The 144,179-nt window shown below is 32.7% G+C and overlaps 1 protein-coding gene and 1 long non-coding RNA gene across 3 annotated transcripts; both read left to right on the top strand.

Annotated features, from left to right (window-relative positions):
• Nucleotides 1-54,920: 54,920 nt before the first annotated feature.
• LOC118205157 (uncharacterized) lies at nt 54,921-116,067 on the top strand. Of its 2 annotated transcripts, none has more exons than XM_085813206.1 (6): nt 54,921-55,079; nt 61,934-62,245; nt 94,572-94,614; nt 104,454-104,629; nt 104,775-104,913; nt 115,761-116,067. In XM_085813206.1, exons 2-6 carry the CDS (start codon nt 61,947-61,949, stop codon nt 115,890-115,892), a joined length of 789 nt encoding a protein of 262 aa, XP_085669332.1. In that variant the 5' UTR covers nt 54,921-55,079; nt 61,934-61,946; the 3' UTR covers nt 115,893-116,067. The 2 variants fall into 2 exon arrangements, with proteins under 2 accessions (XP_085669332.1, XP_085669333.1); XM_085813207.1 differs by lacking the exon at nt 54,921-55,079 and adding an exon at nt 57,286-57,308.
• Nucleotides 116,068-123,497: 7,430 nt separating this feature from the next.
• LOC118205153 (uncharacterized) lies at nt 123,498-128,163 on the top strand. The gene is made up of 3 exons (XR_004760948.2): nt 123,498-123,591; nt 125,733-125,775; nt 127,939-128,163. It is a non-coding gene; the product is annotated as an uncharacterized LOC118205153 (long non-coding RNA).
• The last annotated feature ends 16,016 nt before the right edge of the window (nt 128,164-144,179 follow it).

Raw genomic sequence — 144,179 nt, 5'->3', positions numbered from 1 at the left:
TATTTAGTCTATGGCAAACATTTAATTTTTCCTCACAATCAGGAACATGGCATGGTTTTAAAGCTTTGCCTTTAGGTTATTTGCTTGCGACAATCATTGAGAGAGTGCCCAACGTTATGCGCGTAGCAGATTCCTTAAAGTCCATTCTAGCTCTCTCTCCATTTAAACAGAAAGGGATTTTTTTTTATCATATTCGCTGCAAAAAGGAAAGCTAATGTGAGCCGAAAAATAACTGTGAATGTTTTAAAAGATTACTGGGAAAAATATTTTTAAAAAAGCTTTATTTTGGGTATAAGTATCGAAATTTCATGAAAAAGGTTTTGTTTTTTAAAAAACTGTTTAATTTTCTATTATTATTTCACAAATTTACTTTAATTGTAAAGTACAATTTTCTATTCTTTATAAGAAAGTATCTAATTTTTTTATTACAAACAACGAAAGTAAATAGTCAGCATTTCTAAATTTATATCCGAAATCTCTATAAATTTTAAGGGGGAAAATGCGTACTTCAGAAATTCGTAAAATAAAATATGGAAAGAAATGGTTAATTCATTTTTACCACGCTCCTAATTACGCCTGTAGGTTGACAACCAACGCCATCTATACACGAAAATACGAAGCTTTGGAAATAAAGTCAAAAGGCTTTCCAACTAAGTGCTACTGGTATCTTCCTTTACGTTTAAATGTATACAATGCAAAACTGGAGTATACTGTGGTTTCGCCTTCTGTTTGAACTTTTCTCTTCCTCTTTTTAAAGGAATATTATAACGTATAATAATTTCTGTGAGTGAAGCAAAATCCTCTATTAACTGGACTTATACTAACTGAATCCCTTTTAACCTTCCAGTTTAGAGAAATCATTGAGAAAGTATAGTAATATTAAAAAAATTGCAATGAAAATTAGTGAACATTCGAGAATTCTCTTATCTCAGTGACTGATCGTTTGGTCTTTCTTATAAGTGACTTATGTTAAAAGTTATAATTTTGATTTGTTAAAAATGAAAACAATAGTAACAGAAGACACCAATATGGTAATGAGTTAGTAGACTTGTTTCAAAGAATAAAAGAATGTGAAGTCGTAATAGCTCAAGATGATGATTCGAAATGGATAAATATAGACAGCCAGATTTTCAAGTTTTGAGTGATGAAGAAATCATTCATAGCGTATATCTAAAGAAAATGGAAAATTGCACCGATGAGAGTTATGCCGAGGATGATGATTAAACAGAAATGATAATATCAGAATTAACCATCTGAGCCTTCAGCGAAGCTGTTTAATACTTAGAGAAACATCCTGACGCTTTATCTACGAATTATTTGATAGTTAGAATGTGGCAAAATTTTACTGTAGTTGATGATGTTTTAAACTTTTGCTAAAGAAAGGTAAAATATGTTTTTCAAAAAAAAAAAAAAAATGCTGTCTCATAAACATGCATAAAGGAATTTGGCAAATTTGCACAATATGCTTAAATTTTGATGGAATTTGTTGATTTCAGTTTTGTCATGAGTATTTTTCCACAAAAAAAAATTGTATGGATTATTTATGTAATGGAAGGAAGCATAATATTTTATTTATTAATGAAATATTTTTATTAAAATACTACAGAACTAATGCTAAATTAGTTCTGTTCACTTATTTTTAGATTTTTCAGTAAGCAATTTTCGAAAACCTTGTTGAATGAAAATTAGAATGACTTAAAAAATTTATTCTCTGTTTACAAAGTTTGGATTCTCCTAGGAAGATACAGGGTACTTTCAAACTATACACATCCTCGGTTTCAATATGCAAAGTTGCCTCTTTTTTGGGGAGGAGGTATTTTGGAAATTAGACAGTTCATACATACACGTATCATACACGTTTTTTGAGTACACGTGGATTTACTCCCTTTATAGTTAACCATTATTACAAATTTAAATATCGGCAATATACATTTTCAGTTTTTCGCCTAAATTTTTTTGTTTCTTATAAAATACTTCTTTTTATAATTATTGATAAAAAGAATGATATCCATGATCCGTAAAGATATGACAAACATTTTTCTCCAGTTCACAATATCGCTAATGAGTTGGAGACTTTACTCAGGAGGGTGTGGACCATCAGAATGTACCAATTGGTCCCAATTAAGTCAGACAAGGGATGTTTCACTGAAAAAGAAAAATTATAGAAACCTCCTTCTAATTTTTTGATAATTAAGTACTTCAAAAAGAAATACAACCCAAGCATACTTTTGTGGTATAATACATCTGAATCGAAAACTTTTCTTCATAATAAAAGTTTTAACATGTCGTATTCGCTGTGTATTAATAATATGGATGCTTCATTTTTCCGTGCATAACTTTTGGTATATAACATACATACGATAGACCTACCATCGACTGAGCGATAAAGTCGCGGAACACTGGTAGTTCGGTCTGAGGCTCGAATCCGGCGAACAGCCTGCCTGCATAGGCACCTTCCTAGCTTTCCCCATTTGTAAAGTGTATACGAGTAATTTCCCTTAGAAAGCCCTCCACGAAGGAGACCTTCCCCATAGGCAGATAGCTCTAGTTGCTTTGCCGTAATCTCAATAAACCATACACGATATTACAGCTCCTGCTGCCCTATTGCTGCGACTCGGTTTTGGTCGTATAAGAATCAAGCTGTTTGTGTTTTACTTTTTATAAGGAGTGTAACATTTTCCTACATTTAAGTGTAGGTATCAGAGGAATGTATAAAAATTTAGATTTCGCAATTTTCACAAAATGGAATAAATATCTTTAAATATGTAATAATATTCTTTAAAAATATATAATATTCTTTAAATATGCGAAAATGTGAATTTTTGCGTCATTTAAAACAGTTTTGTAACTACATGTATCTACGACATATGGTTGCGGAAACAAAGGCTAGGTAAAGGACTTTTGTGGGCACAGTCTTCCTTACTTTTTTTCCCGTTAGCCCAGAAGGGCTATTAACCTCGAAATGGCATTTTGCATTTGAAATGGCATTGAACTTCAAAAAGGTTCATTAGAAAAGGCATATCTCTTTTCAAATTGCTGCCACCAAATATTATCGCCATGTATTATATTTAAAGAAATTAAATAATGAAGAATCTGCATAAATGTAGGCAAGTTTTTCGCACTGTGAATAAACAGAGAGCTATCAAGTTGAAAAGTGTGTAAACTATAAAATCAAATAAGAATGCAGCTAGTTTATGATTTATATTGAATATATATTTTTAGTTGTTTAGTATATTTTACACTATATTAAAATTTCTGTGATAATTTTTTTCATAGAAATTTCATTTTATTTTGAACAGAATTTTAAATTAATTTGCTTAGCACATTCAGTGAAATCTTCGGTGCTACTTTTTAGTACTGCTGTTTTTTAAAATGTAAAATTTAGTTAGTAAATAATTATCAATATGCGACGCTTTTTGGCAAATTTAAGCTGCGTGTTTTTCTTCATCTTTGCAATTCCATTTCCCTTTCAGAATCTGTTAAAAACGTTTCGAGCTCCTAAAGCAGTTAATGTTTTTTAAATGGCAAAGAAAAATTCATTGGAAAATAAATATAAAGATTGAATATTTTTATTTCGGTTGAATTCATTCAGAAATGACGGAAGGCGAAAATATAGACGTCAGCGTCTTTTCGGACTCATGCCACTTCTATGTCTATCCGGTGTCTGAAAATGCGTCTGAAGTTTGCCTGAAGCTACTGAAAATGCCATCTTTTGAAATTGAAAATTCGCTACGCTAGAGGAGTTGTTTTCAATATTGCTAGTTGATTGTTTTCGCCTTTGTGGTTGGATTCATTAAGTTTTGTCACTTCGAAACCGAAACCTAATTTTAAATCACGTGTCGACGAGCGAGGAACTCGATACGCTCAGTCATTAGTGATGGAAGGAAAGCTTTAATTCTAAGTTATTTTAGCTGTGCATTAGTAAGATTATTTCTCAAAAAATATTTCTTATAAAATACGCGAGATATAATACGCAGCTTCGCCTAGACTTTGCTAAACCAATATTTAACTCAAATTACAAAATTCATGGGTATGTAAAAGTAATAGTTCACTATTTATTGGTCGTCATAGTTCTAACAATTGAGAAACTAAACATAATTGCAGATTCTGCTGTATTCAGTCCCGAAGATCCATAATTGAAATAGCCAACAGACAATTTAAATTCAAATTTGTATGTAACTACTAGAAAGGTCAATCTATACGTATTTTGACAGATCTACTTCGATATTTTCCGAAGTCCCACTCTATATTAACCTTCCTATGTATGACAAAGGTAATGAGTTTTTAATATTTTTATAAAAGAGTATGGAAGGTCGTTAAAGTAATAAATAGTAAAAAATGCAAAAGCAAATAGCGTGAGAAATGCTAAAAATGTGAAAAAAATTATTAAAAAAAAAGAGGAAAATGAAAACATTTAACATCAATAGCTGTAACAAAGATATAATTGCTTCACATAAAGATTTTACATTCGAAAAAGAAAGAAGCAAAAATTTCCATTGCAAAGTTAAAACAGGAGACATTTAGGGGCTCGAAAATCTATTAACTGTATCTGCTGAAGTCTAAATTTAAATCCGAACAATAACAGATAATCAAGACACATATAAATAGTAACATACATATTAAACTCAACAATAAGTCAGCTATTATTCTGTTATCGCAAAATGCCTTGCATAGACTCCATTCTGTCTTAGTTTATATCTTCGTGGAATGAGTGATATGATTTGGAAACGTGAGAAAATGAAAATGCAGAGTAATTCTTAAAAACATTATCTGTTTATATAAATTTAGAATAGAATTTTACAAATTATTTAAGCACTTTGAAAATGCATCCAGTATGTAAAATTGTAACCTCATGGCTCAACGAGCGCCACCTAGCTGCCACCGGGAAAAACACCGGCCGAAAAAGACTATAGCTTTTAGTCGGTGTACTGGAATCACCGTCTAAGCATGGTGTTCCCCGAGATTTACTTTATAACTTAAATGTGTAATTATAAAGCCCTTAAGTGTAATGTTATATCTTAATTGTGTTTTGTTAATTAAAACAAATTAAAAAGCCCAGGTGAGTCTTTTGTTTATGGTAGTTTGGTTATAAAATGAAAAAAAAATTAATTTGTCAAAACTGTTTTTGATTCCAGTATCTATCGCCACTGCTCAATTTTTGCTAGTATACTTTCTTTAAAATCTGTGATATAATAATTCTAATTTAAATTATTATAAAGTTAAATTTTAATTTAAAGTATCATTATAATTCTAATTTAAAGATTTATCCAAATTTATACAATTTAAAGACAGTTTTTACATCTTTTTTTTTTCATTTTTCGATATGCGTCCATTTGTAAATTAATATACTTATTAATAGTTTGGGAAAGGTATTTCAATTCAAATTTAAAATCTGTTTTCGGGAAATAAAGAAAAAATCCTTTCCCTTTTAGGAAAATATGTAAAGTACAGCTAAAGGCGGAAAGACGAAAATCACGGATAACCCAAAACTCAAAGCAATAAACATAAATAAGAATTCTTCAGGAGTATGAAATTAATGACTACATATTGCATATTCATTACATTACTACATATTCATTACATTAATCAAAGGACGTAAAAATATAGCCCAATTAATACATTTAAATTGGTTCAAATTATCAACATATAGTTTAATTAAAATAATGGTAAAATTTACATAGATTTTCATCTTTCACCTTTAAGCGAACTTTTATGGATTCTTCTTGAATACAGCTATTCTGTCATTCTTTAGGCCAATATGACAGACACTAAGCAAACTTATGGTGTCATTAAATTCAATACCAGGTTATTCAGCCATGTAGTCTAATAATTTTTCTCTACATTGCGGGCATTGTATGAACCATAGGTATAGTTCACAATGCTGCAATTACAGTGACAGTTAGTAAGGCATATCTAGGTTAGCAAAGAATGTCTAGGCTAATAAAGAATATCTAGGCATTCTGTCTTCTTGTTTAACAGTTAAAGTCCGGCCTTACCTAATTGTAAAACAAGGCTGGAAGTCTCTCTTTACCATTACCATTTACTTCAGAGTTCCCCACAATAGCCATTCTTGCTGTTTTGCCTTTATAATTATCATCGTCGGTTTCTTTTTCAGATTCTTTTAGGATTCACTATACCAAGAATATAGTGATGTGATAAAATTCCATCATCATTTGCTAGTGCAGTTAATTTCAACAAAACCAGACGAAGTCACCTCTTCAATGACATTTTGATTTTGCAAGCAACAAAGCAATGTCAGACTATCTACAAAAGTGGGGATGTCTGTGTTGAGAATTTTTTATAAGAAGCTAGCTCTTAAGCTATGCATCGAGGGAAAAAAAGCACGAATATGCCTCTGCAGTTAATCCTTTTACTAGATTCGAACTCAAGTGAAATCATGGTTTTATCCGCTAAGCGTTTTCTAGGCATACTTTAGTTTAGCGGTTTTATCCATTCAGCCATTCGCGGGTCTATTTTAACTGAAAATCTTTCTTATTCTACGCTGCCAATGATTAGTCCCCGCCCCTCACTTCGCCAAGTATGAAGTGGCGTTATACTTTAAACTTAATTCCAGACTTATTTCAATGCATCAAAACCTTTATCTAAAAACTAATGAATATCCTTCCAATCTCGAGAAATTTTTTCGAAGCAACTGTGCGGATAATTTATAAAACGGATAATATGGAGTTCAGTGTACTGCTTTGCAAATATATAAATATTTATGTCTTAGGAAATAATATATGTAAAAATGTAGAAAATACAAACATAAAATAAGACTACTTAATGACACTTGAAATGATAAAATGGACATTGAAATAATTTTTTTAAATATTAAACGTTAAAAGAAAATTCAAAAACCTTTAATTCTTTTCAATTCTTTGCCTTCCTTCTATGAATAATGGAAAATTATACTTATTTTCATTATTAAGCCCACCAAAGGCACACTACTGAACACAAGTACTCACTCAGATTTAAATACCAATAACCGGACATGGGAGATTTTCGTGCTGTTTCTCTATCTCTAACTTGAAGAGTTTCCCTTCGAATGCCTTCCACGAAGCCTCCCGTTTTTTACGGCGATAACCTCAACGTATTTTGCAGTAATCCAATAAATCCAAATCCATATTTTTCCGTTGGCTTAGACTCTTTCTGGAAGCAGAAACAGACATTTATTTAACGCAATTAATAAGTATTATTATACACAATAGTTAATTATTTTTGGTGTAATTGTATAATTATTTTTAAAATCTAATTTTTATTTTGTGAAATTATATTCGTTTTCAACATGGCCCAGTTCAACACCATTATTAACTTCCTTTTCTGAAGATTAGTCCGGTAATATCTTACTTTCAGTAATAAGTCACGCTCTGAAATATGTGGCAACTGATGATAAAATATTTCATTGTGGAAAATGCACCTAAAGAGCAACACATAGCACAAACGATTCATAGATTAATTGCTAATATGGAGGGAAAAGTCCACCTTGATGGATCCACTGCTTGATCTCATCGATAACAGTTCCTAACTGTCGCATATCGGTAATTATCAATACATAATGAAAATTTCCTCACACAGACTCTATTATATAACATTAAGATCATTTCCTCAGTCTCAAACATTCCATCATCCGGTCCTCTTCTTCTGACGTTTAAGGAATAATCCGAAAATGGATCTCTTTTTAAAATATCAGAGACGCATTATTCTGAAATCGAAACCGTGTCCGCTCTTCGGTCATTATTACAAGGGAAGGTCTGTAATTTCAATGTGGGGGGTTGGAAAACGGCGCGATTTTAGATTTAGTGATGAATTGCCAGTTCGACGGTATAGGGGAAGTTGAATGAGTGGAGTCCGGGGTATCGAGAGGAATGAAATGCCTGGAAATTTTGATTAATGCGCACTTGATGAGTTTGCAAATCACACTTTGATCCTCGATTTGCAGAGGGGAAACTAATGGTTTATCGGTATCCTTCTCTATGTACGCATGCTCTGGTTTGTGTTTAGTCAGCATCTCGAGGTTAGTTTTGACCTCTCGTTGCCTGGCTTTGACCGTTTATAAAGAGGTTTCTCGCGAAATGTCGCTTTGCTCCGAAACCTAATAATTTGCATTTTTAATAGAGCAACACCTCCAAAAATATTTCTTCCGGATGTTTGCTGAAACGCATAGGTAATGTAGCATGCCATTGCTACAGAAATATAAATATATGCATTCTGGGTGAAAAAGAAAACTAATCGTTTTAATTGCTTCGAAGAAAAAACTAATTTCTTTTTTGGAATTATACCAAGCGAAAATGAAATGGGACTCTACAGAAGAGGTTGGATGTTCTAGCAGCAGGAAGGTTTTCAGAGGAACATTAAAAAAGCAAAAGTACTAACAAATCTTCTGTTCATAGAAAGATAAACGAATAGTTCATTACTAAGTGCACGATCTTTCAGATGTCTTTATCTTGAAATATAAATTTTGAATGATATGTTTCTTTAATTAATTAAATCTAGTGGGCAAATATGATTGTACACTCATCGCTGAGCTGATAATTTCTTTGGCTAATCCCATTGGTCTCTTTCGTCTCTACCAGTTCTCATTTTTAAATTAGTTTTTTCTCAATTTTTTGTTCGTAGATCTTCTGTGACTGCCCTACTCCAGGATATCATTTTCTCACACGCTCCTAGTAGTGACACCAGCTGCTTCATTTGCTCAGAAAAAGTAAATTTCTTCAAACCTCCATTCATTTGTTATCATTCCTGCAAATATTATGTGCGTATTTTTAAAATAACTCGTTTTTCATTGCTAACTTTACATATTTTAGTTAAATTCATGTACAAAGGTTGTCTTTTTTGACGATAATGGTTCCTTTTCCACCACCTCCTCGAACCAAATTCGAATGAAATACGTTAAAGTAATGTAATAGCAAAAAAACAACTTTTAAGTACATTTCAAACTCTTTAAATGTAAATAATTCCTTTTGCATGCATTTTACCTAATACAGTTATATTTCATTTGATAAAGAGTATCTTTATATTTCTCCGCAATAAATATAATTATCTTTCTATTTCTTGTAAGAAAAAATTAGTCGCTCTTTCAGGATGACCAGTCAGCGGGTTGTCTAAAGTTTTCTTGGTTTTCTGAATATTAAAACTTAATATGGAGAAGTTTCCCTTAGCAAACCTTCAACTTCAATGCGTTTCTTCTGACAGACAAATAGCCCTATATTATTCTTTATCATAATTAAATAATTCACTTGCAGTTTTAGATTGTAGAGAATAATGACGTCCGAAAAGTAAAAAAAAAGATCAAATATATCCTCTCCTCGGTCAACTATACCTATCCGCTATACGGATAACAGATCTTCCAGTGTTAACTGGGTAGTTAAACACACACATTTTAAGGTTATGTTATGTTATTTTAATATAATAATGAGCTAATAGCTTTCTACCTAACAGAAAAACTGTCTTAGCGAAGGACTATTTCCAAGGGAATTTGGCTTACATCATGACTTTACTCCCGGGAAAATTCGACAATTTCTTACATTCTTCCCCACTGAAAGGTGACTGGAAAAAGATACGAATTTAGTCGACCAAAATTCAGAGAGCGAAAAATTATGGTTCAGATACTTTGAGTTCGGACGCCATAGAAGTGACGATAAAAACAGAAAACATGAAAAATGTACTCTGTTTTCAATGGGATTCAAACCACGGATCTTTAACATCCAGCTAGACGTATTGACTATTTATCCCACAAAACACACACTAAGAAATGCGATAATTTCTTACAACCTTTTCAATAAAGTTATTTTTCGTTATAATAGCCACTGGAAATATTCTCTTAGAGTTTGATCTTTGAAATCTCAAAATTTCATAAAGTTGTCGTTAACGAATTCATTTTTACTCCCTCTTAGTACGGTGAAATACAGAGATTGTTTGCACATTTTTACAACCATTGCGCTGTCGTCTAATTAATGTTTAGAATTTAAGAGTATTAAGTATTAGACCTGATATTCTTCTTTTTTTGGTAGCTTTTCTATAACTCTGCAATGTTATTTCCATGATAGAAAGGCTTTCGATAAATTTTCAGGATTATTGATTTCCATTCCTATTTTCATTGCTTTCCCGAGTCCATCAATCGTGGTGGGTTTGTGCTTAGAAAAAGTCCCAATAATCCATGGGGAAACATCAGGGAACTTTGCTGGAATACGTTGAAAAGGTATATATGTAAAACCTGTTCTCCCCCCCCCAATGGTGGGACTTCAGCTTAGACGCTACTTTCTTTCTTTCCACCGACAGCGAGGCGGCCGGTCCACTGGGTAGTTAGCATATCGGCCAGGTAGCCCCGCTGACGGAAATAACTTGAACAAAAAAAACACACTTATAAATACATAATGTGCTCAAGACGACTGCTGGGGGCAGTGCAAACAAATGCTGGACGAAGACGATAGTGCATGATGGAAGAAGGGTGCATTGCGGGTGTGAAGAACAATTTCAGTTACATATTTACAGAGTTATGGATAGGTGGTTACAAATACTAAAAGTAATAAGAAGTAAAATACTAGAAAGTAAAACAATACATAAAAATTTTTTTAAAAAAGGCAAAACAGTGGAAACAATACATAAAATACGGCAAAATACATAGTTCAAGGTTCATAATTCAAGGTTTACAGTTCAAGGAGATAAATATAAACAGGGAATAAGGAAAGCCGAATAAGCTAACTTAAGATAAAATTAGTTCACTACAGGTACAGGGCATACAGGGGCTGTGCTGGTGACGAGGATGGTGGCTGAGAATTACTCCAGCCTGTCTGAGATTTTTCGTGCAATGTTTATGCAATCGCATATGCGTTTCAATGCATTGCGATTTTTTGAAATAGCTTCGGCCCATGCATGGATGTGGTTTGCTACTGGTTGCCTAAGATGATAATTGGCGGTCTCTCTGCAAGCGAACAGATAGTGGTCTGGATCTCCTACCATACCGCATGAGCAATGCTCGTTTTTGCGTCGTCTGAAGCGATGCAGGTAAGTCATGAAGGGACCATGTCCTGTTAGATACTGAGTGAAGTGAGACGAGCCAGATTTTAGAAGCCGGCAGACTTTTGGAAAAAAATCTGTAAACTCTTCTCCCGGTGGTTTCTGTCTCCCACAGATGTTGCCAACGTTTGAGTAATTCTCTCTCGAGCTCAGCTTTTAAGAACGAACCCGGGAGAGGCACGTCAAGTGTGCGAACGTGGGGGTCAGTTGCTGCTCTTTTGGCTATTGCATCTGCAATTTCATTACCCAGTATTCCAGTATGGGCAGGTACCCACTGGAGTTCAGGCCTATAGTATTTAGGTGTTCTTAGTAAGAGTTTTTGTATGGCCCTGAAGAGTGGATTTTTACTACATGTGCCTTGGATTGCCTGGAGGCTAGAGGCTGAGTCTGAATATATACTGGAATAGTTATTTTCCAGTGCGTAGACAATTGGAGCTTTTAATGCAATCATTTCAGCCTGAAAAACTGAGTTGTGGTGCTTAAGCTTTCTTTCCCAGGTCTTTAAGATCTGGTTCCCAAGTAGAACACAGTATCCGCTACCGGTGCCACATTCTCCTTTGGAGCCATCGGTGTAGATTGCAGTGGCGTAGAACCACGTTGATGACCTGCAGTTAATCGAGATATTGAATTCGGCCAGGTGGCTTGGGAATGCTTTGCTCATAGTCAATATAAATATAAGTCCTTTCCCATAAACTTATTGTCTCTTTGAGTCGGAGCACTCGCACTATTGCACTCTCGCGCTGAGCTAAGAGATGCAGAGGCGGTAGTCCTGAAATCACGTTTAGAGCATTAGTGGGCGAGGTTTTATATCCTCGGGTAATGCTCAGGAGGAATGGTCTTTTTGCTGAGCGTAGCAGATTCTCCATTTTAGTAGTGATCGTTATGCCCCACATGGAGGCCCCATACAGTGCGATACGTTCAACAACTACAGAGTACCACGTCTTAAGCATCCTCGAAGAAACTCCCCATGTTGGTGCTGCTGTTCTGAGCATGGAATGAAATATCCTGTGAAGTCGTGCCTTGACCTTCTTTAAATGTAGCATCCAAGTCAATGTGTCGTTAATTATAACTCCAAGGTACCTCAAGTTTCTGACCATTTTAATATTTTTCCCATGAAGGTTGATGCACGGGGTTCTTCGATGGCGCTTACCTGGGCAAATAAGCATACCTTGGGTTTTTGAGTTGGCAATAATTAACTTATGATCATTGGCCCATTTGGCCATCTTCTCCATTGCTTGTTGCGCCCTAGTCTCATATGCGTTGCGGCTGTGCCCTTTGGTTACCAGCAAAAAGTCATCGGCATAAGCCAGTATTTCCGTGTGAGGATCTGTGTTAAAGAGAGTCATCGCTGTGTCCGCTACAAGATTCCAGAGCAGTGGACCCAGACAGGATCTTTGAGGACAGCCTCTATTGACGGAACGTGAGTGCACTCCTGCGTCCGTAGTGGCTTGTAAGCGGCGATCACTTAGGTAGCTGTAAATAAGGTCAAAGAGAATCTTAGGGCTACCCATGTCCTGTAATCTCTTCAATACATCGGGCCACCACAACGAGTCGAAATCGCCCTGTATGTCCACAGAGATAATGAGACTATGTTGGTTATTTCTTCTGTTATTTGCTATTAATTTTTGTAGGTGCTGCAGCGCGTGATCCACCGATCTGCCAGGAATGAAGCCGTATTGTTTGTCATTTATGCTTTGCCCAGACAGGGTATAATGTTTAAGTCTTTGAAGGACGACTCTTTCTAGTACTTTATCCAAGGCAGGAAGAAGGCAAATAGGCCGGTAAGACGTTGGTACATTAGGGTCTTTTTTCGCTTTGAGGAAGAGCACCACCTCACCAAGTTTCGTGCCGGCTGGGAAATATCTGTTGCGCCAACACGCAGTAATGTAGGCATACAGTAATTCCGGATGTGTACTGTTAATGGCTTGCAGAATGCCATTATCTATCCCATCAGGATCTGGTGCTTTATTGGTGTTTAACGCTTTAACAATGTCGCTCATTTCTTTGGCGTTTGGCAGTGGTTCAAAATACGTTTTCTTGGCATTGTAATATTGCTCAACACTGGCTCTGATATTTCTTTGTGCGGGATTATCTGTGTCTGCGTTATCAGGTCTAAAGATATTGTCCAGAATGTGCGCAACTACTTCTGTGCTAGTTGCTGCTCCGTGGCTTATTGTGGCAGTAAGATTAGTAGGTGTAAACATCTTATCATGTGCAATACGGAAGACAGTTCCGAACTTATTCGCAGTGTTGGTACAGTACTCTTTCCAGGATGAAAACTTCGCTTTTGCAATCTGTCTTTTGTAAGCAGCTCTGTGCTTTCGAAAAATTAGCGAGTGTGTCTCTCTTTCTAAGGGATCCTTGCATGCTTGCATTCTGCGCCTTAGGGCACGGACTTTGTTGCGTTCAGCAGTCAGCGTGGTGCTCCACCAAGGAGTGCATTTCGGGGCTGCGTAATGTTTCCTTTTCAAGACTTTTTCGCACACTGAGAGCAGTGCTTGCATAAGATCTTCATGCATGGCGTCGATGTCTTTACTACTTTTGCAATTGTTACATTGTGCCACGAGACTTTCAATATGGGTTGAGAGTGCATCTTTAAATTTGTTGAGGTTTATATACTTCGTTTCCCATCTGTTCTTTGTTATAAATTGGTGCTCCGAATCAATTCTAAACTCAATGTAGCGATGGTCGCTGAACGAGGGAGTTTCGCTAACCTTCCAATTGTGAATATTATTAAGAATACCAATGGTGGCTAAAGTGATATCAGGCCACCCCTGAGCCCTGGTAGTCCAGTATGTAGGAGGGCTGTCGGTGGGGTTGACGACTGCAAGGTTATGAGAAGTGATGAAGTCAAGCACGCCTGTTTTCCTCTGGCGCACCCCATAGAGGGCTAGCAGCGTTAAAGTCCCCAGCGATAATCTTATTCCTAGTCGGAATCATCATGATTTGTTCCAGCTCCTGGAGTGCAGTGACAATGTCGTGCGAAGGAGGAAAATACACGCTGGTGATGGCAATCTGACCATAAGGCCCTTCCAGTTGTACAGTAACTGAGTAATCTCCTTTATGCATTAGCAGGGGCGTGAGTGGACCATTGTAGGCGATGGCTGCTTGATTGCCTACTAAATGGTAAGTTTTGAAGTTGCTGAATCCTGTGATCCTGTTGTTAATGGAATGAAACTCTTGTAGTGCGGTTAGATCTACATTGTTTTCTAGAATAACCTGGGCTGCATGGACAGTTGCGGCTTGGCTGCGTTGCAAGTTGCCTTGAAGAACTGCAAAACCATGTACTATTCTTGGATATGCAATAGCCTGCTGTTCATCTACCACTGCGCCGTTGTTTTCATTCTGAACAGTTCTGCCTTGTAGGCTTGACATTGTCTTGCACTAGACGGGTGTGTGGTGTCGAAGCTAGTGCCTTTGGATTTATTGTGAGTTGAGCAATTGACGCAGTGTGGAGTCTTTGCTTTGCAGTTATCCTGGCTATGAGCTTGTCCACAGTTTACGCAGGCCAACGCTGTTTTACAAGAATGACTCAAGTGTCCCAGCCGCTGACAATTAAAACGCCTTGCAACTTGAAAGTATTTTCTGAAAGCACAAGAGCTGAATCCTATAAGAATTCTTCTAAGGTCCTTAATATCCTCGTACAGATTCTGCTGTAGGTCGACGATCCAGGTGAGGCCGATAGTTGTGCGAATAGGATTTCTTGGATGTATTTGTTTTTCACTTGCTGAGGGCACCAGGCTCACAAAAGCTTCACGTATGTCGTCTGCTGTTGCGGATGTGGGGGTACCAAAGACGATTATTGTGGACTTCCTGAAAGAGGGCTTTCTGAGCTTGACTGCTGCTGAGAGTGAGGGCTTTTCCTCAATCGCTTTCCTGAGTGTTTCTATATTTTGTCTGTGGCTGCACCTAATTAAAAGTTCGTTAGAGCGTGTGGGCCCCACTTCTTCAACAGTAATGCCCAGTTCCCTGGCGCTAAGTTCAGTAGTCAGTTGTGATCTGACTTGTTCTGGAGTTCTATCTGTTTCTTTTGCTTTTAATAGGAGGACGTGGTCTGATAACTGTTTGTTAAGTTGCGCAGTTCGTGATTTTCTCTTTCTCTTTTTGACTTCGGTAAATGAGGTTTCTTCTGTTTCTGTCTGTTCTGGAAGGTCTTCTGGTGTGGCCGTCCCGAAGTGGTTGCATCTTCATTTCGGAGGCACCTGATAGGTGGGTCACCTTTGCCTCCTATGAAAGGGCAGACACTTACAGCCATGCTTTCTCAGGGAATGGAACCCTGGCTATTTGGTATCACACTCGGCTTCCCTAACCACTATAGCATCTGAGCGGCATACGTACTACCTGTGCCAATCTTTATTTTTCAAGGAATGCAGTGGTACGTTTTGAAGTATGGCTTGTTCTTTTGTCTGTGAAGTTTCATTCTTTGAAATTCAATTTCTTCTGTAAATATCGGACATACAACTTTTTCTTGATAGTATGTTGAGTTGATTTTAACATTTTTTGCACTTATCTTATTTTTAATTTCGTAATATAAGATAATCCTGTGACAAACTTAAACCCCTTACTGAAGCTTTCGTTTGCATTGATGGAACCAGGTTTGTACTCATTTTCTTCGTTTTTAAAAAACTCGTACTCACTTTCTTCGTTTTTTTTTCTTCGTTTCTTAAAAGACCGCCCTTTTTTTTGTTGTTGTTGCAATCACTTAGATCAACCCATGCTACATCAAGAATAGCAATGTATATACATTTATCTCTAGCTAAATAGTTTTCATACAGAGTTTTACAAATTACTCAGCGTGAGCCACATGCATCGGCAAAAGCTGGTAAACATTGTGTTTTTTAGGTTTTTGAAATTGTACGTCTTGGTTTATTAATCTATTCACTGTTGATACGGATATATTATAGACTTTGCAATTGATTTCTGCGTCGGCGGATTTTTCTCTTGTTGCCAACGATTAAACTTCAGAAACAGTACGCACTTTTTTTGGGTTTTCATTTGGAGTCTTCTTTCCATATAGAAGTAATGACTGATAGTTTTTCCCTTTCCTATTAATAATGATGCTTATTTCGCACTCCGAAATTTAATATTAGGCACTTAACAACGTTTTTGAATTGTAGAATGAAATTATTTCACTTCGAAAAGCGCAAAAGCATATCCTTCAAATCCTTCAGTCTACAGCTTATTTACATATGTTATCAAGTAGTAGACGATATTTCTCATTTCAAATAATAAGCTGTTGCCAGAAATTTTTATTTCAAGTCCTTTGTTTTCCTAAAGTTCTTTATCAAAATCGTTCTAAAAATGTGTAAACTCCATCTGTAATTAAAAGTTTCAGCAGATAGTAGATCTCATCATGTATACATCTTAGCCAAAGAATAGTTATCATTCGCTGAAGAATAGTTATCATATGGGCTGTCAAAGTTATTTTATTTCTTACAATAGACGAAATATTCCTTTAACTGCAATATTTTGCTTTTATCTTTAAAATTATTTAATCCATTCTATGCATTATATTTATGAGCAGAATTGCACTAATATCGATCTAGCTTTTAAAGCAGTGTTTTACATGCTCAGTAAATTAAATAATATGAACTTATTTTGGTAAAATCCAGCTTTATCAGAATATGGTGGGAAATGTCCAGTCTTTCAAAAGTACTATAAAAAATTACGATCCAGTTAAGAAAAAGAAAAATACTCTAGCGAGGAAAACTAGACTATAATAATTCACGTATAAATGGATGTTACATTCTTTTACACTTCAAACATCTTTTTCTTTTACAGTTCTGCATAGCCATATGAAAATAATGAGAGGTAAAAAGTTTCTCTCTAATGATTCGTAATTTTTAGTTTCTAAGAACCACCTAGTGGTCAAATTTCGAACAGAAAGTAAAACATAAAGCAAACACCGAGCTTGAAACTTTGACAAATCTTTTAAACTCCAATCCATCCGAGTGACAAAAACTAGAATTCCACCCCCTGTAGCTCTACATTTCCCACTAATTCTTTTCCTCTACGTCTTGGAACGTACATCAAACTACCATTAAGAAGGAAGCGCTGCATTCTTCTGCCCGGTACGGCCTCAAAAAACCCCTCATAAAGCACAATCAAAAATATCTCATTCTCAACCCACCAACCCACATTTGCATATTATTGTGATGTCCGTTATCCATTGCTGAATCCTAATCTGTATTTCATAATATAGCATTAGAGATTGGGTCTGAAGAACCAGAACCACCATTTATCAGGAAAGAAAAGAAGGAAGACAAAGTAAGGAGAATAAAAAAATGGCGACCGAGGTTTGAATTTATAATCAAAGTCTTCTTCGACATGTTAAAGAGAAGGATAAAAAAGGAAAACCATAAGAGAAGAGGGAGAAAAAATTTAATATTGATAGCATCTACGATAAGTGATGCAAGGAAAGTATTATAATAAAGTAAAGAGAAAAAATTCCGTCATTTTTACTTCTTTTCTTTGTTGCCTAGATGAATGTTTTACAAGCACTGATGACATTATCCTGGTGGAAGATTCGAACTGCAGGAATACTTGGAATTTCTTTTCATTCCACTTCTATGAAATGGATATTTTCTTCGCATTCTTTGCCTTTTCTTGGAAGAATTTTATTTATTTCTAATATACTTTTCTGCGCTCGGAAGATTTTTTGTTATGATATAAAACCTGGCAACAACTTGATGAATTTTCATTTTCTGTGAAGCAAAATGAGCCAACATTCGATTTTTTTTTTTTTTTTGGAGGGGGAGAGTGTGTATTCGAAAGTCAACTGCTCTGAGTATTATATATAAAGAGACGGATAGTTAAAGAGGGCACAAAACAATAGACATTAATTTAATGTAAACAGTCTGGTTTAACATTTAGTTATCTAACTGTATAATTCCAATTAATAATAATCCATTTAATATTTATAAAATAAAATAAAGATTTTAGCAGATTTCGTTTAATTTACTTTTCTTGTAATGTATGTCTATCATAATAATAATAAATGTTAATTAGAATAAAAGCTTTGCTTAGTTGAGAGATGAGCTAACAGAAGCAATGGGAAGAATAGTATTTAATTAATGAATACAGAAATCTTCATCTTCGTCTTAAATATATTTTTAAATCATCAATAGCAGAATAATTAAGCGCACGTCTTATTCAAATTATAGTATTGTTTAGGATTTTCTGCTTTGTTTAAGGTTTGTCGAAATGTAATAAACACGCTAAAAATTAACCAAGATCACGTTTTATTGCAATATCGCGATTGATTGACTGAATTAATGAATTGTTCAGACGATGATCAGTGCCACATGGCGTGTTTTAAGACGTAAAGAAATTGATCTCTCTTAAACACGCCCAAATTTCACGCTGAAATTTAGAATTATGTAATCCAATTTCCTTTTTCATAATACTCGGGAAAATACATGTTGAAATTATTTATCAATTGAAAACAATGATTTTTAATGTCGGATGCTAATTCTCCTTTTATTTTCAAATTACGTTTGGTTGGAAACTTTCAAAATGGAGTAAAATGCTTAAAATATTATTATCCAATTCTTTGGGTATTAACGGGAGTTTTTTTTAATATTTTCATTTATTTTATCTCTAATGGTAAACAAATTTAACACTTTTTCTTTGTAATCCTAAATTTAATTCATTTAACTTTCCAAAAATATCAGCTAAATATGCTCAACGCGCAGACCATAAGTGGCTAAATATATAATTCTGCGATTCAAATTTGAAATCACAAAGAAAAATAAAAGATTTTCTATAAACAATTTTACTTCTCTTTTCAATATTCTTAATGCTAGTAGATTGCCCTGGATCTATCACATGTGAATCACCAATTTTCCACTCATAGTCAATCTCCATTTTTCCGCAGTCAATCCTAGCCATTTTTCCATTTTTAAAATATAGGATTTTTTTATTTTTTCACAAAATTTAAATGCACAATATTTACTATAAATGCACACAATTTAAATGCACGAGTTCTTCATAAACAAACCGGGATATTCTCAAATCGTGTAGAAAAATAAGGAATGCAAAGCAACAAGAAGACAAAATACCTGCTGTTAGAGACAGCAAATCGACGTAAAAAAAAATTATTATAATTGAAAATAAAACAATATGAGCCCGGAAATAGCGGCGAACATAAAGTGTGGGCATGCTAACAAATCAATCAACTCTAAAAGAATTAATGAGATACTATTATTTTTATAGGAATTTATTTCCTATTGCATACAACATCGATTTCTATTAATCCTTTTAAAAACATCACTTATGACAAAAAAAATTTATGTCTATGTCTATAAGAATATTTGTGAAAATAAAAACGGATTGCTTTTCTAAATTCTATGAGCGGCTATTGACTTTGAACAAAGCTCAGATCGCATAAATTCAAGAGTGTTTAAAAAACTTAAGCAAGATGTTGGGGTATTTAATGTTGGAATTTAATAGTTAAAAATATGTACTGTGTTTCTCTGCGTACCGCATATTTTTCTCTTGCATACCACCGGTTGAAAATCGTTGATCGAAGCTAATCATCTCCGCCTGAATAGTTGGTTAATTCAGTCAACTGAGTCAAGGCAATAAAGCGTGAACTTTATTATCTATTGATTCGTTTTTATAGTGTTTATTACATTACTGCACACCTTGAGAAAGCAGGAACCTGTAAATAATGCAACAGTACGCATACGAATCAAATGCTGATATATTGCCATTGAGTTCATGAAGTAGAGAAAATTTATGATCTTTGAGGGGGGGGAAGTTAACATTTCATTTACTGCTAGATAAAATCTAATCATTTCATATCTATTAAATAAAAAAAGGAAGGACCGAGAAGTGGGAAAAACATGTTTTATTATGTTTAGTATAGCAGAAGAAAAGCGGAAGCCAACAAATCAGAACAAAAGCAAACAGCGATCATCATTAAAGAATGTGTTCAAAATTATACAGCCCCGGACCGTGATGCAGGCCTCGCATCTCCGGCGCACGGGAGATCACACATGGAAGATGCATGACGCGCGGTTCCTGCATCACAGTACGGGTAGTAATTTCGAATGCCCTCAATGATGACGATCGTCTGTAGTTTTTGTTCTTATTTCCTGGTTTCCGCTACACTAAGAATAATAAACATTATTCTCACCCTGTTCGTGTTTTGTGTCGTCACTACCGAGCCAGAAAAGCGTTTCCGGCCATACACTGCTGTTTTTCCATCGTCTGGGTGTACTCTGTCTCTCTTAAAATTTTGTAATGTTTTGCTTAAATGCCCCGTATATGCGTTAGATAAGTACCTTTGATTGTGTGCCAGCGCTAACTTTGTACTCAACTTTAATGTAAAGGTTTTTGAAATGTCAGCTAGCGCTTTTTTACCTTCTTAATAAACATTATACTACAACCCACTGCCCGATCAATTTATGCCATATCGATATCTATAAGCATAAATTGGCGGGCCACATGCGACCCACGGGCAGCCAGTTTGAGACTATTAATATATGGGATCAACCCACAAATCACCACTTACGAGGCAGTATAATAATTAAACATTTAAATCAAGATTATAAATATCACACTGAACGCGTAGATATCTTCAAGGGTGTTTGTCACCTCTGCCATCAAAGACACTGGAAAGCTACATTTTGAGGGTCTTATTGGATCAAGAAGTGGGTCGTCGGAGTTGGCGGATTTTAAAAAGTAAAACTGTATGGAATTTTACCTGAAAAAGCTGTTGATCACTGGTGACCTGTAGATGGACAGTTATTAAATAGTAACCTAAAGGCTGACAGCCAGTGCCCCACAACAGTAATGGTGAGGGGCATAAGTTTAGATAATGTTTTAAGAAACTGACAATGAAGCCCACTAGCACCCATAGATGTTTCTGATCATCAATAATTAGGTGCTGATAATCACTGGAGGATAACCAGGTAAAAAATGTGGAGTAGAGAAACAAATCTGGAAATAATTTCTAAATAAAATAAAAGCGAAGAACACCGTTACTCATCAAGCCTATTTGTTTGAGGTAAACTATAGGTTGGTCGTTGGTGACCTATACTTTGATGGCATTAGGGGCTTACTTCTGTCTAGATGTCAACTTACAAAATTACTGGCGTGGTGGAATGCAGTAAATTTAGATATTATTAAAATTTAATAAAACCGGAGACTACTTCTTCATAACCGAACTCCAATGCAAAACGCAGCTCCAGTGCGCCCGACAGAGCTTCGAAAGCTACCTTTCGAATTGATTTTCGGGAAGAATCTGAAGGATATTAGCTGCGTCTGCTCTCAAAGAAGCGGCGAGATGACAAGCCCTAGCTTGGGAATCCCATCCATCTGCTTCCGCAACTACAGAAAATTGTGTCTTATACACTTGCGAGGAGTTCTTCCCACCATACGTAGATAGCTTCAGTGAGAGACCAGCAGGCATGGGGAAAAATTTTAAACCATCCGAATTGCTCCCTGCTGTCTCTACGAATTTCCTTAAATTATCAACTTCTTTGGCGACCGCAGAAATCCTGTCATCAATTTGTTGTTCGATTTGATGTTGGTCGGCAGAAACTCTTCCTTCAATTCGTTCTTTCACAGCAGGAACTCTCCCTTCTATTTGTTATTTGGCAGAAGAAGTACTTTCTTCAATTTCTCCAACCCTACTTTCGATGGAATCTATTTTACTTTCTATAGCCTCGAATTCGTTTTCTAATAAGCAGGTAATTTCTCTTTTCATTTCCTCTTGACCTGCTTTCATTTCATCTTTACTTGAACCGTTTCCATCTTTTCTTTAACGGATACATAGCCCAATTTCATCTCTTCCTCAATGTATACTTGGCCCAAATTCATCACTTCTTGCTCAGCATCCATCTTCTCTTTCATTTCTTCTTTAAACGAGGCAAAATCTGATATCAACTGCCTAATTGCTCTTCCACTGCTCTTGTTATTGGCATTCAAATCCCACTTCTGACACCAAAAACTGTTGCGTGCATATGGATTCGTTATGAATTGAATGCACAAGTCCGATGAAAAATGAATAAGATTTATTATTATCAGAACTAAATAAAACAAAATGCTTAACTTTTCTCAGATATTCGTACAATACTGCAATATCTCACAGTCGTTATCTTTTAACTACTAAAACGTTCAATAGAACTTAATTCAAAACAGCTAAAGAAAGCTAATCCACGAATTCTCTGCAGTCAACAAGAGAAGTTTTCTAAACAAACTCTTAAAATAACTAATTAAATAACGAAATGAGAGGTTTTCATGCCGCTTATATAAGCTTTTTAAATGAGCGAGAATTTTCTGCTTATTTTCTCGAAATCAAAAAGAGATATTTATTTATTAAATGTTAAATGCACGCGCTCTTGTATTTTTAATTTTCTGGCTTAGCTTTCTTTTAATATTCGTCCCGTGCTGCACTGCACGGGAAATAAAACAATTTTATTTATAATTCTACTAACATTAACTAATTAAATACCAAATCTGTAACAATATATTAATGCTTAATGAAACTCGTTTAAGACCGAGCGATCACTTTAAAATTCATGGCTACAATATTTTTAGGAATGACCGCACCCATAATAGGGGCGGGAGCACAGCAATTCTTGTAAAAATTAACATGAAATGTGTGAAATTCAACCTACCAAGACCGCTTTCCATAGAGCATACAGCAGTCCTTATTTACTAGAAAACCAATGAAGCATTCTTATTTATCTCAGTTTATAACCCACCGAATCGTATTATGTCTAATACTGATCTAGAAAATCTCACCGGTGCTGAATTTCCCTCCATTGTAGCAGGCGATCTAAATTCAAAAGCCTCTCTTGGAACTTAAGTACTACAAATCAGAATAAAAGAATTCTTAGAGACTTCGCTCATGAAAACGGACTGCAAGTAATCGGCCCAAATTCTCCTACCCGAATTAACTATTATGGTACTACAGAAGTTCTAGATATTCTTATACTAAAAGGTATTAGCCATACCCCTTATCTGGTAGTGGAAGAAGAACTCAATTCAGATCATTTTCCGATTAATTTCATTTTCTGTGGTTTATATGTTCCTATCCCAACTCAAAAGAAAATTACTATCTGGTCAAAATTTAAAGCTCTTCTAGAATATACCACATGTAACATTCCGCTACAGAATATTTCTGATATAGAAATGGCAATTACGAAATTTAACCAAAATGTTAACAAAGCAATAGAAGATTCTAGTAAGTCATTTCATCTACAAATCACTCTGAACTTTCGCAAAGTATACTTGATAACATTCAACTTACAAACAGAGTCAGAAAAACATGAACACTTACTAGAAATCCTCAAGTCAAAAGACAACTAAATCACCTAGTTAAGGAAATTAGCGATGCAATAGCAGAATACCGATCTGAAAAATGGGATGATCTCTTATATCATATGGAAATTGATAGAACTTCAGTATGGAAAATTTCTCGTTCTCTTAGAACCAATGGTTTCTCCGCCTTTCGGCCACTTCATCATAATAATTCTATCACATATACCGAAAAGGATATGGCAAATGTGTTTGGTGACCTTTAGAACAAACATTTATTCCGCATATGATCGGAGACCCACAGCATTATGAAGAAATCAATTTAGAAGTCAAGCATTACTTAAAAATCATAAAGATCAAATTATTTCTCCTACCTCCTCTCTAGAAATTCCCCAAATCCTCAAAAATTTGAATACCAAAAAAGTACGCGGCTATGATGGAATTTCAAATAAATCTATCAAAGAACTTCCAGGCAAATACATAATTCTCATTGTGAATATAATCAATACATGTATAAGAAAATCGTACTTTCCACAGAAATGAAAACATGAAATAATTATCACCGTCCCCAAACCCAACAAAGATCCTAAAAATCCTACCAATTATCGCCCAATAAGCTTATTACCATGTCTGGGCAAGATCTTTGAAAGAGTTATCTAAGTACAACTCAACGATTATATTTCGAAAAATAACATCATCAAAAACAACCAGTTTGGATTTAGACACGAACATTCAACTACTACGCAAATTTTAAACGTCGTGGAAACAATAGGAGAAGCCTTTACTAATAAATTATGCATAGCAGCCTGCCTTTTAGATATAGAAAAAGCTTTTGATCGAATTTGGAGTACCGGCTTAATTTACAAAATGTTTTCATAAAGAATACCCCAAAAATTATCAGATGAATCAGTTCATATGTAAAAAAAATCGAACTTTTCAGGTCAGAGTAGGACAAGAATTGTCAGAAAGAAAATATCTCAAAGCTGGTTTCACTCAAGGATCGGTACTTGCACCGACGTTTTTTAATTTATATATAAATGATCTCCCAGAACCACTTTTGTGTAAAACATCCAAATATGCTGACGATACCATTATTATCTCATGTTCACGCAAACCACAGTATGACATAGAAAATTTACATATTGGAATTAATCATATAGATCTCTGATGTAAATTATGGAAATTGAAAATAAACATCAGTAAGAGTAATATCGTCCTATTTAGAAGGTATAATAAAAATCAGCCAGTTAATATTCACATTACAATAGATAACTCCTCACTTCCAGTTGTCAGTTCAGCAAAATATCTAGAAGTCATTCTGTATCAACAATTAGCGTTTAAAGATCATGTGGCATATGCTTTTAAGCAAAGCCAACGCCACTTTCACGTCAATCTATTGTTTAATCGGGCGAAAATCAAAATTGAATCTTAATATTAAAAGAACTTTATGTCTAGCGCTAATTCGGCCAACACCTTTTTATGCTACTCCGTGTTTGGCCACCGCGCCAAAATATTATCGTCGCAAGATCTTTGTCCTCGAAAATAAAATCCTTAGAAGTCTAACAAATTCACCGTGCTTTGTTAGAAATCAACAGTTACATCAGGATTTAAAAATTTCTCATGCCCAAGATTATTTACTAATGACTTCTTCAGAAGTGTACAAAATTCAGAACATCTCGCAACAACTCGCAAACTATGATCCAACAATTGTGCATCCATTCAAGGGTCCTCGCACTATTCATCACAAGCCTGCATAACTTCGCCAGCGCAGCCCAAAAGTGCAATAATCTCGTTTTTCTCCCTGCTCATATTTAATAAATTTCATCAAAGCAACAGATATTAGATTAAAGACTGATTTAACCGGCAAAGCATTAGGACTTTTGTTTTGAATTCTCTAAATCTTTTTGCATTTTCATTTAGTACGTATTCAACTTTCATATAACTTGCAAAGAAATGGACATTGCCCAGACAAAGCAGGAATAGGACTTTGTTGTACCTTACTTCAACCCATAGTATTACTCTCAACGCATTTTCATTATTCTAATATTAGCGCATTTATACTTGGCAAATAATTTTTCACGTCTGCATCGCAAGAATACAATTTCATGATATATAATTTACTTCATCTATGTTTATTAAAATTCAACTTTATTATGCATTTCTCATATAGCAAATAAAATTTTCATGTTTGTTTATCTTAGATACTAATGTAAGTCGCGCAGAAGCGCTTATTCTTCTATTTCCAACCAAAGGCCTCAGAGCACAGCGCCAACTAGAGGTCAAAACTTCTAGTGTTGATGCCTCAAAAACCACCAGCGATGTCCGATGTCATAAATTTTGATATTGCCGCAATCTGTCGAAATAATGGGGTTAAGTTTTTTTCAACATTGAAATTAAATTAGAGTCATGAGTAGTGGTGTTCTTAAACTTAATATATTTCACAAACAATAATCAATCAACAAATGGACTGTATTCCTACACTTTTATTAAATTACACTTGTCAGCGATGTGAAATAATTGATACAAAATAAGCGAGCCATTCTACATGGCTGTCACAAACACAATTCTATCAATCAAATTATCTTGTTGCCACACATAAAGTTCAAAACTAAAAGAAGAAAAACAAAAGGAATTTACGCTGTTTGCAACAATAAAATGAAGCAAACGATACTCACATAAACATCCTGGCCCTCGTTGAAATCCCAAGGGATTTCAACAGTTGGAGCATTTTGAAATTTCTTAGTCTGTAATAAAGATAAACATAAGAAAAATAATACAAAATATTATATGCGAAGCAGTTCATAGTTTTTTAGTCTGAATAGGAAGAGGACACAATTTCACGACTGATCGTTTAATGACACCATGACCAGTTTTAATGCTAGCAACTCTGACTCTTTGATCTGAGCCCGGATGAACAGCAATTGTTCTCCCTAACCTCCATTTAAGAGGCGGAAGGTTGTCTTCTTTGATGAGGACTAAGTCATCGACTTCTAAATTGTTTTGACTTTTTTGCCATTTAGGTCTTTGTTGAAGCTGAGACAGGTATTCTCGACTCCATCTTTTCCAGAAGTGCTGAAAAATAAACTGTCTCACATGCCATCTGTCAATGTGATTGAAGAAACTATAATTTAGGTCTGGTTCAGGTATGGCAGTTAAAGACGTTCCTATTAGGAAATGACCAGGTGTTAATGCAGTTAAATCATTTGGATCAGCCGATGTTGGACACAATGGCCTAGAGTTGAGACAAGCCTTAACCTGCGCTATCAAGGTCTGAAATTCCGGATAGGTCAGCACAGTATCACCAACAGTCCTTTTTAGATGTAATTTCATTGACTTTACTACCGATTCCCATAGTCCACCAAAATGGGAAGATGATGGCGGGTTGAATATCCATTTTATTTCCTCTAAAGATAAAAATTTGTGAATTTCTTGATTTTGCTTACATTGCAAAAAACATTTTCTGATTTCTTTGTCTGCACCTTTTAAGTTAGTACCGCAGTCACTATAAATCTCAAATGGTTTCCCTCTTTTTGCAATAAATCGTTTCAATGCACTTAAAAATGCCTTTGTTGACAAATCTTCTACCACTTCCAGATGTACTGCCTTGATTACAAAACACACAAATAAGCATACGTAATATTTAAATGATTTTTGTCCACGTCCTGCACGATGCTTAATCATGAAGGTCCAGAAAAATCTATTCCAGTTCGACGAAATGGTCGTGATTGTGTTACTCTAGATTCCGGTAGATCAGCCATTATTTGACTTGCAGTTTTAGCTCTAAGTTTGCAACACGTGATACAAGATTTTACTACTTTTCGGATAGCAGATCTAGCAGCTATGATCCAAAATTGCTGTCTAATTAAAGATAGAAGAAGTTCCGGTGCTGCATGCAGATATTTGACATGAAAGTGTCTAATTATGATTTCTGTCAGATTGTGTTTTGAAGGTAATAAGATTGGATGTTTTTCATTTTCTGACAGTTGCGCATTTTTCAGTCTTCCTCCTACACGTAACACTTTGTTGTCATCTAAAATTGGGCACAACTAAGGAGGTTGCTGTTTGTAGGTAAGTCCTTTCCCAACTCCAAACATTGAATTTCTTTAAAAAAGTGAAATCGCTGTATTATTCGGACAATACAGAAAGTTGCAGCTTGAATTTCATTACTAGATAAAAACGACGTATTTCTTTCCAGATATGCTACTTTAGAATTCGATATGAATCTTAATATCCAAGCAACTATGCGTTGTAACTTTGGAAATGAAGATATATTTGATATAATATCAAGTTCCTGTACAGGTTCAGAAACTACAAATGAGACTGTTTTACGTGCATCTGGTAATGCCTCTTCATCTATAAGAATATTTTTAGACAAGGCAATCTCACTGCACTTTAACCAAGAAGGACCATTCCACCACAATTGATGAGATAATAGTTCTGCAGGAAATAATCCACGTGAAGCACAATCAGCTGGATTTTCCTTTCCATCAACATGACTCCAGTTCTCAGGTGGTAAGATGGATTGTATTTCAGAAACTCTATTGGATACGAATACTTGCCATTTGTTAGGATCTGACATTAGCCATGACAACACGATTTGTGAATCACTCCAAGCTTGCACTAAATCAAAATTTATAACTAATGCAGCTTTTACAGACTGAATCAAGCGTGCCAATAACACTGCTGCACATAATTCCAGTCTTGGAATCGTAATAGATTTTAATGGTGTTACACGAGTTTTAGCTGTTACGAGTTTAACATTAATGTCAGAGTTATTGCAAGTTTTGATATAAATAACTGCTGCATAACCTCTTTCAGACGCATCACAAAATCCGTGAAGTTCACATCGAAAATAATCAGGTAGCAGAATTTTCCTAGGTATATTTATAGAATTCAAAAGTTTAACTTCTCTACATAGATTTCTCCAATTTCGATCAATCTCTTCTGTTACAGGATCATCCCATGATAACTGTAGTTTCCACAATTGCTGAAGGATCATTTTAGCGAGAATTACAAAGGGAGCTATCCACCCCAATGGATCGAATAGTTTTGCTACGAATGACAAAATAATTCTTTTAGTCGGAACACTTTGATACTCTATTACACCGACATTACATTTGAATTCATCATTGTCCGGATGCCATTCCAATCCCAGAACTTTCAATGGTTTGTCTTCTATTACACGATGAATATTGTTACTATCTGTGTTTATTAAGCCAGAGGTTTTTAACAACGACGGTTCACTTGTCGACCATTTGTGAAGCTCAAAGCCACCACTTTTTAGCAGATGTTGCAATTCGTCTATCAATGCAATACCTTCCGAACTATCTTTTACACCAGTTAACATATCATCAACATAAAAATCTCTTAAAACTATATTCTTTGCCTTTGGAAAGTTCAATCCTTCATCAATCGCTAACTGACTCAAAACTTTGGTTGCAAGATATGGAGCAGCTGCAGTTCCATATGTAACTGTTTTCAAACGACAAACTTGTATTTGCTTATACGGGCTATCTCTCCAAAATATTGTCTGAAAATCTCTATCTTTTTCATGAACCTTTATCTGTCTGTACATCATTTTAATATCAGCGGTTATTGCAATGTTATGAAGTCTAAATCTTAGTAAAATACAAATTAAGTCATCTTGTATTTTTGGGCCTATCATTAGTGTATCATTTAAAGAAACACCTGTGGTTGTTTTAGCGCTCGCATCGAAAACAACTCTCAATTTTGTTGTTAAGCTAGAGTCCTTCAACACGAAGTGATGTGGGATATAATAGTGTTTATTCTCTAATTCATAATCTGTGTCTGGCACTAATTCTACGTGTTCTAGTGAAAAGTACTCTTTCATAAACTGAATATACTGGTTGTAAATTTCTTTCATAGATAACAGTCTCTTCTCCAAGTATTGAAATCTTCTGTACGCCACTTCACGGGAGTCACCTAGAATATCTCAATTATGTTTGAATGGTAATGCAACTGAATAACGACCTGATGTATCTCTAAAATGCGAGTTTTTAAAATGTTCTTCACAAAGGTTTTCTTCATTTGTTAAAGGTTGTACATTTGGAAACTTTTCTAACTCCCAGAAAGAATTTACTAACTCATCTGTGTTTGTATTCAAATGATTTACATATACTGGCTCAAAATTAGTAGATTCAAAATTTGTAGTACCCGAAATTATCCATCCCAACCTCGAATTTAGAGCAAATGGTAGATCAGGACCACGTTTGACAATTTCTCCCGTCATTAAATGCAGAAATACATTTACTCCAAATAAAATGTCAACTGGTTGTGACTTGTAAAATAATGGATCAGCTAATTGTAAATCACTGAAGTTATCGAAGATGATTGATGGCAAAGATACATAGGGAATGTTATCTGTCACCTTGTCCAGGACAAACGCTGATGTTGATACACGAATATCACTTTTAAAATGAGAAGTGAATACTAAATCGACTTCCCCATTACTTATAGTATTAAATTCTCCTAGACATGATACAGAAATGGAATTATCTTTCACTCGTAATCCTAATTTCTTCACACAATCCCTTGAAATAAATGATCTTTGAGATCCAGTGTCACATAAACATCTACACTTCACAAATTGTTGCTTAGAATTTTGAACTTTTATTAAAGCAGTACACAATAAAATGTGACTGGTTTGATTACCTTTTGCATTCGAATCATAATGAGAGGCACAAACTGTGGCTGAAATGTCCTTAGGACTCGTTAATTCATCTCTTTTAATGATAGATTGCGTAGGCGGAGATATACTGTTTAACTGAGTTTTTTATTCTTTGAATTATTTACAATGTGCAAAATACTGTGATGCTTCTTAAAGCAATGTCGACATGTATTTAAACTCTTGCATTTTTTGAGCAAGTGCATATTAGATAAACAATTAAAACAGTAACGATTAGATTTTACAAATTCTATCCTTTGCTGAACCGATAAATTTAGAAATTTCGAACATTTGTCTAAACTATGATCTTCTTTACAATAAACACAACCCAAAGTAGCAACCAGAACATTATTCTTATTTTGAAACACAGATTTATGTACCTTATTACTTGTTGATTTGCTATTTTGAAGTGTTCTTGCATAGTTTTTTAGGAATTCAATTGAAGTCGTAAGTTTTGGAATTTCATTAGATTTTAACTGACGTTCCCACCATAATCTTGTAGAAGGGTCTAATTTTTGCAAAATTAAATATGTCATTAAAGTGTCACTAAAATTATCAATGGTTTGATTCAATACTTCTAAAGAACGAATTACTTCATTAATATTGTCAACTAAATTTAAAATAGCAAATGCTGATTCATTTTGAATAGTTGGTAAACTTAAAAAACGTTTAATATATGCAAAAATTTGTTCTCTCTTATTTGAATATCTTTCGTCTAACAGATTCCATGCTATTTCAAAATTACAATCCGAAATTTGAATGGTTTGAATAATGCGATATGCTTCACCTTTCAACGAAGCCTTCAAATACTGCAATTTTTGAGCATTAGATAAATTTGTATTATTTCTTACACAAGCACTGAAAAGATCTTTAAAAGCTATCCATTCTGTAATATTACCACCAAAAGTCGGTAATGTGAACTTGGGTAATTTAATATTGCCAAGAACGTGTTCTAAAATTACACCATTAGAATTATTTTTACTATTTTGATTTTTTAATATTTTTTCACCTTTAAATTTCCACAAATAAATTTTATCTGTGTACTCCTGAACATTATCTATTTCGCTTTCTAATTCTTTAGTATCTGTAATTAAACTTTCGATTTCAGAATCAAGCTTCCTTAACTCAGTTTCTTTTTGTGTCAATAATTCAACACATTCCTCTAGTTCTATTAAATTAATTCCATCTGCAGTTAAAATAGTTTCAATGTTCTTTACATAATTAGTAACACTCCTGCGTAAGACCGCTCTTTTTGTTTTAAAAGTTATAAGTTCACTCATAATTGATCAATTCAAAAACAGAAATTGTTCTTAAATCACTTAACACTATTATTAAAATGAAATCGAATTCTTTGTTGTATTACAACATTGTTCTTAAAATTTAACAACAAATTAAACGAATTTTTGTTCAAAATCCACTTACCTCACAAAGTGGATAATTTTCACCACCATATGCATATTTGCGTTGTTAGAATACACTTAGGACAGTCACTATCTTCACTAGCTCTCCGGCTAGACTTTTGACCAACACTAATGTTCTTAAACTTAATATGTTTCACAAACAATAATCAGTCAACAAATGGACTGTATTCCTACACCTTTATTAAATTACACTTGTCAGCGATGTGAAATAATTGATACAAAATAAGCGAGCCATTCTACATGGCTGTCACAAACACAATTCTATCAATCAAATTATCTTGTTGCCACACATAAAGTTCAAAACTAAAAGAAGAAAAACAAAAGGAATTTACGCTGTTTGCAAGAATAAAATGAAGCAAACGATACTCACATAAACAAGTGGTAATACACTGTTTGAAAAAAATCTGTAAAAATAAGGTCAGATGGTAATCGTAAAGACGTAACGTATACAAGTTGAGAGTTCGTTGCTTTTATATAATTTTTAATGGCTGTACGTAATCCTAATTAAACAAATAGTGGGATATTTCTGTCCATTTGGTATTTTTATAGTTTGTAAGAGCAGTTTTGAAATGTAGGTATAATCTTCCTATCAATATGTTGCTTTTAAAGGTGATACAAAGATTATGAATACCTAACATACTTGTAAGTTCTCGAAACAGTTACTATTCAAAATTTAGTTCTTTTGCAATTGGAACGGGAATTCCAAATCTAGACGTCAAACTGCGTAAAAGGGTACGTGCAGTGTCTCGGCACGCATATCTGATGTAGGAATAACGTCAGGTCGTGGGTGAGTCACACGGTGATGGTTAACCAATATTGATTGTCGTCCATGATGGTAGAGGGACAATAAATTCCAGGTCTATGTCAGAAAACCGCACGTCGGGTATTGGAAATGTGTTAATTGGAGCTTTAATATTCTTAGAGACCTTAGCTCGCTGACTTTTGTTGCATCTTTGAACTTTCATTTTAATGTCCTTTTTTATACCTAAAACGAATTTTTTGGAAATTAAATCAGTGGTAGTGGTTTCAGGGTGCGAAAGATAAATACAAATTTTCAAAAACAATAGTTGCCTAAAATACATAGGAACGAAAAGATGGGGATGTTGGGTACATATCTTCAAGTGAAAAATAACGTTTTTCCAACTTCAGTGATGAATTTTACTGAAGATGTTGCATTTCAGCAATCGTGAAGTTGCTGTTTAGCAAAATTTTATAATCAAAAGCAGATGGTTGCAAGATAACACTGATCTCTAGCCTATATAATGAATCAACAGTGATGTTCTCTTTGATATTTACATGACTAAAATTTAGATTTATAATCAAAATGTCTGGTTTGACCTACGGAGCATTTATCAGGCTTTTATTTGAAAGCCTATATCAGTGGCTTTTGATCTGTGTAGATAGAAAAATTTTTAACTTCAAGCATGTGCTGAAATTTTTTAGTGACGTATAAACAGCTAATAATAGCTCACGATCATATGTTGACCAATTTCGCTGACCTTAAACTTCACGGGCAGGAAGGCTGTCCGTTCCCTACTGTTGTTTGAAAATTGCATAAGACAGCTGCCGATTGCTACGTCTGATGCACCAGCCGCAGACTCAATTTAGCATTAGGAATCGGATATTTAAGTAAGGTTGCTTTAGCAAGTGCTTGTTTTGCTGCTGAAAATGCTGCTTAAGCTTTCTCAATCCATTCCATTGGATTTTTTTTATTTGTATGACCTCATAAAAATTGCACCAGTAGAGCTAAAAATGTGAGCAGCCTTGGGAATAAACCTCCTATAAAAAGTGTGCATACCGAGAAATTTGTGAAGTAGAGTAATCGTATTTAGTCTACGAAATTTTTGTATTGCTTCAACTTGATCAGGTAAGGGTGCAAATCCTTTTTCAGAAAGTCTGAAACCTAAAAAATCTAAAGAGGATGCTTCTCAGGACATCTATATGGTTTTAATGAAAGATCGTAGTGATTCAACTAACGCTGATAGATGATGAATATGCTCCTCCTGAGTTTTGTATGCCATTAATATGTCATTAATGAAGATATAAACACCATCGAAACCTCTAATAACCTCATCAATAAATCTTTGAAATGTGCTGGAACATTTCGTTATCATTTCTAACCTGTCGGGAGCAACAAGACATGGTTCAGTAAATACAGGTGGACAACAAGCATTTAATATAATGAAAGACATTATCTTTTATGGGTTCATTTGCATACTGAGATTTCGTAATATTAGAAATAAAAGTATCATTATCGCCATATACAGATTTGGTAGAAAAAATTTCAGTAATATTTAAAATATCATGGTTATTCAATTTTGTAAATGCATGAAATAAGGGACGATTTATAATATCAATTTTTATAGAAAAATAACGCAAGGCATCAGCATCAACTATAGCAACAGAAACATTGCAAATGTAAAAAAGAAAAAAACACAATTTCTTCTTAAAACAGAATCAAGTAATAACAATTTTTGGCCATAAACCTGAATGAATGTGCTGTTGGTGGCATTAAAAGTTTGGATCAGAGTCTAATTTTTTCATATTTATTTGCATGACTTTAACTTGCACCAGAGCCAGTGTCGATAAAAAAATTAACCCCTGATTTTCGGTCTCGTATAACTACGTGACGAGATGTTGTTGGCAGGATGTACGTAGCGGCTACTTCTGCCCGTTGTCGTTTCCCTAGAATAAACCTAGCCATGCACATTTTTTTATCTTTTTCTTTCGATTTGAACTGCGCATTATAACAGCAAATGTCCGAAGCATCTGCGATTGAAGGATTTCGATGACTGTAACGTTGATTATATCATTTACGAGAATGACTCATTGACCTTCTTAAGAAATTTACTACTTCTCGGAGTTCTTCCAACTCCTCTAGAAGTCGAGATTATATATTACTAGTAATATCAGCATGAGAAGAATTCGGAGATTATATATTACTAGTAATATCAGCATTAGAAGACTTCGAAACTGCGCTTACTTCATACGGAATAACTTCCAAAATTGGATCAACTACCTCAGCAGCTTATTGTGGTAATGAAAGCCATGCACCATTTTTTTTTTTTTTTTTTTGCTTTCGATTTGAACTACTGATGATACCAACGAATGTCCGAAGCATCCAGTGCCGGATTTGCGTATAAGCTGAACAAGCTATATCTTAGGGCCCCCCCTTTCTTGCAACCCCCGAAAAATTTTAGCATATCCCATATAAAAAAAATTGACTTATATCCCTCACTAGCAGCTTCGCTGCCAGCCTTCGTCTGGCTTTTAAATGTACCGGAAAAATGGCTGAAGGGAACACCAAACGTTAAATTTAAAAACTGCGTAGAATTTTACTCTGCAGAACAACTTCATAAAAAACGTTATTACGTATAACAAAATTGCAATGAAATAAGTAATATCCCTTAATACAAATATTAATTATCCTAATAAATAAATTAACCAACTTCCCTTTGCAAAATCTTAAGAACTGAAATGATATAAAGGAGGTGAAGAACTTTGTTTCCTAAAAGAATCACTCAAAACTTTTCAATATCTTAAAAGCAGTGAAATGAGCAATAAATAACGTAAAAGAATACAAAAACAAAAAATTTTGAAAAGAAAAGTATAATTAATGATATTTTATCATATATTTTCAAGAGAAAAAAAAATTTACAATGAAGTAAGCTATATCCCTTAATACAAATATTAATTATCCTAATAAAAAAAATTAACCAACTTTCCGTGGAAGAAAAAAAATCATGCAAAACTTTTCAGTATCTTACAAACAGTGAAATAAGCAAAAAATAACATGAAGGCAACTCAAAAAACTTCCGCGCAGAATTTTACTCTACAGAACAACTTTTATCAAAAAAAAAAAAAAAAAAAGGAAGAAATAATGTAGAGAGCTCGCTAAAAAGTTACCAGGAGCTGTGGCTCCAAGAAATAGTTCAACGCAGTATTTTTGAAAATGAACTATTTCTTGGAGCCACAGCTCCTGGTAACTTTTTAGCGAGCTCTCTACATTATTTCTTACTATTATTTCAAATTTTTGCAGCATTTTGCGCAAAATTTTTAAGACCAAATAGGTCTTACCACACTTTACTTATTAGCTTTTCAGTTTCTATTTAAATTTTATATATATATGACAATGAAATATGCTAATCTCTTAAAAACAGTGACATAACAAATACGATGAAAAATTGTTGCCAAACCCATATTTCTAAAAGAATGAAACTATTCAAAATGATGCGATTTCACCAAAAATCTATCAACAACAATAAGACAGGAAAATTGTTGCCAAAATCACATTTTTAAAGATGTGAGAAGTGTACTCGGAAGCTTCATTTAAAAATTGTTTTAAAAATACAAAATATTATCATTTTTCCAAAATTCTTTTTGCAAAAGCAGTCGCAAGGATAAAAGTTTACCGTGTCCAAAATCAAAGAAAAATAAACTGTACATTTTTTTAAATAAATTTTTTTAGAAAATATCCCGTTGAAAAGGTGTTAAGCTCCCTTTGTTAAATAAATTCGTATTTAATTGATTTATTGAAACACGAAGTTTATTTTAAGTTCGTAAAATAGCTAAGTTCCTACGTTTCATGACGACGTGAAAATGATGTAGAGTAAAATCTCGCTTTCCTATAGCCCATTATGTCTCAAAATGACGCGATTTCGTCACAAAACATTAAATAAAAAAATTCGAATTCGAATTTCGAAAAAATCGCTTCGAGGTCTCTTGTCTAAATGCACCTATGTACCAAATTTCGTAGCCGTGGGTCTATTAGCTTACGGGCAGCGCGAACGAAAGACACACACAGACAGACTCTTTCTTTTATTATATGTAGAGAAGAGATAAAGGACCCCATATCTCAAATAGCTTAGAATCTCGTCAAATCTAAATCCGGTCCTGGAAGCATCTGCGGCTGAAGGACTTCGATGACTGTAACGTTGATTACTCTCAACGCATTTTCGAGAGTGACTCATCGTTCTTAAGGTAGATGAGTCACCGTTTACGAGAGTGACTCATCTACCTTAAGAAATTTTCTACTTCACGGAGTTCTTTCAAGTCCTCTAGAAGTTGAGATTCTATAGTACTAGTAATATCAACATTGGAAGAATTCGAAATTGCGCTTACCTCATATGGAATAACTTCCAAAATTCGATCAGCTACCTCAGCAGCTAATTGTGGTGATAGTGGGCTAATGAATGCCAGAATTGCAAATAACTCTAACTTAAGAACAGTCGGCAATATTTTGCGTCTCGACGCATCTCTGAAATACAAGGAGCAATACGCTGGGAATACGGTTGCCCAAATGCTCTCCAGCTAATACGAATCAAATTTGTTGACTTTTGGTTTCTCCGTGTCGGGAAATAATCTGCTCCTTTAGTTGGGTATAAGATCAGGATTTATGATGACATCGCGACTCATGGGAGCTGCATTAGGAGGAGAATTAAGAAACACAGTATTTTATTTTCAATATGGCGATAGGCTTAGGAGAAGCCAAATCGAAAGTAGCTTTACACATAGGAAACCACAAAGCAGGAACAGCATTGAAAAATGAAGAATGGAATTTTTACTGCCGATGTTTCCGCCTCCACAGAATAAGAAATAAAAGTAGGCTAGCGTGCAGATTCGGGTCACCATGTTGTAGTTATGATGCAGATGAGTTGCGATGAGATGAACACTAATTCATTTCTATAAACAATATTTATTTGAAACACAAAATATGGCATCCTTAACCTATGGCAAGCGCTAGCAAGAGATGGCACAGGTGAGCCTATGTCTCGTTAACTGGTGCAACAGGAGAGAAGGAGAGAGTTGAAGAGTGACTTCAGCGGCACTACTACTGAACTAAAATATGCTCACTTCAGAACATTTTCGTATCTGATAGGTGGGTGCAAACTTTTCCTCAAATAAGCAAAAGATGCTTAGATTTTCAGGTTTTGAAGCAATATTCTAAAGTTTGTATTCTTTCCAAGAATCCATAAAATGCAGCACATAATAAAAGAATTTAGTTACTACCCAATATTCTTCATGTAGGCAAAGTAAAAATCTAGGTTTAGCAATTAGATAATGAAGGCTATGGTAAATTGTGATGAAAAAAGTATATTATGTTAAATTTTATGAAATGGTATAAAAAGATTTAGATGTTGTGTAGGATAACTTCATCAGAGAAATATTAGTAACTGTATCACGGTGAATGTAGTTTTTTAAGTATGTCGTTACTGAATAAGAAGGTTAGAGTAGATGGAGTAAGCATAACGCCACAAAAATTACGCCAAGGAAATATTAATAATGTAACGTCACGACATACCATGGCCAGGCCCGCGCCAAGCCTAATCGGCGCCCTCTCCTCGTGCAAATGTCTAGCACGCACCTTTATGTAGTGATGATATTAAAGAGACATTGCTTATGGTTAACATTTAAAATGAAGCATTATTGACATAATAATATGAAAAAATCAAAAGAATTACATTTTATCTTTTGTTTAAATATGCAAACATTTTTGTACTTTGTTAAAACCCACACTCAAATATATTTATTGAAGAGTTATACATACATTTATGTTATAAAAAGCCGCCTAACCGGTATAGTGGTTAGCGTTGCTGACTCCCTTGCCGAAGAGCCCAGGTTTGAATCCCGGAGAAGACACGGATGTTTGTAAATGTATAGTGTCCGTGCGGCATGGGAGGAACTCTAAATATGCGAGGCGAAAGTCCTCTCGAAAGGTTGGAGATAGGGAAAGAGGGGTGGGAGACGCTCGGACCCGTCCCCGAGGGTGCTCTTCATCAAAATTGAGGGCGAAACTGAGCTAAATTGCACTGTCACCTGTAAGGTGCTCAAGGCCGTTGCCAACGACAGGCGTATCTTGAGCTCCTTGCCACGAGGAATTCCGTGCTCTTTGGCTGACTATAGGTCAGACAAGTGAGCATTGGTGAGCACCAACAACATGTTATAAAAACGTAACACTGCCAGCGAAGTGAAATGCTAAACGCATTGGATCCCAAATATATTGCTGAGTACTATTTATTAGCTTACAAACAAATTAATTTAGATATCTAATAAATTTGCACTGAATAAATTATTGTTAGCGTCGTAGTTTACGACAAAGTTCAAACTGAGATTACTACAAAGCATAAAAAATGCTTTAGGGCTGATATCTAGGGATATATCCAAAATGCTTTTCTGAACACTATGTTGTTGACAACGCTATAGCGTAGTTTCAACCGGTGATACTACATTTCCTCCAAAAGTTTGCAAAAGTTCCAATTCATGCATAAGATTTATACTATTTATATCGCTTTGAATTTTATCAGTTAATGCTTTTTGCAGTTTTTGACGTAAGTTGAGCTGATCTTGTAAATATATGTAAACCAAAATTCTTAATGCCGATGCGTAAGTCCTTACGCATCGGCATTAAGCATTTTGTGTCTACTGTTGAGATCGTAGTAATTTGCGCAACATTTATTTTTTTGTGATTTTTTGTTTTGGTGATTGCTTGTTATTATTGTTATTCTACATAAAAAAATGTAAGTGCAGTTACATATTATGTTAAACTTATGTTAGCTTTCGAATTCTGAAAAGTGACGATTTGAGCATAATTACTTGAAAAATAATTTTTCACAGTTTTAAAGGTTCTTAGATGCATCAACTGGCGTAGAATAAATATATTGAAGAAAATGAGGACGGAAATCACGAATGTTTAGCTCATATGATAATGATTCTCAGAAACTTATGTAGATTCTGATAACGAAAGTAAGAATGACATAAATTGCTTTATTAGAAACAAAATTATCGGGAACGATTAAAAAAAAAATGAAGATTTTACCCAGCGAAAATGCACACAAAAACGAAAATGCGCTGCGCAGAATGTGAAAAATATTTGTACCTATGTGAAAAATACTGTTTGTGGAACGCACAACACTTTCTCCAAAGTACTGCTAACATTTCTTGTTGCATTTTTTTTCGGTGTCTATAGTGCTAATAAAGAAAATAAAGAATCGATGCTGCGTAAACATTAGAGCTGATAAAGAAAATAAGAATAGACTCAGAGATAAAGTATCTTTAATATGTAATATAAATTTCTATTCCTTTAAGAAATTTTATTTCATAAAAGCATTTGCAGAAATTAAAAATTTTAATAAGCATATTTTTTCATGTTTGATCCTAAAATTTACTATTGGCACAAATGTAACACATTTTCTGAAGGTTTACAATTTTTTCTTGAAAAAAATCCGAATCTGCTCTTTTGAACCCAGTGCGCGCGCTCATGTAACTCATATGAGCGCGCGCGCTCGCGGGTTAACATAATATGTAACTGCACTTACCTTTATTTTATGTAGAAAACAAGAACAACAAGCAATCACAAAAAAGATAAATGTTTCACAAATTACTACGATTGCAACAGTAGACACTAAATAAGGATTAAGCAGTTCGTCGAATGGGTCTACCCTTACATACGCATCGGCGTCAAGTATCTTCGCGTTGAAATAAGACAGACGAGAACACCAGAGACTACTCCTTCCCTAGTCATAACTTTCGGTCAAGTCAGACAGTGTGCTAGGAGGAAAGGGCGCGAGGCCGCTAACCTATTGGGCGAGCCAATGAGCTAAGCTGAGACAACAGGAATACCTAGCAACTCACATTCCACGTTCCCGTTCTAGAGAGATGGTAAAAACGTCTGCCATCAACAGGAGAGCAAAACGAAGTCACTTAAACACTGTCAAATAGACCGGACCACCATTCAGGATTGCTAACACTACGTCATGATATACAGATGTTGGCTTTAGGCGCCCCCAGGTTGAAACCAAGGAAGGATATGAATATGCAGTTTTGAGGCTCGAGGCGCCCATCGGATACATCAAGCAGTTTAGAGGCTCGCTGAATTCGCCAATTCCATCGACAGGGGTGTTTCGTCTCGGACAACCATGGCTATATGACTATATAGCTTCACCACAACTAACGGAACGGACAAAAAAGTACCATACGGTCCCGGTCGAGCCTGAAACAGCCATCGCCAGCGATGACTCCAGTCCTGTAGAGACTGATTTTAAACAACCGTGGCCGAGACTGCCCAGGTACAGATCCTAAACAGTAGCTTCCCAGGTTTTACCTGAGTCGACCACCGGAGGGGTGATCAAATAAGACAAGAATTTTCCTGTTTATACAGGCAGCGAGACGAACTGCTTGTTTTAATCACTCGGCGCCGTCGTGCGTTGAACGACCTTACACCTATTGTCGGCGCGGTCCTGACCATGCCACCATACAGTATACGGATGAGACTACGAAACATATTGCCAAATAAAATTACTTGAGGGGAAATTGACTTTGAGAGCAAATACTAACGTCCACAGGTTCAGAAAAGTGTCCTTAGGCATAATTTGCATAAATACAATTGAAACATCCAACAGTCTTTTGAGTTTTATTATGTATACATTTTTCTTATAATTACCATTAACACATTTTCATGTACCTACATTTTACTAAATTTGAAACAGTTATTTGCAATCCTTCTGATTTTTCTACGTACTTAGCCAAAAGTCATTTATGTTAAGTATTTAAATTAGAATGGGAGACTTTAAACGTTCAATGATAAATAGTTAACATGTCGACAACACCGACAAAGATGTAAACAAAACCAGCCAGAAGTCTACATATCACAGTTGCTGTGATAAATCGTGACGTTTCATGACTTCCTTTTCATCGCATGGGACATACGGGGACAGGCTTACTCCATTTATTTTAACCTTCTTATTACTGAAATATTTATTAAAATTATTATTAAAATATGTAAATCAAAATTATAATTTAAACTAATGGTAAAACTTTTCATTCTCTCTCTGTGTTCATAAATTCATAAAACTTCTCTTGATTGTGTCATTTCTAAACCTTTCCTTTTTCCATGACCTGCGCAGCGCTGATGACGTAATAATTGTTTCCTCAGAACAACCGCCCAATCAGCCTTCTCAGTCAACTTTCTAAAATAGCTGAAAGAGTTATTCTTTATCATCTTAATCAAATTATTCCACAGAGCTCCTACATTCCAGAACAGTTTGGCTTCCGTCATCTTCACGGTACTAATCACCAGCTGCTTCGTGTCATTGACTATATTACTGACGGTTTCAATTGTAAGTTCCCTACCGGAGTCATTTTCCTTGATATTGCGAAAGCTTTTGATAGGATATGGCACCGTGGACTTATCAAGTTAAACTTCCCCGATTATTGTATTAGACTTATTGCTTCCTAACTCCAAGACAGATTCTTTGCAGTGAAAATTGGCAGTTCTGTTTCTTCCACGAGAAAACTTTTCGCTGGAGGGCTTCAAGGATCTGTACTTTCTCCTTTCTTTCTTTCTTCGTCTTATTTACATAACATTTAAATACGATATTCCTAAGAACCCACAAATTATTATTACGATATTCCTAAGAACGATATTCCTAAGAACCCACAAATTACCATAGCTCTTTTCGCTGATGATACTGCAATTATGAAACTTTTTAACTCAAACCAAAACTGTTCTCTTCGTGTGCTTCCATCTTACGTAACTACGCATTTCAGCTTCTGTTTCTGCTATGGCTGGACGTAATTTCTCTATGCTGCTTCCTATTGCAATAATATCAAAAATGTAAATGTTCTTGACTCGAAACTTCTCAGCAGCCTTGCAACTGAATTTCTCGCAAGGCGTCTGACTGCAGTCGACGCCGCGGCTCGCAAAGAACACGCAAGAAAGAGATCCAACGAGTTATACTTGGCAGGAAGCAGGGACAGCAGCTGAAATTTCGTTTGAGTTTTCGTTGCTTTATGTTATAATTGTTCTTTATTCCATAAATTATGGTTTAATATTTTTAATTTTATAATTTCTGCATGCCATCTTACCAGATTTAAACTGATGATGTATAATCCGGAAAAATCGATAATCCGGAATCACCGAAGTCCCGACGAGTCCGGATTAACGGCTTTTGACTGTAATTATTGAAAAGACACACAAATTCTGTTTCAAAAGCAAAACAACGTGAGTTGCTTTTTACGTGAGTAAATTATGAGTTCCGAGTCTCAGTTTAGCCATGCTTGATCTGTACATAAAATGTATGGCATATAATTATAAAAAATAACTTCTAAGAAATGGTATATTCTTAATTTGTTTTAAGAATATGTTCTGAAAATTATTCAGATTTTTGAAGTTTTCAAAAAACAACACTTCTTTTTTCACTTTCATACAATATATAAATTGCTATTTCAGTGTCGATGAAGTATCAGACTTTCAATACTCAGCTACATAAATTTCTATCCATAAATATTGTATATAAAAAATGCACTAAGATATATATGTTCTGCTTTAACACTCAGAAATAATACTTAAGCGAATTTTACTGCATTTTCAAATACTGCATTTTTAAAGTAAATAATAGAAGCATATTTCTATCGTAGTTATATGAGAATTGAATAATCTGAGATTATAGTATAATTAGTTATACGAGAATATCTGAAATAATATATTCACAAGCATACACATAATGTTTCAATACTTGGGTTTTCAAAGCAGAAAAAGTTGTAAAATAATACACATCCAGAAATAAGTGTCAAAAGTAGCTAGTTATCTGATACATATGTAAATCATATGAGCAGGAATGTTATATATTTATACATATATAAAATCGGATCGAAAAATTTAGCAATCAGATACCAAAAAAATATAAACACATCTTAATCCCGTTTTTCCCCATGTATTTTCCTTTTCTCCTTAGCACCTATTCGCCAAATGATATTTACTTCCGTTGGCATAATGAAATGTCACCCATATCCTTAAAGGAGCCAAGTTGGCGCAACGAAGGCTGTTCTCCGAACCTTATCCAATTTTTTTTTTTTTTTTTTTTTTTTTAATTCTGACTTTGATATTGATTTCGTTTTTTGTTATTTTATATAAAATAAATAAAATACTTTTCCCTGTTCTTTTGTTGTTGTTGTTGAAATAATGAATTCGAAAACAAGTTTTACAAAAAATTCGGTTTTTGTATAAACTCTAGCACGATTAGAGTGCCAAATGAATAGTGGCCGAGGACGCTGCGATCACCGAGGCAAGCGGCTGCACGTTCGCAGCGCTCCGTAAAAAAGTGAAAAAAAATTTTCCTTTCCCCTTGGTGATTATCAATTAAATTACTTTAAAATGGTGTTTTTTCTACAATACCTATATCATTCCAAAGAATTTCGGCTCCGATGTTGACGAGAATAAAACACCGGGCAATGTAAGGATACACTCCCAAAGCCTGGAATTTTAAGATAAGTACTTTTCTTTCATCTAAACTAGATCAAATTTCTATAAATAAGTGCCTTTAAATCAATCAATTTTAATTTTTCATCAGTTTAAAGCATTAAAAAATACTTGAAATTGCTCATTGCCTGTGGCTTCCTTTGTGTATTAATTCCAAACAGACGCCAACGTTATCAGTAGTGATGAGTCGGTACTACCGAACCGGGTATTTTGTAAAGGGTACTTAGTTGTAACGAGTACTGAAAATCGGTACATCCAAGTACCCGTTACTTCAGTACCGAAATCGATCCTTTTCCGTATTCGTTGCTTCTGTACCGAGACGGGTACTTTTCGGTGTTCGTTACTTCTGTACCGAAACGGACTTTTCGGTATTTGTTACTTCTGTAACGAAACGGGTGCTTTTCGGTATTCGCTCCTTTGTAACGAAAATATGCGTCTCATCTCGGTATTTCGGTATTCGTTACTGGAGGATCGATGAGGGTTCAGCTCACTTCGGTTTTGGTACGAGGACAGTAGTATCTGGTTGTATTTATGAAATGGTGATATGCCCTCCTTGTGTCCATGAATGACCTTGAAACAGGGCATGGAATGGCAAACGTGAAAGGGGGGAACTTCCGTTCCGTTCGTCACGGAGACTAGAGTTTGAGGTAGTATAATTAATTGCCTTTGTGTGAGCGGGAGGACGAGTGTGAAATACTGGAAATTTTTCGAAAGGCCGTTCGTTGTGTGTGGGGGGGAATAGAAGCAGTTGGAGTCACTGTCGCCGGCATTGCTCGCTTGTGATTGGAGTCGGTATAGTCAGGAGGAAAAGGGAGGGGAGCGCTAGATGATTTCCAATCCGAATTGTGCATGTTTTAATTTTTCATCGTTTGTAGAAGAAAAACTGCGTGGATCTGAAATGATTGATTTGGTAAGTTGCTGTTGTTGGATTGGTGAATGGAATCAACTATCAACTAGATTACTTCCTTTTCATCAACATATTTTTAGCATAGATCATGAGAAATATTTTTCGTTTGCTTGCTTAATAGAGCAACGTAAATCATATGATCCTTTTTTATCCCACTGTGATCCTTTTTTACTTCAGAAAATGTCACAGCATCTAGTGGATCACTAAGCCAATCAACATAAAATACAGACGCAATTTTAAACTTTTCTAATGAAAGAACAAAGATAACTGACCCACTTATGATAATTCTTCCCCCTTCTAAAAACAGATTTTCATCTCGCCAAAAACTAAACCCAGGTCACATGCCTAACGCAGGATTGTCAACGCCTGCTTTACCCCCCAGGACGTGACGACGCTCCTCCGATAGGAAGAGAGGTGAACTTTGACCTGGCAGTCCGAGTCTTTTTTTTACTCCCTCTGCATGTTATTTGAGGTGGGGGAACTATCGAATAGAACACCGGAAATTATCCGGACATGTTTATGTAAACATACATGTCCCTCCCTTTTTTTTCCTTTGCGTTTTTTGCTCTTTCATGTTTGATTAATAGAATCATTATGCGATGTTGCACTTACCCTTTTCACAGCGTAGTGCTGATTTTAGAATTTGCAGCTGGAGTGAACAGCGGAAGTCGTTAATAGAATTTTTTTATGATTATCTGACGATGCTGATGACCATCTCCCAACTTCGTCACTTTTCCCATAAGATTATTATTGTCTCTTACTGGTGAGTATCGGTACGTTATAGAATTGCTTAGTCTCTATCAGTTTCTTACGCCTCAGAAAAAAAATCGAATTACAAAATATCTAGTAAGAAAAGGAAATTCAGCTTAGTTTGGCATCACTTTTCCTATACTAATGAAGACGAAAAAGTTATGTGTGACATTTGTAAAGACCTTTTATCCATCAAAGGTGGTTCAACAGGAAATTTTAAAAAAACATTTGCAAAGGAAGCATCCTTGTGTAAATCCTGCACGAGAAACGCGCTTTGCCGAATCAAGATGTTGATGATATTGATGCCGCTCCAGCCCGTTCTGTCGTCACTAGCCCTGCAGATGGTGGGCAACCATGCACATCCCAGCAGACTACACAACTTACGGTAGACAACAGTGCTTGTGATATTGTTGGTGTATTTTCACAAAATTCCCAGTCCAGCATAATGCAGTTTGTCCAGAGAAATACGATGGATGTACATAAAAAAGTAATCGATCGCGCACTGATCAAAATGGTATATAAGAATTTACAACCAATAAGTATCGTAGAAAATGAGGGATTCCGAGAATACTCAAAGGCCTTGAATACAACCTATTCCTTACCTTCACGGAAAATGGTTTCTAAATCCTTGCTTCCTGCTGCTTATGAAGAAAAAAAGAATAGTTTAAAAAACGTTCTTAGTGCTGTACAAAATATCTGTTTGACTGTAGACTGTTGGAGCAACCAAAAGGCTGAAACTTACATGGCCGTGACAGGTCATTTTATTAACGAACACATGCAAAGGAAAACGGTACTGATTGACTGCTCAACTTTTGATGAACGTCATTCAGCCAAAAATATTGCAGAAAATATCATACACATTTGCCAACGATATTTTTCGATGGAAAAAGTGTCTTTAATAGTGACTGACAATGCCAAAAATATGATTAACGCTGTCGACAGCGAACTAAAGTTAAAACATTTAGGATGCATTGCACACTCTCTCAATTCGGCTGTCACAAATTCTCTAAACGAGGTTAACGACCGTCTAACGAAAATTAGGGATATTGGAATAATTTACAGAAGTAATATCGCTGCAAAAAATCTGCGAAAATATCTGTGCTCTAGCGAGAAGAGAAAAGACTTAAAAGTCATCTTAGATGTGAAGACTCGTTGGAACAGCACGTTTTATATGGAAAAACGTTTCCTTGAACTGAAAGACGCTATTCGTTCTACAATGGGTTTGATGAACGACCCCCCAGAGGCTCTTGATGTGCCAGAATGGGATAGTATCCAACATCTTTGTGACGCTTTGAAACGTTTTGAAAAGGTGACTTGCGAGTTTAGTTCGGAAAAATACTTGTCAGCATCTATGGCACCTGTGTTAATCGGCGGACTTCAAAAAACCTGGGAAAATCTGCTTAGTAAAAGTGTTAATGAACAAGTACAAAATGTGGTACTAGTACTACAACGTGAATTGGATAATAGATTTACAACTATCGATTCAAGAGAAGACATTGCTCAAGCCGCTTTCCTTGACCCCCGAATAAAAAAAATTGGGGCTCAAATGTGATGTCGCCAAAAAAAATTGAAAGTGATATCATCTGTGAGTTATCGGTAGTTGCACAAACTACCCATAATCTTGTTGAGGATGTGGAAGGGGATTATGAACAGATAGACGAATCATCGGTTTGGTTCGAGTTTGGGAGTAAAGACTCTCGAACTTCATCAGCTCCCGCAGCAGACGCGGCGATCGACAAAGCTGCGGCAGAAGTGAAAAGATACCTGCAAGAGCCCATTCTTTCCAGGAAATCTGATCCACTGGAGTGGTGGGAAAAGAATAAAAATTTATTTCCTAATTTGTATGAATTATCACGGAAAAAAGTAGTCCTTGTGACTACTTCAGTGCCATGCGAAAGGCTAAAGCTGGATTAATACTGAATGATCGGCGAAACCGTTTGAGTGGACAAAAGTTGAAACAACTAATTTTCTTACATTACAATTATAATATTTAATCATTTGTTGACCCTCTTAAAATTCCAACATAAGTTCAGCTTAAAATGTTTATTTCTATGTTTATTTTCGCTGCATTATTTTCAAAACTGTTTCTGGGAGTCAATTTTTTATGCTTAATTTTTCGTTACATATTTTAAGTGGTCTTTATAAAAAAAATAGAAGGAATTAAATGCCTAAAATTTCCATAAAGTTAAAAAATTTGATACTTTTTATAACATTTTGCGCAGCCTATCAAAGTTTTATTTGTTTTCATTAAATGAAATATTACTTCATTCGAATGTCAATTTCTTTAAAAAAAATATTATTTTGAAATTGTATTTAGATTATTAATATAATATAAAGTTCTACAGTTCTATTATTTACTTAGCTGTACTTACATATGTTAAGTTCTCATATAGTTGAAAGCATGCTATCTTATTTTCTAGTGTTTAAATCATCTTAAATTTAAATTTATATATCGAATGTACTTATTGAATTCATATAAGGCGATTTTACAAATATTTTTGTTGCTTTTTGCTGTTACAGCATCCAGATATTACGTTCTCTTAGTTTTAAAGACATGCTGCCTTATTTCCTAGTGTTTTTAATAATCTTTCACTCAAAATTCTTATGTCGAATGCGCTTTGGCTGTAATTTGAGTTTTAAAAATATTTTTTACCATTCTGTTGCATTTTTGTGTTTACAGCAGTTACTGCATTCATGTATTGCGCTCCTCACAGTTTTAAACCCTTTGCTATCTTATTTTCTAGTGTTTTTTGATAATCTTCAATTCAAAATTGTTATATTGAATGTGCCTTTTAAAATCATATTGTGTGTTTTTAAAAATATTTTTAACCATTTTGCTGAAATTTACTTATTACTGTAGTACATCCAAACATATTACATTATCTCACTTTTCAAAACATACCTCATTTTCTAGTGCTTTTGGTAATTCAAAATGTTTAAATCAAATATATATGTTTATGCATTTTTTAAAATCATATTTTTTGTTTTTAAAAATATTTCTAATCATTTTGTTGTTTATTGTACAGTGCCAAATCTGCAAAGGTACAATTTTAACTCAAAATAAACCTAAATGTAATTTAAAAAGGAACAGTATAAACTTTTCTGTGGAAAACCTCTTCAACCATGTGTATATGAATAAATGCGTAAATTTTATTTTATGCCAGTATTGTACAATTAAACACACAAGGTCATTTATGTTATATTTAATGTTTAAATTATCTTACTTTTTTATTCAGAATTTTTAATATATATAGGGGAGAGTAGAGAGTAAGAGATTTATCTTTTTTAAAATTTGGTACCTTGAATAAGTTTTATTTCGCAGTGGTACTGAAGGTCATTATCTTATCTATAAGTGGGATAAAGATTTGTGATTATTTTAATTTCTAGACCCTACGCACCCCTATGCCCTTTACTACCGAATTGAAGGTATTAAACGACTTCTGTGGTATGTTATTAATAAAAAATATCATATTAAATAAAAAATATCATATTAAAACAGATTGATCATTAAATTTCTGATATTTACTTAGGAAATTGCATCCTATCGGATTGCTACACAGCTAGTTATAGTTAATTTTCTATTTTAAATTTATTGCGACATTTTTACTCATAGTATAATGTTGTATCAAAATTTCTATTTCCCAATTTTTTTCCCTTTGTTTCCCTCCAACAACACAACACAGCCGAAAAAAACATAGTGTACTCTCCCTTCCTTCAATATCATACAAAGAAAATCTTCCAACGTTTTTCAAGTACGCAACTATGTTCATTTGGGGTTGTCCATAAATGATGTCACACTTTTCTGCAACATTTTGGACCCCCCTCCACCTCTTTGTCACAAAGTGTCACAGTTCAACATACCCCGTCCCCCCCCCTTTGTCACATGTCACGCAATATTACGTAAACTTATACTTGCAGATCAAAAACGTAGCACTATGTTATAGATCACATTTCAGACTTTATTTTTAAATTTAAACTATATGTTTTAATGACATCTGTAAATATAACAATAATAATGATTCGTGCACTTATTTTCAGGTTTCGTAGCGGTCCTTACAAGTGCTTATAAATCCTTATATTTGAAAATAAAATATAAAGGCCCTTATAGGTTCTTTTTCTTTAAAGCCCTTATTTTTTGTTTTTAGTGCTTATTTTTTGCTTTTAGTGCTTTTTAAATGAACGCGCATTTCCCCTCCCCCGTACCAAAGCCCAAACTAAATAAACAACTTTTCTTCCTTATATGGAACGTCAAATGGTGAATCATACTCCCGGAAATTGCTTTTCCCCCTTTCTCTGCATTAACGTAACCTATTGTGCGCGCGAGAGTACAGACAGGTGCACGTCGTTCTATTGGTCAAAGAATTGCAAAAACCGTAGAAAATTCCGGTACATTCGGTATTCTTTTCCTCCCACCCAAATACTACACACATTTGAATTTCTATCAAGATTTTAATAATTTGCATTCTCGTTCCGCGTGGTCAGTTCATATTCGTGTTTATTATGTTCGTTATGCTTATATTATGAGCATATGTATGAATATTTATAATAATATAGTTGCAGTAGCTGCTGAAGTGTAGATAAACTTCCAAAAATGGGTGTATTTTTACACAGATTAGCTTTCTAAGGAATAATATTCGGAATGGCTTAAATAAAAGGAAAGTAATCGAATAGTCAGAATTTTTTTTTCCAATACCAATACATTATACAGTACGGAGGTTGGGAGGTTCTCCTCTTTCTCCACATAATCTCTAATATTGAAGCAGCGGACCTCCCCCCCCTTTTTTTTTTTTTTTTTTTTTTTTTTTGTCACTGTCCTATCTTGATTGAATAGGACTAAAAGTTTTGCGGTCTACCCAACCCAAGCAAAGAATGATTCTATTCGGGAAAGTTAACACAGTATGCTCAAAATTAGAATCAAACACACCCCAGATTAGTAAGTCTCTTTCTTTTCCTTTATTTAGTTCTTTATTCTCCGAATACCGGCAGCTGTTGATTCTGATTGCGTAATATCACGTATGGAAGAATTACGCCGCACGTATTGCGCAATAACGTATTTTGCAGAGATAATTAATTTTAATGTTCAGCCTGAGATTTATTTATGAACACTTAAAAGAGTTTTACTGTGCTTTCTAGGCAGAATATTTCTCAGTTCCGTTGGTCTATTTTTATATGATGCACATATCGAAATGTCAAAATCATTTATTTAGCCGAGAAATCTAAAGAATGGCTACAATCTTCCCCTCCCCCCCCCTCCTCTTTTTCCAGTTACTCCCGACTATACGGAATATTCGGCAATTTCCGAGTATGCGGGTTAGTTAAGCTTTTACTGTTAAAGGATGACTGCATGAAGCAATTTCCCGTCTCCTAATTTCAGAAATGTTCCTCTTTTTTACTTAAATTACTTTGCTTGGAATATATGTTAAGGGAAAACTGTTATGCAATGAAAATTTAGAAAATGTTTAGAATTTTGATTTAAGTTAAATTATTTAAATATTAATATGAGTGGGAAAATTAATTGTATTTGTTATTAGGTGCCATGCGAATACAATTAATATGGCTTATTATTATTTATTTTCTATATTTTGAACTGAAATTTCATCATTAAATCTTGTAATATAGTTTAGTTCTGCATAGTTTTTTTTTCCTCTCATTGTAAACTAATTCTGTAAATTGAACTGTCATTTAAAATTTAAAAAAAAAAAAAAATCTGATGTGTACACCACATGACTTCCTTGTATTGGAATATTAAATTATACGCATTTTTTCTTGCATTTCATTTAAACTTATTGGATTGAATTAAATCTACTTCGCCGACAGCGCATAAACCACAATAGAATAAATACATTCTTTAAAATTCACTCTAGTATTTGTTTACCATAGCGACACTCTGGCTCTAGATTCACTTAATAGTATTAACAATTATATGACAGTTAACTTATAATAATTAAATAACGGAAACTAAGTTAACTGTTATATAATCCAATAATTATATAACAGATAACGTTTGTATTTCGTTCATATTATAACTCATAATGCTCAAAATTTATATCATTTAAAGAATAGAATTATCTAATCGTTGCCACATGTTCTATTCAAATACTATAATAAGCTAGAATGATGTATAAAACAAATTAAGCAAACAAAACAAAAAAGAAACAGTTTTTCACAGACGATTGAGTATTTCTCATTTAATTAATTCAGTTCTCACTTCGCGAGAAGGTAAAAATACATAAAAACTCAAAATATCTATATTAAAAATTACGAAGTAAATCTCATACACTTATTTCCTCGAAAAAATTCCAGAAAGAATTAAGCATGATTTAATTGGCAATAATAAATTAATGCGTTTTCTTTGTTTTTGCGAAACTAAGTTTCTCTAGACTGGCAACAAATCCACTAGTCTCCTGTTTCAAATGTAAACATCAATGGCCGCCATTAAAAACAGGCTTAGCGGCAATTAAACAACTTTAAAATTGCTGATAATTCTAAAAATATTGCACACAGATTTACTAAAGGCATAAAATCCTTAACCGGAAGATAAAAACAACATAATTCAACTATTTTTAAAGCAAAAAATGTACAATTTACAAACATATGAGATTAAGAAACTGAGATCACTGAGCCGGGTAACAGTGTGGATATATATATAAATATATTTATATACGTTTGGTGCGGCCGATTGCAACCAAAATACGAGGTGCACATCTACATGTTATAGCAGTCCTATATACAAAATTTCAACGTTCTGAGGCTATTCGTTTTTGAGTTATGCGAGATACATACGTACGCAAGTACGTACATACGTTCGTACAGACGCCAGGAAAAATTCTCTTCAGAATTAATTTTAAAGCAGTTTTATAATTTTTTTGAAGGAAAAGAGTATTTTATTCTGTCCTTACGTACAGATATCACGTAAAAACATCGTTAAATTGCATTCGATAGCGGTCAAAATGGATGTTTTCGTTGAAATATGCTGCCTGAAACTTTTCGCGATTACAATACTTCCTTTTTACTTCGTACAAGGAAGTAAAAAAGGTTAATTGTTTTCTGGTTGAGGTAATGCTCATTCTCTTAATAAATATTGCATTGCTCATATTTTAGATTGCAAGTATAATTTTTCTTTTAAGGTTATGCAGTTGTGTGTAATGCAATTAGACAGGTGCTTATTTTTTTTTTCTTAAAACGTGCTTGAAAAGTGCTTATACGTGCTTATTTTTTAACTAAAATGTGTGGCTACGAACCCTGATTTTGTATCAAATAAAAGAAAAGTTTACAGCAAAAAAACATAGTTAATACACAATAGCAATGAAATTACAATTTCTGCCGCTACCCTATTCTCAAAACCTACTCTGAATGCTTTTTTTTTTTGGAAAGAAAGGAAATTAAGTAAAAAAAAATCACATGAATGTTGCTTTCGCCCCAAATAAGGAAATATCTTCAAATTTTGGTAATTTTAAAATAACTTCAAAATTCAATCTGCTGATTTTAAACATTTTTATTTTAATCAAGATATGATGTCACACTTATTTTTACCCCCTCCCCCGGCTTGTCACAAACTGTCACAATTTCACTAACCCCCCTCCAAGCGTGACATCATTTATGGACGACCCCTTTCACGAAATTGATAGAGCACCCATTGATTTTGCTGCACCTGTACACAAGACACAACCGAAAGCGAAAATATTTCCACCCATCCACTTTCCGCGCCAATCCTCCCAACCCCCACTGGCTATCAAAGACAATCTACACAAACCCAACACCAGAAACAACCCGCCGCGCTTTCCTGCTCCTCAGACACTTCCGTAGTTGACATGTTTTCTGATATTTAAAATCTTACTCCGTACAGATAAAATCAAACACGTGGTGACGCGGCAGAGTTCCTTCAGTGCGCAAAATCGTTTGCTGCGTATTTCGGTAATCCAAATCATTACTAGGGCACTTCGGTACTCCAAATCGTTACTAGAGTACTCCTGTACAGCAAACCGTTACTAGGGTACTCCGGTACAGCAAACCGTTACTCCGGTATTTCGTTACTTCGGTACTCCAAATCGTTACTTGGGTACTCGGTACTTGAAATCGGTTTTCGGTACTTTACAAAGTAACGGTTACTTGACTAACGGGTATTTTGTACCGGGTACTTGTCTGTACCTGTTACTCTCGTACCGGGTACAAGAAAGTACCGAAGTTGACCATCACTAGTTATCAGTTCACGTCTGTCACCACTTACAAAGCCCTTAAGGAATCTCGTGAGAGGGAAAATTTGGGGATGAGAGGGAAAATTTGGGCATCGCGCTATTTCTCTCTTGGATCTTCTGAATTCTCTTTTCTTTTTAGATCGCTTAAATATAGTTTCGCCTTTAAATAATATTATACCTCACCAATTTTTTCTCATACTGTTCCTTGCTATCTGTAAAATGTTCATATCTAAGGGATGGTTTCTTCTTCACCGCCTTAAATGAATTCTTAGAACTATGAGCTTATATAAATAACAGTGTGCCTCACTATGTTACTAACATTAATTAACTAGTAATAAATTATGATAGTAAAATAATTAATCTTGTAATAAATTATGATAGTTAAATTAATAAATACTGTTTAATTTTTGTTTTTAATACATATACTCAGTAATTTACACACACATGTATATATATATATATATATATTTTTGGTGTGTGCGGTTGTGGTCTTGTATTGTATATGGTTCTATGTTGTTAGTCTGCTGCTGTTTTTTGAAAAATGTATGAAAATGTTGGGAATGAAAATAGCATAAGTTACTTTGGTTAAATTAATATATACTTTTGTTTGATGACTTTTGTTGATATCTCAGGATGCAAGCATACATATTACTTTATATTCCATGCTAAATACTTTGATACGAAGCATTTTAACACCGTCAATATTTTTTTTTTCCCCAATAACACATCTATTCACCATTACCAAACACACTCACTACACCCACACACACCTGTGAGACACTATTTATTGTAAATGAAGACAGATTCTTCTTCTTTTAACTACACTCATGGACACAATCGTATTTTAGGATATTTTCTACTTCTTTTCCTTTTCTTTCTATAGGCCCTTCCCCCCCCTCTAATATTTTTGGGCCACTTATTTTAAATTGTATTTTGTCCCATCTTTTCTTCCTGGCCTTTTGAACTTGTACAAGATATACGAAGTTCCTTTTTACTCTCCTCAAATACGAAATTGCCCCTCTTTGCTTTACCTTTTCTTCGCACCTATGCTTGATTTTTCACCCATCGGTGCAGAAAGACTTAGCGAGTGCAAAACAAGACATCTGTCTACTTTGTCTGTCTGTCTGTCTGAATAGTGGCCAAAAATGTGAATTCAGATAAAAATGGAATTAAAACTGCCTCGACTGCCAAGTTTCTTAGATATTACAAACTCAACATATTAGCATACTTCCTCTTCAATATGGATCTACGATCTAGCCTATTTATGTATTAGGCATCAACAGTGCTCCGTCTTTTTTTTTTTTTTTTTTTTTTTTTGTTTTGTTTTCATTACAGATATACATATATATGCCTACATTTGCATATATATATACATATTATTTCTAGTGGACAGACAGTTGCTAGAACATTAACATAGAAGCAGATCTGCGTTCTGATAAAATATTTGCGTTAAAGTAAAACCGCGGAGTATAAAGCATTATACTCCGCGGGTAAAACCTTCTGACTTAAAATTGGCAACAATCCAAATAAATTATTTAGCCATTCACAAAACGGTGAAATTTCAGCGGGAAATTGTTTGGTAAGTATATTTTCCTGTATAATTTAGTATTAATAAAAAAGTAGTAAAAACGAATGACCAAATTAGTCAAAAATAGTGCTTTTAGCTGATGATTTTTAAAATTGAATATAAATAAGAAAGGAAGTTTGAAACTTAGTAAAAGTCGTTAAAAACATTTGGCGTATCCTGTCAAAATTCTTGTAAACACTATGTAATGTGAGTGATAATGCAAATTTAAAAATAATTTTTAAAAAAATCTACAGAATAATTCAAAAACGTGCACAAAAATATAATTGTTAATATTCTCTGTTCAAAGATTCAAACAGATCTTGTCAAGGGTTTCAAACTTTCTTTCTTATTTATATTTATATTTAATTTAGTATAAATAGCCATATAAATCCTATCATGTAGGACTTTAACTTTTAGTCTTACTTAATTTTTTTTTTTTTTTTCCTTTAGAAGGTTGACACAACTTTTGATATTCTCTTCAAATGTAATTTACGTGGTTTCTGGTGTCAGTTACATTATTAAGATTCTTTGTGCGATATTTGTATGTATTTGTTTGTGCCATCTTTGTATGTAAGATCTAAAAACAGCTCACAGATTATTTTTTTTTTTATTATTTTATTAAGGAAATGAAAATTTTGTAATGCAAGATAAAAAATACTTTAACTGAATTTTAAATTCCGCTTACTAAATATTTATCAAAACATACATAAACAAGAATAATAACATTGCAAAGATCAACCTATAGTTCCTCCAAAAATCTCTTATTGATTGTTTATCACAGTCTGTTTTTTCAAAGATTTTTGCAAATATTTGCCTCTGATAATTAGCTTTAAAATTTAAAGTAACACCTTGGTCTGTCGGTTGGATTAATGCAGTTGTGTTAGGTGGCAAGAAAACCTTCAACTGAAATGCATGTTATTGAGTCCGATAAATCTGTTGGGTGGCTTGGAGCATTATCCTTTAAAAGTAGCACGTTTGGATGAGAGATTTTTTATTTTGCAATAGCATTTAACAGACAGGCAAAAACATTCAATGAACCAATTCTGGAAAATTTTCATAGCTATCCACGATTTTTTTTAGACTCGCAAATTACAGGTAAAGTTGATTTTGATATTCCTTTTCATTCCTTTCATTGGATTTTGGAATGATAACCAAGAAGTCGCTTCAATTTGAAAAGTGTTAAGTGATCTTTCGCAGCTTTAAATCCTGGCACACGTTTTTCTTCATGGGATAGAAATGCATGTTTTGGCATGCTTTTCCAAAATAGGCCCATTTCATCGACATTAAAAACTGATGGCTGATCTTTACTGTGCTCACTACTCCTTGGTTTCTGCCTGAAAAATTCGCCAAGTGGTATTGGTTGATCACGAAATAGATTTTTCAGTAACCCTAATGTTGATAGTGTTGGTGAAACTAGCTTTGGGGGAAAATGTGGTTCCCCCCCCATTAAAAAAAGGTAATTTCTGCGAATATCACCAAACATGTTGTGATAAATTAAGATTTGGGCTAGTTTTTGTAATAGTAACCCTTTTGTGTGGACCAGAATTTTCTTATGCTTACGATTCTTTTCAATTGCTCTGTTTGGTTGCACGGGCATTGATGTTGTATTTTGACGTGGATACCATCATTTGAGTATGTCTGAGGTAAGTAAGAGGATGAATGTTAATGGTTTGGACGCTATTATACATATTTATCCGCCATTAACAGCGGATGAGCCTGTTAATCTCAATAATCTTTGTTAAAAGATGTCTTGCTTAATGTTTATATGTTAGGAAATATGGGTTGATCTTTACAATATGGTAACTGGTAGTTTGGTGACATTTTGGAGGCGATAAAGGTTACTACCTGGGACTTTGGTAATAATGTGAGCAGTACTCAGTTCCGATTACGCATTATTTTGCGTGAGGGAAATGAGAGATCATGGGATATGTCATGTGATATTAATGGACGAATTACGGTTCTTTAATCGGAAAAGGGGGGAAATCAGAAAAAAATGTGGAAATTTTGTATTTAGCTTTATTCTGTGTTGTGTGAAACAGTGTTGTTTAATTTTTGGATCCCATGGCCCTAACTAAAGTGAATTCGAAATGGGTATTTAGACATTGTGATAAAGAGAAGTTTGCTTTTTATTTAGCGGAGGAAGTATGGAGGAAAAATTCGCAGAAAAAATCTTTCAATAATTTTATTGAATGAATTAGAAAAGTGTATCCGCCACGTAATCAAGATTCTGAAGAAGATTAGGTAAGTTAGTATTTTTAATTATTTGAGGATATTATTTTTATGCATTGTTCTAAATGTAAGGTGGAAAGGAATTTGGTATTATTGGGAAAATTGTTATTAGCAATGATTTAGTTTAAAGTAATTAGGATTGTAAGGTAATTTTTATTAATTTAATGTATGTGCTCATTTATATTTTAAGTAGTGTTTTTGAATTTAATTATATTTTAATTAATTGATAGTTATTTTGTGAATTTTATGTTTGTAGGAATTTGGTATACGTTTTAGTTGAAGTAAACGTGCATGGAAATAATTTAAATATCTGACAGTAAGTAATTGTAATGGTTGCGGTATGAATTCGTTGGTGGCGTTTATAATATAATAGATGATTTAGAGGTGAAAGTTTTTGGATATTTTATTTATTTTATATGTGGAAATGTTCATAATTGGAAAGGGTAAATACTTTTTCGCGATCAGGTAATTTCATATATGTTCTTTTTACCGGGTTTAAAGATTGAGAAAATTGTCATGTAATTTCGTGAAATTTTTCTAATTTATGAGAAAAAAGCAGTGTACATGGATATAGTGAAGAGTGTGCGCAATGCCATTTTTGTTCAATTCTGGGATGTTTTTTTAAGTAAAAATAAGTCGGCATGTACATGGTTTATGTGTATGTATTATTTTGAAAAACGCGTAAGGAGTATGGTATTGTGCAATTTTTCCCAATTTTGCAGTGAATATTTGTCATGATTAAGCAGTTTTGTTTGATAAAATTTCTAGCATAAGTGTAATTCGGCTACTAGATTGTTGGAAGAAGTGTTCAGTAGATAAAAAGAAAAGAAACATGTCTTTGCTTCGTGAAGACAAAATGGCGGCGGGGAAAAAAAAATAGAGGGTTGCTGTTGAGAGTTGGTTGCCAAATTTTCGCCAAAAAATCGCCAAGTTACCATAATGTAAAGATCAACCGAAATATGTATTTTTGCTTATTTATTACTCTGTTTGTGTATTTGTGGTTATTGTTAGTTAAATAGTGCCAAATTTTTTCTGCTTAACATGATAGTTTTAACTTTGTTTTAGCTTCCTGATTTTGTTTAAGTAGATTGATGTGTACATGGACAAAGTTAAGGCAGTGTGCAATGCCTATTTTGTGCAATTCTCTGACTTTTTTTAAGCTAAAATAGGTCGATGTGTACATGGATACTGAGTTTGTGTAAGCCTTTGACTTCTTGTTTCCGTTTTGTAACGGGCGGAAGGATTGGCACCATCTTGAAATTGGTGCCGATCCTTCCTGACGCCCTTGGTGTCAAAAAAGAAATTATTTGCCTAGGGGTACCGTAGAGTAAATTGTAACCAAAACTAATTCTTGAGGATAGTTTCCTCATTCAATTATTTTTCTAGGAATTCAGCCACTGCTTTGCCAACTTTACCTGTAATCCACTTGCTGCTTCTCGTGTAATATGTATGCTATGAAGATTATTTCGATGTTTAAATCTATTAAACTATTTTAAACTTGCAACAAAAGTTTCAGTTGTGTTACCCATTTCAATCTGAATGTGTTTTAAAATTCTTGTTACTTTTTCCATTATGATAGCTTGGCTTAGTGGCATATTGTATTCGATTTCATAATCGATCCATATCGAAGGTCATTTTTCCATCTCCTCTATCGTATTACTTCTAGAATGGGTTATTCTAGTTGCAGAGGTTCTTGTAGTTGTAGTTACTGATGACACTATTTTTTCTTTATTCTTGAAAAGTATCCTTATTGTTGAAGTTGGCAAGTTCAATGCTATACCGATTTTGACACTGACATTCACCACTATCTAATCTTCTAAGCACTTCATTTTAGTTTCTAGTAAAATGCTTTTTCTTGTCACTTTACTTACATCACTTTACATCACTGTTTCTTATTATCACCCATATTAAAAACTAAAAATTTATAATATTTATCATTATTTCGATCATTAGATCACATAAATTTATACTTATAATGACAACTACAAATGTTTGAAATAATAAAAAAAGTTTGTGTAACACTGGAGAGAAGAAGTAATGCAGATAAATTACTTTTGATTTCTGGAAAGCTCAATGCTGCATGCAGTTTTTAGGGAATCCCACTATTCCAATAAAAATGCTTTAAACAAAACATCATTAAGTGGGGTCATGTTGTATGTATGTGTTCACGTATGCAGGTATGGACATACATGAGTGTATATATACACACCTCAGCTCCATTAACAAAAGAGTAACTAATAAATTTCTATCGGAAATATTATTTCGCTCAAAATCAAGGTAAGGAAAAAAACTGCCTACCCCATTCTCACAAAAAGGTGGAATACTTGTTTCACTATTTCAGTTAATAGTCATTCGAAGCATTTTAAAACTCATTTATTGTCTTTAGCAGGTAAAGCATTTTCATTCAGTTGAAAGGAAATGTTTATCTTTTAATTACTTGAATTCAGAACATATTTTATTTTCATTAACATTGAAAAATGAGCATGAACAACACACCATGAAAACTATAAATGGAGTTAATTAATTTACACTGTGATATAAATCTTATGCAAAGATACATTTTATTAACTTTCCTTTGCACATGTGAAAAAATAAATACACTCTGTTACGAATTTTTGCACTATGAATAATTGTTTGAGGATATATTTTTATGAAAAATTTTTTTAGGCTTAGAAATTATTATTGAACCTGATTGACCAATCAGCATCTACAATCTACGATGAAGCTAATTTCTAGTGCCCACCAGTGGCCGAGCGGTAAAGTCGCTGAACACTAGTAGTTCGGTCCGAGGTTCAAATCCCGCGAACGGGCTGGCCGCATGGGCGTTTTCGTGGTTTTCCTCATGTGTAACGTGTATACGAGCCAGTTTCCCTTAGAAAGTCCTCCACGAAGGCATCCCTCCCCTTAGGCAGATAGCCCTCATGTGCTTTGCCATAATTAAAAACAGCCACAGCTACAGCAGCTAATTTCTAGTAATTTTTCTCCTGTTCATAGACATTATGTAAACAAATTGGTACTGTTCTGTTATTATGACCGAATTCAAAAATGTATGTGCATGTGTATGTATATATATGTATACACACATATATATTCATACTTATGTATATAATGTGTGTATATATGAACACATTCATCCATTCGTATAAGCATACATACATATATTTCTGAATCCGGTCCTGATAGCAGAACAGTATCCATTAAAATGTTTAAAATAAATTAAATGGTTGATCTTTACATTATGGTAACTTGGCGCTTTTTTGGCGAAAATTTGGCGACCAACTCTCCTACAGCAACCCTCTATTTTTTTTTCCCACCGCCATTTTGTCTTCACGAAGTAAAGACATGTTTCTTTTCTTTTTATCTACTGAACACTTCTTCCAACAATCTACTAGCCGAATTACACTTATGCTAGAAATTTTATCTAACAAAACTGCGTAATCATGACAAATATTCACTGCAAAATTGGGAAAAAGTGCACAATAACATACTTCTTACGCGTTTTTCAAAATAACACATACACATAAACCATGTACACACCGACTTATTTTTACTTAAAAAAACATCCCAGAATTGAACAAAAATGGCATTGCGCACACTCTTCACTATATCCATGTACACTGCTTTTTTCTCATAAATTAGAAAAATTTCATGAAAACACATGACAATTTTCTCAATCTTTAAACCCGGTAAAAAGAACATATATGAAATTACCTGATCGCGAAAAAGTAATGAACATTTCCACATATAAAATAAATAAAATATCCAAAAACTTTTACCTCTAAATCATCTATTACATTATACACATCACCAATGAATTCATACCGCAACCATTACAAATACTTAGTGTTAGATATTTAAATTATTTCCATACACGTTTACTTCAACTAAAACGTATACCAAATTCCTACAAACATAAAATTCACAAAATAACTATCATTTAATTAAAATATAATTAAATTCAAAAACACTACTTAAAATATAAATGAGCACATACATTAAATTAATACATACATAAATACCCATTTCGAATTCACTTTAGTTACGGCCATGGGATCCAAAAATTCACGAACACTGTTTCACACAAAACAGAATAAAGCCAAATACAAAATTTCCAGATTTTTTCCGGATTTCCCCCTTTTTCCGATTAAAGAACTGTAATTCGTCCATTAATATCACATGACATATCCCATGATCTCTCATTTCCCTCACACAAAATAATGCGTAATCGGAACTGAGTACTGCTCACATTATTACCAAAGTGCCAGGTAGTAACCTTTATCGCCTCCAAAATGTCGCCAAACTACCAGTTACCATATTGTAAAGATCAACCAATTAAATTTAAGTAATATAGTATATTTTATAAATTATTAAAAAGTGGTTGAAAACATAGCCTTAGTTACTTGGAACTTGTTTGGCTTAGATTGTTCTTGTACATAAAATTGTTATCCCTAAATTTTCAGATTATTGCTGTTCATCTCTAGATTTGAGCTAGCAATCTCTATTGCTGTGAAAAATGTCATCGAAGCTGCCAAATCATGTTACCGTATTCTAAAAATCAGCCCTTTTTTTTAATCATAATTTCTTATTATTGGATATGGGTGATAATTCAGTCAATAAAATTATTTGTTTTATTACAGATTCATTTTAATTATGGTGGGAAGACGTAAACGTCGAATTAAAAAGGAAATAGATCCAACACTTGCAGAGAAGAAAAAAGTGATAGAAAAACTCTGGCAAAATTTTCGTCAGGATGCTGAAAGTTATAGAGCTCATTTAAAAGCGTGCTGTGATAGGGAATGTGACAGAATAAAGAAAATGTATGATGACAAAATTACAGCTATGCCAGCGCATTTGCGGAAAATGACTATTGCTGAAATTATAGCCCTACAAGAAAAAGAAAATTCATATAATCCTGTGGCTTCAAAACAAGAAACTGCTTATCGTGAGCAGTAAGTATAAAACCTTTGTAAGATATTTGTTTCTTTTCTTTATTTTGATTGCATCCATACTCAAATTGCAGATAACAAATATCTTAATATAAATTTATTTAATTATTTTATTTTATATCTTAGTGTAAAGTTAAATGTGTGTTTCTGTTCTTTTCATAGCTTTGAAAATTTGTGCATAGATTTTCATTCTACAGAAAGTACTGCTTATTTGATGACATTTATCGTAGGCTATTTTGATAACATTACATAATGAGAAAAAATTATGCTTCAAAATTGCAATGGAATTTACCTTATTTATATGACTTCAGATTTTAATTAGAAAACAGTTATTAATAGCAGAATGTTGATAAGGTTACTGGTTATAAGCCAGCTTGGCATGTTTTTAAATAAATCGCCAACTTGCCAGATCGTTGCATTTTGACGGTTGCGATTTTGAACGGAACCTGTAAACATATAAAAAAAGGTGAAATCTGCAAAGAAAGTGGCAGTGAAGAGAAACCAAAAATTATTGTATTTTAAAGCAAAGTAACATGTATGTTATAATTTTATCTATATTAAGAATTTTAAATGCTACCTATCTCTTATTTAAAAACTGGAGCAACAAAAAAGAAAATTGTTATATCTCGATGAAAGAACAGTAGTATTTCATATTTAAAAATCGACTGACACAGTTAAAACGAAGCTAAAAACGAGATAAAAATTCTAGCTCAGTAAGTCACAATTATGTTTAAACACAAATGTAACGTCTCCTTCTTCATAAGCTCCACAGCCTGTTACAGGCTTAGGCTGTCTCTCCAAGTTTCCTCAACCTGACCACATTCGGCACAATAGCCCTCCATCAGTTAACTCCAATTAACCTTAAATTGTTATCCCTAAATCCCTTTGTGTTAACCCTAAATTGTGCCCGATGGTGCTAACCTTAAATTTTCCTTGACATCATTTTTTTCATCTAGTGGGTGGTCTTCCTTTTAGTCTTACTCCCTCAGTTTTCGAAAATATTATCTTTTTGGTTGGAAATGCATTGTGGACTGTAACACTTTGAGTGTTACAGTCCACAATTCTTCAAGAAAGTATCAAAGCATTCATTCCATTGTATTCCTGATTGCTTTCAGCCATACAAGCTTTTCTTTAAATGGCACACTAGATGCTCTTTACCTTGCTCTTGAGATCCTTCAGGTTGTGCCATATGTATGTCTTCCTTGAGTAAGCCATTTAGATAGGCAGCAGTGATGTCCATTTGATGAATTTCTATTTGTAACTCGACAGCAAGGGCTAGAAGGATTCTTATAGATTTTATCTTTACAACAGGGGAGAAAGTCTCTGAAAAATCCCTACCAGGGACTTATGGGTAGCCTTTAGCTACTAATCAAGCTTTAAATTTGATTATTTCTCCTTCTACATTTTTTTTTCTTTGAATACCCACTTGTATCCTATGGGTTTGATGCCAGCTGGCTTTGGAACCAATTCCCATGTCTCGTTTTCGTACAAATTAGACATTTCTTCTTTCATGGCTTCTTACCACATCTCCGCATTTGGTGAATTCATTGCTTCTTTTACACTTGTTGGGTTCTTACAGATTTTGATGGCAGGTTGTTCTTCACAAGCAGCTTTATATAACACTGGATCCCCATAGTAAGTCTTAGGTCTCCTTTCTCTAGTGCTTTTCCTGATTCCAATAGGGTCTTCCTTGCTACTCTCAGAATCTTCCGGGAATGCTGATTCTGTGTCTTCAATTTCTTCTGCTTTGTCATTTAATGGGGTTTCAACATCTTCAACTCCTGTGGTGGTGCAACTGATAGGTACTTCTAATGGAACAACATTTATTTCACTGTCGGAATTGTACTCATGATTTAAGTTAAAGATCACTTCATTTTCCTTCTTTGCTTGAGTAGATGTCTGGTTCCTTCTCAATGGAAAAACAATCTCATCAAATTTAACATTTTTGCTCACTAAAAACTTATCTTCCTCTGTAATCCATAGTTTGTATCCTTTCACACCTTCAGGATAGCCTATAAAGACACATTCTTGAGCACGCTTTCCTAGCTTTCCTTTCTGTAGCATTTTATGAATTTGAGCAAAAACTCGACAGCCAAATATTCTCAGATGACTAATTTGCACAGGCTTCTTGGTCCAGAGTTCTTCAGGTATGTTTCCTTCAGTAGCTTTTGACGGACACTTGTTGAGCAAATAACAGGCAGTAGTAACAGCATCTGCCCACAATATATTCTTGTGGGATGTTGTAATCTAGGGGAAGACATCTAGTCCTATCAAATAGAGTATGGTTTATTTTTTTCTGCAACTCCATTTTGTGGTGTCCAGGGAATTGTGAGTTGTCTTGTTATTCCACTTTTAGTTAGGAAACATCAAGTTCATTGTTGGCATATTTCCCTCCATTTTCGCTTCACAGAGTACTGATTTTGAGTTCATGTAAATTTTCAACATTTGCTTTATATTCCATGAATTTTTCAAGGACCTTCATCTTTAGATTTCATAGTTTTAACCACAGCATACCTTGAGTAGCCTTCAATAAAGGTAATGACGTACTTTGATCCACCTTTTGATGTAGGTGTGATAGGTCCAATTACATCAGTATGTATCAACTGAAGTAATCTAGTTGAACGTTTGGCTCTTTCCTTGAGAAATAGTCTTCTTCATTTTCCCCAAAACACATATTGAACAAACAGTCCCCTTTTCTTGGATTTCTTCACACATCATATTCAAATCATACCTTTTCATAAGTTTCTTAACTGCATCATGGTGGAAATGTTCTAATCTTCTAAATGCATAATTTCTTCATGTCTGGAAAGGTATATTTTGTGCATTTGCTTCTCTTCAATTTTGTATAATCTTCCATACCTATGTGCAGTGAGAATGACCTTATCTTGTTGTCTTGGATTTTTTATGATTGCTTTGCCCCTCTCAAAGGAAACAGTCATTCCCATTTCTTCTGTTCTTCCCACTGAAAGAAGGTTACCATCAAGATCAGGGACATACAGATGATAGGGATCAGGGAAAGATGCTAGATGAATAGCATCTTTCCCACATTCTCTAACAGGATTCAAAACAATGTCTCCCATGCCAGAAACTTCAATATTTTTCAGAATTGGCTATCTCAACTTGTGATTTCACTGAAGTTAAATTCATAAATTTCTGCTCTTGAGAACATATATGTTCAGTGGCTCTGCTATAGAGATACCAATCACAGACAGGTTTCCCACGGCAAGAGTCAGCAAGCAGTGCTTGATATACTTCATTAGAAACCCCTTTTGCATGTGGCGTTTTAGCAGCAGAACAATTTTTGGTAATAAGCCCCACATGAACGTGTTTTTTTCTGTCAGTATTTTTATGCTGTTTCTATAATGGCTGTGTAGTTTTAGTTCTGTACTTATCTCAAGTTTTGAGGGCCTTTTTCTCCTATGACCTTACTGGTAACAACTCCTGTTTTCACTTCTGTGTAGTGCAGTAACTTTTTCTCTTCAAGTATGAGACGCGATTTTACGATTTGATTTGACAACATATCTTCTTCACGTTCTAAATTAAGGATAAGACCTTCATACTCCTTAGGCAAACCCATTAACATAACACTTCTCTGTCCGCAGGACGATACCTTTCGGTGAAGATCTATCAATTGGCTTAGATAAGAACTGATGCTTTCTCCTGGTTTTAAAGTTACATTAAAAATTTCCTTTAAAAGTTGTAGAGAATGCAAGAGTCCAAATTTTGTATGGATGTCTTTTAAAGTATCCCACACTTTTTTTGCTCTTTCACAGTCAGCGATGTCATCTAAGAACTGGTCTTCAACCACTAACAATAGGAAGGTTAAGGCTTTCTCATTAATTTTCTTTTCGTCATTCTTTAATTCAGCATCATAACCTGGATCAATCGCTTCCCAACAATTTTTTTTAACTAACAGCTCGTGCTCAGATTTTCCAAGCATTGTAATTATCTCTGTTGAGTTTCTAAATCTTGAATTTCTTCCATCGGATCACTTTCAACATCTTAGGCTTAGCTTCGATGGCGCTGTGGATGTTGCTTCTTTTCTTTCAGAAAAAACCAAAATTCTTCATTTCTGCCAAATAAACTTCTTTAGAACATATTAAGCTGATAACGTGATAGAATTCACTTAAATGGCAGATATATTTTTGAAATATAGTAGAAAGAGAAATAATCAAACCACAAATGTATGTTACATGTTTATTTACTTCACTAACTGTTGCCACTCAGCAAAAAAACAAAAAGCTACACATGAATTTTAAGGAGCATAGAGTCTATAATTATAGCATGGCTTTGGCAGATACATCATAAAAATAAAATAAAACTTTATTTCTAACATTTTGTAAATTTCTGAAAAAGATGCAATAAAGTGGAGTAAAAAAATACCCCCTCCCCTCCAAAAAACATTCGGACACGGCCGCACAATATAGCGACACATTTACCTGGTGTCAAGTGGAGCTTTAGAAACTTGAAAATGCCAACTGAGTGTTTGCAAATTTTTAATGATGAAATAAAGAAGATTTGGGGAAATAACAAATATTTACATTTGATCAATAAGAAGCAAATTCTCTAGAGAATGTGATGCACGAAAGACAAATGAAGTTGAATTGAAGGCATTTTTTGGCCTATTTTATTACGCTGGAGTGTTAAGAGCGGCACATCTCAGCGCAAAAGATTTGTAGCCAACTGACAGAAGCAGAATAACTATTTTACAAATAAGAATGTCTATTAATCGATTCCACTTCCTGTTGAAGTGCGTTAGGTTTGATGACATAAATTCACGAGCAGAACGAAAGATAATGTATAAACTTGCACCTATTACAAATGTTCTTTTAAAAATTTATCAAAAACCTAAAAAAAAAATATTCTTTATCTGATTGTACTATAGACGAAAAATTAGAGCCCTTTTGAGGTAAGTGTCAATTCAGACAATATATAAAAAGTAAGCCCACAAGATATGGAATAAACAGGGTTTGTACGGTCCTTAAGAGTCCTTAAAAGTCCTTAAATCTTTTGAAATTGATTTTTGGTCCTTTAAAGTCCTTAATTTTGGCCAAAATCAGTAGAAGGTCCTTAATTTTAATCATCTGAAATTTCTGTCTGTTTTTACTACTGCCATTTTGAGTGTGAATTAGCATTTTGGAGGAATATTTTTGGCGATTCACTGACTTATATGGTTATCTTTTGAATCGGTTCATGGGTTATAATTTCTATTTCTAATATTTACTCGAGTTTCATGGGATACTTGAGTTTCTAAGCAAGAAGTGAAACATAAGCATTTCGAAATTCATTTTTCATAATAAAGAGCTCTTAAACAATTTTCGCTTTTGGGGATGTCAATTCTTTTATTAAACGGTTCTAAATTTGGCGACTTGTCAACATTTTGACGATTTTAAGATCAGTTTCTATAGAAAATTTTTAATTCCGAAATCTGAGAATTTTTCGACGATTTCTTTTTAAAACATCATAAGTTTGATAAATTTCATTAAAATAACATTTTTATTTTATGCTGTCATATTATAAAGTTTCATTTTGGCAACTTATTATACAATATTTTGAATCTGAAAAATAAATAATGCTGTAAAACATAATTTACAAAACAGCTCTTAGCAAAAGCAAAATAGCTATGTAATTAATTAAAAAATCTCCTTTTTAATTTCATAGTAAGCATTTTTCCCATGTAATCTCGGAATATGCATCAGTTTGCTCTATAAAATTAATTTTACACTTTTCCTCTCCTTTTTTTCTAAAATAGTTCTGGCTTTGTGTTGTTACAGAATTGCTTGGGATAATTTTTCTTTAGTATTTTTGACATTGCAGCTTGGAAAATTTTGAAGGCAAGATTTATAGACCCAGGGTTCAAGAAGATTTGAGAAATAGGTAACAAAATGAAAAATGTCTCTATGGTATCAATGCTTAATGCATGTATTTTACTGAAAGTTTGCGATGAATTTTTTACTTTTTGGAGAACGTCTGGAAGAACAATGAAGTCCTAATATTTGAATGTTTTACTCCTAGTATTAGAATCTTTTTCTTAACATGTTTATCTTCCCTTTATTTTCTCTACTTTGCACTAAACCCAAGCATGCAAAATATCAAAAATGCTTCTTATCTTATTACTTGGGCAGGCATTATAGAAAGGGATTTTGTTATTAATAAAGAAATTGAAAATTTAAAAGATCCATCTAATATGTCTTAATGCATCATACATAGAGCTGGCACTAGGCATTTTCCCATCTGAAGAATCTCTGTGGATCCTAAATTCGACTGCATAGTACCTTTCTAAATTCTGCTTCCAATGTCTGCTCTAAATTCTAAAAGTTTTGCCATTTCCAGATTTTTTTTGTTTGGTGTGTCACTAAATTCTGCCACACCAGCTCTGTAGGCCTTTACCATGTATATTTCATATTTCTTCTGAATTTCATATTACTAAAGAAATTAAATTAATCACTTTTTCTATACATTCTAAATGCATTTAGTGCTTTTTAGAAAAACAGAAATCTTAAATTAAATCCAAAAATTCTAAAATGAAAAGGAAACATTCTGAAGAAAGAAACTGAATAAAGAAAATTATTCTTCAAAGATATGTTTAGTTATTATTATGTAAATAACCCAATTGGTTATGATTTCAGCCTTTACTATAATTTTCTATTTCTGTTTCTTCATATGATAGGGTTACTAAGCCAGGTTAAATTAAATTGTGTAATCTTTGACCACTAATCAACATTTTTGGTTTGAATTTGACTGTTCTTGTTTAATTACATCACCGTGATTGACTTTGTTAGCATCAGAACATGCCTTTATGTTTGTTCTAAGTTCTTTTTAAATAAGAGGCTTATTTAAACCTTTGTCTGATATTGTAGTTACTTTCAGACATAGCGATAATTTGCTTTACATCTGTTGGGAGTTTTGGACTATTTAACTTTTACCAGATCAAGTAAACCCTCATAAGTACATTGTGGCGTGGTTGACAAGTTAGGAGATAAAGCACGCAGAAACTAGTGACAGCATTTGTTTGCATATTGAGGAAAATCTCTAATTATTGTTAGAAAAGATGCTTAGAGAAGGAAATCGATATAAACTAGGCAAAATGTTTGAGAAGGCTTCAAATTAAAATGATGGATAAATATTGAGTGGTGTTGTTACAAAACATAAATGTTTTGTCGCTTTTAATGTGTAATTATTCTAATATCGTTTAAGAATCACTGTCATAAATTACGGTCACCAAACAAAAGCACACTGGAAGAAAGCACATGCAAGAAAAGACCCCACTGGGATAATTGCCCACACGACTTGATTACCCACACTGATGATAACGCACATTGATAAAAGCCCACATTGATAAGAGCCCACATAGATAAAAGCCCACACTGACAAAAACCCACACCGATATATAAGCTACGTTAAAATTAATATTTTTTCCTTTTTTCTTCAGCTTCACAAAGCAGATTAATGAATAAAGATAAAATAAAAAATAAATTAAGTTAATAGCAAATAATTGAATGATAAATTTAAGTAGCGGAACACATTTCATTTTGGGCTCCGGCTGAATTAAAATGCTATATGTATATAGAACAGAGAGTCAATCAAAATAATATAATTAAAAACATATACATGTATGTGTAACTTTGTTTTTATATTTACGCGACAAATAAAAGTGCCCTCGTATAAGTCCGACAAAGGGAGGTGAAAAGGAATAATGGCCACACTGCTTGTTTTAATTTTACAAAATTATAAGGAGTATAAAATGTATGTAAATTTCCATCATATACAGAGAATAATTTAACACTGCAGAAAATTTTGCTTATAATGAATTTAATATGGAGAATTAAGCCGAACTTTCATTTCAAAGAAAAAAAATAAAAGTACCTTATTATGATTAAGAGAACATTTGTGTGCGCTATCACAAACACTGTTTAATGGTGAATTAAAAGCATGGTTTCAAATAATCTAGTTCAATTTTGACAACTTGGATTTTACATAAATTAATTTCATTCCCACTTAAAATTTCATTTTTAATCATCTATACTATTAATAATAATTATTATTCGTAAAAATTTTCAGGAAGTCATAGCTATTTTGGATTTCCTGAAAATGTGTGCTGTTTTTAAGTGGGCATTTGTCTTGTGGGCTTTTGTCATGATGTTTTTTAACTGGCCGCTGGCTATGCCATGCGGGAAACCATTGCGTTCCTTTTCTTTTGCCCTCAGCTGTGTGAAAAAGCAGTTAAAGAGAACAGGACCTTGCTTACCATTTATACCCATGTATAAGTCGAGATATTTTGGACAAAAGAAAGACTTCAAAGTGGGGGGGGGTCGACTTATGCACGGGGCCATAAAAAATTAAAAGAATCGGAAGTTCAAAAATTTCTCTATATAATGCATTTGTTTTCTTCCCGCACTCAAATTGGATGACTTATCAAATAAGTCACTTACTTTAAGTAATTTTATGACTTAAATTATGTGATGAACTAATCACAGAGTTTCATACTTTAACTAGAGTAAGTTTCGATTAAACCAAAGAATTTTTGGGACCCGAACAACCAATCAATAACGAGCAATAAAAAAGTTTCGCCAACACGCCAAGAAAAGAGAAATGCAGATAGTTTTTATGTACGTATAAGTCTTTATAATAGTTATTGTTCATTCATGAAATACTTTTGTTAACAGGCGTACACGTCAAAATTTAAATTGATCATTTTTAAAAGAAAAACTTTACCGAAAAACGCTGTGTTTCCAGATGATTTTGAAATAATGTAGTACTTAAAAAAATTTTTTTGAAGTTTCTCGATCGATTTCGGAAGTGGGGGGTCGACTTATACACGGGTTTCTTATTTTCTACGAATTTTTTAAGTCGAAGTGGGGGGTCGACTTATACGCGGGTATATACAGTAATTGCTTTATCGCCTATTGAACCTGGGGTGCCAAAGAACGGCCTCAGAAGGAAGGGGGTGGCAAAAGAGCAGTTAAAGGTTGGTCAGAAATAAATTAAAGAGGATTTTAAATGTTTTTTAATAGTTACTAGAAAATAATATCTGAAATTCCGCTTGTAATTGAAGTTAACCCCTTTCTCGCATTTCTTTAGTCTACTTCTTGAATAACTTTTTATCTAAGGATTTAGTTATTTCAATAACTGGAAAATGAAAGGAATTAACTATTTCTTAACCATTTTTAAAGGGATAATTCACTGTTTTTGCAGTAAAACTGCAGAGTGGAAAAATATGCTAGTTCCTAATTCGATAGTGTCTCTAACAACTTTTTGATGAACTAATTAAACATGTTTGTTATATCGAAGTAAAGCCTTTGTTTAAAAGTAAAGCTACTGAACTATTTCTAAAAAAATTAAATTATTACATATATTAAAATTTACATAAAAGTAATATTTTTCATTTTAACTTTCATATGGTTGATAACGAAGGTTTCTGAACTCAAAGATGTTTGTGCTCCGGGGAAACCCCGAAATTCCGGGGATTTTGAACTTCAATACCCGAAAATTCCGGGGATCGTCGTTCAAAAGGAAGTAGGAATAATAATGAATTATTTATTTTGATCTGGGTAATTTTGTTTGCTTTGGAAGCAGAAAACGCAAGGTCAGTGTGTGTGTTGAAAACTTTTCCTTTCTTTCTCCAAAGGCAGTGATAATGCGTGAAAAGGGGAAAAAAAACTTCTTTTTTATTCTTTCCTTATTGGGAGTTATGACTCATTCCCCCGTTCTCGGACATTCTCTTCTGGATTCTTTTCGGCAAGTAGGCGTGGCAGAAAAAAAAGGGAGAGACTTCGTTCGACCAGATGTGCGATCACGTGACTCTGGGTTCAAAGGTCTTATCTCTCCTGGTGTGGTGCCAATAAGTAGAGAAGGGGGATTTTTCGCTGTATTAGCTATTTGTCATTGATCGCTTCTCAACTTTTTTTTCTCCGCTGTGTAAAATTTTCGTTTCATTTATTGATGCACGTATAAATTTTTTGTTTCGTTTGTTGAAATATTTTTTTATTTATGTACGCAAGAGAATTTCACTATGAAATTTCTCGATATAAATAGTGATATACAGTTAGAAGAAGGTGTCCGGAATGCATTTAGGTGGAATTGGATTGAACGGAGAGATGGTAATGGGGATACCATCGGCACATGGTGCAAGAAAATAAATGTTGCTGGACAAGCATATTGTGTTTTTTGTAACTCACTGCTGAAGTATGGTGGGGAAGGATTCAAGGCTTTCACAAATCATTCTAAAACTGTGACGCACATAAAATATTCAAAGTGCATTAGACATTCAATGATTTTAAGTAATTATGCTAATTCAAAAAATACTGATGACTTATTTGAGACTGATGCTCGGCCATTGGATATAGTGACAAGAAAAGCATGCCAAGAGGTATTAATAACTTCGTTTATCGCCGAGAATTCTCTTTCTTTCAATGTAGCTCCCAATTTAATTGAACTCTGCAAACAGTTGAGTCACGATCAGACGGCACTAAACTCGTTGGAAATGTCCAGGACTACTGCATGTTATAAGATGAAATATGGGCTTGCAAAAACTATTAAGGAAAATATCATTAAAAGACTAAATATAATTAAGACTATAATTAAAGGAGACTCCATTTTCTCTAAATTTGGATGAAAGTCCTAGCAATGCTCAAGAAAGTATACTGTCAATATTGGTGCAGTTTTATGACAACAATCAAAATGAAGTTGTAGTTCATCATTTTGCATCTCTAAAGATGGAATCTTGCAATTCAGAAGCTGTTTTTAAAGCAGTTGTTAATACTATTGAAAATAATAATATTCCATGGGCAAACTTAATTAGTGTATTAATGGACTCATGTAACACCATGCGGGGAAAAAAAAGGGTGTTGAAACCAGACTACGATCAAACAAAGCACCCCACTTATTAGATATTGATGGTGACGCATGTCACACAGCTAATAACTGTGCAAAAAAATTTGCTTCATGTTTTAATAGATACTTAGAAGATTTGTTTGATGACATCTATTTTGATATGAAAAGCTGTAGTAAAAGAGAAAATTTTTTCAAAATCTGTGAATCCCTTGCCATTAAAAAACTTAAGCCCTTGAAGAGACCAGACCATAGGTGGGTGTACATTTTATGTGTTTTAGAAAGAATCAAAGATCTGTGGGATGCTCTTATTGCATTTTATTTTCACTACTTGGATAAAACTGATAAAGGGGATTATTTTTCTTATGTTGAAACTGTATACAATAAAAGAAATATTTCTGCAGCTCGGAAAAAAATTGTTGAAGGGATGTATTCTTGCTTGCATTCCCAACAACTCACAAAGGATGCTTTAGCTCGGAAAAAAAGAATACTAAATGGGTTATTTGTCATGCAAAACAAAACTTTATTGCATATGGCATTATATTCAGCAGTATTACCAGAGTTCAACACATATATTAAATTATTTGAAACAAACAAAAAAAAACAATGCTTCATTTAATACATTCCAGTATTTATAAATTGATGGCAAAATTTTTCTCTTTTTTTATGAAGCCATAAAATATAGAGTGCACATCTTATAATGATTTATTAAAGGTTGATGTCACAAATCCAGAATTCCATCTACCTAGCAAAGTAATATTTATTGGTGCAGAAGCTTCCACTCTCCTGAAGAAATTATCAAAAAATCATCCAATAGCAAAAGAATTCCAAATTTCTCAGATGAAAGCTTATACTAATACAGCACAGCGTATGAAACAGAAATTACCCCTTAAAAATTCATATCTAATTAGTTTTACAGCATTAGATCCAGAGCTAAGAGGTAAAACCAGTACAATATTAGCTTTTGAAAAATTATCATCTTTTATGTCCCATATTTTTAGTGATAATGAAAAGTCAAAAGTAGAAGCTGAAATAAGGTTATACCAGAGTGATATTGATATCACCAAAGAAATGCTCTGCACATCTGATGAAAGTGGAAATCAAGTCAAGTGTACAATTGATAAATATTGGTCTAAAGTTTTTAATTTAAAAGATGATTTCACAAATGATTATAAGTATCCTACATTGGCTAAATTGGTCAAAGCCTGCCTTAGCTGCTTCCATGGCCCATTAGTGGAAAGTGCATTCAACTTAATGGATACACTTGTCACTGACTATAAAACCTCTCTTAAGATTGATTCCCTAGATGCAGTGCAGACTATTAAATATGATTTAATGGCTTCTAAAGAAACCTCATGTGAAAAATATGGCTCAAAAAATCCAATGACTGATCCAATTCACAAAGATCTCTTACTGAATATGAACAGAAGTTTGAAAACATATTAAGAAGACTTAAAAACATGTATTTCAGATGAGTCACCTATAAAAGTCTCTGAAAAACCTTCTACATTAGCAGAAAAGCAAACTGCTTCTACCTCTGCATGTGCAGTTCTCGAGGAAATTTCTTCAACTGTAAATGAGGAAAATAAAAGTCAACTTTCCTGCAATTATGAAGTTCACCACAAAAGAAAGACAAGCCCACAAACATCAGAAAATAAAAAAAAGCAGCAGAAATTAGATAATTTTTTTAAAGAATTAATTCATGTAATTTAAAATATTTACATAAAATGTAGTAGTTTATATGTTTGAAAATTTATGGTTATTAATTTTGCAAAAAAAGTAATTCATTGAACTTTTATAATTAGGTCATTCAATACTTCATAATTGTAATTTTTCATTTCTCCCCCCCCCCTTCTCAAAACTCCAAAATGTCGGTAGTAAGTCCGTAAAAGTTTCAGGGGATTTTTTGAGGGTCCCACAAACACCCCTGTGAACTAAAGAACAAGAGGATTTAAGAACCATAAGCCCAGCGTTGCAAGAAAAGTAATCTTGCACATTAAAAATAATTTTTATGTCTATAAAAAATATTATGTTACTCGATTGTAAACGCTTAAAAACAGTTCATTTTAATTTACCGTAATGTTTTATATAAAAAAAAACTTTCAATGAAGCAAATTTAAATAGCATTTATAAACTGAATTTCACTGGAACACTTCTTTTGTGGGCTTTATGCTGTTATTACATGTTGAATATTATTTTGCCTAGATTAAGAAAAAGAAACGCATAACATGTAAAAATTTATTATTTAGAAAAACTATCAAATTAAGGTCATTTTCTTCACCTCGAAATGCATTTTTTCCCTATACGAATTTCATATTCTGACAAGACAGAAATAGTGGCCACATAACTTGTAGGAGATATTTCTTATAAACCTCATGTATTGGCAATCAAGCAGAAAAAATGCTTAATTATGGAACTACGTTTTGAATAATTTTTTCTCGTATTGAATTGAATGAGTTCAAAAGTTTCTAATATCTTGTTTTCTAGCATGAAATGTTTCACCACTTTTTAAGGTTCTTTCCTAAGAATAATTCATTAAGCAGAAGTTAGTAAGAACAAGTACGGTATACTTCAAATTTGATCTTTTAGGTTTATTAGGTCTGGCTACCAAATAAACATTTTTGAATTCAACATCAAATTTTAAACGTAACTTTTTCTAAATTTGTGTCTTAACTTTTATTTTCAAAAAGCATGCACGTAAACCAAAGTTTTATATAACAAAAGTTAGTATAAGAGAAATGTGACAAATTAAATTATTTGTACATTCAGTCACTATTTAAAACTTATTCTGTCTAGACTATGGGTCCTCAATCAGGAGGAATAGGGAATTTCACAGTTTCAGAGAGTAATTTAGCTAACCTTTTCTTTACGCATTAAGTATTTAGATTTAGTTTATGAATATAAAAAATCTGATGTGTACACCACATGACTTCCTTGTACGGAATATTAAATTATGCACATTTTTTCTTCCATTTCATTTAAACTTATTGAATTGAATTAAATCTACTTCGCCAACAGCGCATAAACCACAATAGAATAAATGCATTCTTTAAAGTTCACTCTAGTATTTGTTTACCATAGCGACACTTTGGCGCTAGATTCACTTAACAGTATTATATTTCGTTCATATTATAACTCATAATGCACAAAATTTATATCATTTAAAGAATAGAATTATCTAATCGTTGCCACATGTTCTATTCAAATACTATAATAAAGCTAGAACGATGTATAAAAGAAATTAAGCAAACAAAACAAAAAAAAAGAAACAGTTTTTCAGACGATTGAGCATTTCCCATTTAATTAATTCAGTTCTCACTTCGCGAGAAGGCAAAAATACATAAAAACTCAAAATATCTATATTAAAAATTATGAAGTAAATCTCAAACGCTTATTTCCTCGAAAAAAATTCCAGAAAGAATTAAGCATGATTTAATTGGCAATAATAAATGAATGCGTTATCTTTGTTGTTGCGAAGCTAAGTTTCTCTAGATTGGCAAAAAATCCACGCGAAATTTTAAGGCTCTCTTAGTTTGGCCAATGTAAATTAAACTACACTGGCAAGGAATCCTATAAATACCCCAGGAATTCATATCCGGAATGGGGTCCTTGAGTATGGAACCCGGAATTTTATTGATGGGAGAATAAACAACCCGAAAGTTAAATTTCTGCAAAATATGTGCAACTTTATAGTTAATTGATGGAAAGAAGGGAATGACAACAGAATTTTTATAATCTCCTAAAACAAGAGTGTGCCTTTTAGTGTGTTGAGATGAGAATTTTTTAACTGCTTGATTAATAATATTGGGTGAAAAGCCCTGTCAATAGCTATTGCTTATAAATAATTTAGTTCTCCATCAAGGGCTAGTTTGGAGGAGCAAACCTGAAGAGCACAGAAAACATAGGAATAAAATGAAGCTAACTTTTGTTTAGTCGGATGACATGATTTAAAGTGTGGTGGAAGGCATATTGATGAAGCTTACGGTAAATCATAGTACTGAAGTTGGATGTATTACCTGTGACCAGAATGTCAAGAAACGGAAGAGAATTGCAAGTCTCAAGTTCAAAAGTGAACTGAATAGCAGGATCAATAGAATTCATTGTTGAAAGAACTTTATTTAAATCATCTTTATTACCTTCAAACAGGGTAAAAGTATCGTCTACGTAGCGGAACCAAGCCGGGAAGTTTAAAGTTTCAAACAATTTTGATTCATAATAATGCATGTAGATATCAACCAGGATGGGACTGAGGGGGCTTCCCATGGCTAATTCCTCAGTTTGCTTATAATATTTATTTTGAAAAACAAAATGTGTTTGTTTCAAACAGAGTGAGAGAAATTAGCTCAGCAATTTCGATGCAAGAGAAATGAAATCCGCGAAGTCTGGTTTCTAGACATCTTAATGCACCCTCCACTGGGACATTGGTGAATAATGATTTTACATCAAAAGAAATCATGAGTAAATTACTAGGAGAAATGTTTTTAACCTTTTTTACAAACTCTATTGAATTTTTTATGGTGTAAATGTTATTGTCTAATAGAGTTGAAAATCTAGAAACTAAATATTTAGCTAATGGATACGAGGCAGTACCTAAATTTGATACAATAGGGTGGAAAGGAATACCACTTTTATGAATTTTGGAACAGATGGGATAAGTGAATGTTTTAAGTTGCTTGAAATGATTTGCGAAGATTTGATCGCAGTTTTTATTTTTGACAAGTCCGAAGGTGAAGGATCTTTAGGGATCGGATTATACAGTCCTTCGTTTAAGAGTTTAGTGACACCATCAATGTAAGTGTTCTTATCCATCACGACTATTTGGCCACCTTTGTCGGCCTTTGAAATGATAATATCCGGGTTAGAATGAATTTCGCGCATTGTAGCTCTTTCTCTCACAGTTAGATTTGGTTTCAAAGGTTTATTATTGAATTTCACATTATGAGCGATAAGATGCCTAATCATTTCTTTCTGTGAATCTGAAACTTTACTGAACTTGAAAGCTTTTTCGATAGGAGCCAAAATCTTTGGAATCGAGGGTTTACAGGTCCGTGAGAAGTTAAAATTATATTTTAGAATTCTCTCTTGTTCTTCTGAAAGACTAACATTAGAAATATTAACTATTGGCTTGATGTTTACAATGTTAAGATTTTTTGAACTACTTGAACTGGAAGACTGTAAAAGGAGTTTTTCGAATTTAACTGCAAGGATGTTTTTATAACGGTTAACTGCATTCTCTGTTCTAGACCAAGACTTTTGTTCAAGGGCAGTGAATTTTGGATATGATTTAGTGAGTTCCAGATGAAGCTTATAGAGTTCATGTTCAATTTTGGACAATTGTTGACAAGTATCCTTTATGATAGACCGAAGTAAGGCAAGCTTGCAATTTAACAGAATTCTTTAAACGTGACTCGAAGGTTTTTGATTAGATTTGATTTGAATAAAATTGGGAATCAATTTTTTACATTTAAGTAAAAAGTCAAGATGATTCAGGAATTTTTGCCGTTTCAGGCGTAGTTTAGTGAAACAGTTAACAGATGAAGGCATGATAAACAAAGCATAAAATCAAACTAAATTAACTAAGCAATAATAAAGCACACACAAAACAGCAGAAAAATTCCTCACTGAAATGAATAGAAAACAAATGTTTGTAAGCAAAATGCATGAAATCAGACAAGGAAAGCACAATATCCAAATATACAAAACATAAACGAAAATAGCAAAAATGTACTTACCGAAACCCATGCAATCACAAAATGGCGGCCACACCACGTGCAAAAAAGAAAGCAAAAAATAAGCCTGTTTGGGGCTTCTATAATTAAGACACAATAACACACCGAATAAACTATTAATAATATTAATACTATTAATTAATTAATTATATTAATACGCAGAACATAATACTATTAATGAGTGATGAATTTTTATAATATGTATACTTGGAATCTAAAAATGATGAACTTTGAATCTGATGACTCTATAAATATATATTTATGTAGTTTCAAAATTTTATTAGATGTTATTATATGCATAGTTCTTTGTAATCTTCACAATCTCTAATAAAATGCTACATATGTATTACTATAGTTTGAGGTGATTGTTCTTAAATTTGCAGATATGTTGACTTCTAAGAGTTGTTCCATCCCCTTCCCCCCCCAAAAAAATAAATAAAATTAAAATTAAAATCACTAGTCCAAATTGCTGTAGTTGGAAGATTAAAAGGTTACATTTGGAATTCATTTTCTGACAGGGTGTCAGCTGACAGTTTTAATTTATTCAGAAATCTAAAAGAAAATATCTCTAGAAAATCGCCAAATTATAACTGTTACATTCAAAAGAGCTTTCAATAAGAAAGATGTTTAAACTTTAATAATAAGCTCAGTCTAAAGTAAAAAATAAAATATCTCTTAGCCAAGTTTTCATTGTGCTTAACTGTTTTAATATTCCTAAACTAAAAAGGAACCAAAGGAAAAACTAAAAAGAAATAAAATAAAATTCAAGTGTTTTTAATTAAAAAGTTTATAGTTTTAATAATGAAACATAATTATATTTGATCTCAGCCATATTACCTTAAAAATAGCATGTGAGAAACTCCACAATGATATTTTTCAGTTTCACATACACATACCAGAGTTAAATAAGTAAATAAATAATAAAATGCAATTTCAGATTTATCATCGAAACATTATATCTAATCACTTAATCAGAAAGTTTGCTTTCAATCTAATAAATTAAACAAAGTAATGATAAAATATACAAACAGACATATTTGAGACATTAAAATTCAGATCTGAATACTCCATTAATTATAATTAAAATTATAAATACATGGTTTAGTAATAAAAAAGCATAAGTCCCTTTTGATTATGTGGGCTTATATCTATGTAGGCTTTTATCAGTGTGGGCTTTCATCAATGAGTGCTTTCATTGCTGTGGGTATTTGTTGCGTTGGCAATTATCATGGTGGGCTTTCGTCCTGTGGGCTTTTGTTTGGGAACCATAATTTACATGTATTTTAAACTGTGAAATTTTATTAGATTTTGATTTTAATAGGGCTTTTTTAATAAATATTGTTAAAAAAAATTAACAGTGGCCATGTAAATCCATAATGACTAAGGTTACCTATTTACCTAATTTAATTATTTATAACTAACTGCTTATCCTTAAAAATTATCTCTACATATTAAAGCTAGTTATTGCCTTTCATTAATATTCACTGTGGTTACAAGATAAAACACAAAAATGTAGAAATTCAAGTAAAACTTATTCTTTGCATCTAGTGAGACTTAATACAAAACAACTTATCACCTCTGGTGCTTGAATGGCTTATTGGAACCTGAAAGTATATTAACTGGGTTACAACCCCTGGAATTCTGCACAAAGCTATGACACTGCATCAAACAGAGCCTAAATAACTTCCAACACTTGCTAACCATGCCTACATCAGGCCTTTCAAGTTTGTTCTAATTAGCAGGACTCTCTATAGACAAGCAGTAGCAGTGATAACATTCAGTTTTTTGTTATGAATCATGCTGGTTATGATCTTACTTCTCATTTTAACCTATGCCGTTTGACATAAGATCTACCTGCTATTTACTAAACCTCTAGACCAGCAGTTCTCAACCTTTTGACTAATGTGTATCATCTAAACAAAAAATTGAAAACCTTTAGTACCATCACTACAAAGTACTACTACCACTATAAAATATTATATTAACTGTCAAGAATTTCAAGATATCCTGGTTAAAAAAAAAAACACCAATTTGAATCACACATAACATAAAGATACATGAACACTACAAATCAGTTTTTTAAACAGCCAGGTTTATTCAAGTCTAACACACATTCAACTGGCGGATCCCAGATCCAAGAACAAGAAGTATATATACATCATGAAAGATTTACGCCCTCTTTGGCGATTAAAATATATTTCCACATAAAATTTCTTACACACTAGGCCTGGCTGAACTGTAGTTCAGAACAATCAAGATTATCATAATTCAACTAAAATACTAGAATTATTACAAGAAACCTTTTTATTTTTTTTATTTTTTTTTTTTTTTTTTTTTTTCAGAATTAAATTAAAATTTTTAAATACACTTATACATTTCTACAACCTTAAAATTTTCTAATATATACATTTCTTTAAATATTAAATATACAGTACTTTAAATAGCAATTAAATGAAATAGATACAACATTAGTAGCATTACGATTACATTTTCAGTAAGAAATATACTATCATACAATTTTAATACTCTTAGCATTCTAACTTAACTAATAATTGTAAAGGTCTCTTTATAATGCCTTTTTCAGTCTTTATTTCACAACTGCGAATTAGTTCATCTCTACCAGTAAATATTTTGAGAACCTTTCCTAATCTCCACATGTTACGTGGTAAATGTTCATCCTGTAAAATCACGATATCGTTCACACTTAAGTTGTGTTTTGCACAGTGATTGTTCACACTATTTGCAGATTTCAGATTCAACAAATAATCTTTATAAAAGATTTTCCAAAAGTTATTTAATAATTTTTCACGATATAGATGCGCTTTTAAAAGAATTTCTTTAGTACTGCACACTTCATGAGTGTATTTGACAGGTGGCAAATTAGCAAGTTTCTGCCCTAGCAGAAAATGAGCAGGTGACAGAACTTGGGGCTCATTATCTTGGACGTAAGTCAAGGGTTGACGATTTATCACCGCTTCAATTTCAGTCAGTACAGTTTCCAATTCTTCAGGTAGCAGTGATGTTCTACCAAGAATTTTTCTTAATATTGTTTTGACGGATCGCACAAGTCTCTCGTAAAATCCACCCCACCAGGCTCCTCTTTCAATGATATACCTCCATTGAATGCCCTTTGCTGCATAATAATTCTTTACATCGAGATGGCTTAATACCTGCCACATCTTTTTGAGCTCTGCATCAGCTGCCTTGAATGTACATGCGTTATCTGAGTATATTAGAGAGCACAACCCTCTTCTTGATATGAATCGACGAAAAGCAAGTAGGAAAGATTTAGTTGTGAGATCTTTTGTTAGTTCAAGATGAATGCCTCTAGTTACTGGGCAGGTAAATAATAGGATATAATACTTCGTATCTTCATTTTTCACGAAAAGTGGACCTGCATAATCTAGTCCTATAACATGAAAAGGGTTTGCTTTTTCAATTCTAGATGGAGGTAATGGTGCTATGACTTGTCGCATTGGTCGGGAGTTATAACGCTGACACAGTACACAGTTTCTTATAACACGTTTCACATTTTGTCTGGATCTAATTATCCAGTCCTTTTCACGGAGGAACATGAGAGTACTAGCTACACCTGTATGAAGAACTCGTTCATGTGCATCACGTACTATAAGATCTGTAAAATGAGTTTTTGAAGGAATAATTATAGGATGCTTTTCATGAAAACTTAAAGTTGATTTTTGTAGTCTTCCTCCTACTAACAAAACTCTTTCCTCACTTAGAAAAGGATTTAGTTCATAAATGTTTGAGTGTTTTGAAATCAACTGTCCCGACTTTAAACTATTAATTTCATCAGAAAAATGTTCATATTGAACTTCTTTTATCAAATATAATTCTGCGGCAAAGAGTTCTTCTGCTATCAAGGGTCCGGTTTTCTTGTCAGTTTTATTTTTCAGATTGTGAATAAACCTAAATATCCATGCAGTTACTCTAATAGCTCTAATTAATTTACTATAATTTTCAAGATTCAACAGAGAATTAGATTTTTCTGCAATAGATAGTAGTATTGTCGTATCATTTATACACTTTTTGCGCTCTAATTCAGCATCAGAAAACTCCGTTGTCACGATAAATTTACTAGGCCAAGCACTCACTGATTCAACTAACCAGTCTGGCCCAGACTGCCATAATCTTGAAGACAACAAATATTTGGCTGAACATCCTCGAGATAAAATGTCCGCTGGATTGGACTTCCCATTACGTCTCCAGTTATTTGGGCAAGTTAATGATTGTATTTCAGATACTCGATTTTTTACAAACATTTTCCATCGTTCAAGAGCACTATGAATCCAGTGAACCACTATCATACTGTCAGTCCACAGATAAATATTTTCTTCATGAATTGAAAACAGCTCTTTTAAATGTTTAGCAAGTCTTGCTGATGTTAATGCTCCTAGCAACTCTAACCTTGGAAGTGTGAGTTTTTGTTTTATTGGCGCAATTCTAGATTTTGCCATAATGAATGCTACCTGTCCTTCTTCAACTGACCTAAAATATGCAACTGAACCATACGCTTTAATAGATGCATCACAAAATAAATGAAGTTCAATATTCTTATTTTGAGTCAATTTGCCGGGGAAATATTCTCGAGAAATTTCAAATTTCTTTAACTTTTCAATTTCACCGCTCCACTCGGACCATAACTGCTTACATTCAGTTGGAACTTCATCGTCAAATTCTAAACCCAACTGCCAAAGGTTTTGCATTATCAATTTTGCACGTAATACAAATGGCGCCAAGAAACCTACTGGATCGAAAATAGTAGCAGTTACCTTTAATATATTTCTTTTTGTGGTTTTTCTACAACTATTTAATGTTTCGCACAAGTTGTCTGTGTTCAAGGAAATTACATCTTTACTCGTACACCAGTTAAGCCCTAATACTTTTAAAGAACTATTTAGTTCATTTTCTGATTTAATTATTCCACAATCATCCCAAAGTTTCTTTAGTTTCTCAGATTTTGTATTAAACTGACGCAAATTCATTCCGGCATCTTTAAGCATGCAATAGGCTCCAGTACTTAACTTAAAAGCCTGTTCCACAGAATCTGCACCATAGAAAACATCATCTACTTAGATCGAACAGTTCAACATCTCAAAAATATCTGGATTTTCTAACTCTATTTTCTTTATATGCTTTTTTATAGTGCATGCCAGAATGAAAGGGCTACATGATACACCGAAAGGAACGCGAGTCATTTTATAATGTTTCAAATTGTAATTATTATCAAAGTATAAAAACCGTAATACATCTCTATCAATTTCAGAGATTCCAATCTGGAGAAAGGCCTTTTCAACGTCTGCTGAGAATGTATGTTTGTATTGTCTGAACCGCAATATCAAGTCCAAAACAAAAGGATTCAAATTTCGGCCAGGCATCAAACAATTGTTCAGAGATACCCCATTACACTTCGAAGATGCGTCAAACACGATACGGACTTTAGTTTTTGATACATTTTTTCTTACAACTGGAGAATGTGGCATGTAATACATTTTACTACTATCATAACTTTCAATTTCGCACTCTTCAATTATTTCATTTTTTAACTGTTCGTTTATTATGCTATCATAATTCGCCCTAAGCCATTCATCACTTTTTATTTTATTAACCAAGATACTAGACGTTGCTTGGAATTTTCTAAATTATTACCTAAGTTTGCATGATGTGATTTCCATAACAAACGAGCTACATATCTACCATTAGTAAAATGCAATTCCTTTTCAAATTTCTCAATGAATGATTTATCATCAGGATTCTCATTCTCCTCTAAACCCAAATGGTCTAGATTCAAACCTTCGCAAACAGTCATTAACTGAATTATTATCTTCCTTCAAGCAATAAGAAGCCACCAATTGTAAAAATACAGGCACTAGACTGATCATCTTCTAAAGATCCAACTAAGGACCAACCAAATATAGAAGACACCACAAATAATTTATTAGTTACTCTTTTTCTTTTCGCCTGTTTGCACTTCCCAACATGAATCAGATCCTAACAATATTTTTATTTCAGCTGCTTCACCACTATTGGCTAATTTTAGATTTTCTGATTTTAATATTTCTAAAATGTTATTGGAGGGAATTCTTATGATCGCTTCAGAATTTGTATCTGTAACAAGAGCTTCAATAGTGATTGAGTCATTAGGGAAATGCATACTTTTCAGGGTAATTTGAACAACATTATATTCTATTAGTCTACCTTGGCTATATCCAAATGAATAAATATATAACCTTTCTTTCCTTAAAGTCCTTAATTTTAGTTCTTTAGCCAAATCAGATCTAATAAATGACCTCTGTGATCCACCATCAATTAAGATTTTTACTATTTGGCTTCTAGTATTATCTGTATCTGAAGCGTTAACAGTGCAAGTTTGTAAATATACACCTTTATCAGCAGTTTCAGAAACAGTCTCAGAGTTAAACGACAGGGATGCAACTACATTCTGCTTAGAATCTGATACTGTAACTACTTTCTGTTTAACATCTGAAACTGCTTCTACTTCAGGAAGAATATTTTTACAAAATAGCTTATTATGATTTAAATCATTACACAACTCACAAGGTTGAAGTTTCATTTTACATCTGGAAGCTACATGGCCTCTCTTAAAACATCTGTAACAACATCCATGGTATTTTAATATCGCTCTTTTTTGCTCATTTGTTTTCTCACATTTTCCTACATCATGTGTATTTTGATTATAATAGAAACAATATGGCTTAGTCACTGTGGCTAACGCCAAAGCAGTAGGAACACTTGCCCCTTTTAAGTAATTATTTTTATTCTGTTTAACACCGTAATTTGTGTCCCTTTTCTTTGAGTTTATTATTAAATTAGAAGCTTCCCGACTCTCAACTTTCAATCTAATGAATTCGAGAAGTTCTGTTAGTCTATATTGCTATTTAGAGTTTCTTTTTCTATTAAACTCCAGATTCATATCGTCTGGTAAAAGTTTTAAAATAACGGGTCCTAAAAGGGTTCCTTAAGCTTCCGACACAATACCCAATGAATTTAAGCTTCTTATATTGATTTCACAGCAATCGTATAGTGTTCTTAGTGCTTTCACATTGGACGGTTCAAGATTCAAGAGTTTATTCATGTGCGAAGATATTACCAAATCTGTTTGTCCAAATCTTTCTTTAATTAAACTTATAGAAGCGTCATAATTTTCATTAGATAGTGCAAACCCGGATACTGCACTTAAAGCAGGTCCTGCGAGTAAGGATTTAAGATAGGTAAACTTCTCGACCTTTGTTAACTCATTATTATTACCAATAGCATTTTCAAAGGAATTATAAAATTCCAAAAATAAACACTAGGATCACCATAATATTTAGGAATTGAAATTTTAGGTAATCGAATGTTAGTTTTGTTTTCGACCTTTACAGCAGCAGTATGGTTACCAGGCGATTCACTTTCAATGCTCACTATCTAAGAAATTAAATTAAGTTTCTTTTTAGCCCTAAAAATACATAAACTTATTTTTTCATCATACTCTAACACAGTATTACATTCTTTCTCAATTTCAGACTCATCCCCTTTAAAACAATCCAATATTTTTTCATTAATTTCTTTTAACGCAGCCTGTTTAGAAGTAAGTAAAAACACATTTTCTTCTACCATATTCTTATCCCAAATGTCTTTTTTAATTTCAGGTTCTACGACATTTATTATTGTAGAAATAGCTTGTCTCAGGACTTTTCTAGCAGATTTCAATTTAATAATATCGTCTGCCATAATAACAACAAAAGTAATTTTTATTCTCGTACCTGGTGCAGTCTTCAAGTGGTATAATCCAAATATAGTAACTCACTTTGCTGGCGAAACACATTTACACGTATTCCGAACGTTAATCTTGCCACGTTCAGTGCAAGGGAATAATTTTTCAGTAACACAAAAAACACCACATTCTAAATAAAAATAATAAAAAAAATTTTTGTGCCCCACGTTGGGCGCCAAAAGTATAAAATATTATATTAACTGTCAAGAATTTCAAGATATCCTGGTTAAAAAAAAAAAAAAAAAAACACTAATTCGAATCACACATAACATAAAGATACATGAACACTACAAATCAGGTTTTTAAACAGCCAAGTTTATTCAAGTCTAACACACATTCAACTGGTGGATCCCAGATCCAAGAACAAGAAGTATATATACACCATGAAAGATTTACGCCCTCTTTGGCGATTAAAATATATTTCCACATAAAATTTCTTACAACCACCACCAATCTTGAACAAAGCTCAGATCACATAAATTTACGAGTGTTACCGGATGTTGGGATTTTAATTTTTGAAATAAATGGCTAAAAATACTTTGCTTCTTTGTGTACTATACGTGTACCACCGGTTGAGAACCTCTGCTCTAGACTGATCAAGAATGTGACAAAATGAGACAAAAAAATCAGCATAAAGCTAACTATTAGTAAAACGTAATTGTCACTTATCATCTTTCAAATATGTCCAACCTATTATAAGTGTAAAATTTTTAATGCTACTTGATAAACTGTGTGAACTTTATTTTATTCTTAAACTTATTAATAATTATGTTAATTTATGTTTAGTAATAATGCATACTACTTAGGGATCTATTTTATTTTTAGGATGGTATTACAAAAGTGAAATTCAGGCATAGAATAATATTTTTAATTGAATTTATTCAGTTCCCATTTGCTCATAGGTCCTTAATTTTTTTTATCAATGGCCCTTAAAAGTACTTAATTGCCGTGTGCAGAAATGTGTACTTACCCTGAATAAAAATTTTTGCTTTGTGCAATTCTCGTATATTTTACACATACAACCTAGAAATTTATGCAGGTCAGCAGCCTGTCGGACCATATAGACAATCAAATGCAGCATTGGATGTTGTACAAAAACTTATTGCACCCACAAGTGGCACAGGAAGAAATATAACTACAGACAATTGGTATATAACTATTCCTTTGGCAAATGAATTGTTGATACACACATTGACATGTATTAGAACACTTCGAAAAGATAAGCATGAAATTCCACTAGAATTTCTGCCAAATAAAAACAGGCCTCTGTAGTCTTCACTTTTTGGATTAGAGCTAGAAAATTAACTCTTTCGTCATATGTTCCAAAAAAGAGTAAATTGTTTCTTGTTTCTTCTGTCATCCATGCATGAGGATAATCAAATCAATCCATTGTCAAAAGAGCAGCTCAAGCCCAAAATGATAACTTTTTACAACTCTACAAAAGGTGGTGTTGATACTGTTGATGACTTATGTGGAATTTACTCTGTTTCAAGAAAATGCCGCCATTGGCCTCTAACGGTATTTTTCGGATTAGCTATTAGTCATGTTCAAAATAAATTTAAAATAATAATTGTGAAAACAAGAAAATTACACCATAAACAAGAAGAGAATAATGTATTAAAATTTCTTTAACTTCAACAAATTGTGATGGTTAAGATTAGAAAATTTAACATAATATGTTAAATACATACAGTCTTACATCTGTATTTGAATTAATGATCCATGGCTCACAATGGAGGGGGGGAAAATCCCTCTGAAGTTTCAAAACGTAGGGCAAATGATGAACAACCTAGGGTCAAATGTTAAACACAGCTTCCGAAACAAGCTAAGCACTATATTCCCACAATAATCACAACTATATGTATGTGCATATACTTTCTCTGTGGATATAACTAAATGGGAGGGGAGAATAAAAGAGGATCATCTTCAGAACTTCATGTAGATTTTCAGGTCATTTCTCGGAACTGTGCATTTCATAATTGAAGATTACCTCGTGATAGCTATAAAAACATTAAGAGGGTGTCACAGCTATCATTGGTCAAAATATCCGACTCCTCCTTCTACCATGTACACAGATTTTCCCAATATATTTTTTTAGTTCTGCTTTTAGTAATCTCTTTGTTCTTGTTAATGACATTCGATCATTGCTCTCATACTCAGAATTTTTTTACTTACATTACAGTGGCTTCCAAGCATAAGAGTATGATCTCATTCATATAGGACCCATACCCATTGCTCAATCTATTTCTTCTAAATTGCTTTTAAAGATTTCACTCTGTGCCTAATTTTTTGCATTTCCCCATCACCTTCTCCACTATTTCTTGTGATGCAAACTGTACATAACCCTCCCCAGTGCTCTACTCTTAGAAGTCAGTTGTCAGGGTAATCCCATTTTGGACAATCTCCAATCCTATAAAGAACTGAGCTAGTTTCTCTTTTGAGCAACCAAATGGTAAACCTCTTAATCTTATAAAATTATCCTAAAATGCTTTTTCATCATTATGACACATCTCCTTAAAACCTATTCCATTTCAGTTTGCTTGAAGCGAAATACGTAATTCGTTTAATGTTATAGCATCCCCAGATTTTCAACACAGACCAAACAATTAAAGCTCTGGGACATGCCTTATGCTTGTAACTCTTTCAGCTTACAGTTGTATTCTGCTTATCTTTAGCTGGAGTTTACAGTCCATTCAGTAGATGTCATGTCCTGATTCCAAAAATAGATGAAGCTAACTGCTGTAAGAAAGGAGATTTTCCATCCTTCGAACCAATTTTGTGTTCTTAATCCTTTCTTCTCATTATAAGATTCTTTTCTGCGATGGCATTTTGCTCTTGAGTTACCTATAAAACACAGTTTTTCGAGCATAAATGCCTTTTCTTTGAGAAAATTCTATTGTAGATGTTTTATCCTAGGGTGTAAGATCTGTAATGTTATCAACGGCTTCAAAAATTAAACCAATATTTCAATGGTGACCTTGAAAATATGGAACTATCTAAATTTATGTGCAGACTGTGATTAAATGGGTGTGTTTGCTAGATTGGGCACTTTTGTGCATATGTTTTTGCTGCAGTTTCATTCTGCCTGTATCATGGAATTGTAATTTTAAATCATTTTTACACATCAAACTGCAGTTTCTCTGCAGATTATTGTATCTCGTCTTACTTGATTTGCAGGTAAAAACAAGGGAAAATTGTTTTCCCCTCTGCTCAAAATTGCTGTATTATTGTGCAGATGAATGAACAGCTTTTTACTTTATTGGAAGGTGAATAAATGTTCTTTGTTTCCCAGGTTATTCTTATTAAAACTGGTTGACAATAAAATCGGACTCAGGTGGAGAGAAAAACAAGAAAATGCTTGGTTTTCTGCTTGAGAAATTTCATTCAAAAGTGCGGAATTGTGTATTGTAGAAGCATACTTTACAGAATAAAGTCCACCGGCAGCTGAGATTAAGTCATTTCTGTCCATGCTTCAAGACTTGGCAAATGGGCTGGCTGCATTGGCATTTTCATGATTTTCCCTATGTGTAATGTGTATACGAGCCAGTTTCCATTAGAAAGTCCTCCTCAAACACATCCTACCCTTAGGCATAGACCTCGCGTGTTTTGCCGTAATTAAAGATACCAGACTTTTATGAATGCAGCACAGGAGCAACAAGAATTATTTATTTATACTTATAATAACACGAATTTTGAAGTATAATATTATTGTTAAATTATTTAAAGCATTTCTTTATAGTTAAATATTGGTTTGCTGTTTATAAAATGATATAAATATCTAATTTTGGCTTGTAATAAATCTATTAAGAGCTCTTCAGTTTTCCTGAACTCGCATGCTGCTCCTCCTAACAAAGTTTAGCCACATTTGTTATAAATGCTCTTCAAAATGAATATCCTGGATAACATAAATTATTAAAAAAAGGGAGCCTTTTCCGCCTCTTCTACTAATATAGCTAGAGAAAGTATGTTTCTTCTCTATGCTGATCTTGCAAAAAATTAAAGATTTTATATAAAGTGTTATGGTGTTATCATCATATGATCTCATATAGTCTGGAAACCTACCAACTTTATATTAATCCAAAGGGGCAATTTGCTCAGAAGTACTATTAACTTTGTTTTGGCATTTTGCATTGATTCACTACAAGCGTTGTTTCACTCTTCAAATTGTTGCCACCATAAATGCCTCCCAAAATAGATATCCTGGATAACATGAATTATTAACCTCTTAAAGCCGGTAGTACAGCAGTTGTACCAGGAAAATGACTTTCTTTAATGATGGCTGTGGTACAACTGTCGTACCAGCCATCCCCTCCCTATTTTAGAGAATCGCCTATCTGTAGATCTCTGGGTGGTCCATTGTCGCTGCTCAGAATAGCCGCTGGCTACGAATTGTTTCCCTCTTCTTTGGGACAGTTTGGCTACATTTTGGCAAAAACCGCAGGTTTCGTCTCGTGCCAATATACTTGAAAATCAGATAGGAGTCATCTCTTTCTCAAACATTAGAGCACTGTCTCATAATTTTAGTGCTTTCTTTTTTAGAATTAAATTTTGTCAGCGATTTTGCACGCTGTTTTAGCTTATCAAATTTAATGCTTTTTAATCATAGCAAATAAGATTATACAGTCAAAAGTCGTTAATCCGGAATGATCAATAATCCGGACCTCAAAGCTACAAACTTTCTGTGCATGCGTCAATGCATAATGCGTTAACGCATGCGAATGAATGAAACAAAATGAAATGGCGTTGCAGATATTTAACAACTCAATTACACAAAAGGGTGATAGATACAAAGTTAGACTTCCATGGGAAGATGAGAAAGTGACAATTTTAAGAATGCTGAAAGACAATTTTTAAATCTGATCGAACAATTTAAATCAAATTTGAACTTTTATGCGCAATATAAGGAAGTTATTGATAATCAGTTTTAGGAAAAAAATGTGTTTTCAAAGCCGCTTCAAAAATCTTCGATCCTGTTGGGTTTCTTGCTTCATATGTTATTCAAGCAAAAGTTCTGTTTCAAGATTTGTGGCTGAAAGGTGTTGATTGGGATGAAATTATCCCACCTGAATTGCAAGAAAAGTGAAACAAATGGTATAGGCAACTATGTGATCTACCTAATATTCAGATACCTTGGTGGTATTTTCGGGATGTTGATGAAACACCTGAAATACTGGAACTACATTGTTTTTGTGATTCATCTCAAAGTGCTTACGGAGCAGCAGTGTATGTGGAATTCTGTAGCTTAAAATATTCTGGAGCAAATTTAGTGATAGCCAAGAGCAGAGTGGCTGCTCTGAAAAAATTTTCTTTACCAAGACTTGAGCTCATGGCAGCAGTGTTAGATGCTTGTAACTATAGTCCGTATGCATTTTCCTCAAGCTAAGATTCATTTATGGACAGATTCTCTTATTGTGCTTCACTGGATAAAGAACTCATCACGGCGGTGGAAAACATTCGTACAAGATCGAATGTGGTAGCATGCTCCTCCATGGCTTGATCAAGATGAAATAAATTGGCCTAAAGTGAACGAGCATTGTAACATACTAGATAGTGCTAACGAAAGAGTTGTGACTCAAGCAGTGTTCAACCTTTACAGCCTGTGTTAAAAATAGAGAACTTAAGTAAACTTTTAAGAGTCACGTGATATATATTTAGATTCATTAAGAATTTGAAGTCGCAGAATAGAGTGATTGGTCCTGTGACCAAAAGTGAAATATGTAATGCTATGTGTTATTGGATTAACTTATCACAAGGTGAGTATTTTTGTGCAGAATTGAATGATATTAAATGTAAAAAACCATTGTCTCATAATTCCAAATTGTTTGGGTTAAATCTGGTATTGGATGAAAAAGAAGTCATCATTAAATGTTGATGAAATTCAGCTTATAATATTACCAAATAATTACTTTTCTCATTTAGTTATTTTGAATTGTTATGAAAAGGTACTTCATAGGGGTGTAAATGGAACTTTAGTACAAGTAAGAGGGAAATTTTGGATTTTAAAAGCTACACGTTTTGTAAAATCTGTGTTACATAATTGTAGATTTTGTAAAAAATATAGTGGACACAAGATATCGACTCCTCTTCTTGCTGGTCAAATGGAGAAACCATTTGAGGTAAGTAGCCTAGATTTTGCTGGCCCTTTGTATTTAAAAGATGGAACAAAAGTGTATATCTCATTGTTTACCTGTGCAGTGACTCGAGGAGTCCATTTAGAATCGCTATCAAATTTAAGTACAGAGTGTTTCATTGAAGCATTGTGTAGATTTTTTTTGCACGTAGAGGTATTTGTAGTTATTTATTCTGATAATGCTAAGACCTTTAAAACTGCTGATCGTGAATTAAAATATTTGTTAAATTGTGTAAAGATGCAAAGGTTTTAAATTTCCTTGGGAAAAATGGGTTTTAATCGAAATTTATTGTAAAATGTGCTCCTTGATGGGGTGGATTCTGGGAACATTTGGTAAGATCTGTAAAAACTTGTTTAAAACGTATCTTAATATATTAATGATGTAGTACTTGTACGAGAAGATAATGTGAAACGCACATTATCACATTATCTACATCATTAATTTTAAACACGGGAGAATTTTCTGGAGTTTTTGAAAACTAACTGATCTTAATTCTAACAAATATTCTTTATAAAACCTTTTACAAAAATGCTCTAATAATAATAAAGGATTAAGGAATTATTTTATGGAAGAGATGGTAGAATTACATCTTATGAGATTCAGTTGGATAAGGGTGTTGTTAGAAGACTAATTGAAAGACTTTATAATCTTGAAGTTCAATAAAACTGATGCATACGTTTACGGATGCATGGGGGGTGTTAAATATAAGTTTATAACTATAGTAGCCAATAGATGGCAGTAGTGTTTATTTGTAAAAAGAAACCGTGATGTCATAATTATGTATATGTATAAGTTCGTCTTTGGTGTTTGTCAATAAATGTTCTGTGAAATAACACTCTCTGTTTATTACTTTCAGTTCGATCCAGTCTGATTTAGAGACTTGCATATATTTTGTTTAAATGGCAAAAACTCAAATGCACATCTTAGGTTGGCAAGGTCTCAACCTCACAAATGATTGCAACACGTTAATTATGCAATCAAGGGTTGAATATTGTCAACTAACTCCAACGTCCACTGCATGCTGAGATTAGCATGAAAAGCTTGTGCTGCATTCCAGCTGTCAAAACTTTGTGTCCTGTAGAAGGGTGCTTCAAGTAGAATGAGTGCAGTAGAGTAAGTCCATGAAGAAAAGATAGAAGATGGATAAGAGAAAAACGACTGCTATCTTGATACTTGATATCAAGGTAGTTCCCCGCCCCTTATAATTTAGATAATTAACTTGTTGCAATCATTTGCGAGGTTGAGACCTTGCCAACCAAAGATGTGCATTTGAGTGTTAGCTATCGAAGTCTCAGCTGTAATTAACACTCGATTGCTAAATTTTGGGTTTTATCCGTTTTGTACACTCTCTGTGAGTTTGTCACTAAACTGGTTGTGTAACATTTGGTCTCGTTCATTCGCTTTCCCAACACTGTTGTAAGTTCAGATTGGAATTCTAATATTCTTCTTTTCTGCCTGTCAGAGTGGAATGCAACCCTATATTCTATGGTAATTATTGCTCATCTGGATAAGTACTATCACCTCTCTTAATTTGTAAAAGTAATTTAGAATCACCCTGTATATTTCTTAAAATTATGGAAAATGTTAGATCAAAATTAAGCAGTAATTTTTAAGCTTCAAAGGTAATTCTATCGCTATTCTAATTATAATATCTTTAAATGTTAATTGTATTCTGTTCATGATTTTTGTTTACCCTAGAAAAAAAAATTAATATGCATCTAAAATTCAGTTCTTTGGAAACCAATAAAGTTATACTTGATTTATCTTTCATGATAGATAATTTTTCCTGACATAATTCATAGTAGTCTTTTATTTAAAAATAAATATGTAAAATTTCATTTCAGGTTGAAATTAATAAGTGAAAAAAAAGCTTTGAAAACAAAAGAGGTAAGTCCCTTTATTTTCAGAAAAGATAAGTTATATATGTATGGATGGATTTGCATAGGTACATTTAATAGTACAGTATGAAATATGTAGGACAAAAATTCTTAAGTTTGTGGTTTTTTTGCATTATGCATCTATCTCCTGATAAATGCAGTCTGTATATATATTAAAATAAAAATTGTCCTTCTCACATTTTTATGAAGAATAGAATAATTTCTCAAATTAATTATGGCTAACTTTCCCTTTTCTGTTCTTAAAATTATTCAACTTAATCTTCATCGTTCGAAAATGGCTACTCAGCAGCTTGTTTTAAAAATGGAAAATTCTAACATTGATATCGCTCTTGTTCAGGAGCCTCACTCTTATAAATGCTCTCTTCCCAACTTGCCTTCCTCTTACCGGGTTTACTTTGATGCTAATAGTGATACCATTAAAGCTGCTATTATTGTACGAAATCAAAAGCTGTCTACTCTGTTTGATATTAATAATCTTGATTATAATATGGTGTTTATTCATGTTACTCTCAATACTCAAGATTTTATCTTTTTTTCCTATTATTTTGAACCTAATAGAAATATCGACTTGGATCTGCATAAAATTAATGTAGCATTAGCTTCAAAAAATTGTAATAGATTGATTTGGGCTATGGATGCCAACAGCAAATCTGAAATTTGGCATAGTCCAGTTTCAGATTCTCGAGGGGTTAAACTTTGTGAATTTTTAAGTATGAATAATTTGTTCGTTCTAAACGAAGACTGTGGTCCTACTTTCTGTAGTACTCAAGGTTCAAGCTATATTGACATTACGGTTGTGGGATCTGATCTTCTTGCAGATATTTTGTGTTGGTGTCAACCAGACTATGAATCCCTTTCTGATCACTGTGCGATTGAGTTTGAACTTTCTGTAGCTTCTAATAACACTTTCTATGACAGAAAAAACAGCAAAACTGTCTTCAGTGTAAAGAAAGCTAACTGGAATATTTTTTACAATACATGTAAGCAGTCGATTGATGAGTTTTCGCAGTTTATTGAGTGCTGTACGGATAAGCATGCATTAAACTCTCGACTAGAAAATTTTGTCTCGATTCTCTATAACGCATCTAAGGCTTCCATGCCTCTAAAAAAGTCACGGGTTCATAAGGTACCTTGGTGGACTACTGAAATCGATTGTATGAGAAAACAGGTTAACGCTGCTAGACGTAGGTTTCAACGAAATCGTAACCCTACTCTTAGAGAGTTATATAAACAAAAATATCTTCACTTAAGGCATAGTTACAGTTTAAAGCTCCAGGATGCAAAGCTTAAGTCTTGGAGAGAATTCCTAATGAGTATAAATGAAAGGAATGTTTGGAAAAAAATATATACGAATGGTATAAAGAAAAATTTTATGAAAGGAATTGAAGTCAGTGGAATTTATCTCCCATCTGGTAATTGTACAAAGTCGCTTGAAGAAACTGTTAATGAGGTTCTTAACAGAAGCTTTCCCATGGACCATTTTAGCACGGATAATTCGTTTCATAGAATGATTAGGGCTGAAGCTTCGTTAAATTATGTTGCTAATCCAGATCCTCCATTTACTATGTCAGAAATTAATAGTGTTATAGAAAAACTTAAATGCAATAAAGCCCCTGGTCTTGATTCTATTTCAAACGAAATTTTGAAGCAAGTTCATAGAATGTTTCCAAATTTATTCTCCAAAATCTTCAATACTTGTCTGAGGCTTGGTTCATTTCCTCGTTGCTGGAAAACAGCGAATGTCGTTTTAATCCCTAAGAATAGTGGTCCTCGTATCCCGCATTTAGATAACTTGAGATGCATTAGTCTTCTTCCCAGTTTAGGAAAATGCCTAGAAAAGCTGTTTGTTAATAGAATTACCTGGTTCTTGCATAATAAAAAACTGCTAAATAAAGCACAGTTTGGTTTTACCCCTCATAAGAGTTGTGAAGAGGCTCTTTTGTACTTAAAAGACATAGTGGATGAAGGTAAGAAGAGAAATTTACACACAGTTTTAGTGTTTCTTGATATCAAAGGTGCTTTCGACCACGCCTGGTGTCCTGGGATACTTGTTTTTTTTTTTTAAGGAAAGCTGGTGTTCCGTGTAATATTTACCACCTTATTAAAGATTTTCTGCATGACAGATCTGCATTGCTCTCCCTTGGCCACGTTTCTTCCTCCCGCATTTTGGAAAGAGGTTGCCCTCAAGGCTCGGTTTCCGGACCTTTATTGAGGAATTTAATTATGAATGATCTACTCAATAGACTCTCACATTGTCCGAGTTGTAAAACAATTGCTTTTGCTGATGATCTACTAATTTGCTTTCAAGAGAAGTGTCCCATTACTCTCTTTAATACGGCTCAAAACACCCTTACTATTATTTCCAATTGGTCCAGAGAACAGAAATTGGAATTCAATCCTAATAAATCTAAAATTATGATAATTAAAAGAAAGCATGTCAGCTATACAAACCAACAACTGTACTTGGATAATACCTTACTCGAAACGGTGAATGAAATTAAATATTTAGGCGTTATTCTTGATCATAAGTTTTGTTGGAAAAATCATATTATGTATTTATCCAATAAGTGTGAAAATATACTTAGAGGACTTAATCGTGTCTCTTGCAATACTTTTGGTTTAAAAGTTAATGTTATTGATATGATTTATAAGCAGGGTATTGTCCCCTTTATTTGCTATGCTTCTAGAGTGTGGGGAACAGCTTTAGAAAAGAAGATTAATTCCCGTATACTTCGCAGAATTCAAAGAAGAATTTTACTAAGAGTTGTGCGTGGCTACAGAACAATTAGCTATGAAGCCTGTTTCGCAATTTCAGGATTTCCTCCGATTGACCTTCATGTTTTGAATGACAAAAAGTTTAAAGGTACCATCAGCAAATTTATGTTCGATGCCAAGGTGTTGTTTGAAGATCTTCCTCATCCTGCCAATCGTTTGCCAATTCAAACTATCATTTATGACAATTCTGTTGATGATAATTTCCCTGTTGTGTGTTATACAGATGGCAGTAAAATTAATAATCGAGTTGGATTAGCTTATGTCGTTTTTCATAATGGTTCTGAACTGGAATACAAACTCTTTAGAATTCCCAATGAATGCAGTGTTTTCCAAGCCGAATTACTGTGCATTAGTGAGTCAATTAAGTGGATATCTAACAACTGTTCGCTAAGTGCTAAATTTCTTATTCGCACTGATTCTCTTTCATCCTTATTTTCTCTTAGGAATATCTTCTCATATAATAAATTAATTGTGACTTCCCATGCTCTTCTTAAAGACCTTAATAATAAAGGTGTTGATGTTATCTTTTCTCATGTACGTGGCCACACTGGCAATCTAGGAAATGAACGGGCTGATTGGTTGGCAAAACAAGCTACACATCTTCAAGTAATTACTCCAATGATACTTCCTAAGTCATTTTACAAGAACAAAAGTAGGGATGATACAATACTCGAGTGGAATGAACTATACAGGAATTCTACTACTGCCTCTTTGACTAAACTATATTTTCCTTCCATTCCTCACAGACTGAATAATAAACACTTTTTCTGCAATTTTGAAGTTACTCAATTTCTAACTGGACATGGTAAATTCAATTCATATCTGAAGAGATTTAGATTATCTAGTACAGACTTGTGTTCATGCAGTTTCGGGGGAGTGCAAAATGTCGAACATTTATTGTTCTATTGTTCAAAGCTCAAGGAAGGACGAAAGGAACTCATTTCTAAGTTAAACTCTGTGAATATTTCATTTCCTCCCCCTCTTCATGTTTTTGTTCAACATAAAATGGCTTTCTCTTTTTTCTGTAAATTTATCTCTTACGTATCATCTGTGAATTTGTAAGTTTATTTTATTTTGTGTTGTGTTGTTGTATTTGTTTGTTTTTTTTTTTTTACTTACCTCTGTAAGCCTTGTGTAATACTATGTGGTGCACAAGGATTTAAAATTTTTAATAAAAAAAAAAAAAAAAAAACTTAAAAAGGTATTCCTTATGTATTTTATTACAAAATATGTCAGAGCCAGTGTAATTTATGTATATTGTATTTAAAATTTGTACGTTTAACATGCTGTGATATTTGCAATTAACAAGATATTTTCATGATTTTATGAATTCTATCACTAGAAATGTGTAATATTAATCAGTTGATAATCTAAAGAAACCCGTATAACATGGAATTCTATTAACTATAAACAGGCCTGGAAATTTGTTTATCTTTCTAGGTTATTCAATGAATATTTGACTTAACATCTAAGTAGGTTGTCATTCTTCTTGAGCATTTTGGCATTTTAAGTGATGAACCAACTTCTCAAGATCTTGGTTTCTGTTAAATTTGTTGACAATTCCTAAATACTGAATTCAGGTTTAGGATTATTTGCACTTAAATGACTTGAAATCTGGTGATCATGTTGATCAAGCAGCTGCATTAATGACAATAGCTACATATCTCCAGAAAAGTGCATGAAGCCAACAAGATTTATTATGCATTTCGTTTATAGTCATACTTGTGTCTCGTCATTGAAAGAGAAAGCAACAACTGAATCATTGTCAATTATCATCACGTATAGAAAGTTGAATTGCTTTATTTATAAAAAACTCAACATTATAAAAGAATCCAGTGATGGAAATCGCCAGGAGAATAAAAAAGATCTTCCATCTAGTGCAAAGTAAAAATGCAGTTGCTCACAGTCATAAAAAAGATCTTCCATCTAATACAAAGTAAAAATGCAGTTGCTCACAGTCATACCACTAAATATAGATATTGTAAATCAAGCATTTATGCAAGTTGAAAAACTTGTTTCAAGGTTATGATTATGTTAGTTCCAGTACGGAAACAACACTGTATGCAGGTTCATCACACATAAAGTTTGCAAATTTTCAACAGGATGAGGAAAGAAAATAGTTGCTAGATGAATTTATTATTGAAACAAAACTAGTAATAGTTAAACTCAGCCTTCTTCACTTGCAAGATTTCATAGTGTTCAAAGTTTTCCTTTTGGCAAAGCTTTATATGGGATAGACATTTAGGCCAGATTCTCCTCATAAGCTTTAAACAGTGTGCATTTACAGAAGTAACAGATTTCCAAGAACTTGGAAACTGTTTGTTAAATTCCATATTCCTATCTAGAATACTGGTTCCAGTTTTGATGCCTTATTTACCACATACAAGAATAGAAGAGAATTTTCTAAATCGGCATATCATTATAGAGCCTTCAGTCTTGCTATGGAGTTAAGATGTACTTCAAATTAAGAAAATGGCATGATATCACCCTTATTTCAAAATTTAGCAGCAGAAAATTTCATCACTCTCGGGGTAATTGTTCTTTTTCCCTTTAGAATTGCAATTTCCCAAAATATGATCTGATCCTTTTCCTGCAAAGCTGGATATTTTGAAGATAAACTTGAAGCATCCATTATATATGTTGATTACTGCTTCAGTTTCAATATGTATGAAATATGGTGAACCTAATACAGTCAAAAGTCTTGAATCCGGACTCATCGGGACTTTGGCGATTCCGGATGATCGGTTTTTCGGATTATAGATCATCAGTTTAAATCTGGTAAGATGGCATGCAGAAATTATAACATTAAAAATATGAAACCGTAATTTAGGAAACAAAGAGCAATTATGATCTACAGGGTATCAAAATTTAGAAAAAAAAGCTTAATATTTATTTGTTTACTTTATTAAACATTTCTTTCAACGCATGCATGTGTAAAGCATACATTACGCATAGTCGAAATTAGAAAATTGCAACCAGAAAACTATTTGATGTGTATTCATGATATTTATAATGACGAGGAATTTATTGACGAGAAATCATATCAAAGACGGAGTACATCGAGATGAAATACTATATTTAGTAAGGAATTATAAGCCGAATAAAATAAAAACATCTGCCCTGAAGATAAGGATAGTGCTGACAGATCAACTTCCAGTTCATTGCGTGCCGCAACGTCCCCCCCCCCCCCCCGTCATTATAAACAATGCAGAATTCTGTTATTTTTCATCAAAGTTTACAAAAAAAAAAAAAAAAAAAAGTTTCCTTTACTTAGGGTTTGCATGGTCCTTAAAAGTCTTCTGACATTTTTTTCTGTATTTTACAACAACCATTTTAAGTATGTATTAGCATTTTGGAGGAGTATTTTTTGGCAGTTCATTGACAAACATATATTGGGTTATTGTTTGAATTCCTTTCTACTTCTAATATAAATAATGTGATATTCGAGTTTCTGGGCAAGAAGTGAGACATAAGTATTTCAGAATTATTTCTTTTTTACAAATAAAGACTTCATTAAATATTACATCCAAAACAACTTTTCTCTTTTGGGATATAAATTCCTTTATTAAACGGGGCTAAATTAAGCAACTTATCAACATTTTGAAGATTTTGTATACAAAATTTTTTATTCGAAGATTTGTAAATTTTTTATAAACATAATAACATTGATAAATATCATTAAAATAATGATAATGTATTAAAATTGTATTTAAGGAATAAAATTAAAATAAAACATTTTATTGGCACTCTTCTGTTATTGAAACCAAATTGAGAAATGTAGGTATCTGTGCATGTGTGCATACATATATACATGCATAAATGTACACATACATCCATATATACATGCATACATACCTACATTTCTGAATCTGGTCCTGATAATAGAATACCTTTTTATTTTCCCCTGTCACATTATAAAGTGACATTACTTCTCATTTTGGCAAATTATTGTTGGAATATTTTTAATCTGAAAAATAAGCAAGGTAATAAATGCTGTAAAGCACAGTTTCCAAACCACTTCTTAGCAAAAGCAAAATAGCTGTTGTAATTATTTAGAGATTAATATAATGTGCTTTCTTCTAGATTTTTTTCATGTAACAGTTTTCAGTGTAATTGTCTCAGAATATTCAAATTTGTATCAATTTTCTCTATGAAATTCACATTATACTTTTTTTCTCTGTCCTTCCCCCTTTTTAAAATAACTTTCTGGTTTTTTATGCTTATGAAATTGGTAGGGATAATTTTTCTTTAGGATTTTAGACATTGCATCTCCAAAGTGGAAAGAAGGATTTGAAAATTTATCGACCTACAAATCCAGAAGCTTCCAGAAAAAGTGTGACATGAAATTTGCCTTCATGGTATTAACACATAATGGATGTATTTTATAGGAAGCTTGTGGTGAATTTATTTTTTGGAGAATTTGGAAGAACAATGAAAACATAATTATTTGAGTTTTCTGCTTTTAATCCTAGAAGTTGTTCTCTTAACGTGTTTATCCTCCCTTTATTTTCTTTTTTCACTAAACACATGTATGAAAAATTGCAAAGATGGCTCTGATCTTGTAGATATATCTTTAGAAGCATCTGTAGAAAATCTTATACTATAAGCATTTCTAGGGGGGGGGGGAACTTCTGTTAATAAAAAAATTGGAAAATGAAAATATAAGTGATTTATGTTATATATCTCAATGCACTGTACACAGGTTTGACTCTAGGCATTTTCCCACCTGATACAATCTCTGCAAGTTCTAAATTTTGCCATTCCTAGATTTTTTTTTCTCAGTACTTCACTAAATTCTAAATATTCGGGCACCCACTCTGACCATATATCACTTGTTATTATGCCCAGCGCTTATATTACTAAAACAGTAAAATTATCAATTTCTTCTATACATTCTAAATACATGCACTTTTATAGAATAAGATAAATACTTACTGTAAAGGCCCTTGTTTTCATGGGCCGTAATTTTCCTGAAAATGAATATATCGGTGATTTCACGAGTTGAAAATTTCGTGAATTTTATATGAACAGAATCGAAAGTTGAAAAATTTCAAAAGTATGTAAGTAAAGTTGAGAAAGTTAAAAAATTCTAAAAGTACATCTTTTGCATAAAGCATTTTAAGAAACTTCCTTTTGTCCGAAAAGTTCGATTTCTAGAGGAAAAAAGAATCTGTGGACTTGCGGATGTCATGACTAAAACTGTTTACACCCTTCTTGGCTTGTTCGCGTATTTAACGGTATTGAAGCCAAACATGAGATAATTTTGAATGGCTTCAAAGAATCTGGTATAAATAGTATTCTAACTGAAGGAGCTGCCTTCTGTTAATTTTATTGTTTTATATTCAAGAAATATAGTTGTATATTATTCAAAAAATGGTTATAAGAAAGAAAGTTGTCAAGAAAAAGCTTGTAACTGTACAATAAATTGTTAAATTTTGGTAAAGTGAAAAATTTCTGATTTTTTATTATTATTTGAGGCGGAAAAAAGAAAGTATTTCGTGAGGCTTAAATTTTCGCGATTACGACGGGCTCGTGAAAATAAGGTCCTTTACAGTAATCAAATACAAAAGTTCTAAAATAAAAACTTATTGAGCAAGAAATGTAGTACATAAAGAGGAAAAAAGTTATTCTTCAAAGATATATTGTTGATGCATTAACAAGTTAGGAGATGAAGCAGAAACTAGAGGGAAGGCTGGCTTGTTTTTTTAAACAAATTTCTTAGTGGTAGAAAAGATGATTAAAAACAGGAATTTGATATAAATTAGCTAAAATGTCTGAAAATTTTCAAATTAAAAAGACGTGAATATTTGTGTTGTTGCTATGAAACACAAATGTTTTGATGTATAATTGTTCTAATGTCACTTTAGAACCAATGTCATAAATTATATGTGTAATTATCTGTTATATTAAATTGCAAAATATCCTTAGATTGTGGTTTTAATAATGCCTTTTTTAATTTAATAGTGATCATTTTAGTCTATAATGACTAAGGATATTTAAACTATGTAATTTAATTATTTGTAACCAATTGCTCGTTGCTAATTATCTCTGCATGTTAACACAAGTGATTGTCTTTCATTAATCTAGAAGTTCTTCACCGTTTTTACCCCATGCTTCTCTTTCACCATTTCTAGATGATCATTATTCCCCCTGTACTTTCTAAAACTCTCAAAAACATGTTTTATAAATTAAACAAGAAAAATTACAGAAAATGTTGATAAACACCCAAATATGAATAAAAGTAGTTTTTTATATTAATAAACTAAAACTCGGTACTTAACAGATAAATAATAGACTGACCACATCCCCCCTGAAACAATGAAATTCTGCTCCAGGGGGGCAATTTGCCATTTGTTGAGAATTCCTACATTAATCCTTACTGTGGACCCAAAAGACAGCATAAATTTTTTTTTTTTTTTTTTTTTTTTTTTTTTTTTTTTTAAAAGCACAAACTGGACTACTTAACTATGACTAAATTTCAACCCTCACCATCTGTGCCAGTCACAGGCATTCAGGTCTGTTCTGATCAGCAGGTTTCTCTCAAGAGAAGCAACTAACAAACTTCTGTCACAGATCATGTTATGATTTCGCTTCTCATTTCAACCTATGTTGCTTGACATAGCAAGGCGTAAAAGAAAGAATAAACATAAAGCTAACTGTCAGTAAAATGTATATAAAATTTTTGCTAATCTTTAAAATTTAAATGTTTCAGGAAAATTTACACTTTAATGCTAGCTGATAAATTTGACAAAGTTGAATTTATTTTGTGATTATTAACGGTAATTAAGTGATTATTAACGGTATTATTAAAGTGAAGTCAAGCATAGATAATATCTTTAATTTATTCAGTTCTCATCTGCTGATAGATCCTTAATTTTTTTCATTAGTGGCCCTTGAAAATCCTTAAAAATACTTAATTTCCATGTGTAGAAATTTGTATGAATCCTGTTACAGAATAAGAGCAAATATGCAGAATTTATTTTTACTTTATCAAAGCATCATTTGTTTTCAAATTTGTATTGTAATTCAAGATTATTGTTTTAACTTTTTTAGAGAAACAGAAGTTTCAGTGCATCTTGTTCAAGGCCTCTGCCAAACATCAATGTAGGCCAATCAACAAATATATTTTCTCGACTTAGCAGAATTCAGAGTGAAACATCATTACTTACTCCTGTATCAAAATACAGCAGATTGCCCAGTATTGTTGTTACGCCCAAATTTGATCCTAAGTAATTTCTTGATTTTTAAATATTTCCCTTGAAAATATTGTTTTTAAATATTATTTTTACTTCTCCTGACTGTATAGTTTGAAAATGTTAGGAGAGCTCTCTTACATTGTCTTATAGCAATATTAACTTAGCATATATATTTCAGGAAGCCTACACTGAAGGGAGTAGTTAGAAAACCTCGTGTAGGTGAAGTCCTTATGTCACTAACTGGAAGTCCTGTTCATAATTACATGGATGATATTCCTGACAAGCCCACTATTACTCTTTCTTTGGGAAAAGGAAAGGTAAGAAACATGGCCTTAAATATAAAGGTTCTGATAATCCTCATACCTCAGGATGTGAATTTATAGATCATGTCTTACTTTGATTTACATTTTTCCCTCTCTTAATTTTTGCATTAAATTTGGATTGTTTGCACATATATTATGGTACTAATATATGTTTGCATGTATATTAGCCTTGGCATAGTTTGACAATTTTTTACAGAAGGAAAAGAATGAGTGATTGTAATAAATAATTGAAAAATATTATTTATTATATCTTTACATATTTTATGCTTTAATTTGGTACTACCCTGAAAATCAATCAATAATCCTACTTACAAGCAGGTTTTTATTCTGATGCAAATTTGGTGGCTATGATTTAAGGTCAGATTCAAATCAAGAGTTCTCTTTAGTAATTTTATGGTACAATACTGTATTCCTGAAGTTTTACAGGAGTCTCTATAGTTGCCGGTAAATGCCATAAATGGGTAATTTAAAACTGAGTTTAATACCAGTGGTTTCTAAAGACACGAGTTGTCTTTAGAAACTGCTGGAATGTAAAATACAACCAAAAAAGTGTATATGAAAATGATGATGTTTAAACCCATTATTATTAAACATTATTATGTGCATGGTTGTTAGAGTTTGATGCATCCTGGAGATTTGGTGATTTCTATTAAGGTGGTTGCACTAATATAAGTACTTAAACCGACAAGAATTTAAAATATGCAGTACAAGTTGTATTCGAACTAAGCACTGCATATTTTAAATTCTTGTCGGTTTTTGCTCTTAAACCATTTTTATTATTTAAGCTTAAAATTTCGACTATTCTGCAACTTAAAGTTTAACATTTCCATACAGTTTGTTTTTAATCATTTATATATCACTCATTTTAAAATTTTTTTAGCGAGTCTTTCCATGGAAAAAATTTTAAAGAATTCAGATAATTTCAGTTATGCAAGAAAACAAATTAAACATTACAAGAAACTATGGCAATAAATAACATTTTTGTTCACTGCAACATATGCATAATGCTTTTTTGTTTACGAAGCCATGAATGTTTGTAAATTTAAAAAAAATATGATCATGAAATCTGTGGAAAATTTTTCTGATGCATTAAAAAATAAGGTGAAGACTTGATAAATTTAAAAAAAAAAACCTAAAAATTTCTAAAAAGTAGCAAATATGAAGAAATTTATTTTATAACGTAACTTTATAATATAATAAAATTCATTTTTGTTACCACTTCATAAAGGCACTTAATTTTGTGACATAAATTAAAATCTTTACTTAAAATCACAGTTAAACTTTACAGACTTTAAAAAAACAGACTTTAAAAAAAAAAAAAAAAAGCTATACTATGGAAATATACATTTTCTTCTGCATATCACTGAATAGTCTGATTTAGAATCAACTGCTCTCTTAAATTTTTCCTCCGTAAGGAAAGCCATCTAGCAGTATAGAAAACAATTTCTACATTTTCCTTCCTTTTGTGAAGGAAATGCACCTCTTTCATGGTGAATCAAAGTATCTGAAAGAGCCATTGTTACAAACAGCAAGGAACTTCTTGAAAGAGGAAAAGCATAATATAGTAAAGTGACCACACGTCCCAATTTTGGGGGCACAGTCTCACTTTTTGGAGGAGTGTCCCACGTCCCTCCGATTTTTAAAAATGTCCCGCTTTTTAGAAAACATCTGCATTTCTTATTTTAAATGTACTGTAAAAATAAATTACCTATTATTTATTAATTTTTATAGTAAATATAAAGAAATAAAAATACATAAATAAAAAAACACATAAAATGCATGCATAGTAAACTAAATTAGGCGATATAACGAGTTAGATTTACTCGGTGTTGTTCGATCATTGTCGTTACATCTCGTCAAGGAATATGTATTGTTAACGTGTGGAAAGCAAATAGCTTCATAAACCACAATCAAAGTTTCAAATCAATTGATTGTACATCGCAAATGATCAAAACATTGTACGACAAAAAATTTGCATGTGCAAGGACAAAAACGTTGTATTTATTTGTAATGTTTTTACACTATATTCGTTTTCACAACTGCAGAAAGAATTAGATTAAATGTGCATTTATATCCATATATTATGATGCTTCTAACCACAAATATTTAAAATTATTTCCCACAATTGTTAGACCTTTTTGATCCAGAAACAGAAATTAAAATTAGAATATTAGATTTTATTTTATTGCTGGGTGAAATTTCATAAATAATTTTTGATTCAATAAGTACTATTTAAAAAAAAATTGAACAATAAAATTATTGCCTATTGAGAGGATAACATTAACGAAAATTTTGGTGGAAAAGAAGCATCAATAATGTTTTTACGAAACTTAAACGAACATCTGAACCAAAAAGTAATTGGAGTAGGTTGTGCAGCGCACATTCTACACAATGCTATTCAAACAGCATCTGACTTACTTCCAGTGCATCTTTAAAATATTATTGCAAAAAGTTATTCCTATTTATATATATATATTGTGCATGTTGAATGTTTGAAGAATTTATGTAGAAGCGCAGAAATCAAACATAAAATAATTAGGTGACATTAAAAAAGGATATTTTATGGGAATACGTGGAAAAATCCTTTTAATATATTAGTAACCATTTTCCGAAAAATAATATTTGCGAAAGTGATCTTTTTGTAAGGTGTCATTGGTAAAAAGATATGTTACTGAAGAAAAAATTAAATGTTGGTTGTCTGCAAATGTGGAAACAGACAAAAAATGGACGGAGTTATTCCTCTATTTTAAACAAAATAATATTCCTTATGAAAATATTTTGAAAACTGTAGAACACGCGCTTTACCTTCCAGGAACAAATGCAGCAACAGGACATGTTTTTTCTAGTATCAATAAAATATGGACAACTGAAAAAAACACAGTTGAAACTGTATTAAAGGTAAAATATAATTAAATAATAACTGTATTAAAGGTAAAATATAATTTGATCAATTCATGTGAGAAATTTCATAACATTTTAATAAATGATCCGAATCTATTGCAAAGTATTCACTCGGATAAAAAATATGACCATGAAAGAACATCATAATTTTTTTAAATTAATTAAAAAGCATATTATTCAAATTGTAGTTTTTTACAAAAAATTTTGTATATTTATGGACAAGTATATGAATGCATACAATAAAATATATTCTTTTTTGAATTATTGGTCTGCTTTCATAACTAAATTACAATTTTCATTTCATTCCATTTGTCCCACTTTGTCTCAATGAAAATGTGGTCACAGTAGAACCTCTCTTCATTTTAAGTATCCTATGGACCTCAAAAGGCTAATTCAGCCATTATGTTTCATGCATATGCTGTTGGACTCATAACATTACAAAAAAGCACTAGCATTTTAATTTTGAATTTATTAACCTTTTAAAGGCTTATTTAAATTCAGGTTTTAATTACTTTTTTGCCTATTTCACCTTCTAATGCTTCTTCCCATTTTAATGACCAATACATTTAAGCTAAAGGTCTGTGCTAGTCTTAAAAATGGAATTTAGTGATAAACAGCCTAAATAATAAGCAAAATATTAAAAAATTACGGAGGATTTGTTTCTAAATTTAAGCTGAGATAAGAATATAGCTGATACAGAGTTTGTACTGTCCTTAAAAGTCTTACCCCTTAAGAGGGATCGATTTTTCGTCCTTAATTTTAAACATCTGAAATTTCTGTCTGTTTTTATGACTGCCATTTTGAGTGGGAATTAGCATTTTGGAGGAAGATTTTTGGCAATTCACTGATGTATATGGTTATCTTTTGAATGGGTTCATGGGCTATAATTTGTTTCTGTTTCTAATATACATGGGATACTCGAGTTTCTAAGTAAGAAGTGAAACATAAGCATTTCGAAATTCATTTTTCGTAATAAAGAGCTCTTAAACAATTTTCGCTTTTTTAAACATCATAACATTGATAAATTTCATTAAAATAATGGTAGTGTATTGGAATTATATTTAAAAAATAACATTAAAATAAAACATTTTTATTTTTTGCTGTCATGTTATAAAGTTTCATTTTAGCAACTTATTGTACAACATTTTGAATCTGAAAAATAAACAAGGTATAATGCTATAAAGCGTAATTTACGAAACAGCTCTTAGCAAAAGCAAAATTAGCTATGTAATTAATTAAACATGTCTTTTTTAAAATTTTTTCATAGTAAGCATTTTTCCCATGCAATTGTCTCAGAATATGCATCGGTTTTCTCTATAAAATTAATTTTACACTCCACCTCCCCTTTTTTTCTTCCCCCCCAAAAAAAATTCTGGCTTTCTGCTGTTACAGAATTGGTTGGAATAATTTTTCTGTAGTATTTTTGACATTGCAGCTTGAAAAATTTAGAAGGATTTGAAGGCAAGATTTATATACCCACGGTTCTAGAAGATTTGAGAAATAGCTGACAAAATGAAAAATGTCTCTATGGTATCAACGCTTAATGCATGTATTTTACTGAAAGTTTGTGATGAATTTCTTACTTTTTGGAGAACGTCTGGACGAACGATGAAGTCATAATATTTGAATGTTTTACTCCTAGTACTAGAATCTTTTTTCTTAACATGTTTATCTTCCCTTTATTTTCTCTACTTTGCACTAAACGCAAGCATGGAAAATATCAAAAATGCTTCTTATCTTATTACTTGGGCAGGCATTATAGAAAGGGATTTTGTTATTAATAAAGAAATTGAAAACTGACAATTTAAAAGATTCACCTTATATGCCTCAATGGATCATACATAGAGCTGGCATTAGGCATTTTCCCATCTGATGCAATCTCTGTGGATCCTAAATTCGACTGCATAGTGCTTTTCTAAATTCTGCTTCCAATGTCTGCTCTAAATTCTAAAAATTCTGCCATACCAGCTCTGTAACCTGCCTTTACCATACATATTTCATATTTCTTCTGAATTTCATATTACTAAAGAAATTAAATTAGCCACTTTTTCTATACATTCTAAATGCATTTAGTATTTTTTAGAAAAGCAGAAATGTTTAATTAAATCCAAAAATTGTAAAATGAAAAGAAAACATTCTAAAAAAAGAAACTGAATACATAAAGAAAATTATTCTTCAATGATATGTGTAGTTATTATTATGTAAATTACCCAATTGTTTATGATTTCAGCCTTTACTATAAATTTCTGTTTCTGTTTTCTCAGTTACTGAGCCAGATTAAATTAAAATTGTATAATCTTTAACCACTAGTCCACATTTTTAGTTTGAATTTGACTGTTCTTGTTTAATTCCGTCACCATGAGATGTAATTGACTTTGTTAACATAAGAACATGCCTTTGTTTGTTCTTTCTTTTTAAATAAGAGGCTTTTTTAAACCTTTGTCTGATATTGTAGTTACTTTCAGACATAGCAATAATTTGCTTCATGTCTATCGGGGGTTTGAGACAATTTAACTTAAGATCAAGTAAACCCTCATAGGTACATTGTGGAGTGGTTGACAAGTTAACTCAGAAACTAGTGAGAGCATTGGTTTGCATATTGAGACAAATTTCTTAATTATTGTTAGAAAAGATGCTTAAAGAGAAGGAAATCAATATAAACTAGCCAAAATGTTTGAGAAGGCTTTAAATTAAAATGTCAGGTAAATATTTTGTTGAGTGTTGTTGTTACAAAACATAAATGTTTTGTAGCTTTTAGTGTGTAATTATTCTAATGTCATTTAAGAATCAGTGTCATAAATTACATATATTTTAAACTGTTAATTTTAATAGGGCTTTTTTAACAAATATTCTTTCAAATATGTCCAACCTATTATAAGTGTAAAATATTTAATGCTACTTGATAAACTGCATGAAGTTTATTTTATTCTCAAACTTATTAATAGTTGTGTTAATTAATTCATGTTTAGTAATAATGCATACTACTTAGGGATCTATTTTATTTTTAATATGGTATTACAAAAGTGAAATTCAGGCATAGAATAATATTTTTAATTGAATGTATTCAGTTCCCATTTGCTCATAGATCCTTAATTTTTTTCATTAATGGTCCTTAAAAGTACTTAATTTCCGTGTGCAAAAATGTGTACGAACCCTGTGATAATAAATGAACAAGTTTCCTTTTTTGCATAAAAAACTGCATAAAATATTACTTTATATCTGAAAGCAGTTCAACTGCTCTCTCTCTCTCTCTCTCTTCCCCCCCCCACCCTGATCTTGCATTTATTCCACACCTACTTCGACTTAATGCTATGAGGTAATGATCATAACTCATTTAACAAAAAACATAATGATAAAGTTTTAAAATTAATTCTGATAACTACCTGAATTCTTTTTATGAGGTACCAAAAACTGAAACAAATGGATCACAAATTTAATTTATGCAATTTTTCCCAAAGTTAGGCTTAGCAGCTTGAATTCTCCATAATCATTATTATTATATCATTATTGTAGAATTGTATTAATCTGAAGCACAAGATAATGCGAACAGCCTTTTCATATGTCATCGATGCATGTGGCCATTTGTTACCTTACCTAATTATGTTTATCAAAACAATAATTCATTCACAACTTTAGAGTTATGCTGATCTGAATGTATGGGACTCATTATCATAATTCATTTGCAATTACATATGTTGGTGTAGCGAAATATGTCATCAATAAAATGTAAACACAGAATATTGGCATTAGATGAAGAAGGTAAAATCCGTTAATTGTGTGAAAATGTCATGAAGATTGTTAAAGGATATTGTGTCGCCTCCCCCCCCCAAAAAAACTGACTATTTATTAATCAAAATAAGGGAGAAAGTATAATTTCTTTTTGCATTGAAACTTGGTAAAATGAAAACTCTTAAACAGGCAAATTATGTGATCAAGTTTAGAGAATAAGCATCAGCAAATCAAATCAAGGAAAACTGGGCCTATGTTTAGAATAATTAAACCTTTATCAAAAAAGTGCAGTAGTTTCTATGTATGTATTCAATATTATGTATTCTAATCTCAATATACAAAGTTGGTTGCGATAGTGCCAATCATTCTGGCAAAATTTTGAAGGGACAGTTGGCTGTTTATTTACTTAGATAATTGCATATCACTGTATTTAATTATATAATCAATAAATAAAAATTAATACAATACACGAAAAACTTACATAGATATGAGTTTGAAGGAAAAGCAAATTCATTAAAATTTGCACTAGTCATTTTGGAGGACTAACATTTCTGATAGAAAATAGCAGCAAGATAATCATTTTCTTTGTAAAATCAGTGCCAAATAATTTCATTTAAATATTAATTTAAGTGGTGTTGAAGGGTTCCATTGTGTTTTTAACTACACAATTTTGCACGAATCTTTCAATGTTTTGAGTATGTACACTTGTATCCACAAAATTATGATTGGCTTTAAAATATTTAAATCCTGCGAGTCATAATTCATTAGTTTTGTAAACCTTCGGAGAATCTGAAATGTTTGTAACTTAGAAATGAAGTTTCCGTGCTGCCTTGCTGAGAATTAATCAGGGCTTGCATAAAACCAAAGAGTAGATTTTATGAATGTCTTGTGATATCACATTTCACATTGTTTGACAACAGTTTTTTGGATAGACAAAATGGTTCATGGAAAAATATGTATGTACTGTTTAAGTCACATAGATTTTATAAAAGCGTGTAGCACAATACAGACACTCTCTGCATTACGAATGAGTTATATTCCAAAGGACCTTTCATATCATGAATTAGTTTGAAAAATATTACTAGTTTTGCTAAACATACCTCTAACAAGTTTGTGAAATAAGAGCTGTAGTTAGATCAGATCAAAAATATTTAGTTATTATCAAATAAACAATTAAAAATAGTAAAACAAATAAATAATGAATCTGAACCCTCTGACTGGTATGCGATTATGCTAAAAAAGTCCAAAATTCCCAGAACTGCCGTAAGAAAAAGTGCTTTTTTTTTCCCTCCTTTATTTTACTTTAATGTCGCTGGTGCTTTATACCTGGATTCATGTACTTTTAATCATAATTAATATTACTTAATTTCCTGACATATTTCAAGATGCACATATATTTTATATACTTTCTAAAAAAGAAAAGAAAAGAAAGAAGGGGGGAAAAAAAGATAAACTGAAATTTAAATTCTTTCTTAGGAAAATAAGTATCTAAACTTGTCTGAAGAGTTTTTGTGTCATTAAAAATTAGAAATACAAGGGCTCATTAACAAAGACTTGACCCTTGCTTTATACACTGGTGTGGAAAATTAAAGGAATAACTATGAGAAGGTGCTGTATGCAATTTTTATTAAATGATGTTTAATGAAAGGTGATTGGTTCATAACTCAAAGTCAACGTTATCATGTAGTCCAATAGGATTCACCTTCACTATATAGAAATATGGACATTTTTGTGTCCATCTTTGCAGAACATATGGAAGGGAGTACAATAGAGGGCTCCGTATTCTATTTTCATAGACTGTATGTAGTCTACATATTGCCAGTTTGAGAAATATATTATATACTGTGTTTAAAATCATGTAACGTGAAATTGTATGAGCACCTAGACCTTTGCAGACATTAATCATAAAGATTAATATCAATGATTAATTTTTATTGCTGCAGAGGTTAAAAATTATTAGATATTCTGGAAACATTGTCTCATTAGGATGGGAGTTTAAATGTATTCTGAAAGAGGCATATATAGAAAGTGTTGAATTGCATGCAAAGCTACACCTGAAGAACTCTATCCAATGTAATGGCATGCCTCCTCTGCATAGTAAAACAACTTCTTCATTGGTTTAATAAAATTAGTGGATAATTTGCCAAATATTATTTCAGAAGATGAAAGAATTTTTTGTCAAACCAAGACGACAGAAACTTTCATATAGTCACTTACCTTATACCTTGTGGAGTCAAAGAAAAAGGAAAAGAAATATACTAGTATTGACAAAACTGATTCCACCCCCTTCCATAGACCCATTGTTTAAACTGTATGGATGATATGGCAGAAAGTAAAACATCTTTGAACACTTATAGACTAAATGCTGTGAAGATTGAAATATTATTTATTCTCATTTAACAAAAATACATGTAATGCTTTTGTTTCATAAAATCCTTGTCAGGAAACTACTGGTTAAGATTTTAGAGATAATTTATTGAATGTCAAAACCAGCTTACCCAAATTCCTCATATTATATGAATGATTCTGTTCCTTCTAACAGTTCCTCTGTTAGTAAGTATACTTAAGGCCCAAACTTGAAGTTACTAATACTTGAAGTTAAGTGAAATCTCCTTGCGTACATCAAAATTTCTTGTTGATCATATTGAACTTTCAGTAGTTAGCAAACAAAAATATAAATATAGAAAATCACAGAATTTACCTTTCGCCCAAAGAAGCAAACTAGACTTTGCAGTTATTTTTTTTAAATGTTGACCAACCAAAAAGGTAAATAACTACCACATCTATTTTCAGATTTTAGAAATAAGGTAGTTCAATAAAATTTTACTGTGTCATAGATGGAATATGTCCTTGAGACAGTATTTGACAGAGTGTGAGGAATAGGATGCATGTTATTGAATGGAAGCAGGACTGATACTAGGGCAGATCTGTAAAAACCAGAAAGTTGCCAAAAGTGTCATATTGGGAATCTGGAAAGAGTTTAAAGACACTCTTGATGTGTGCAGATAACCAAGTAAATGTAAAAAAGCATGCCATAACTAACTGCCAGGATTTATTTTGTAGTAATTCTTAAAAGGAATAGATTGCTGATATAAGCTGAAATTACAAGGGAGTTTGCTGCAGGAACTTGACTGTCCAGATGTACTGTGAATGACAGGCTGCATAAGAAAGAGCTCTATGCAAGGAAACCTCATGATTTGTGTCTGTGAGCTTGGGTTGCATAATGTATTAAGTTGCAGCAGTGCAAAATCATTGTGATTGGAGTGCAACAGACTGGAACCAAGTTTTTTTAACTGATGAGTCCTCTTTAACGTATGCGATAAGCCTGACAACATCCATGAAAGGTAACAATACAAAATTGGTAGAATCATTGTATACATGAGCATCATTTTCAATGGCTAAATCGACCTATACATTTTATACGAATGCAACTGTTACTGCTGAAATTTACATAGATGAAATTCTTGATCCTCATGTCAAGTTGTTTAGAGGTTCAATCAGTAATAACTTCCTTTTAATGCATGATGATGTTTATCCACATCACACTGTACAAGTTACTGATTATCCTGAGAATGTAGGAATCTAACGGATGGAATGACCTACATATTCCACGAATTTAAAGCTGATAGGGCAGGTATAAACTACACTAGGTTGTAGACTTGTGTCGCTGTAGCTCTTGCCTAGTATTCTGCAGGAGCTTCAAGGTGGTAGGTGGTATTCAGTATGAATATACTTTCTTCTCACAGGAACTCCTGGATAATCTAATGCACGGCATGGAAAATTACTGTATAGCTTTGCATTTTAGTCAAGCGTGACTATGCACATTAGTTTTCCCTACTTCACTTTGTTTTTATCACATTTCTTATATTTTTATTAATTTTTCACAGAAACAGGCAATTCTACATTTTGAAAATATGCAAAGCATGACAAATTAAAGATCTTGTGAAGTTCCATGTTCTTAGCTTAGTTGCAAAATCATTCTAGCTACATGAGGCTTGATAAGTTTAGTTTTCAAAATTTAAATGCTAAATAGTTTAAATTATTTTTTATTTTGTTCATTATATGTATGTTAAGATATACTTATTTTCCATGATTTTGAAGACTAACTACAGCAATTCGAAAAAACATGTAAAATAATAAATTGCAAGAAGAATAACTTATTAAGACATAAAATGTTCTCTGTGAATAATGTGTATTTTTCTCATTTGCAGGTTGTTATGTTGAGTGATACAAATGATGTTGATATTGAAAAGGAGTTGCCAAAAGAAAATGTTGAACCTCTGAAGCTGCAATTAGAAAATGTCAAGAAAAAGCTTGATAAAGTTATTCAGAAATCCAATTGATGGCTGATAAATAATAAACTTTTTATTACTGCATTTTTGTATGCTCTTACTGTGAGGGTGTGTGCATATTTTTATTATATCTTTTAATGTATGAAAAAGTATGTATTCAAAAACTGTGTATAATTTTTTTCTGAATTATCTCTTGATTGTCTAAATAAAAATTCTTTATACAATTTCTAATTTTCATTTCATCTAAAAAAACAGACTCTCAAGCAAACATTGCTCTAGTAATATACTAAATCACTTTAAAATATGGTTTCTTAACTAAAGAATTTGGGCATTTATAAGAATTTTTCAAATGTTAAAAAGTATAAAAATTCTTTACTGACTGTAAAATAGCATTTGGGTTTTGAAAATCAAGTTAGCACTGCACTACGAAAAAAAAACTGTTTGGAGAATTAAGAAATTTAAGTTTTGCATTATTGATATCTTCATCATCTTATTATATACTATTGTATATTTCCCTAATGATAAAGAAGTAAGTTACCTTACATAGTTTGGAGCATTCTGGAATTTGTATGCACTAATCCCATTTCTGTATCCGTTTATGGGAGGTGCATTTGAAAATGTTTTTTAATAGTTTTCAGTACATCCATGGCAACATTATTTCATTAGTAATTCACAGAAACTGGCATCTACAGTGCATGCCATCATATTGTATAGAAGCTGTGCTACCATCTTCAGAAGCTGCTAAAATAAAAGTAAAGTGCTTGTGGTACAGGATATTTTATAGTGATTTTTCTGAACTTTAATTCATTTTTCAGTCTTGTGAATGAATTGAATGGAGATCTTTACAGTACAAGCAAATTCTGAATTACGATTTAGCAGACCAAGTAAGGATTGTGTTTATAAAAATGGCACTAACTTGCATTGTTAATGCTGAATTGCAAGAATGCCATTTGCAGACATTCTCACCTTTTACATATTACTTGTGTCAGTCAAAAATTTGTGCTGGATAAAGTATCTTTATTATATATCTTATTAATTTTGTGTATTTCTGTAGCCGTTTTATTCAAATACAAGGAAATTAGAAAACATAGAAATCCTTCTCTTCAGATAAAAATGAATCAAAAAGGGGAAAACATGCCTTTAGCAATCAAGATTTAGGTAGAAGTTAGCCTACAGTCAGTTTTCCTTTGAAAAATATTATACATAACTGCATGCACGAATGCTGCAATGGAATACTCTTACTAAATGTATTCTAAATAAAAAAGAATAACTGAAATTTTAGATTAATACAGAATACTCATAAAAGAATGCCAAAAGATACAAATTCTGTACTGATATGTTTTTAAACTCATGTAACAGTTCTCTGAAAGTCAAACATGCTTCAAATGAAAATAAAATTCTGCTCCCTAAAACTTAAAAATTTGCTTATAATAAGTTTGATTTAGTTTAGTTGATTAGGGCAAGGCACAGTAAAGCTATCTGTCTAAGAGGAGGGAGGACTTTCTCTAAGGGAAACTAGCTAGTATGCATGTTACACATGGGGAAAATGCTTATTCGCCTGCAATCGGAACCAGAGTTCAGCAATTTTAGTGCTCGGCCGCAAATACACCTGATAACAATAGGAATAAAATATGAAGTTTATAATGATTAAGTTAGATTATTTCTTCCTAATTTTTTTCACTTTTTTTTAATTCAATTCTGAGCATCACATGTAATATTATCTATATAAAACTGATTTGGACACCACATGACCTCTTTGTACAGCCTATTAAATTATACACATTTTTAATGCACTTCATTTAAGTTTATTTCCTTGAATTTCATTCAAAATATATTTCTCATTCAATCAGTTCAGTTCTTACTTTGCGGCAAGGCAAAAATAAAACATTTTCATTAAAAATTGTATAGAAGTCCCATAGACAAAACTATGGCTAATCTTTTTTGAGCTATGCAATATATGTACGTACATACAGACCTCAAGGAAAAAATCCCTTCTGAATCCATTTTACAATAAGTTTGGGGGAAAACAAAAGTCCTATATTCTATCGATTCCCATATAGCATACTTAGTTGCTATGACATCTCAAAGTTAGTTTCTTCACATTACATTTTCTACCACGGTACAACGTCACAGACATGTCACATTGTGATGTGGATGTCGCACAGGTGTCACATACACATCACAGCAAATGTTTAATGAAATAAGAAATTTCTCAGTCCTCCCCCACCCCGACCTTTCTTGATCTTGCTCATGTAATTCTTTAATGGAAGGTATTTGCCTTGCCTTTCAGATTAATTTTTATGCGTTTCGTTAAACCTTTCTAGATAAGTTATTTCTATATGCTAATAACTTGTTAAGCATAATTTCTGTTTAACATAGAAAATGCTGTGGTTCGCAAAACAAATATATTTATTACTGAGATATGCAGAGTTACATGCAAAGAAATACAAGCAAGCAGAGATAAGCGGTTACAGAGGTCATATATATAACTTTATAACAGATCATGGTTCAACAAATCATATGCAAGACACATAAAACAACCAATCAAAAATAACATACAGAATGGGATTAAGTTTCAGAATAATTCGCACCTGACTGAAAGTGAATGTATGTATCGGACGTGACAGAAAGCTATACTTCCTTTTTAACCAGTAAGAATGCGATTAGAAATATCTCAACAACTTAGAAATTGTTGAACTATATTCTGTGGTAAATGAATTCACATTATCACACACCATTATGTATCTAGTGTTATCAAGAGAGATGGACCAAAGAGTTTGTTGTCTGCATAGCATTTTTGTCTTTAAGAATTTTCGACCAATTTTTTTAGTTCTTTTCCTTCTGTTCGCTGTTGATGTCATCACTGCTAAATTTTCCAGTGAGCACTGTTTATTAAATGCTATGAACAAAAAGAAATAATAAACTGACAGTTAATTAACTTTCATTTGTATTACAAAGAATGTGGAAGCAATTTAATCTCATTTTTATCTCACTGGTTTTAATTCCAAATTTTAATTTGGGGAGTCTGTTTTATTTGGTAGATATAATTCAATTTTTGTTGCTTTTAAGGTTAAAAGATAATGTGAAAAAGGAATTTATTTTATGCATTTTATTGCAGTACTTTCATCGTATTCTGCTAATTTTTTGAAATTATTCATAAAATAATTATTAATTACAAATAATGCCATACTTCCATAACCACTTTCTAATTATATAAAATAAGTTTTTTAATTATTATAAATTTACAAATGGTGTATTACTTTAAAACACTGAACTTTTCTACATGTTTCCTTTATGTAAATTTCTGAGATTACTTTTTAAATTTATTATATTAGATCTTTTCTTTCCACGAATTGGGTTACACTTTTACATAGAAATTATTTAAGTATTTAGTATATTTAAATTGTTTTGTTAAAGTAACCCAATTTCCTTATTAAGAGATTTAGTTAGAGAAAAATATTTTCTAGTTTAAGTTATTTGAATATGGCAAAACACACAAGGGGTGCCTTTGTGGAGGACTTTCTAAAGAAAACTAGCTTATTTCACTTTACATATTGTTACAGTTTTTGTATTTAGTATTATTTGTGAGAAATATGCAGGCTTTAATCTATCAATAGGTACTGTAACATCTTTGTGTTTGATTTTTACAGTAAAATATTTTTCCTTTTTGTCAACCACTTAAGAAGGACCATCATAAGGTGGTTCTAATTACTTTTTAACTCTACCTTTGCGAATTTGCAACTTTACCTTTGCTTGTTGTTTTGAAGTCTTTAGGGATGAATATATTTTGGACATATTTATCGAATACTGTTCTTGGTCCAATTCGTTGCATAGTTTTTTTTTAGCTGCTTGACAAAAATATCAGGTGGTGTAGGAGTTGTGTTGTCTTGGAAAAATTCTCTGGGTAATCGTATACTTTGTCCGTAAACTATTTGAGCAATGGTGTATGGAGTCTTCTTGCATAGCTGTGCATAGGCCAAGAAAAACAGTTGGAAGCGTCTCACTTCAGGCCAGGCTATTGTGAGCCATAAGTGTGGTCTTGAGAGATCTGTGGAGGTGCTCTACCTTCCTATTTGCTTGGCAATGGTAAGCTGTTGTATGTTGCAATTTTATTCCACACATTTTTGATAGGTTGTTGAACTGTGCTCTACGATCTGTGATTAGGCGACATGGCGTACCAATTTTTGAAATCCAGTTAGAATAGAATGCTTTGATAACTGTGTCTGCTGAAATGTTGTTAAGCGGAATCACTTCCATCCAGTTAGAGTACCGGTCAGTGCAAATGAGACAGTAAATATTCTCATTTAATGATGGCCTGGGTCCAATGAAATCAGTATGCACGTCACAAAATCTTTCTGAAGGCAGTTGAAAATCACCGAAACTTGATTTTGTGTGCCGATTAATTTTACTTTTTTGGCAAACTATGCAAGATCAAGTCCAAAGCTTCACATCTTTACGGATACTTGGCCAAATAAATTTAGGCGATAAGAGCTTTACAGATGACTTGATGCCGGGATGGGCTGCGTTATTCGTTGAAGTTTCACACAACAAAAACTTCCCAGGAGGTAGCGGATACTGCTTGAAGTTCAGGGAAATTGCTGATGTCTTCAAATTTTGCAATTCTTTATCCATAATTTGTCCATCTGCAATTTTATCATAGTCGATCGAAGAAATTTCTTCAGTTCTAGATACAGTATCTGCAGCGATTTCGATCTTCTATGTGCTATATATCAGTTGAAAATTGAGAAATGTGTATTGTAAATGTCTAAGTTGACGAGGTGATGCTTTATCTAGCTTTTGTTTAAATGCAAAGATTATGGGTTTATGCTCTGAATACTGTAAATATTCTTCCTTACAATAAAAATTTGAGGTGTTTGATGGAGAGGTAAATTCCTAGTAATTCTCTATCGTAAGTACTGTATTGCTTCTGTGCTTCTAGTTTTTTGGAATAAAATGCAATAGGTTTCCATCCCTTATCTTCAAGTTGTCGAAGTACTGCTCCAATCGCCGAGTCTGAAGCATCTGTATATAATGATAGAGGCAGTTCATGATTCGGAAATGATAAGAGTGTTGTATTCACTAAATCATTTTTGCGTCACTGAAATTGTTCCTTAGCTTCATCTGTCCACTGAATCCAGTATTTATAAATCTTTGAAACGTTACTGGTACATTTCTCAAACCAAAACTCATTACATTATATTCATATAATCCAAAAGGATTAACAATAGCAGTTTTACATCTGTCTTCTTTGGCAAAAGGCACTTGGTAGTAGACTAAATAAATCTCTTTTGAAATAAATGTTTGTATCTTTTAAAATATGATGGAAATCCTTAATCCTAGAAATATGATATCAGTCAGGAACTGTTTTATCGTTTAGCTGTCTAGAATCTCGACGTGGGCGAAGAGTACCATCTTTTTTTTAGCACCACATGAAGAGGACTTGTCTATTGAGACCTTGAGGGTCTTATTATCTTATTGTCCACCATTAACTGGAACTCTTGCAAACTTACTAATTTTGCAAGCTTTTGCTGATTCAACTGTCTTGCTTAAGAATGCGCATGTTGACCATGTGTAATAATATGACTTCTGGCAATGAGAGATTATGAGACTGACGCTCTGCCTACTGCGCTACCGAGGCTTTGTTATAATGTTGAACATTATGTTTTAAACCTGATAAGAACAAATTTGTCTGGATAATAAGTCTGAGTATTGTTTTAGAAGAGCATGAAATTTTGTCGAATGAGCTACTGTAACGATATCACTATTTGCACTGATGAAAGCAACTTCACCAATTACCTATAGTTGAGTTATTCCATCAATCACTTTCTTGCAATGCAAATTAATTATTAATTTAAATTTGTTAAGGATATCAGCTCCTAAAATACCTTTATTAATGGAAATTGGAATTCATGCCCAAGTCCCAAATCAAGTGTTAAAATTTTTATACCATATGTTTCGATTTCGGTACCATTCGCTGCATACAACTTGAAATCCGCGGATTGTTTATCTTGAGTTGATGCGGGTAAAATGCTAACGTTACCATTGACAGTAATCTATCGACGGCACCATTTACAAAGTTTTGACACCTCACCCCAACAGCATACGAGGTCGCTGTGATATTGCAATCGTGTCACACTGTAACGATCTCAATGTCGCAGTAACGTTTGTAGGCATGACTTAATGTTCACTTTTTGTGACGTTGCATGGGGACGCTAATGTGAAGTCATATTGTGACATTGCTGTGACGTTGATGCGTAGTCACGCTGCGACGTAGTTGTGAAGTTACACCGTGATATTGTTGTGAAGTCACATTGGGACATTCATCCAAACGACGCATTGCCACTTTAATATAGCGTCACAGAGTGGCATAATTGTAACATAATAAAGTGCCATGAATATAATGTCACTAAACTTGCAAATGCATGTCAATCAATACAGGATAACTTTCTAAATGATTTTATGATTCTTATGATCCTATAATCAAATAAATATGATCGTTTTTTAATATTATTGTTTGAAAATCACTGCCTGAAAATTTTCATTAAATTTTTTAAAAAATATTATCAGATCTTTTTTAATTTTACTTATTTATTTCAAAGCATCACGTACTATCAATCTTATTTAGTTTTACTTTATTTTTACGCAAAATTAAGTTCATAAATTTTGTGCTTAGAGTTTTTACCGTTTTACCAAAGTAAAGATGTTTGTACAAGAATTACGCGTGAAAAAAATGCGCGAAATGCAGTAAAAAGTGCTTTAATGAGATATATTAAATCCTATTTGGAAAAAACTGTGGCTTTCATAATCTCATCACCATACAACGTATCACATTTAATAATTAAAAAGAGATGAGATACAAACGCCATAGGTTTCAATGTTAAAGTAAACCAGATCGTCCCTACTCTTTCTTGTTCAGAAATCTGTTATGGAAATGTTATCTACCTTATGCCAAAAAATAAAGCATGTAACTTTCATTTATTTATGAAATTCAAAATTTTTTATTTGCTTAGTGTTTTCCCTAAAAATAATTTAATTTCTTATTTTTGAATTTAGTTTTATAAATTTGCTTTAATATATAATCTTTAACTCAAAGATATTGTGCTATTAAAAAAGGAAATTTTATGCCATAGAAACACAGGTACTTTGTTCCAAATCTGTGTTCATTTTTTTTTATATATATACTGAATTTTTATGCACTTGTAATTACTGAAATATATCCTTGTCCTAAGTCCTTTCATGAATGCATTTCTTTTTTGTTTGTTTGATTTTGTTGTTTTAAAAGATCTGCCATAGTTAAAGAAAGAAAATAAAGAAAGAATGCTTTACTTTCAGTTTTGAATAAATTTATTACTAATTACTGCAGCTTCAAGTTTCTCTAAACATAATTTTCGAAGTCAAAACTTGATAGTTATGTTGATTATTAGACTTGCATGAAAAAATTTATTGAAAAATTAGTATTTGATCTAAAATACCTTAAATTATTTGAATTATATTTTACTAAATCATGTATTTTGATATAACTAGATAGTTAAAAAAATTTAAATTGTAAATGTGCAGAAATGCTTATATAAAACCAAGAAATTGTTTATATTTTTGTTGCTTTTTCCCTTGTAAATTAATTATATATATATATATTACACTCTGGGCAGTCAGCACCCTGCTGAATTGTAGTAAACGAGACATCCAATCTACTAGACCATCAAAGATGCAGATTTGGATTTTCTATTTCATAGTTATTGAAATCATAATGGTATGTTTGTTTAAATTAGTACTGTTTATGAATGTGATAAAAATAAATTCTGATAAGCTAAGAAATGATTTATTTTCTATTAATTATGAACTGTAAATAATGTAACCAATTTTCTTCATAGTATTTACTAAATTTTTTTTTTAAAAAAAGGGAGGTAGTCTTATTTATACAATTATTGCAGAGATACCAAGAAATAAAACATTTCAGGAATTTCACTCAGTATATCTTGATGTGTAAAATCGTGTTGTTCAATGCCATATTACTTTTTCACAGAAAGTAATTTTATTGATCTAACATCTGCATAAATCAAACTTTTTTTAAGAATGATTACAGTTTCTAAGCTAACTTAAAATTTTCAGATTTAGAAAATGTATGTTTAATGTAGCATTATTTTTCCATGAAATAGAAAAGGTTTTCAAAATGTTCAGTTGTTAGAGAGAAATAATATAAATGAGATTGTCCTGATACAGTTTCAGCTGGAAATGAAACTGAATTTTCGGATAGCGAAGATTTCATTTAAGCTGATTAATGTAAATCCTCTGCATTTAAAAATTCTAATAAAACTGATTAATGTAAATCCTCTGCATTTAAGAATTCTAATAAAACTGATTAATGTAAATCCTCTGCATTTAAGAATTCTAATAAAACTGATTAATGTAAATCCTATGATTCATGTAGGTATTCTTCTGTTATCAGGACCAGATTCAGAAATGTGTGTTTATATGCATGCATTTTTAAATGTAGGTGCTCGTGTGTGCATGTGTATATTCTTTATGTATGTATGTGTATACTTATACACATATATGCATATACACATGCTTACATATCTACAGTGGAACCCCGAGATACGAGTTTAATTCGTTCCAGCATTCAACTGGTATAGCGAATTTCTCGTATCTAGAAACAAGCTTCCCCATTGAAAATAATGGAAATTCAGTTAACCCGTTCCACACCCCAAAAAATATCAACATTTTAATATCAAGTCAATTTTTCCTAATAAATAACACTGGTAAATAATATAACAATAGTTTAACTTTGTTACCAACATTTTAACTCCTTCTCATTAATCCACACCAACAACAGCTTCTCAACATCTAGGAGTACTTTTATGGTGCTTGAAAGCAACAATAATTCCTTTGGCTACATCAGGTTTCTTAATTTCTTCCTGCTTCTTCAGAATAGTATAGATTTTCGATGTTGAAAGGCCGCAAGTCTTCGCCAATTCCGTCACCATGCTTATGTTTATCTATGATGTCTTTCTTGATATCGACGGCCATGGCCTCCTTATTTTTCTTTGCAGCACTATCTGAGGCAACAATCTTCTTGCGAGGCATCTTGAAATAATTATTTTCACGTTAAATGTCAAAACAATTAACTTACAAGTGCACAAACACGTATATAAAAGAACACTGAGTGATCTGACGAGGGGATTCCCCGAGTTGAGCCAAGTAGGGAAATGGCGCCACCCGTACCAACAGCCTGGCTCATTGCTCGTTACTCGAATCAATGCTCGTATTTTGCTCATACTTACCTCGTATCTCGAGGTTTCATTGTACATTTCTGAATCCCGTCCTAATAACAGAGGAGTACCTTTGCCAGTATTGCAACAGAGCTAGAATGAATTATTGTGTTAAATATGTGGAAAATGCATGCTTAAAGTACTGTTATTTTCTAAAAATATTCTGTATGTCTATTTTTTACAAGGAGAAAAAATAGCTAAAAGCTGTTAATTTACTCGTATTTATTAGTCCAAAGGGGCTTTGTCCCTAAAGAACTATTGTTTTTGTTTTGCATTGGTTCACTATAAATATCTGTTTCACTTTTCAAACTGTTCCTACCAAATGTTAGAGTCCCTAGTGTGGGATTAATACTCTCCATCTTAGTGCCCTCTATAACCTATGTTAGGGTTAACCTGTATAACCTACAAGGATTGCCAGTTTAGGCGAGATATCTAGGTAGTCATCATAATACGTACCTTATTTTTTATTATTTTTAAATTAAATTAAAAGTAATAAACTAGTTTTCAAGAATGGAGTTAAACTAGGTTTGCATTCAACTCTGGTTTATTGTGTTAATGATGTTTTGCTGTAACAAATATGAATTTTTTGTTTAAGTATAATAATTTAAAATGTTTTTTCTAGAGAATGAAGTACTGCCACTAAGGTAAAGGTGCTAACTTGCAAGGTAATTTTCTATTCTACATTAACTCAATCTTTATGTCCTGTTACAGATATATTGGCAGAAATAATGAAAACCTGACATTCAAAAAGAAAAATAATAACGTTGAATGTAGTATATTAGATGGTTAACTGCGGTTTGGCAGCTCATTAATAATCTTACACATATTGAGTACGAATAACTTTGACAATTACCGGTATTTTCAATAGTATAAAATTAGGCAAGATAGCAGCTTTAGCTTAGCACCGATTTTAAATACAACTCTCTTACCAATATTGGTTTGACGAAGGTAAAATATAATTGAATTTAATAAGTTGGAAATACTGTCTGTCTTTCCATGAGTTAAAAAATAATTTCAAATAAAATTTCTTTTTTCAGTTTTTCATGTTATTTGTTTAATGTTATTGTAATCTGATTTATCATATTTAGTCACATATTCCATCCCTCTTTGCACTATAGTATATAATTCAAAGGACTTATCAGTTTCAGCAATATTTTTTTTTACCAGTATACATTTTTACCATAACTCTGTTTCTAAATCATATCCTGAAAAATTAAGGAGTAAAGTACACAAAGAAGGAAAATATGCAAGTAAATAATGGCATTTAGTGTTGTTTATGCGTCTAATATTTGTACTAGATTGTAAAAGTTATAAAATTCTATTAGCTTTTTTAAATTATTCTTTTTTAAATTGAGATGCTTCTTTGCACCCAAATGGTTAAAGCCCTAGTGTGACTTTGGTACTTTGATCTAACTTCTATTCCTAATAAATAATCCAGCTGCATACAGTTTACTCAATTTCTGCCATGTGTAAGGTAAACAATATTAGCTTTTTTTAAATATATCTTTTACAACTATTCCATCAGTTAGATTTCTTTCATATTTTGCCTTAATTGAGTCATCCTGCTAATTAAGAATTTATTAAAGTTAATATGTTAAGTTTTTGTGTGTATAATTCATTTTAAGTATGTGCAAGCAAATACATACATTAACAGTTACGTAGAATTATGTTTTGGGTATCAAATTCAGAAATTTTGGGGCTTTTTTTAGAAGATTTATTAATGATTTATACTATATTAATACTGGTAAAAAAATTCTGTGGCTTTTATATGAGAGTATATATTTTAAAATAGCTGCATGATATGGTAGAGGTAAAAAGCTTCATGTGGATCATAAATTAATATTATGTGGGAATTTTTCATTTATTTAATAAAGAAAATATTCAAGCCACAATTAAAATTTTTTCACTGGATTATTTGCATATAAAGTTTGCAGCAAATATTTCCTGCAACAGAAGTGACAATTTTTATTTTGCCAAGATAGGAAATTTAGTTAGTGAAAACAGTATCCCTATTTTGAGATGTTAAACAGGAAGGCAAATTTTTGAATTTAAATTGATTTTTGAAGGAAGACTTCATTTAGTCTTGCTATCATTCTATGTGGCTCTTAACTTTTTTATGGTATTTATAATTTTATTGTTATTCAGCTTTCTGTTTGCTTAGAATGCACATGAATGTATACTTGAAATATTTTATATTGCAAACTGAGATGCCATTGTTATCATCATTAAAGATTTTTGTTCTGATTTTGGAGGAATTTACTGATAATACTTTTGATTGTGTATTGGTTTCTGGTTTATTGAAATGTGTAAAATAGCCTGTTAATGCCATGTTAATGACATGTATATGTTTATGAAGTATTCTGTTATATGTATATAGTGTTGTGATTAGTTTTCTGCTTACTCTTTATTTAAGAAAAAGTTATCTGTAAGAAAGCGAATATTCTTTACTATATGTAGGAGTAAAATTGAAAAGGCTAATGCAATATAATTAATACAAAATTAAGTTTTTTCTCATGTACTTAAATACAAACATAGCCATTAAAGACTTTAATAAATTATTAAGACTTTTAGCTTTTTTTTTACTCAACCTTGCAGTTCTAAACAAATCTTAAGTACTTTTACTTGAAATTATAGTCATTGTGTAAGGTATATAATTGAAGCTTACTGTGTGATAGTATGAAATTAAATTTTTAATTACTGAAATGTAAATTTTTAAATATGAAATACTCAGTGCATTTTATATGCATCTTTTAATACTTCAACTATATTTAAAAACTGAAAACATCTGAAGTGTGAAATTATTACAAATTTTTCTTTTTCTTGTTTAGGAGCTGTTCTCAAAACATTGGGTGACAAAGAATTCACTTTTACAAAAATTGAGCAGGATATTAAAGACAGCGAACTATAGAACAAATATGGCGAAGCTGCATGAAGTCTATGTTGAATTTTATTATTGAAAAAAATATGCTCTTCAGATTTAATGTTAGTTTTTATTGTTTAACAGTAATTGCAGTTTTCGAATACCTGTAAAATAAACCTAATTCTTAAATTAATTTCATGTGTAATTCTTTTGCAAGTATTACAGTTCATAATACTTCAAACAACTTGAAATTTTATACTTGTTAATTTATGTGGGATATGTTCATAATAATTTTATAATTTAAATAACTCATTGTCATCATATGAGCATAATCTAAAATGCACAGCATTTGACAACAAATTAATAAAAAATTAGCCAACTTCTAATTGCTTTCTTTTGTCCAGTTGCCTCTTTTTAAATCATTTAATACCATAAAGCTATTTGATGAAAAAAAATAATTGGTATGTCCACATCAACATGTACATTTATAATGATGTTATAGAAAAAGTCACGCGAGATAAATATTTAAAAACTTCAATATTCCTAAACAAATTAACTTTTTAAAATTTTATCTGGTATATAAGATAAAATAAAGAACATATTTAGGTAATTTTAAATTTGCATAATTTTATGAACTTATTTATGAAATTAACAGTTACATTGTAAAAGGGAACTTTTTAAAAATACCTCAAAAAAGCATTTCTTCTGTAGAGGTGAACTTTTAGTACTGATCTAATATATTTATAAGGTTTTAAACTGAGAAAGACAACAATAATAGATTACAATACATTGCAAGATTGACTGATAAATGTAAAATTTTTACATATCATAATTATGTGTGTAATTAAAACAGAAGTTACTCGATTAACTTGCATGCAAATTAATATTTTCTTTAACATGTTTGGGATAAACTGAATTTTAATAAATAAATATGTATATATTTGTGTATTATCTGAAGATATGAATGAAATATTTGTGACATTAAACATTCATCTTCAAGGAAAATAACAAAGTCAACTTGGTAAACTATTGGAAAAGGTAAGTTTTCTACAATTTCCTGGTCTATATTTAACAATTTTAAAATTTAGCACACTCATTCAAATAATCTAAACGTATGATGTTTTCTTTTGTGCTACATTCGTTTACTGAATTTGTTAATTAACTATATTGAACTTTAGATAGAAATTAACGTAGATATTCCCTGTATCTTACGGTACAAAAACTTATATATTTGATAATAATTGACTTAAATCTTCCCTATGTTTTCTTTGCATATACGAATGACTTTGGTAAAAATTTAGTCCGATGTCTTCTCCTCTTTACTGTGTATAAGTGCACATTTTTGGTAAAAAATTTGCATAAATCTCCAATTACCTATTTACTGCATTTTTCGTAAAATGTGCTTATTTTAATCTCTTATTTTTTATATAAATCTATGCAAAAATGTTCTGCATATTATGATTAAAAGATAAAATTAATTTAATATCAAATTTTTACATATCCACCTTTTAGGTATGTACAGCAATATGGAATATATATAACTGGAAAATTTACATGCAAAAAAAATTTATTTCTATTCAAAAATTACATAACACTAAAAGGCTGAAAATCACTTTTAATATTTCATTTCAAAGTGACTACAAAATATGCAATAAATTTTGTAAACCTGAGTTCTATGTTTTAAATCAGTTAATGCTATCGTTCATTTACATGGCATAAGAAAATGTCCTTCGGAAAAGCAAATAATTTATTTAAAGTGTTATTTAGTAATAATGAATTTAGTAAACAACTACTACAAACTACAAACTACAGTTGTTTACTAAATTTAAATTTATGAAATGAATTTAGTAAACAAAAATGCAAATGAACGATAGCATTAATTGATTTAAAACACAGAATTGATGTTTACGAAATTTATTGCATATTTTATAGTCGCTTTGAAATGAAATATTAAAAGTCATTTTCAGCCTTTAAGTGTTACATAATTTTTTAATAGAATTTTTTTTTTTTTTTTTTTTTTTTTTTTTTTTTTTTTCATTTACTAGTGCATTTAAATTTTCCAGTTATATATATTCCATATTGCTGTACATAACTAAGGCAGATATGTAAAGGCAGATATGTAAGAATTTGATATAAAAATTATTTTACCTTTTAATCATAGCATACAGAAAGTTTTTGCATAGGCTTATATAAAAAACATGAGATTAAAATAAGTACATTTTATGAAAAATGCAGTGAAAAGGTAATTGGAGATTTATGCAAATTTTTTACTAAAAAATGTGCATTTATACACAGTAAAGTGGAGAATACATCGGATTAAATTTTTACCAGTCATTCGCATATGCAAAGAAAACATAGGGAAGATTTAGGTCAATTACTATCAAATATATACGTTTTTGTACCGTAAATTACGGGAAATATATACATTAATTTCTATCAAATATATACGTTTTTGTACCGTAAAATACGGGGAATATCTACCTTAATTTTGACCTAATATATACGTTTATATACAGTAAAAAATCGGGGAAATTTACGTAAATTTTTACTAAATATATACGCATACGTGAAGCAAAAAAAATTGAGATTTACGTATATGCGATACATATACGTAAATTTTTACTAAAAATATACGTAAATCTCTGAAATTTACGTATATTATACGTAAAAGTTGCGAATGAACAGTAGTCTCTCGCGTAAATATACCTAAATTTTACGTAAAAGTTACGTATAGTATAACGTAAAAATATACGTAAATATTTAGTAATTGCCACAGGACACTTTTTATGATATTTTTACGTTCAACTTGAACGTTTTTTATACGAAAGGCCATTCGTAAATTGCACGTATTTTTCTCGTGCAATTTACGAATGCATGCTGCCTGGGGCTTATATAACTAATCTGTTTATGTTTATTACAAATATGCATGAAGCATAGTGTACAGAAAATGCTGAACGTAGTATATATGATGCAAAAGTGATCATATAGTCATTTTCTAAGCGTATTATATTGCAAATACTTGTGAGTATTACCTGTCCAGAAGGTACACAATTTTGCTTTCATTCTTTAGAATTTAATGTTTACAGACACTTCATGTTTTTCCAAAATTTCTGAATTTTATTAAAAATATGAGTTCTTATTCACAGCTTATTAAAAATTTAACTATATTTCTTAATTTAACACCTTTCCCCCACCCCTCTTTCAAAATAGAAATATTTTTTAAAAAAACTCTTTCACTTGCAATATTTATACCATATTTTTATAGCGATATTTCTTAATTTAATACCTTTTTCCTTCATTCTAAACAGAAATATTTTTTAAAGTTCTATTTGGCTTGGAATATTCTTTTAACTGTTTAGGTTTTAATACTATTTTCTGCTCTCCATTTCTCTCTTCCTTAATTACTTTTCATCCAGAAAAAGAGCAAAATTATTTTGTTAATTGGATGAAAGGAAAACGTTTTAGTACTACATTTATATCATATTTAGTTATTTCAATATTTTGTTATATAACAAAATGTTCCGATCAAGCAACATCCAAGACGTCTAATGATTGCTAAACAGGAAGAGGTACGAACACTTTTAAAGGATATGGAAGAAGGCGATGTCATCAAGCCTTCAGCAAGTCCATGGGCATCTCACATCGTCCTAGTCAGAAAGAAAGACAGCTCAACAAGATTTTGCGTCGACTATCGCCGGTTGAATGAGGTTACGAAGAAAGACAGTTACCCTCTTCCTAGAATTGATGACATTCTAGACACTCTTTCTGGAAGCAAGTGGTTCTCAACACTTGATTTAAAGAGTGAGTATTGTCAGGTAGAAATACAGCCTGAAGACCGAGAAAAGACGGCATTTACTACGGGACAAGGCTTTGGCAATTCAAGGTGATGCCGTTTGGACTGTGCAATGCGCCGACAACATTCGAACGCCTCATGGAGACTGTTTTGAACGGTCTTTCCTACGAAGCCTGCCTGATATACCTGGACGACATCATCATCGTCGGAAAGAGTTTTGAAGAACATTTAGAAAATCTTAGGAAGGTGCTTCAGAAATTGAAAGAAGCCAATCTGAAGCTGAGTCCCATTAAATGCAAATTGTTCCGAAAGTGACGTATCTCGGACATGTCATCTCTGCAGAAGGTGTGTGCACGGATCCTGAAAAGGTGTCAGCCGTTAAATCCTGGAAACGTCCCGAAAATGTCCATCAGCTGAGAAGCTTCCTAGGGCTTTGCACCTACTATAGGAGATTCGTGAAGGACTTTTCTTCCATCGCAAGACCCCCTTCACCAGCTGACAGAGACAAAAATTCTTGTGGACAAAAGAATGCGAGGATGCATTTAACAACTTAAAGGAGGCTTCTGATCTGAAACATCTGCTCTGATCCTCACGTATTCTCAGCTCGACAGACCAATTATTCTCGACACAGAACGCGAGCAATGAAAGTGTCTGTGCTGTTTTGTCCCAAGAAATAGACGGCCAAGTGTAGTGTGGAACGTGTATTGGCGTACTGGAGCAAGTGCCTGTCTAAACCGGAGAGTAATTACTGTGTCACCAGGAAAGAGTTGCTCACCATAGTCAAAGCTGTAGAACATTTCCATCATTATTTATACGGCAGAAAATTCCTCCTCCGCACGGACCATGCCTCATTGGCCTGGCTTTTCAATTTCAAGAATCCTGAGGGTCAAATAGGCAAGTGGATACAGGGACTCCAAGAATATGACATCACTATCCGTCATCGTAAGGGATCATCACACGGGAACGTCGACGCCCTGTCTAGGCGACCTTGCCCAGAAAGCTGCCGATATTGTTGCAGCGTGGAAGCGAAATACGAGCTGCTAACTCCGGTCGCAAGACAAATTACAACATCAACATCGGCTGATCGAGACCCGTGGAGTGATGATGAAGTCAGGAAAGACCATCTGCAAGACCGCGACATTAAACCCATAATTGATTTAATGGAGTCATAAAACAGAAAACCTACCTGACAGGACATTTCTATCTGTAGTCCTACAACAAAGCAATATTGGGCACTCTGGGATTCACTTCACATTCGAAACGGCGTCTTATACCGGAAATTTGAATCGGATGATGGGAAGACATTCCGATGGCAGCTGATACTTCCAAGATCCTGCATTCCTGATGTCCTTAAAGAACTACATAACACTCCTACGGGAGGTCACTTTGGAATAATGAAGACCTTACGGAGAGTTCGTGAGCGCTTTTACTGGAATAATGCAAAGGATGACGTGCAAAAGTGGTGCCGATCTTGCGATACCTGTGCAGGTAGAAAAGGACCGAGAAAACGCAGCCGAGGCAAGCTGCAACGTTACAACGTAGGTGCGCCTTTTGAACGTATCGCTTTTGACATCTTAGGACGTCTGCCACGAACTAATGATGGCAACAAATACATACTCGTCGTCATTGATTACTTCACCAAGTGGCCTGAAGCGTATTCTATTCCTGATCATGAGGCTTTCACAGTAGTTGAGGTGATGATACAACACTGGATATCCAGGTTCGGAGTGCCCCCTCAGTTACATTCCGATCAGGGAAGGAATTTTACGTTGGCAGTAATCCAAGAACTCTGCAAACTACTCGGCATTGACAAAACCCAAACGACGCCATTACATCCCCAGTCGGACGGCATGGTAGAGAGGTTCAATCGAAACATCCTTAATAACCTCTCATTAGTGGTTTCCAGAAACCAAAAGGACTGGGATATGAAATTACCGCTGTTTCTACTGGCTTACCGCAGTGCTGTCCACGAGACTACCGGCTATTCCCCATCACAGATGCTCTTCGATCGTGACCTTCGTCTGCCTTGTGATCTTTTGTTTGGTAGCCTTCCGGGTGCTCCTTCATCGCCTGAGGAATATATTCAAGATCTCCAGGCCCGGTTTGAAGTGATGCACAACTTTGAACGAGAGCGAGTCAACTTAGCGACTGAGAAGATGAAGACCCGGTACGACACAAGAGCTACTGAACATCAATTCCACGAAGGAGACAAGGTGTGGTTGTGGAATCCGACTCGACGGAAAGGACTTTGTCCGAAATTACAGTCATCTTAGGATGGCCCGTACACAGTCCTAAACAGGCTGAATGACGTCGTGGTTCGGATTCGTAAGTCTTCGAACTCTAAACCTAAAGTCGTTCATTACGACAGGTTAGCTAATTACTATGGCCATAGTACGTAATGTAAATAATTGTAAATAGTGTTTAAGACCATGGTCCTTTTTGTTTCTAAATGTGTATTTGGTATTTCATTTGATTTGTATTTAGTATTTGATTTATATTTTGTATTTGATTTGTATTTGATAGCATTTGATTTATATTTGATAGCATTTGATTTGTTTTATTTATTGCATTTAGTGTTCATGTAATGTTTATGCCTCAGTTATAAGTTTGACTTCCTGTACAAGGATTGTACTGCCCGGGGACGTGCAGTCCTTGGGAAGGGGGCAGTGTTACGAATTTGGTATTTAAAAAGCTAATGTTAGTTCAATTATAAATTAAATGGTTTTATTTCCCGCGCAGTGCAGCGCCTGACGAATATTAAAAGAAAGCTAAGCCCGAAAATTGAAAATACAAGAGTGCGTGCATTTAACATTTAGTAAATATCTCTTTTTGATTTCGAGAAAGTACTAGAAAATTCTCGCGCGCGATTTTAAAATCTTATAAAAGAAGGAAAACCTCTCAGTTCGTAGTAGTTACTTAGTTTGTTGTTGTTTAGAAAACTGCTCTTGTTGATTGTAGCGAATTCGCGGATTAGCTTTCTTCAGCTGTTTTAAGTTCTATTGAACGTTTGAATAGTTAAAAGATAACTACTGTGAGATATTGTAATACTGCACGATAATTTGAGGAAATTTAAGCATATTTGTTGTGAAAATAATAAATTTTTGTTCATTTTACATCGGACTTGTGCATTCATTTCGTAACGAACCCGTACGCACGCAACAATATTTAGTTATATTAGTTATACAAAACGGGCATTATCTTTCACCATTATTTCTCTATTGACAAATTACAATTTTATGAGATTTTTAAGGTATAAATTTAAAATAACTCTTAACCTCCACAGCTTTAATATATTTAAATAATTGTATTAAGGTAAAAATATCGTATAAATTGTTTTATTTGATGATTAATGTGAATCACTTGTTTTAAATATTTCTGCATTTCCTAAACGCATTTTTCTGTTCTCTTAACAATTGGAGATTAAATTCAATACAGTTTTACACAATTTAAAATGCAAAAGCATTACAAATTTGCATGAATTAATAATTCCAGTCCATAAAGCAATTATTGTTACCAAAGCTGAATTACGGAAAATCTGTATTACTCAATTTCAATTCTGAGAATATACACTATACTATAACTTTCCCAGAAATACTTAAATACTATTAGTAGCCCACATAGTAAACTTTAAAAAACTCAGCTGTTTATGTGCAACTTCACAAGTTCCTTTATTTAATTACCACATATGGGGAATAAACACTTATTGCATATTGACTTGAATGATAGCAGTAATAATTAATGTATAATAAATGAAGAGAAATTTTAAAATTATTATTAAGAATGGAGCGATTATCGCCAATACAAATACTACTAGAGATGCATGAACTTCACAGAAGCGCGAAAAAAATCAATGATGATTCTTTGGTAGGTATGAATTTCTGCAAATATAGAATGAAATCAGAACCGTGTTTTAACTTGGGCATTTGAAAGTATTTTAATATGATCTTACAGAACAAAAATAAGGATTCAGAAAATATGTTTTCATGTAAAATGAGGTAACATGAGATATACGCATTCTTCATATTTTTCTAATTCAATATAAACATGATTCAGTTTTTTTTTATTTAATTCAAATAATGAAGATATTATATTTAAAATGCATACTTTCAAAAATTTATTAATTTAATCTAAATAAATAACACACAGAGAGTACAACACAGAGCCGTACCATTTTTGGGTGAATCAGGCACTTGCCAGTAATGGGGCACATGGTACTGCAAAAATAAGGAACTGGAAGGAAATAAAAATGTTTAGGAGAAGCAGTTATAAGATTAGTTTCAGGTATTAAAATATGATGATAAGGCTATGATACTGTACTTTCTTTAAATTACTTCATTTTTCTTTAAACGGAACTTTAAGGTTTTTCATTTGATTTCTTTATTGAAATCAGAAGTGATTTCAAACTGTTAAGATGCCAAAAAGGCATCAATATTTATTTTAGTAATGGTTTTATTGTTTTTTTACTAGACAGTTTCCTTAGTATATACTTTTAATTGAAGAGAAGTAGATTATTTGATTTCTTTTTACTATAAAAAAATAGTTTTTTTAGTTTACTTTTAGCACAATAAGTATGAAAACGTCTTTCATTTTAGAATCTACGCAATTAAAACTGAATTTTAGTTATTTACTTAAGTTCAAATTAGCTATATTTATGAAAATAAAAGTAATTCCATTACTTAATTTTGTAACAATAAATTTACAACCTTTGTTAAAATTTAAAAAAAAAGTATAAAACTCCGCCTCTTACATTAACTTGTTTTGTTTGTATAATGCAGTGCAATTATACGGAGTTTTCAGAGTCTTCGACTGACTCTCCAGGAATTGGTTTTATGAAATTTTTAAATTCCTTAGTGAAAGATTCCTTTCTTAATTTTTCGAAGCTTTTCGAATACGATTGCAGAAATTAGTATCTTTTCATTGTCTATTTCTGAAAGTGATACGTTAAAGCAAAACTAGATGCGATTACGTTAGATAATTAAATTAAACGTAATTAGAGGGTTATATATCATTTTTAAGTTTCTAATAACAAAATAAAATAGCTTGTTTGCAGAAGTGAAATATATTAATTTAAAATAAAATTATTATTGCAAATAAACTTTTTCGGTGAAGCTTAAATATACATTTCGATTTATAGTAATTTTCATTACATTTATAAAATTGTCTGCAATAGGTTAAATTTTCTTAAAATACAATTTGAAATTCGGTTTCTTTATAAAATGTACTTTTAGAGACAAATTAATATTAGTTTATACTCTTTTGTCACAGGTGAAATTTTACCTTCATATATAAGCAACGATGAAATGTAGTTTCCTTATTTTTATATTGTTATCGTTTATTTATTTAAAAAATTAATACCATAAATATATGCCCTTAATATCTCAAGTAAAAAATACTTTTGCACACTTTTTATATTTTTCTTAATATGAAAAGTGAATACGAGCTAGTTTTCCTGAGAAAATCCTCCACAAAGGCATCCCTTCCCTTAGGCAGGCAACCCTCGTGTGTTTTACCGTATTCAAATAATTTAACCTAAACTAGTAAATATTTTTCTTTAACTAAATCTCTTAATAAGGAAACTGGGTTACTTCAACAACACAACATAAATATATTGTACGTCAAAGTGTGACATAATTTGCGAAAAAAAATATCTTATATAATAAATTTTAAAAATAATCTCAGAAATTTACATGTAAGAAACATGTAGAAAAGTTCAGTGTTTTAAAGTAATACGCCATTTGTTAAGTTATAATAATTAAAAAACGTATTCTATATAACTAGAGCGTGGTTATGGAAGTATGGCATCATTTGTAATATGGCGCTATAATTATTAATGAAGCTATTAATAAATAACTAATATAATAAGTAAGCATTTTGTGAATAATTTCGAAAATTAGCAGAATACGATGATGATATTCCTTCCAGAATTACGAAAGGCATAAAAACCTTAACCGGAAGATAAAAACAACATAATACAATCATTTTTAAAGCAAAAAATGTTCAATTTACAAACATATAAGAGTAAAGAAACTAAGATCACTGAGCCGGGTAACAGAGTGGATATATATATATAAATATACTTATATACGTTTGGTGCGCCCGATTGCAACCAAAATACGAGGTGCACATCTACATGTTATAGCAGTCCTATATACAAAATTTCAACGGCTACTCGTTTTTGAGTTAAGCGATATACGTACGTAATTTGTGCATTTGATCACGATAAACTGTTCTTTTGTTAAAAATTGATTGCATAAACTTGCAAATTTCTAGGCGGTATAGCGATAAAAGTAAGTAAAATATTTACATAATTGAACATGTGGAAACACGTATCCAAAGTTTTATATACTTATATTTCTATAATTCAACTTAATTCAAGGCAAAATCTTTGAGCTTCATAAATGTGAAACACGCATAAAGTATGTCAATGAATGCTTTTAATAAAAAGGAAAGAAAAATGAAATACTATTTGCATCACGTACCAATCTCCTGAAATTAGCTAATTCAACAACTGCTATAACCAATAAAAAATATGTGCATTTCTGTTTTAGTGTATTACAACTTAATGCTGAAGTAATGAACATACTAAAATAAAATAACTTTCTTTCCTATCTCCTAAACATTTGTATAGGAAATGATTCTTTAATAAATTATGATAATACTGTGAATAAATCAGAAATATCACTTCTTGAAGGAAAAATTGGAAAATACTCCCAACAAGTTGCTAATAAAACCTAAACAAATCCTTGAAATACGCAGAAACATCAGTTTTAAAGGCTTTAATGTTATACACATGCATTTAGATTTCGAACTATTTTTAATAATTTTTTGTACATAGTAAATTATGGATATCATCTTTATTACTTTAAAACAAAAATTCAACAATAGCGAGGCATTTCATTATAAATTTAACATATCTTTACTGGAAAATACATGCACGGAACAGCTTAGAAACACGTACGGTTCACTGCCGTAATGCAATGTTTTAAGTTTACAAACACGGACGCCGCTTGTTAGGTAAGATTTCATTCCACAACAGGGAAGAAACTGCGAACCCTTCCTCCTTCTATTCTAACCTCCTTGGTCCAATATACAGTTGAATGACTGTTGCCAAAATGAATGACTGTTAAAAACTGTTTCCAAAATCACATTTCTAAGAGAATGAAACTATTCAAATTGATGCGATAAAATCGAAAAAATAAAATTAAAAAAGTTCTGATTCGAATTTTGAAAAAAATGGCTTCGAGGTGCACTGGCTCTTGTCTAGATGCACCTACCAAATTTCGTAGCTCTGTGTCTATTAGCTTACACGCTGACTCTTTCTTTTATTATACTCGTATGTAGAGATTAATTATTACTGATATCATAAATATCAATATACAATAAACAGTGTTTACCTGAAAATGTAAACCACTGACGATGTGTTCGGCAAACAGAACTAAAAATGGTCGCGAAAATCCTGACAAACAAACGCTATGCGGACAACACTCTTTCGTCAGTCTCTCTTGACAGCACTAGATACGGTTAGAATATGAATTCATTCACCTCACAATACACTGCAATGATTTCGAAGTACCACATCAATAAAAACACGCTATAAACTGTTAATATTTTTAATGAAAAAGAAATAACTAAAACTGCAAACTGTTAGCATAAAAGAATAATTTAGAAAGGTTTACTGAAACACACAGCAATGAATCGGGGGGTGCAAGGTCAGCGCGCAAGAATACCTCCTATTAAAGAAGAATTACGTGAGCAAGGTCAAGAAAGGTCAGGTTGCGGAAGACTGAGAATTTCTTGTGGTCACATTAAACGTTTGCCGTGGCGTGTATGTGATGTGCGACAGTCACATCCACATCACAATGTGACATTTCTGCGACGATGTTCCGTGGTCCCAATTGTAATGTAAAGAAAATGCAACACTGAGATGTCACTGCAATGTCATAGAAATTAGAAATTAAGTATGCTATAGGGGCATTAATGGAGTTACGTTATGTCCTCTTTACTGATGAGAGCCGTTTCAGTCTGACAACCGATTCTCGGCGCCAGTTCATATGGAGAGAGGCAAGGACGGGCTTTCATCCCACCAGCATCAGGGAAAGAGACCGTTAGTTGCAATGGTCCTGACATATTTGTATCGGGAGGCATAATGATATTGATGACGAATATAAAGAGCTCCACATTTACAACAGAGGTTCGCTTACCGAAGATCATTACTACGATGAATTTATCCTACACCATGTGCGTCATTTTCGGGATATCATTGGTCCCGTCTTTGTTTCTAAGGATGATAATGCACGGCCAGACAGCACTCATGCTGTTGAGGAGCTCTTCGAAAGTAAAGATATCCAGAAAATGGATAGGCCAGCGTGTTCCCCTGATTTTAAGTCCCATTGAATATGGGGCCCACCAGCGGCCGAGCGGTAAAGTCGCTGAACACTGGTATTTCGGTCCGAATCCCGTGAACGGGCTGGCTGCATGGATGTTTTCGTGGTTTTCCCCATGTGTAACGTGTATACGAGCCAGTTTCCCTTAGAAAGTCCTCCACGAAGGCATCCCTCCCCTTAGGCAGATAGCCCTAGTGTGCTTTGCCATAATTAAATACACCACACCCATTGGGTATGTGTGGAATGTTTTACAGATATCCCTGGTGGCACGATTTTACCCTCCAAGAGAACGCTAAACTGAAACTGATGCTCCTTGAAGAATGGGAACACTCATGCCACAAGAACTGTTAAATAATCTGGTGCTGCGTATCGACAAAAGGTGCAACGCAACCGTTGCAGTTAGAGGATGTCATATCCCTTACTCACCGGTTTGTTGTTCTTCCTCTTGGCTAAACAGTTTTTTATACCAACGCTATTCTGTCAATAAAGTCTTTACTAGTATTCGTTTCGTACTGTTGTTGTTGTTGTGGGCGCAGCCCCGACCCCCCTAGCCGATTCATATCAGCCATAAGACCACAAAGGGGAAGGCTAAGGCTCCTATATACCAGGCTGAATCATCAGGCATTCGCTATCCCAAGTGGGAGATTAAATGGCGGCTGTGTAGTTACGGTGCAACAATTTTTTGTGTTTTTTTTGTGTAAAATGGGCGGATGTGCAGCTATTAATTGTTCAAATCATTCACGGAAAGGTCATACATTGGTAAAATTTCCTAAAAATGAAGAAAGAAGAAAAATATGGGTAAATAATTGCCGAAGAGACAATTGGAAACCTGGTCCAAGCGCTGAAATTTGCTTAGTAAGTATAATGTTAATTACACCTTGATTTAGAGTTTATATCTTCTCTGATGTTTATAATGTGTAAGTAAAGTGAAATTCTTGTGTACAATAACCTAAGTATCTGCTAATTTCTGTAATAATAGCTATAATTAAATTAGTCTAGGGTTAATGTACCCGTCGCCAAACATCGCCAATGTGGATGTTTTGAATGTGGAAAAGAAATTTCTCTTCTAATATAAAGCGCAAATTTTGTTTTCCTGTGCTAATTGTGGAAATTATACTAATGTAACATGAAAATCATTAGCATATTGAAATTTATTAAAAAACAAATCATAATTTGGAAAGTCAAGATAAAATCTGAATGTTTGCTAAAGATATATGTAACATTATACTATAGTTGCAATATCGTTGGAATGATATATAATTTTTTTCTTTATTTTATAATCACTATTGTTAAAAAGTTAGATGAGTTTTTTATGCACGGTGCCCACTAATGTTTCTTGGTTAAAATAACTTCCAGAATTTTGACATTGGCATCTGAAGTCAATAGAATAAATTGAATAGTATGAGACAAAATATATATAATCTGACTTCAATAATTGCAAGTACCATATATTTATAATCACAGTATTATACAATTTGGCAATGGAGTAAAGATTTAGAAATGAATGCAGAACATTCAAATAAGCACAGAAAACTTGTGAAACTGCATGTGTATTTTTCAAAAATACGAGTAATTGTAGTGTTTTTAATGCATGTGTAGTGTTTAATGCATGCATAACAATCAAATAAATCTGCCTATAATGATGAATTTCAAAGGCCAAGCCAAAATCCTTTCATGAATTTGATACTTCTAAAGAATGTGATCTCGTCAAATTAAATCCTCATGACATTGATAAACAGTTATTACTGATATGTGTTACAAAGCAGATTTTTATACATGATAAATAATATTTTCTGAAGCGTTATTTTGTGTTGTCATCTCTAAATAAGAAATTGCCTACAAATTCAGAAAGCTACTGAACTACGTTCTAGAGTTTTTAATAACTTTAATTGGATATGTCTGTGGGGATGTAATTTAAAAAATTGTCGTTTAAACTGGCCTTGATGCTTTTTAAAATGCATGTTGGCACTGTGCTTCGAAATTAGGCCTATGTTTTGAATGATTAGAGAATTAAAAATTAAATATTTCAATTAAAGCAATAAACATTACTACAATTATAACAAGAATCATAGTCTACTCCAATTATAAATGTATTTATCGGCCTAGTATCTTAAAAGTTGGGTGAAGTGAACTCATATTTTCTTATCTATTGTAAGAGCACTATAGCAAGAAATATAAAGTTTTATTTTAGTTGTTTTTAATTTTATAGCAAAACACTACTTCATTTAATTTTTGGATAATGTTCTAAAGAACACTTTAAATTATAGGCAAAAAATAAATATTGGATAATTAAATTCTGCCCAAGCTTACAAGATGCTGCTGCTGATATGTTAGACATGGTTTGTTTATTGTTTCAGTTTTTTATAATACTGGGCCTAATTTAATTACCTGCATATTTATTTATTGCCTATACTTACTTACAGTTCATGCTTGCTGCCTTTGGCACAACCTCACTGTGTGAAACACTTTTCTCACATTTCTTTCGTGAGGTTTGTTTTTTGTACTTTTATTTATTTTGTATACTTTTTTTTATTACTTTATGTATTTACAGGATCATTTTGAGGAATCTCAATTTGAGTCACTATGCAAAGATAGTTAAAAACTAAGAAAAACTGCAGTACCAACACTCTTTAGCATTCCAAATCCACCACCATCTGTAACTGACAAGAGGATAAGAGAAGTAAGATGTCCTAAGCCAAATACTGAAGTGGTAAATTATTTAATATTCTCCAAAAAAATTGTTGAAAAAATCATTGTTATTACAAATATATTAATTCAGTCAACCATTGTTTAAAAAAATAATCACAGCATAACATGTTTACTATTTCTTTTTGAATTTAGGAAACTCTACCTGCTTCAAATGAAGAGTTGTTAAAAAAAATAGAATTCCTTGAGCAACAGCTTCAAGAAAAAGATGCAAAATTGACATCATTTTTGTCCGATGAGCAAGTAGGAACCCTTGCTGTGCAGTCAAAAAGGAACTGGTCAGAAAAGTCCATTATAAAAGGACTGAAGATGCGATTTGCTTTGAGCAAACATGGATATAATTACCTCAGAAGTACTGGATATCCAGCACCATCGTACAGTACCTTGAACAGGAGGATTAGGGACATAAAAATTAATTTCGGCATTTTAGAAAATTTGTTTTTTTTCCTCAAGACAAAAGTTCATTCATTGGATGCTCTTGATAGGAACTGCTGCCTTTTAGTTGACGAAATGGAAATAGCTTCATATCAAGATTTTGATACATCGTCTAAGTCATTCATTGGAAATGTTACGTTAGGAAGCTAAGCATTACACTATTGTAATGCTTAGAGGCCTTAAAACATCATGGAAACAGATTGTTGCCAATGAATTAACAGGGCCTTCAACATCAGGTTCTGACATGAAAGATCTAATTCATAGAACTGTAGTAGCAGCTACAGAAATAGGTTTAACTGTAAGAGCCTCTGTTTCAGATATGGGAAGCAATAACAGAGCAATGTGGTCGTCATTGGATGTGTCTGTCTCTAGGAGAGATAGGAAGACAAATTACAACATTGGAGGACCTGATGTTTTCATTCACAGTATTGCAGATGTACCACATCTCATTAAAAATATGAGAAATACATTTCTTTCAAGTATTATAATATTACCAGAGGAATTTCGCCACCAGCATGCCTTGCCATCGAGGATAGTATCTTCAGTGTATGTGAAACGACTCTGGTCAAGTGAGATAGAAGCAGATGCTGCCCTGAGATCTCTACATCACTTGAACAGAGTTCATCTCTTCCCAACACACTTTTCCTCGATAAATGGGGCATCTGCTGTGCAATTGTTTTCTGTAAAAACAGCTGCTGCTATTGAAAAAGCAGGTATTTTACACCAAGTTGCAAAAGAAGCATTAACTTCTGCATGGTGGCTGAGACTTGTAGCAGAATGGTTTACAATTATGACTACAAGGCATCCAAAAAAAGGCATCACTATCAAAAATCAAGATGAGAAATTTAATATTTTATTGAAATTCATCCATGTGACTGAAACTGTTCAGTT

This window comes from Stegodyphus dumicola, chromosome 3 (assembly GCF_044657685.1).
Source record: "Stegodyphus dumicola isolate Sdum_Otavi_A_Nest chromosome 3, ASM4465768v1".
Taxonomy (NCBI): Eukaryota; Metazoa; Arthropoda; class Arachnida; order Araneae; family Eresidae; genus Stegodyphus; species Stegodyphus dumicola.
The sequence above is the reverse complement of the archived record's forward strand: the minus strand, read 5'-3'. Positions and strand labels throughout refer to the sequence as shown.

Coding starts and splice junctions, on each gene's coding strand:
- LOC118205157 (XM_085813206.1), top strand. CDS start 61,947: ATGGTGGGAAGACGTAAACGTCGAATTAAAAAGGAAATAGATCCAACA. Junction 62,246..94,571: donor GAAACTGCTTATCGTGAGCA/GTAAGTATAAAA, acceptor ATTTCATTTCAG/GTTGAAATTAATAAGTGAAA. Junction 104,630..104,774: donor ACGCCCAAATTTGATCCTAA/GTAATTTCTTGA, acceptor TATATATTTCAG/GAAGCCTACACTGAAGGGAG.